The 124055-nt window shown below is 38.6% G+C and overlaps 7 protein-coding genes and 1 long non-coding RNA gene across 12 annotated transcripts; 5 read left to right on the top strand and 3 right to left on the bottom strand.

Moving 5' to 3' along the window:
• Positions 1 to 15908: 15908 nt before the first annotated feature.
• LOC129348632 (uncharacterized) lies at positions 15909 to 17179 on the bottom strand. The gene is made up of 2 exons (XR_008601255.1): positions 16241 to 17179; positions 15909 to 16126 (listed from the first exon to the last, which is right to left on the bottom strand). It is a non-coding gene; the product is annotated as an uncharacterized LOC129348632 (long non-coding RNA).
• Positions 17180 to 23270: 6091 nt separating this feature from the next.
• On the top strand, positions 23271 to 42792 carry gne (glucosamine (UDP-N-acetyl)-2-epimerase/N-acetylmannosamine kinase). 3 transcript variants are annotated; one of them, XM_023279919.3, is made up of 15 exons: positions 28858 to 29317; positions 33573 to 33596; positions 33703 to 33774; positions 34081 to 34229; positions 34435 to 34681; positions 35028 to 35235; positions 35500 to 35652; positions 35845 to 36057; positions 36564 to 36651; positions 37347 to 37557; positions 37824 to 37953; positions 38057 to 38278; positions 39246 to 39428; positions 41211 to 41327; positions 41657 to 42792. In XM_023279919.3, exons 1-15 carry the CDS (start codon positions 29279 to 29281, stop codon positions 41890 to 41892), a joined length of 2292 nt encoding a protein of 763 aa, XP_023135687.1. In that variant the 5' UTR covers positions 28858 to 29278; the 3' UTR covers positions 41893 to 42792. The 3 variants fall into 3 exon arrangements, with proteins under 3 accessions (XP_023135689.1, XP_023135687.1, XP_023135688.1); XM_023279921.3 differs by lacking the exons at positions 28858 to 29317; positions 33573 to 33596 and adding an exon at positions 23271 to 23428; XM_023279920.3 differs by lacking the exon at positions 33573 to 33596.
• Positions 42793 to 44945: 2153 nt separating this feature from the next.
• Positions 44946 to 57297, top strand: clta (clathrin, light chain A). 3 transcript variants are annotated; one of them, XM_023279913.3, is made up of 7 exons: positions 44946 to 45212; positions 45938 to 45966; positions 49944 to 50061; positions 50334 to 50445; positions 52273 to 52326; positions 54554 to 54589; positions 56060 to 57297. In XM_023279913.3, the coding sequence occupies exons 1-7, from the start codon at positions 45035 to 45037 to the stop codon at positions 56229 to 56231; spliced, it is 699 nt and encodes a 232-aa protein (XP_023135681.1). In that variant the 5' UTR covers positions 44946 to 45034; the 3' UTR covers positions 56232 to 57297. The 3 variants fall into 3 exon arrangements, with proteins under 3 accessions (XP_023135681.1, XP_023135682.1, XP_023135683.1); XM_023279914.3 differs by lacking the exon at positions 54554 to 54589; XM_023279915.3 differs by lacking the exons at positions 52273 to 52326; positions 54554 to 54589 and having other exon boundaries at positions 44950 to 45212.
• Positions 57298 to 59500: 2203 nt separating this feature from the next.
• nansa (N-acetylneuraminic acid synthase a) lies at positions 59501 to 65404 on the top strand. Its single transcript, XM_023279907.3, has 6 exons — positions 59501 to 59745; positions 60802 to 61017; positions 61091 to 61190; positions 62657 to 62811; positions 63920 to 64186; positions 64350 to 65404. The coding sequence occupies exons 1-6, from the start codon at positions 59614 to 59616 to the stop codon at positions 64557 to 64559; spliced, it is 1080 nt and encodes a 359-aa protein (XP_023135675.1). The 5' UTR covers positions 59501 to 59613; the 3' UTR covers positions 64560 to 65404.
• A 139-nt stretch (positions 65405 to 65543) lies between these two features.
• Positions 65544 to 89649, top strand: slc24a2 (solute carrier family 24 member 2). Its single transcript, XM_035952666.2, has 10 exons — positions 65544 to 71028; positions 73154 to 74280; positions 82866 to 82901; positions 83167 to 83278; positions 83723 to 83806; positions 84382 to 84467; positions 84612 to 84749; positions 85206 to 85295; positions 86415 to 86581; positions 86675 to 89649. The coding sequence occupies exons 2-10, from the start codon at positions 73354 to 73356 to the stop codon at positions 86922 to 86924; spliced, it is 1890 nt and encodes a 629-aa protein (XP_035808559.2). The 5' UTR covers positions 65544 to 71028; positions 73154 to 73353; the 3' UTR covers positions 86925 to 89649.
• Positions 89650 to 90908: 1259 nt separating this feature from the next.
• xpa (xeroderma pigmentosum, complementation group A) lies at positions 90909 to 96338 on the top strand. Its single transcript, XM_023279916.3, has 5 exons — positions 90909 to 91319; positions 91403 to 91508; positions 93070 to 93235; positions 94833 to 94950; positions 95039 to 96338. Exons 1-5 carry the CDS (start codon positions 91037 to 91039, stop codon positions 95191 to 95193), a joined length of 828 nt encoding a protein of 275 aa, XP_023135684.1. The 5' UTR covers positions 90909 to 91036; the 3' UTR covers positions 95194 to 96338.
• Positions 96339 to 97139: 801 nt separating this feature from the next.
• On the bottom strand, positions 97140 to 100109 carry LOC111575018 (NAD(P)(+)--arginine ADP-ribosyltransferase 1-like). The gene is made up of 3 exons (XM_023279924.3): positions 99976 to 100109; positions 99583 to 99673; positions 97140 to 98312 (listed from the first exon to the last, which is right to left on the bottom strand). The coding sequence occupies exons 2-3, from the start codon at positions 99655 to 99657 to the stop codon at positions 97422 to 97424; spliced, it is 966 nt and encodes a 321-aa protein (XP_023135692.2). The 5' UTR covers positions 99658 to 99673; positions 99976 to 100109; the 3' UTR covers positions 97140 to 97421.
• A 2248-nt stretch (positions 100110 to 102357) lies between these two features.
• Positions 102358 to 107309, bottom strand: kpna7 (karyopherin alpha 7 (importin alpha 8)). Its single transcript, XM_023279892.2, has 12 exons — positions 107149 to 107309; positions 106932 to 107075; positions 106774 to 106859; positions 105998 to 106166; positions 105731 to 105830; positions 105415 to 105497; positions 104375 to 104461; positions 104087 to 104263; positions 103571 to 103804; positions 102918 to 103100; positions 102629 to 102775; positions 102358 to 102519 (listed from the first exon to the last, which is right to left on the bottom strand). The coding sequence occupies exons 1-12, from the start codon at positions 107212 to 107214 to the stop codon at positions 102433 to 102435; spliced, it is 1563 nt and encodes a 520-aa protein (XP_023135660.2). The 5' UTR covers positions 107215 to 107309; the 3' UTR covers positions 102358 to 102432.
• Between the last annotated feature and the right edge of the window lie 16746 nt (positions 107310 to 124055).

Genomic DNA, 124055 nt, shown 5'->3' with positions numbered 1-124055 from the left:
ATTCATGATGTGAATGAGAATTTGTGACCCAACAGACAGGAACGTCAGGAGGTGTAGAAAGACTGCACTGTAATTTCTACAGCACTGCATGTACAGTTTTCCCTAAGGAGATTGTCCTATGTTCACATTTCTACTTTTGTTTTTTTTCTTTGTGTTATGCAGTGCTGTTTTCCTTTCTGTAACACAATGACGTGGTCTGTCAACAAATTACAATCCAAACAGTAAAATGTGAAACGTGAATCTTGTCAAGTCTCTGGAAATCAATCTCCCACATGCACCAAGGTGTAACTTACAATTTACAGTAATTGTCATCAAAACTTTAGTCATAGTTTACATCAGAACATCCCTGCAGAGTCCACTGTTATAATGACAACATGACTAAGTAATTTAACTGTCTTATCCACACAATGACACAAGGACTTGTCATTCTGATGACACTGACATGTTCATTGACACAGATACTTATTTTTGAGAGATGAACTAAGGATTTTGAGCAAGAGACTGGCTTTTGCAGGGAATCCATGGTGTTTTGCTATTTGTACGAATTGTTTTGAGAAATGCACTTACTGTTTTGCAAATGTCTAGGATGATTCAAGAAATGTACCAAAGCAGCTGAGAAAAACTGTAATACTGGAAAAAGAGTTGACTCAACATGTTATAGATGTCCAGTTCACCTGTAAACTTTATGAATTTTTGTCACCTGACTGTTTGCTGCATCTGGGTCACTGATGGCTTCCCAGATGTACTGAAGAGTGCAGAATTTTTGTTATTTACAGAATCCGGTGAGTGTAAACAGTTATTTTCTTATTGAATTCTTAAATAAGACACATAGAATTATGTGTGTTTGATGAAACCTTACAATTTTAAACTTAGATTTAATTGTAATTCCTGATTGAATTGAACAGCATGTCACACATGATGTGTTCAGGGACCATCTGTTTCTTTCTGCTTTGCCTTTCCTTTTTTAGAAATAACATGCGCTTCAGACCAGCCAGTGGATTTCTGAAAAGTAAACATTAAATTGCATATTGCTAAGTCTGTGTGACCAATATGTCTGTAGCAAAAATGATCTATGTGTGCTTCCAGTAACACATGCAGATAGATAAAGGTATCACAAGAACTGAATCAGCCCAATTCTCACTTCTCTCAGGCTCGTGGCTTCTTCTGCCATTCTCCATCTATCAGTTGCCCTCAGTTGTTTCCCACCGGTCACCTGCTGACTGCTACATCCACCTGCTCACCTGTTCCCCATTTGCGTATTACCCCCCACAGTATTTGCACCTGCTCTTTGACAGATTGTCAGCGTTGCTTTCTGCCTTTCTGGTCATCTGCATTTCCGTCCTTGCCTTGTATGTGCACCGAGTGACAAGAGAACCCGTATGAAGGACAACGAATATATCCATCATCTGAACATAACCTCGTTTTTTCTCTCTCTCGTTTTCTGCCCTTGTAAGTTCTCATAATGTCCCTGCTTTTTTCCTCTCACATGACATTGCCATACCTTCCACACACGGAGAGGCAAACAGGCAGAGAGCACACCGAGCACCAAAGGGAGTTTAAACTGCTGCATCTCCCATCAATTAATCAAGACCTAGTAGGCCGTGTCCAGCCTGGCACACTCCGGCACGACCATCCATCACGCTGTTTATAACCTAAAAGCACTTTGAAACAAGAGTAGCACACAAGCTCACATGCTGAGATTGTCCTCTGACTGTCCACCATCACTACAGTATCATTTTATTTTTTATTTTTAATGGATGGAACCTATGATTTAAATTCTCCTTGTCTCTAAGTAACAAGTTTGGTCTTGACCAATATGTATGGTTTCAATACTGAGCATGACAGGATCTATTCTCCTGCGGCTTCACACCTTTGGATATCACAGTTACATCGTGCTGAAAGCAGATGTGTGAAACTGAATGTAGCAATGGAAAAAATCAACACAAAATAACTCTAACTACTACACAAAGCTTTAAGAGAATGTATTCCAAACCTGCATTCTTGTAAATGATTGTTATTTTAACAGTCTTTCACTCTGGGCTTCTGTGGACACTTTGCACATGTAAAAGCTCAGTATGCGAACAGCCATGCATTAGTCTAGTTTCCTGTTCTCTCTCTTTCCTTTCTGTAATGTGATCTGTGTGTTCTATTATTGTTTGTTGAGTCATTGTTACCCACAAAACATTCACAGAGGTGTGTTTCTACTCTTTACAGGCCGCAGCGTGAGGTCTGCATCCAGGTGGCCACCTCAACCTTGTGCCAAATTGGAAAAACTTAAGAATGTTTTCCTGTGCTACTGATGTCATAATTGAAAATATACCTAGATTCAGTGCCTTAGTGGAAAGAGACATGATGCTATTCTTGGGGACTTGAAATCTTGAACTCGACATGAAGAGAAATTAATTCATGAAGCCAATTTAATTTAGTACAACGTTAATATAGTTTTAAATCAACTAATACAGAATTTTTTGTTAAAATCACATGTAATATTAAGTTGATGCAATTGGCAACATTATCATGTCTGTGAAACCCAACAAAATGATGTTTGCAACTGAAAAGGTTGATCTAAGTCAGTAAATTAATTTGGTGGTAGGAGTAGGTAAAACTCAACAAAAATATATATTAAAAAAAAGCTATACCTGCATTTTAAGGAAATAAAATTTCTAACAAAAAAACTTTGTTAAACCCTCTTTGCACATGCCCTTTCCTGCATATGCTCTGCTCCTGCTGTTCCCAAATTTGTGATTAAAATTTAGCACTTCACTGGATGCTGAACTTTTGGCTTTTGGCAGAGGATGCAGTCACACGAAAGAAACATAATGTCACAGAACAGCAACTTAGTGCTGCTGTGCTATTTCTTGCGGCAGATTGAGAAAAAAGGTTCTCATTGAATAGCCTTTCCATCCCCGAAGCATCAATTTGAGTGCATCCAGCCAGCTATCTGCCATTAGTAGCTTAGTATTAGACCTATTTGTTAGTTTCTTGAATTTGTTAGCTGCTTTTATCTGTGTGCCAATGTTGCCAGTGATAATTTAATATATATTAGCCTTTTTTAATCTCCCAGGAAACAAAGGACGTGGTTGATGCATTGGTTTCATTTTGGCCTCTCATTAAGTAGTCACCTCTGTTCATAAAGGATGTTCCATTTTGCTGACAAAAGGCCAGCTGTCCCGTGGGCCCAGGACCACCTCGGATTCACTGCTAAGGCACGTGGCAGAACATATAAGGACTCTGTATCAAGTCGCTTTTATTGATAATATGCAAGCCAGCGGAAAGTCAACCGAATGCGATGGGGACACAATCACTTTGATGCAATGAGTTGTCTGAAACACATTCAAGAGAAATAAATGATCAGAGAATGAGCTGTGTATGAATTGACCACAAAAACAGCCTTCCAGCACTGGTGTGAGGAAAAATCTCATTTCATCTTGATCAACACAGCTGGATAACACTGATTGATCTTTACTATTACTCAATGTGTTAACATTTGGACTGCTAGAAAAATGTCTAAACGCCTCACTTAGGATAGTGTATGCAGTTTTATGTGTGTTGTTCCAACATGTCATTGCACAACAGATGAAACTTTGCCCCTTTGAATGATCAGTCTATTTAGTATGAGAACTGATTCCTCAGTAGACAGCAGTGAACCAACTGTAAAGCAATAGTATTGCACGCAAAGAAATTAAGGTAGAGGGAGTTTTTTTTTAAATGCTGTGATTTCCTTCAGCAGCTGTGCAACAGTTTACATTTAAATACTGCATGTGCACATTATGGTTATTTTAATCACATCTTCTTTAATCATACACACATGTGCACATGAACACACACACACACACACACACACACACACACACACACACACACACACACACACACACACACACACACACACACACACACACACACACACACACACACACACACACACACACACACACACACACACACAAACACAAACACAGTGGAACCCAGATGGGGCTCCAGAGGTGATTGTCTTATCCATCGTGTCCTACTGTTGTATCATATGTATGTCTCTTTGGCTAAAAGTGTCTGCTAAATGAAATTGTAGATCTGTATCCAGTTCTATCCATTTATCACAAACTCTTTTTCATGACACCACAGAATTTGCTGTCAGTCTGCCGCCTGCTGTTTGTTATGTCTTTCACACAATTCTCACTTGTATTCGTTTTGTGCAATGATTGTTTGCTCATTGTGACACTCCTTTAGTAGCTGCTGACTGTAGACTAGGTTCAGCACATGACATGATGGTCTGTCTTTTCTTCTTTGTTTGACAAGAAGACAGAATTTTCAGAAAAGCCCCTGAAACCAGACAATCAGGATAAAACAAACAATGCATAATAAATTGCACAATTTTCATTCAGGTTAGTTTTTGCTTAAAGTAAACAACTGTGGAGGTAAAGTGCTATGAATTCAGAAATTCTCGCTGACATATTGTGGATCTAATTCCACCATACAGCTGAGGCGCCTCCTTGATAGACCTTTATGACATCCCTGCTCTCCTGCTCCTCTTGCCGACCCAAGCAACTTTCCACACAGTTACTGTCCCAAAATAGCGCAGTGGATTCAGACATCATCTCTTGAGTGTTGTTAAAGGTGCCTCTAATGATCCGCTCAATGATAATGAACCACAAGATCCATTTTGCTTATTTGAAAAACCAGAAGCAACTTAACAAGCTATGTTGTGTGCATTATTCAAACTGAAGCTCCTCGCTCAGTCTAGGCTTTCCGAGGTGATAACTGAATGTCAAAGGAATCTCAAATCTCTCTGTCTCTAATGCAGATGCACAGTATTCATATTTTAAAGAACAGATTACATTATTAATGATTTCTCAGCAAATCCTTTCCTCTTGTTGCTCGTGCTTTTAGGCTATATCGCTGTCATCATTTTCCTCCATGTGGTAGGTCATATTCCCCCATCTGAAGGGCACTGTGGCCTTTGTCAGGCTATTCTGTGAAGTCGGAGGGGAGGAGTGGTTTTCTTTGGATATTAACCAGCTGTCCATCATTCCTGCTGCACTCTGTGGTCCCTAGAGAGGCTGAAGGAGGGAAAGGAGGAGGCGGAGGGAGGGAAAGAAGCGGGGAACCGAGGTGGAGGGTGTTGCATGTAATTTTGTGTGTGTGTGTCCATCAACCTCTGAAGTCCCAGACATTGGGAGGAGGTGTGTTCTGCTGCAATGCGTAAAGGCACCACAGCTTCATGCGGTGAACAGACGCCGTGTGTGGGACTGAGTGAAATACTGAATGACTGAGTGACTGACTGCTGAGTTTCACACATTGCTACTTCCCTTATGAACCGACTGACACAATAGCCAACGACTTTATAAGCTTTTCTGGACATCTCATCACATCTCATAACCACAGGTGATGCAACTGAATGGGTCCATTGGAGAGTTAGCTGTGCATACCTATAAATTAAATTTACAACTGAACCAGACAGTAATCTGTGAATCAGTTAATGAGAAAGATATAATACATTTCCCCTTTTCATGTAGAAATCTACTGTAACTTCAACTTTACGGCATCTTCATGGGTCCCTCTTAAATCAATCCAGCTGAATTACTAAGCATTTCTTTGCATTTCAATTGTAAATAGAACCATAATAAATAATGCAAGGAGCAGCGTAAGTGTAAAGTGTATTTAAGAAATAAACTATGCAGAGCAGTGATGCAAATTAAACTGGACATGGTTGGCCAAAAACCAGCAGAGAAGAAAAAAGATGCTGGTCAAAAGCCCAATGACCAATCGATAGCCTTGGTTCTGCTCTATTTTCAGACCATGTGTAGAAACCAAAAGGGGTAACAAAACCATAATAAATCTGTTGTGAAGGGTTGTGAAGGGACACACTAAATCTAGTGAAAAATCTATTTGAAATATATTGCAGGGTCAATTTTGCGGCTTCTCATTTATTTAGTCGTTAACATGGAGTTCTGGTGCAGTGAGTAACCAATTTGTTTTCTTCATTTGGACACCTGTCAGATCTGTGGCTTTTTGTGAAATATATAAGTTTTGTCTTTTTTTGTTGTTGTATTTCAATTTTATGGTAAAAGTCTCTTTGGTAGAACAGCTAATCTCATACTAACAAAAAAAAAATACTTTTTTCGTCAAAGGTTTATTATTTTCTATGTGTTTTATAAATGGATAACTATAGTCATAAATGTAGGGATATAAATTAGCAAAAAAGGAAATACTCAAATGCAATAATCCTTAAACTAAAAGCACAATGCTTGAGTAAATGTATGTAGCTACATCCCACCACAGCCTGTCACTTTCTGTTGCACAAACTTTTAATTTTAGCACATCATCCATATCTAAAATATTAACATTCCCCTCTGGTTGTCTCTCTGTATCTAAATTACATATTTAGAGGATTTTATTAATGCAAGTTATCCCTTTTGCATTAAAATGGCCTACATGTATCTCTAAAAGGTTACCATTTTAGATTCTGCACATCTTTGAAGGCTGCTCCACCGATTGCTGCAGCAGGAGCACACCGACTCACCTACAACTGCTCAAACACTGTATGTTACACAATGGCAAGTTGTAATATGGGACTAGTTCAATCATACATGTTTGTACATGTTCAAACTGGATACCAAATCTGAAGAGGAGGAAAGATATGGAAAGCCTACCAGTTGACAGGATTGGTTCCTTATGTCTGTAATGTATGAAACCCCTGGAAGTCTGAATCCATGCTTTTGAGACATCAGTAGTTAAATATAATTTCGTCCAGACTCAGTACATTTCCATAATGTATGCACTAGCATATAAACTCAACAGCAAGGGATGCAATTTAGCAACATAATAACTTGATCTGATCATGTTACAATGTGTCCGTAAGCACTAATACCAAGCCAATTAACCAAAGTTTGGGTGAAAGGGACTCATTTTCGCCATTTAGCAGCTTCAGGCAATGTAATACGGGTGGAGATCTACAAGTTCAGAGGATTACAGATGAGCAAGTATCTAATGTCCTAAAGTGTCACCTGACTCTAGGATCCTGTTTGTTATGGGAGACAACACTTGAGAGGCAAAAACCTGTTTCCTGAGGAGGCATCCTGAGCCCATGTGCCATGTTTGGTGTCACCACTTCAAAGCATTGCTGACATATGCCTGGTTGCTTTGCTTTGTCGAGTTTGATAGGCTGTAACTGACAAAGATCTCTGGGAAAAAAAATAAAAAATTCAGTTTGAGTTTTGATGTGAGCCAGATTTGGTGAGGACTTGCCAATGTTTATCGGCACTGGAAATTTTTCAAGAATTTTGATTAAATGCACTATAAATCAATCAATAAATCAACAAATAAAATGGGTGGAAATGTTACGTTCTCAGGTGCCATCATTTCCCAAGATACTACCAGCCACAGACAACAGCGTTAGGAAAAACATTTTTGTACACGAGGCTGCAATCCCTAGTGGTCAAATGTTTACTTTTTTGAACAACCACAAGAAGGAGTGCCAAATCCCTGCACAAAGTTTTGGTGTCAATACAAGAAATAGTTGCTGGGATGACCTCACGTCCTGTTAATGGGCTGTAACAGACAAACAGTTTTAAAAATCTGAATTCCACCTAGTTTTGTGAGGCTTGATTTGAAGGCTATCTGTATCAGTTTTGGTGAAGATTGGGAAAAAATGCATGGCCTGTGAAAAACTTTCAATAAAATCTAATACTGTGGTAGGAATTATTTGTTTAAGGCAAACGCATTGACGATAATGAAACAAAATTCATTCTGGCCTATTGCAGTGCCTGGTAGTGGTCAAGTGATGCTAAGGTTATTTGTGCTTCCTCGAAATCTAAACTTTTTAGCATTCGGTTCTAGGGGAAACTATAGACTCCAGTGGGAGAATAAGAAAATGGAGTAACACAATAGGTGTCTACACAGCTTCGTTGCTTGGCCCCTAATTAAACATGAAAATCACCGTTAGTGGAGTCACGAGGTTTCTAGTCAAGCATGACATCATTAGAGTTGCCATATTGAGGTGTCAAGAGATCGTTCGCTCCCTGAGGTCCAACAGCAGGGCAAAGGAGAGCTAAAGGAAGCAGCTCAGTGTGACAACTGGAAACACTCCAGTGTGAGGAGACAAGGCTTGCTTGTGTTTAAAAGATAAAGAAAGACTTAAGTAAGTGAGAAACTGTCAGGTTGTTATACATGCTTAACTGGGTTTCCTCACTTGCTCTTGACACGTGGAACGAAAAGAAAGGCAAGGAAAGGCGTAAAGTCATGGCACCGGTACAGTACAGCAGCATCACTGTGCCGTATGTCGATGAAACACCTGACCAGAAAGCGACCTTTCAAAATGCAGGTGCAGCCGAAATCGGGCCAAGTTTGTGTTCTTTCTGTGCCCTGGCGGCCCAGCCATTGGACTCCAGTATTTAGCTGAATTGTCCACATCTTTTAGCTGCATGGTGTGAGCAGTTCAAATCCTCTCATTGCCTTCATTCTCCACTGTCTCTTCCCCTGTACCTGTCTGAAATAGGACTAAAATACTGCAGGAGGCTGGGCCCCCCCACTCTCCTTGACAAAAACACTTGGAAAGCATCCAGAGTAGAGCGCATCGTGCCCTAGAAAGCTAGTGCAGTGGAACTGTCACGGAGCAATGCAGGGAAGAGAGGAAAGTGACAGAACGGAACGGTGGGAGCTGGATTCTCGCCCACCACACAACCAAATATGAGCATGTGCAGGTAGTGCAGAGGACAGCAAATACTGAGACTCAGCGTTCTCTGGGGGGATTTTAGGTGCAGTTGTTGGATGAACTGTATAACAACATCTTTAGCGATGAAATGGTGTTATGCAAATAGGTCTGCCCTTCCAGAGTAACCCTCATGGGGTGAAAAGGGGCTGCTGGGGTAAATTTGTCCTCTAGACTTGTCTGAAGGAGGACTAATGAGTCACATTTTATATACTCGGTCATGGCCAAAGTGTTGTCTTATAGTAGATGCACTAATGTTCCTGATTATAACTCTAATAATTCTTTTACTTTTATATTTGCAATTCATATGATACTATAACATGAGGAGTGCGTGGTTCACAATAATCTGTGGTTCAGCTCTTTAGCTCATCAGCTTTTTGCAGTGCAGCTGGAATAGCAACAACTGATGATCTGTCACAAATTTGAATGACAGCATGGTCAAAATGCAGTGAGCTGAAGCTAAAACGCAGACTGCCGTGTGTGCTTACATTTGCTTATTGTCATAAAGTGATACTGCTCATCAACCCCTCAAAAGAAGAAACAAAAGAAGAACTAAATCCAAACCAAAGTGTCATGATCGCCTGAGGAGAACTCCACTGAAGGCAGTTTTCTGCTGAGCACATCTGACAGCTCGTCCCTGTCTGAACAGTTGCACCTATGAGGTAAATGAGAGAAGTCCTTTGCTGTCAGACAAACTGCATTGCAATCATTCGCACAAATACTGAACAGATATAAGGTTGACTCAAACATATTCAAGCTTTCTGTACGGCCACCCCAAGCAAAAGAAGTCGAGCCCGAAATGATACTTTAGTTTGCTTACAGTGAAACTCTGCTGGAAAAGGTTTCCTGTGAGGAACTGAAAGTCTGGCGGCAAAAGGAAATATGACTCTCACCTTTTCGGGCCAAGTCTAATCTTTTCATGGCCATATAATGGAGACAAATCTGACAGGATCTTTAAACGCAAACCTTTTGTTGCCTGTATTAAAAGCATGCTTACAGTGTCCAACCTGGTGCTGTTTGAACTGACGGGGGAGTAGAAATACTGGAACCGACTGCAGAGAACTGAACAGACTTCTGATTCAGGTGAGAAAAGAAAACAAGAAGAGCCAGCATGGAAAAAGTGATGCATGAGATATGAAACTCACCACCCCCAGCTTTTAGGGTGCCTACTTTTGTGTTTGCGTGTGTACATATGTGCATATGTGAGTGTTTGTGTCTGTGTGTGTGTGTGTGTGCACTCTTATGGGCTTCAAAGAGTGAGCTAACAAGTGAGAAAGAGCACAGAATAGAAGCAGGGGAGTGTGTGTGTGTTTGTGTGTGATTGTTGGCTGTTTCTGTGAAGTCATCCTAATTAATAGCTGCGAGTGTTTGGCCTAAAGCGGTATTCCTTAAATTAGAAAGTGCAGCGTTGTCCAACTTGGCAGGATTAACTAGTCACATTAGCGCCCATGTTCCTGAGAGTCATAATAATGATATGTAAAATATCCTTGCAGAATGCTTTCCTAAACAAAATGCTACAAAATACTATAAATGGGGGGAAAAAATGAATTTATTGTGCTATGAAGTGTTTTATTTACGGTAAGATTATCTGTATGTTTCTGTGTATTCTTTGATTAAGCTGTAGGGTCTGCAGGGTCAAACACATGAAAGGAGACTGCATTAGCAATGCATGAAATAGATGCAGGTAACGACTGTGTGTGTGTGCATGAAGAAACAGTGCTGATTAAAACAGCCCTTGTGCTGCAGAGATCAATACTCTGTGGGCCATAGTTAGTAGCTTTATGAGCTTCCTTCATCCTCCCACTTTTATTTCATGTGTCAGTCACCCATGACCTTCTCTCTCACACATATTCCCCCTCTTTTTCCCTCTCACATACGTGCTTCATCTAGCCCCTCAGTGATAAACATTGTGCTGACAGAGCAGTCTTGCAGTAACCACCGATGGCTTATGTCCAGTGAGAATGGGTGTGTCCATGTGTGCGAGTCTTGCATGTGTGGATTTGTGTGGGTGCTCGTATTTCTCCCATATGTCCATTGCCTCAGGATGAAAAAGAGAGAGAGACTGAGGGAGCAGGGGAACTAATTCTTCCAATGCTGAAAACAGCTTTTACATGCTGGACGTTCTTATCCCTACAAGGAGCGATTTCTGAAAATTGGAATCGAAACACCAAAACAGAGTCATATTCCATCGTTGAGTTTGCACTAACGTTACATCTGGATGGACATATATGGATCAGTTTAAAATACCAAACATAATGACACTTTTGGAAATCTAAACCCTCTTGAGCATCACTGAAAGCTTTCTGAGGTAGCACAGATTGTCTTCCTTCCATCAAAATTAAATTACAAACTTACAGCTGAGAAAGGATTGTTGAGTGTAACAGTATAAAGCATATTTCTCCGTTAGCCTTAATGATACTAAATACTAATGAATCAGAGGAACAAAATCAACACATTTTCAAGAGAGCTTGGATTATTTTTCAGTACATTTTACTCTTCTGGCTACTTCAGGCCAAGTTGTTTGTCCCAGTTGGTTTTTTTTTTTAGCTTGTAGGACTGTCTGTGTTTTTACTGATACTTTAAACATTTAGGTATAATTTCCTATTTCAGAGAAAAATAATTTCAATAAATCTCACAGTTTTTGAGAAATACATAAAATGCCTTTCAAAGCTTCTCTCTGCATCTCATTACTTCAATTTTCCAGAGGCCATCTTCCATGAATGTGTGTTTATTGATTATGTTTCCTTTCTTCTTCTGAAGACACACACACACACACACACACACACACACACACACACACACACACACACACACACACACACACACACACACACACACACACACACACTCACAAATTGCTGATGGCGAGCTTTCCAGTGCAGTGGAGATCTGTGAATACATTATATACACTCAGAGAGGCCATGCATATTTGATAACTATGAAAAGGTGAGGCTAGGGGAGAGTTATGATGGCTCTCTTGCCCTTTCATTTTCTACTACACCGTTTCTACCCTTAAAAAAAACTGTACATCATTATTCATAACAGCAGAAAGATTTGTTGACAAACAGCACAGAGAGAATGTCCCGAGTGAAAATCGGAATTCTGGAAAAAAGGGAAGCAGCAGTTACATTCACACCCTTAAGCTATGGAGGACTAAAAGTGCCAAAATTAAATAAATAAATACATCATTAAATAATTAATTAAATATGTCATTAATTAATTAAAATTGGAATTAAATATTTCATTAATTAATTAAAATTGGAATTAAATATGTCATTAATTAATTAAAATTGGAATTAAATACTTAAATGTGTTATTAAATAAATATATCATTAAATAATTAAATATGTCATTAATTAGTTAAAATTGGAATTAAATATGTCATTAATTAATTAAAATTGGAATTAAATACATAAATGTGTTATTAAATATGTCATTAATTTATTAAAATAACAATTATTTTAAGTAAAAAACATATTTCATTATTTCACGATTTAATTAATTATTTCATGGTCCTTGTGTTGCAGTGGATCATGAATTAATTTTATCTGTCAACCTCGCCCGTCAAAGTCCGTGGGCGGGACTAACGTGAATCTAGTCTAATCCACTGCTTTTGTCTGCCTTGAAACCGGAAGTAGAAGTCTTTCTAAACATGGAGGCTGTGTAGAGGGAGAGTCGCTGTGAACTTTCTAGAGAGTTGGTGAGAGATATTTTAGACCTTGCAGAGTATGTGGAAGCAGGACCTGCTTACCGCGAGCATGTAGCGTGTAAAGCAGAGGAATTTATTGACGTTGTTGAAGTTATTTCCGCACTTTCCGACCAAGATGTTGACCGTAGAGTGACTGCAAATTTAGAGGAAGTACTCCGCCGGTTTTCTGGTACCAGGGTGCAACAGGAGCACACACAGGGACCAGGGCGTTTGGCATACCGAGGGAAGTTCTGGAACATCACGTTCTTTGTGGATTACCAGCCTGTCAAATTGCAGCGATGCTCGGAGTGTCGAGCGCTTTTCCTTTAGGACCTACTCGGCGCGGCACGGCTCCGCTCGTCTTTGTTTAGCCGCGATTCCACAAGCATCTACTCGGCACGGTACGGCTCGTCTCATCTTTGTTTGCGAGCGTTTCCATACGGACTAATTTTCAGCACCTTCTCGGCTGAGGTTCCCAGCGAGCTGAGATGAGCCGATAATGTGGCGTTTACATAGTGCAGGCCACTGATTGGACAGGGAGTGACGACACAGAGCAACTTCAGCACGAAAACAAAATCCTGCATTAAAAAATGACTGTAAACAGCGACGGTGTGCATTGCTCTTCACGAAACTCTCTGTTCTTCATAATTTTAATGTGACAGCCAGACCTGTACCGTGGGTGAATGAAGAGGTCGAGACTTTGTCTTTGGTGGCGGACCAAAGAATACAGAGAGAGCTGGACGGAGAAAGTTTATCAGGAGGTCTCTGAGCGGATGGCCGCTCACATATACAGTAGACTGTATATAAAGAGGACAGAAGCAGTGTAGGGAGAAGCTGAAAAAGCTCAAAAATGACTATCGGTCCACCCAGGACCACAACGGCCGGCGTGGGTCAACCAGGAGGTGTTGGAAGAGGTTTAATGGAAGCTATTTACTGGCACCACACCGGCGAGCAACAGGAGGGAGACTCAGCCGCTGCATTGTTGGAGACGTTCGAGGACGGTGAGTGTTTTGTGACTTCAAGAAACTTATACATCATTTATTCCATTGGTGGCAACCTTCTTTTAAGCAAACAAGTATTTTTAGAAAGTAACGTCGTTGTCTCCTGTAGCAGACAATAAGATAACTAGTTAGCCATCGGCGCTAACTCCGTGCTCTGCTTGTATTTCGTGCTGCTGTTTCTAACGTTTAGCTCTCAGAAGCTAATACTTCAGTCAGCATGCCGTGTTTTTCTTGTACTTAGAGTGAGTGTTTATTTCTGTTCAAGAATCCCTTTCCACATGCGAAGCCTACTCCACCTCCGTCGCGGAGCCCCCGGCTGCCCTGTCTCCTCTCCACCACCAGCTCGGACACCGACACCAGCACGTCACAGCAACGTCTTATCACCGGTAAGACACGGTAAACAGAGAGCATGGTTGATTTTCGTATTATTATTACTACAGGTGTAAATGCCTGCAAGCATGATCAGAACAACGAGACCAATGACCAAGAATTGAGGCAGGTGTAAATGCAAACTGTGCAGCAGCCAGCTCAGGAACGCCTGATGAAAGCTACATGTAGCTACAGTGACACATAAACAGAACACATGCAGCTGCATTTATTTTCTATTGATTTAACAAGTAAGTCACTCTAATTAATTTACGTTCTGGTGCGGTGTAGTATTGCAACCATTCTTCTTATAGTCACTAGGTAGCTGTGAAACTGAATGAAAATATACATAAAAATGAGAAAACACAGCTCTTCTTAGCAACTCCAAAATGTGCACAGGATGAAATGAAGTTCACACCACGTCGTTTTTGTTTGTGGTGGAGCAGTTACTGCTTGTGCTTTGGTTAAAGCGAAGAGTGCCAGAAGTTTATTAAAGTATCAAAGACATGATCATGATTGAAAATGGATGGACGGGTGGCTAAACACATCACATCATAGCTGTGGAGTCCTTCCAGCTCCTGGGGACTACAATCTCTCAGGACCTCCTGAAAAAGGCTCAGCAGAGGATGTATTTCCTACGACAGCTGAGGAGACATGGCCTGCCACATGAGCTGTTGATCCAGTTCTACACTGCAGTCATACAATCTGTCCTGTGCACCTCTGGATCAACCACACAGCAGGACAGAAACAGACTACAGCCCATAGTACGGACTGCAGAAAACATCATCAGAGACCCCACTCACCCTGGACATTTGGACTACAGTGCCCTGTACACAAAAATCGCCACTACTGTGTTTATAGCAATTACCATTTTGCTAATGTGTTCATACATTCCAGTCTAGCTGTACATTTCTGTTTATATTGTGTTCTATTTTACTACTATTTCTTTTTCCTCCCTGTTCCTCTTTCTATTGTTTATTTTTTATTATTCTCTTCCATATTCCTAGGATGACACCAACAGCCGAAACCAAATTCTGTGTATATTGTGTACTTACTTGGCCATTAAAGCTGACTCTGATCACTTTTCTGTCTTTGGTCTAGGCAAGAGGAAAGGGGGCCACAGAAAATTGGACCTTCCTAGCGTACTTGTGGAGATGCAGGCTGAGGAGGAGTGGAGTCATGCCCAGCATGATGAGAACATCTGGTTGCTCCTCAGCGAGGCAAGAGAGAATGAAGCTGGCCCAGAATACTGCCTTCAACCAGTCATTCCTGGGTGTGCTGGGGCAGCTGGGGTAGCTGGGTAGGCAGTGGGCAGCCGGCGAGTGTGAGCGAGTCCACCTCCCATAGACTTGAGATTTACAAGTGCTGGTCATATAATTAGAATATCACGAAAAAGCTTGTCTTTTGGACAACTGTCAGGTCAGTAGTCTTCCCCATGATTGTGTAGCCTACAGAACTAGGCTGAGAGACCATTTAAAGGCCTTTGCAGGTGTTTTGAGTTAATTAGCTGATTAGAGGTGTCTTCAATATTGAACCTTTCTACAATATTCTAATTTTCAGAGATACCAAATTTGAGATTTTTGTTAGTATTCAGGTATAATCATCAAAGAGAAATAAACATTTGAAATATATCAGTCTCTGTGTAATGAATGAGTATAATATACAAGTTTCACTTTTTGAATGGAATTACTGAAATAATGAACAACTTTTTTCATGATATTCTAATTATATGACCAGCACCTGTAGTTGTATATAGTTTTACTTTTAGCCCTCCACTGTAGGAGAGGCCCACCACAGTTTGTACTTTGCACATTGTAAATAGTTTTGATTTTGCTGCTGACTAATAAACTATTTTGTGACTTATGTGATTGCATCATAACTTTTCATTTTGTCTGTTAAGACACTGGTAGGAAAAGAGTCAACAGTCTGAACCAAACAATTCTATATTCCCTAATAATGTATTTGTGTTTAATGGGATTTAACATGTTTTAACACAAACTCCTTTATGGTTCATAATTCTGGTGACTGAATTACACCAAAGCAATACTGATTTATCAAACTGGAATTTTCTTAAAACAGCTGTTTTAATGTTTTGGCGTTTAATTTTTTATTTAATCTTGCTAACCTTCACAAACAAACAATAGCATAGACACATCTACAAAAGTTTATTGTCAGAATTGCATTAAAGAAAACAATAGCGGTCCGGGGACAGAAAAACAGAAGTATAACAAGAAGAATAACTTTGCATGACACGTAGTGCATCAGTGCATCCTGTACATCTCTGCCCTCCTCTACACCTTGTGCCACTGCAGGCTCATGTGCTGCTGCTTCAGGTAAATCCCATGAAGTCTCATCAGAGAGCATCTGAAACACATACACAGCATACATATTTTAATACCTAATAGCGACAAACTGCAGCCATTACAGGGTCGTTCACAGGACTGATACACGATAGCTAGCGAACTAGCATTAGCTTACCCTTATATGTCGTCTCGTTCATATCCTCTTGTCTTCAGCTTGATACTGCTGTATCGCCTCCCAAACTCTCCTGTGTGTCTCCTGAGTGTTTCGACTCGCCGCTCTCAGCTTTCTCCGACTCTTCTGTTACTCTGAATCTGACAGAAAGCCACAGACCGAGCAGCAGGTGTACTATCGCCTCCATGTACATTGTTGCATTGCGTTTGTGTCGCACAAAAATGACGGTAAGGGACTTTCGGGCCACCGTGCTATGACGACTCAACCCACGATGAGGTGGTACTCAATGTAATGGAAAAACAACTAAACCGAGACGAGCCGTGGCGCGCCGAGTAGATGCTAAAGGAAATGCTAAAGGAAAATTTGTCTTGCACCGCATGTATCAACATTTGGGAAAGAGGACCGAGTCTTTAGCGGTTGCTAATAAAGTTTTGTTTTATTGAGTATCCAAACCAACGTAGAGGTGAATAGCGCCACCCAGTGTATCGGAATGTGTTCACAAGCTCTGCGTCAATCCATTATCTGGAATCGATTTGCCTTGACTTGATGTGCAGGGTAACCAATCAGGTGTTAGGATCCGCCCACCGACTTTGACGGGCGAGGTTGACAGATAAAATAAATTCATGATCCACTGCAACGCAAGGACCATGAAATAATTAATTAAATAGTGAAATAATGAAATATGTTTTTTACTTAAAATAATTGTTATTTTAATAAATTAATGACATATTTAATAACACATTTATGTATTTAATTCCAATTTTAATTAATTAATGACATATTTAATGCCAATTTTAATTAATTAATGACATATTTAATGCCAATTTTAATTAATTAATGACATATTTAATTATTTAATGATATATTTATTTAATAACACATTTAAGTATTTCATTCCAATTTTAATTAATTAATGAAATATTTAATTCCAATTTTAATTAATTAATGAAACATTTAATTCCAATTTTAATTAATTAATGACATATTTAATTAATTATTTAATGATGTATTTATTTATTTAATTTTGGCACTTTTAGTCCTCCATATTAAGCTGCTACTTCTGTTTTCAATTCACATTTATTCTTCTTTAAAGTCTCGCCCCTCAACATTTTCAGCTACAACAGGATATGAATTAATATGGTGAGATATTCAATAACCGTCTAGACTCAACTCTGGCATTTTTTCTCCACACTGTAAATTCCCTGTTTGCTCCAGCTAAAAACGCCCTCACAGCCTCTCCCTGTTTTACATGTGACTTTGCAGATATGATGTGTGCCCTTGAAAGAAACCTTGGCTTGCATTGCAGTCATGATGATGGAAAGAGAGCAGCACTGCCTACGCTGCTGCCCCCCTGTGAAGAATATGGAGAAGTGCATCTGACTACAACAGATTTCTGCATGGTGTGCTGGAAACAGTTATGTCACTTTGGCAGAGGGAATTCCCCCGACTGAGCTGTAAGTCACACATAATCATTTAATGTCATAGAATTTGCTGTAGGTGTGGCAGCTATTTTAAAATGTGTTTCACAGCTCTCTTGGTTAATCTCTGCAATTAAGAAACATACTCTGAAAGAGAATTTGCTTGGAAAAAAAAGTTTTATAATGGCAAAGCTGGTATGTGTAAGAAAAGCACTGACAAAGGCTTTTAGAATCTGTTTCAAAACGCGTGTTTTCGCTCAATTTTACATATTTGGGATGCGATACATGAACCAAAAACAGTGTGTGTCTTGGAGCTTTGGAACAGAAGGCTTTAACATTCATTTGGAATCAGGACATTGCAGTCCTTTGATTGTCTTTTCCTGCATTAATGAAGCAGAATCTACTAAACTAAACAATACATAGATAGAATCAGGATTCTGGAAAGACTTTTACATTGTACCTGCTGAATTATGAGTGAGATTTTTGGTAACTTTAGGTGACAATATCTTTCTGCTGCAGGTCATTAAAATGAATCCTATTCTGTGGGAAAATGCCTTCCCAACATTTGGCATACTGTGTGTTTTTCTTATGTTTATACTCACAGAGAAATATTCCATCTGAAATATCTCAACAACAAAAATAATACCAACTTGAATTGTGCAATACCATTTTCTAACCGCAACAGAAAGACTGATGTTACTCCCACCCAAAACACAGACGTGCTCCAAATCCGTCAGCGACTCACATTCTTGTGCATTTTAAATAAATTTGGCCCAAAGGCATCATTAAACTTTAGTCTGTAATGTAAATTGATTCAGTCTGATAAAGACAGCTGTCAGCCCTGCTCTGCCATGTTGAACTGCTATCCACCTCCAAAGCGTCTGATTGTGTGACTGAGTTGAAGTTTTTTTCTGAATTGATAAGTCGACCCATTTAAAAATCAAACGTGGGAATCAATCAATGTTGTTGATCATGTTTGTGATCCAGTCCCACTATTTCCTCACATCATCTGCGACTGTAGCATTGCTGAACGTCAGCCACAGCAATGAGAATCCTCCTCCTGATGTTCGTCTGAGTGAGTAGGAGAAGAGAGATGATCCATTCTCTTTAGACAAAGATAACACTACATGAACATCAGTGATTTCCTGGACTTTCAGTGAGTCTCTCTTTCATTATGCAGCAGGAACAGCGTATTGACCACAGAGAGCAGATAATGTGACTCTGAGCAGAAACAGCTGATAATGCGTGCATCTGGATGGGATTTGTTTATCTGCTGTGTGTTTGGTTGCTGTTGTGTAGTTGTTTGGTTTCAGTCAAGGAAATCCACTCTCTCTGTGGTGTTATCTCACACAACTGCCGTGATAAGCTCTGCACCCCACCTGGGCTGGTTAAAAAAAGACTACAACTCTTGGATTCTCAGTCCTGCAGCAACTTTTAAGTGTTGGCATATGGATGCATTAAAGGGAGAGATGAGGAGTGAGAATGAGGTTGAAAGAAATTCCTGCACGACATCGCTGCAAATGCATGGAAATGTAGGGAGGAGTGCTGGGTGGAATTGTAGTATTTATACAAATTGTATTTGGATTTTTTTTTTTAAAGTGGCAACAAGTTAATTATCCAAAGAATTTCACAAAAGCATAGATCTGAATTGACATTTGTTGCTCCTGCATTGATTCCAGAAAATAGAAAAGGCACTACAACACTAAACCTTTAACACATGGCCAATAAAAATGGGATTCTGCCCTAAACTGTAGCTTTCATCCTGCTTCTGCACAAAAGCAAATCCACATGACCGAGTCTTAAGTTCTGTGCATGTTATCTTATGTCACAGAAACCTGCTTTTGGTGTTTCCTGTCACTTTAACAACAGATATTGCTCAACATTCAGTCCTGCAGAATGTAAGAATGTGAGAGAATGTGAAGCGCAACCACCAAACAGTAATAGTGAACCTGACAATGTGACTGCAGTACAGTTCATTCAGTACAAGCAGCCTTTGTGGATGATCGTTTTTTAAGTTTCATGCATAGAAACAACTCTGCTGTCCTTCCACAGCTGCTTTGAAACGGATTCCTTGAATATTACACCTTAATTCATGTAGATTACATCATAGTGTTTCACCAAGCACCTTCAGAGGGATAATTTTGCAGTTAAACATTTGCAGGGTAGGGTGTTTTTATTGTACCTTCATTTTGATGTATTTAGTCATATATGTGCACACAAATGTTGCCATGATTGCGTACAATAGTGATACACTGGTTTAACCATCATGGAGGGATGTAAGAAATAAATAAGCTCAGACCTTTACTATTATTCAGATGCACATATTTTTGTTATGGAATAAAAAGCATCTTAAAATAAATGAGAGCTGTAAGATAGCATGGATTTGTGCAGTAAACAGAGCTCATGTCAGTGAACCCTTTGGTTAAATATTGGTATCTGTGTAATAGATGTCAGGATGTGTGGCTTTCAGTAACTGAACGTGGCAGGAATCTGTCCTGCAGTGCAACATTGCTGTTAAAAGCAGACCACTGTGCTTATAAGTCAATGCACTGCCCAGACCGAGAGTATCCCCCTAAGATTTATCCATGGACAATGACCCACAAACACAGTAATAGATTGTATAGCAGAGGTGTTTTTTTTTTTTAATCTCAGGCCTGAGTGGGAGGAGGAGGGAGCAGAGAGGGGCATAAAGTAAATGCATTTCTATCTCTGTGCACGTCCTACTGCGTCACACATATACGCTCTCCTTCACTGTGACTCATTCCCAGCCCCTCCCCACCCTGCTATTTACCCCCATCCACGCTCAACCCCCACACACACCTGAATATCGATCCGTCAGTCCTCTTCGATCTGGTCTGCTCTTTCTTTCTTTTTTAGCATGCTTTCCTAACTTTTCTGTTTTTCTAATCCGGCCCAGGCATCCTCCAACCAGCTGCCTCTCAGGGTGTCTCCAAACCACCATGATGCCGTCAGTTCTTATGCAACCCCAGCCCTGATTGTAGAGGGGGAAAGTAATCCTGCAATGCAGCACAGTTAGAAAATAGCAGCAGCCGTTGTGGGGGCTGCATCTGAGGCAGAACGCTACAACTTTCACCGCTGATGCATAGATACACTTCTGTGAAATACATATTTTAAAACATTAATTTATAGGTGTTTCTCTGTGACAGGGCCATAAGAGGAATGGGTGATTTAGTAGCTTTTCCTCAAGGTCAAATCAGTGTATCCTGCTGCCAGGACTGTTTCTAGACAGTACATCCGGTTTACATGATTCACATGTACTGAACTATACTTGTACTCTGTAACAAGACATGTCTAACAATTCTATTATAATAAAGTACAGAGTTTTACATAATGCATTCCACTCTACCGAAAAATTCTACAAATCTGTCCTGACGAAATGTGCAGAATGCATATTTTTTCCCTTGTTTTTTTTTTTACTGTCCACACAGTGGTTCTTACTGCAGATTTGACCTTAAATACGTGCCATGGTGTTCATTTAAGGCCAGCTGGCAGCTGCCTACATCTACATCATGTGGGCTCTGTGTGCATGTGCGCATTTCCGTTGTATTCAACGTTGTTGCCAAGTTTCCTGACGTAGCTGAGCAGCGTCATCAAGCTGCCAAAATAAAGTAACAGCATTTCCCTCCAGCGGTCAAGAAAATAAAAGCTTGACTAACTCTGACAACTCTTCAATGTAGAATTATCAGAGAAGGAATTGTTACATTTGATTTAAAAAAAAAAAACTAAATGTTTGTGATCATATCTTTGCAGGCCGTGCCCTTTGAACATTGGTAGGTGAGAGGGAAACCAAAAAAGCACATCACAGGCACATGATGCCAAATATGGGTTTAAACTGTTGCCCCAAGTGACTTACTAACTTGACCTTCCACTGTCTGACTTCTGTTTTTAAAACTCAAATCCCCCTCATGTAGTTGCTAGTTTGATAGTATTGATGAAGTCAACCATACTGTTAAGGAGTATCTGAAAGCTCAAGATGTGACCTTCCGGGAAGGGACATAGAAATGAATGCAAAAACAATCTTTCTTATGTGATGTTTTCTGGTGAGGCTGAGAACTTTTTGAAGTTTCCTCAAAAGGGTTTTGATTTGCCAGTGGGCCTCAGTTTGGAAGGGGACATTCTAGTGGCACTAGCAGGTAGTGGAACTTCTGTTGGTAGCACTGCTGTGGTATCTTGTGGTCCAACACTAACATGAATAGGGTAAATATTTAGATATTTTTAGAGGGTTTTATGTATTTATATTTATCTTTTGGAGAAATTATGCCTTTGTTATAGGGGACAACATATATTCCATGAAAACATTAAGGAAGAGAGAAAGGCCAAAGTATAGTTTGAAAATTCAAACCATGGGCGTAAGAGTTAAGAGGCATGCTTCTTACCCCGTATACTATCGTGTTACATTATACAAAGATTTTAACATCTTACTATGGAGACCAACTATGTTAGTGTTAGTTGACGCTATGCTGTTCTTCATAGTAGGTGTCCCAAAAAAGTAAAAAGCCAACACGAAAATGTGATGAACATCAATAAAAATGCAAACCATGTAGCTGAATTATTTTATTCTATTTATTAAGTGTCTTACATGTAATTAAGGTTATGTTTGCTCAAAGAAGCTGTGCTCGCATGGAGGATTGCGATTTTGCTACTTTTTTGGAAAACAGGCAAAATATAACCTCCTTGGGGGAAATAATTACATTAAATGAAAAGGTAGAATGTAGTTTCTCAACACCCATCCTAAAGCAGACTTACGGGCTATTGTGAAATCTAAGCATAACATTTGGCTCAACCATTCACTGACAGTGAGTCTTTGAGCTGTCAACAGTATCATGGGCTCCCATGGAGGTACCACAAGCTGTGGAGTTTATTCCACACATACCACTGAGACAGATTTTCACTAGTTTGGAGACTGTAATGTAAGTATTTAGATTATAGCAACAGCGTATCAAAATCTGACATTTTCTAATGTTGTTTAAGCAAAATTAATATTAGGGAAACTTGTAATGCAAACAGAATGTCAGTGTTTTATCTAATTGAGGACAAGCTAATTTTGTATACTGACAAATATCTCACATCTATGAGGTGCTGAGCATGTTTTAATGTTATGAGGGTTACTTTATCTTCATGGTGAAGATACAGACAGAAATCTTGATTCACTGGTAACTGGACATTCCTGATAAAGATGTTTTTAGTACAATTACTTTTCTGAGTTTGACTAACCCTGCACCTGTGTTGAGTTAAATGACTCACTGTAAAAGGAGTGAATACTTACACAATCACTTGTTTTACATTTTTTTTATTAACTGACATTACTTTGTAGAAATCTGTTTTCACTTTGATATGAAAGAGGTTAATTTATTTATTTTTGTAAATTCATGTAGTTAAAGGCCAAATTAAATTGACCCATGATTCAATGTTGAAAATGAATTAAAAAAAGAAAAAAATTTTATTGGTGCTGTATACACCATATATCATGGTGTATGCTGAATTTTGCTCGCTATCTAAATTAGAGTAATGTTCAGGGCCTTTATTATGAAGGTAGATGTTTCATCCACATCCAGTCTGGTTCTGGCGGCCGCGATCTACTGCAGGCTTGAGAGCCGAGCCCCCCTCCTCCTCGTGTCGGTGTCCAGATGCCACATAGCGTAGACTGGTAACCACCGAAAACCGAAAGCAGAGAAAGAAAGAAGTGAGTGTCGGTGGTGCCTGCAGTAGATGAATGGTATTCATTGAAAGCAGCGTATCCGGATAACTCAAGGTAACTGTTATCTCAGGCAATTCGGCCGCAGTGTCTTGAAATGATAAACAAAGAGAGATAGATAACTTTAGCCAACTTATCCACTGGCACCAAGGGGGTTTCTCTCCAGCTAACGTTGGCTAACTTTGACTGTTAGGCCACTTCGAAACGTAATTTAGTCCGTATGTGAGGATGTGTTTGGGCAACGTGTCCTAAACGATAGCCGTGAAAACACTGCGTTGATGCTAATAGGCAGGTGTTAGCATTGGCGTTATCTTTTTCCTTGCTAGGAGTTTAACGGGCTAGCTAGTACTAGCATAACTTTGTAGCTAAAGTCAGACCGCGGACTAAATCCGTTTGATGGTTCATGTTAGCTTAGATTTGTTCGGACACAACGAGCCAAAATATTAAAGTAAAATAAATATATAACTGTCCGCATTTACTCATGCGCTTGTTATAAATTAATGAAACGTAAGTTGTCTTTCAGGTTTGGTTCAAAAGGCGACAAACTGAATGTTTGGCTAGCTTAAACTTTTTTTTTAAGCTGCACTAGAATGACTTTGTGTCGCAGCGACTGAATGACGACAAACATGTTAACAGGAATATTAACGTGCATGGAATTAAAAAGCAAGCAGGTCATCCACCTACTTGGAAGAAAATAATGTTACGTAACGGTGCTCTGTTAGGTTATCACTGGGTGACTCCCACTTTCCTTCGAGGTATTGTAAGCGTTATTATGTGTCGTGCTGACATTAAATTCACAAGCATAGATTTCTAAATTCGCCTTTTCTGACAGAAATTTACCAAAAAAGACTTGTTTGTGTCAAAATGAAAGCAGAGTTCTACAAAGTAATATCAATTAATGAAACACATAAAACAAAAATAAAAGACTGCAAGTATTCAACCACCTTTAAGTCAGTGTTTCGTAATTGCACCTTTGGCTGCAGTTACAGCTTTGAGCCTGTGTGGATAAGTCTCAGTCAACTTTGCACATCTGGACACTGCAGTTTTAACCCATTCTTCCTTGCTAAACTATTCAAGGTTGCCAGGGATCATTAGTGAACAGCCCTTTTCAAATCCAGCCACTAATTCTTGATTGAATTGAGGTCTGAGCTCTGACTGGGCCACTCTAAAATATTCACTGCGTTGTCTTTAAACCATTCTTGTGTGGCAGAAGCACACAGCTTCTGCCACACAAGAATAAACCTTCCCCCCAGTCACAGGGTTTTTTTTTTTTTTTGCAGACTCCAAAATGTCCCTTTACTTTGCTGACATTATTGCCTTTACAAGCCTTCCAGGGCCTGCTTCCCAGAAACATCCCCCACATAAGCACCGTACGATTCTTCATTGTTTTTCATCCAGTTTAATGTTATCGGATGTACTTTGAGCTTGTGGCTTTGGGCGAGAGATCAAAGTGGTTCGTCCCGTCTGCATACAGAGATATGCCGGCACACCTACAAAACACTAGTTGAAGAAATTACCTAAAGGGTAAGCTTCCTTTTGTAGGACATTAGATGGCAGTATGACATTAACAGGAACATCTTTCACATGCCTTCATTCGTCACCGCCATTTGTCCCAAATTGACCAGTACAAGTCCATATTCTTTATTATCCTTGAATGCTATGCTGATAATTATGGCATGTGTTCTAAAGATCAGAAACTAAATGTCTGGGGAAGTACTTTAACTCTTATTTAGCAAGTTGGCAAGACAAGTTTATTTTGTTATTTACCTTTCAGCAATAAGACAATTTAAATACCAAGAAAAGATGTGAAAGAAGGATGCATGTAAAGAGTAAGAGATTAAGTCGAAGAAAAAAACGAGCAAGCTAAAATAGAACAATACAAATAGTGTTTAATTTAAAATAGTTAGGGCATCTGTCCTGTACATAATGTACTGTAATTGGTTTGATTTTATGGTAGTTTTGTGAAGGAAGTAATAAGCAGCATGAGTGCACATTTTATGGTCCTTTGCTTTGTTTGCTCTTTTGCTTCATCAGATGAATGTGTTTCAGTGTAGAAACAAAGTGATGTTACATTTTGTGTCCTTTGCGAACCGGGATGTCACAGCCTGGACATCCCGGTTCACAAAGTAAACTGAGGGCAGTTTACTTTATCCACGATCAGTTTTACAATAAGTGTATTTAACTCATCTGTTCCCTCATGTCAAATACAGAGCAGGTGTTACATGTCATCATGTCTACAGTACAGCCATAGAATTCTTCACTTGACCAGGATATGATTAGTGAAGATACTCTTATTTTCATTTTGATTCATTTGGGGATTATTTTATTAATATATAATTTTATTATGTGTTGTACATATAGTGATTTACTAAGGAATGATTTTTCTGATTAAAATAATAAAATAAGACTGTACAGTTTGTCATAGGAATTTAGCTAAAGCCAGCATTGACCTCAGCTGTGCAGGAGTTTTAGGCACTAAAAGTAAGGAGGGATGCTTTCAAAAGTAAGGCCATGAATAGCTTTCATTTAATAATTAGCTTAATGTACTATTTGTTCCTCCTGCAACTGAAATTAGTTCTTTGTGATTCTGGCTGTATTTCTGGGATTGATGGATGAGTTTTTCACAGTACTGCATTTCCCTACTAGTGTTTTAATTGATTCAAACTGTTGCAATTCAGTAAGAAAAGGACAGTAGCCCTCTAAAGTAAGTCACATTTGCATGGTCGAAGGGCTTTCAGTTTGTCTTCAAAGGGAATTTATTGCCTTAGGGATGTACTTAAAATTGTGTAGCGTGACTGACTGAGGCCCAGCAGGGAGAATTTCCCTCCAGACATGAAAACAGTCTTCTGACTTTGAAGGCCTGAAAAGCAGAGGTTTTTCTTTGTAATTCTCATTACGACGAGTGTGTGATTAACACTTGGGCTCTCTGTTTGAGCTGATATATCTGAATTTATACTTGACACAACAGCTACGTGACGTGAAATTCATGTCAATCAGCTTTGTGTCTGTTTAGAGTCTTCTCTTCGCTTTGCCTTTTTTTTTTTTTTTTTTTTTTTTTTAAGATTAATTTCCCAGAAATCAAATTGTTTGTGAAAGCTACTTTGAACTCTTAGATAAATTGAACAAAGCAAAACCCTTTAGGTCCCTGAACTTCTTAAATAAACAGAGAGCTCTTCTGAGCCAGTGAACACTCCTCTGAATCAGACGTGGCAGACTGCTGGAGGCTATATAATTTTTATGGCTTACTAAAATTTGACCTCTGACCAAAAACACGTTTGATCAAAGTAAGCAATTTATGGTTTCTCAAGACCAAGGCTTGTCTGACCAATGAGGTAAAAGCATGCAGACATTGCATTGTCTTAATAGAGGGAATATGAGACTTCAGGCCTGTTGAGGTTTGTGTGTCTGTTGGTGAGATTGTGCAGGTCTGGACAGAGACTGATTGTAGCTGTGATGACTATCAAAACTTAAGTGATGGCTGTGCAGTCTCTCCATTAAAGTATATGGTCAAGAATCTTTTATCAACTGTGGCATAAGCCAAATGTTTCTCTCAGTGCTGCATCGGATTGTAAAAAAGTTTAAATAAACCAAGAGCTGCCCGAAGAGAATATTTTTGTTCTTACACTATTGACCATTGGTTTTGGCACATTTCCATAGCTGGACTAAAGGTTCATGACATTTAAGCAAATTAGCTCACTAACATATCACATGTGTAGTTGCTTCATTCTGTCTGAAAATCATCTTTAGCAAAAACGGAAATCAAAGCCATTGTCTGTGCTTTTCTGTAAAAACTCTGTGGCTGCTCCATCGTGGTTATTGTCAGCCACAAACAACAAGGAATACATTGTGTTTGCAGCTAGTCTGTCAAAATTATTAGTGGAAATTGAGCTCTTCCTCTACGCCCAGAAAATTACATAATGCATAACTGTACTGTAGAAATCTCAAGGGTACCGCCCCCCCCCCCAAAAAAAGAAAAAAAAAATTCAAAAAATACTGCCACTCATCAGGGACTTTTTGAAGAGTAAGGTTGTCTTTCTGAAACTTTTCGAGCATGATTGGTTTTTTGAAAAAGAATGTAGGCCAACTGAGTTCCTCAAAAGGTTTTTGTTCCCTGTATAATGGGAATGAACTTTTAGTATCATTACAAGACAGAACAAAACAAATATAACCATAAAAAACAAAGGAGATGTTGTTTACTACCTTTACACTAGCCCACAGTAAGTCTTGGGGTTAATGTGTAATTGATAACAGCCCTCTAAAGTTTATCAGTGGTGCTGCCCATTAATGCAAACATAAAAGATAAGTTCCATATAAACAATCTAAGAATCATTTTATTGAAACCAGTGCACAGATGTCACCTGCACAGAATTACAAATTAGATCTAACACATCTAGATGTGCATACGGTGGTCATCCACAGCTGTATCCATGCAGGTGGCTGTTGTGTAAATCTGGATGAGCCATAGCAAAAGTATTTGTCTTTTGTGTTTTATTGAGAATAATGAATAATCAAGAAGAGAAGTCCAGAGTGAGTATTTCAGCTGAAGGGCAGAGCTCTAACACCAGGCTCGTGTTCAGAGATCTTACCAAGGTTCAAACTGTACTGCTTGACCTTTATCAAGCAGACATCAGAGGCTCCTCAGTCAAATACTCTCTTTCTCACTTTTATTACACCTTGGTGCTCGACAGTGGTCACAACACAATCACATACAATAACAAAATAGTAGAAAATGTAATCTGATGAGGTCTTTTATCATATGCTATGGTTAACAAGCATACCAAGGCTGATTTGTGATTGTCACATAAATACAATTCATCCAAGTCAAAATAAAATTATGCTACAACAAGGTCAACACATTTTACAAAAGCACAGAATATCTAAATAGAAATTCAGTTACTGATGTTGTGGATGGTACCGTTAAACCCAGTTTGGGGAAACTGAAATAACGCTGTGTATTGTATGTTGGAGTAATTTGTGCAGCCTGTCTTGTCTACAAATGCCCTTTATGCTCAGATTGACTTTGGCTCTGTTTGAAAAAGGACACTATCTTTTTTTTCAAACTATGGTACTTCCCAGTATTGATTACCTGAGTTGTAAAATTCTCTCTCCAGACCAGTGTGCAATATTGTGGTGCATGATAAGCCTTCAAAGTCATTGGTTTCTTTTTGAAACCTTCTTTCCTGTATCCTGTTTTGATAGCGTCACATGTGGTGAACCAATGGTGCCTTCGACAATGCAACACGTGACATTCTCTTCACATAGTGCTACTTTAGGTGCATTACCTAGAAAACTTACACCATTCGGTGCGTACCAGAAACCCTGTTATATTGTTAAGGTCGTTTTATGTGCAGCGTGAGTCTCATTAGAACTTGTTTTTTTTTTTCTTTTCTTTTCAAACCTTTACCTGAATTTTACTACTACAGTGTGTATGGCATGTTATTTGTGTGTTGCTAATGCAATGCAAGACATTGTTACTTCCAGAGTTCTACAGATTTTCTTTGTGTTATTTTCTGAATCTTTGCAACTTCAGTATAATTAATTTAATTTCAGAAGTAGTTGCCGATATATGGAAGTAATATATACAGTAATTGTGTAAAAACTGTCGAGATGCTCCCCTTTGCTCTGTGTCTGGAGAGATGGCACACACTCTTCCTTCCGTTCACTCCACCAATCGTGGGCTCTAATCCAAATCAACCCAACCCCATTCTCACACAGCCCCTCCCCCAGCTCTATGACTGTGTCACCCTACCGCTCTCTCTCTTCCTTTTGCTTTCCGCCGTATGCTGGCTCGTGCATGCCCTCCCTCCTTTGCTCAATGCGGCTGGGAAAAAGACAAAAATAAATAAAAGGATCTGAAAAACAGCAGCAGAGGGGTGATTTTTAGCCAAGATCACACAGAAGTGTAGGATGGAAAAGCATCCGGGTTCTTTGTGCATTAACCCTCATGTGAGTCAGATGGCCTTTTTTAAAAATATTTCGTCACTCTGTCGTATCTTTCGTCTTTGCCTTCTAATCCTTCCTTCCTTTCTCACATTTTGTTGTTATCTCCTTTTTATTCTGTATGTTCGATATCTCCATCTGCCTCTCTTGCTGTGTCATCTCTGCCTTTGCTTTCTGCATGCATCCCTCCCCCCATACCGTAACGCTGGCTGCTGATGCTGTCTTGTGATGCTTTTGTGGAAGTCACGGCGTGTTGAATGAAATTCAGAGTTAATCACAGGACTTACTCGCGTGAAGGTTTTTTGGTGTCATCCAAGAGTTTTTGTTGCTTCAAATACCCCACACAGATGTGACAAATTGAGATACCTCAGTTAAAAGTGCATTTAACAGCAATGTAGAAAACACGCTGTGATGGGATTGCATTGCATTATATTGCATTTGCGCTAAAGTTGAAATGCTTAAAAATAGTTATAGAGGGAAAAGTTATTAACTTTATTCAGCTGAAAATCTCCAAGACCACACTGACTGGTTGCTCTGTTATGATTGTGTTTCCCTTCATTTTATTTGCAAACTTTACTTAGAAATTTTAAGCAATCTGAGCAGGATTCCTAAAACAGACTGACCAGGGTCCACTAAATAGCTGCACTATGTAAATGTGTATGGAAATGAAATTCCTCTTTTTATAATTTCTTGTTTTTCAGGTTTGCATTGAGTAATGTTTCTTTTTATTCTAAAGCAATGTTAGAAATTGATAAATTGCAAGTTTGCTGGCTTGAAATTTAACATTAACACTGTAGTTATTGTACAACAACAGTTTATGTAATTCTCCTTCAGATGTTTTGAGAGTGAATAACTTTTACATTGGTATATGCTTCCTTTAAAGGCAAACTTAAACATCTTTTGTCACTGAAGTCAGTTCAGTTCAACCCTCCTAGTACAGTAGTGTCGTCATATAATACACAAATGGGTACAAAAATTAGCTTGATATGTGAAGTCAGCTGTGAAAGCAGCATTCAGCATGTAAAACTTAAAACAGTCTTGCCTAGTCTGGACCTGTCTAGCATTGCCGCTGTAGGGCTGCTCTTATATCTTTCTGCTATTATGCTGAACAAATGCATTGGCTTGTTTGTATGTCATTAACCAGTTACAGTCATCTTCGTTTGTGCTAAGCCCAGAATGCAGCAATGGTGGCCATGCAAAACAGTGTATCGATATAGTAGGTATGCCAGCCTTCTGAAGTGCTTCTCTTGAGACTTCCCATTGGGTACAGACATGGCACTGACAATCCAAGCTCTGCATTTCCATATTATTTTATGCTTTTTGTCCACCTATATAAGATGTTGTAGGAAGCCATTAAAGCAAATCTGTGAGTCAGCAGTTAAATGCTAAGCAAATGTAATATTGTAGTTGACTGCAAGAGAAGGACTGTAAGACTTATCGAGTAATTCTGATTAGATAGAATCTGAAAAAAATAATCTGTTGTTGAGTGAGAAACCACGAATACTTTTCAGCATGAGCCACTAAATTAGCTGAACATTTATTAACCTGCCCCAGTTAGCTACTTTTTGCTACAACAGCAGCAGGCATAAACCATAATGACTTTTATGCAGGATTATTATTGTTTCTTTTAACAAACTACTTTTTTCATATAATGTAGGTCGTGATATACTGCTGTGAGCTTATTAGGTCTAAATTGTTATACGGATTTTTTAGACAGAATATAAAGCTGGGTCAGAAAATAATGCAAGCATCATAGACTGATAAGCAATGGATAACACAACAGAAAACTTTGAACATTTTTTGCTACAATTGTGGCCTGTTGTTTTTTGTCTTTATTTGTTCATTCTGATGTCAGTGACTCATTCTTTCTTGTTCTCAGAAGTGCAGAGGGGTGAAATGCAACTCAACCCGTGGCTAAATCTAACCACAGGAGTTTGTAAATTCCCAGCTTTCAATCCGCTCTGGAATTTGAGGTCTCACTGATTTACCTCATTTGCTTGAAGATACACATAACTCTGTATGCTACCTGAAAATCGGTTTTGACGTAAATATTTAATTCATTGCAAAATTTCAGGTATCATTTTCAACCCATGAATGGATTATATCAAATCTACCTTCTGCCAGTGAGAGTAGCTGAATGGGGCAATACCCAAGTGAAATACAGTATAATAGAATAGAAAATGGTGACACCTAAATACTGCTCGTCTTTCAATCCTGACTGTCATTCTTGTGTCATTCAACATAAACAGGAACAGTCTATTGAAAAAGATGACAGGCTTCATAGAGGTTGTGTTTATTATTAACAGTAGGTGTGCCTGTTGTTGGGCAGGTGTCTTTGCTGGTGCGAGCGTCACAAGACTTTTTATAACAAGAAACAATATACGGAGGTAGCAGTAGATACGCTGTTTTTTTTTTGTTTTTTTTTAACAATAAGATGCCATGCTAAAGGAAACTATTTGGGGAAAACAAAACACACAACCATACAAATGCAAATACCACAACTGCCACTTCCGCCTCTCTCTATTCTTGGTTTCTCCAGCTGTGTAGAAACTGCTGAAGTTGTTTAAAACATGCTTGTAGGAGTCCTGTTTGAGGCATGACTGTTTCAGAATTTTTAACTGGTTAAGTGCAACTGTCGTAATGAATTTAAGGCAGCAGATGGCAGCAAGTCCTTGTAAAAAGAGGATTCTCTGTTGCATAAAAGGAACGACTGTCACTGAGAAATTCAGCATCTGTTGTATTTTAACTTAGTTGGATGAGCTGTGGATCCAGGAACGTAACAAGTTGTGACATCATACAGTAAGAGAAGTGGTGACAAGAAATAAACACAGCATTTAGTCTGATGACCACAGAAACTTACTCCAGTTGACTTTTAGAGGCTTTTATATAACATGTGGTGAGCTCTACTTTTGATGTAATGAGCTTTTTTTCAGTGGCTTTCTCTTCTCTCCAATAAAGCCTTCTTCCTTCATAGGAGTCATAGCCTTCATTAGTTTATTTTCTGCACGGCCATTCAGTTTTTGAGCACATTCTGTTTGTTTATCTTCATGGTGAAGTTACATACAGGAATCTTGATTCACTGGTAACTGGACGTTCCTGATACAGGTGTTTTTAGTACAATTACTTCTTTGAGTTTGACATCAAGCTGTAACTGGCTGCACCTATGTTGAACTAGGTAATTTTAAAAATAATGAACATTTACGCAGTCACTTATTTTACATCTTTCAGTCGTGTCGATGGCCAGATGCCACATAGCATAGACTGGTAACCATCGAAAACCAAAAGCAGTGAAAGAAAGAAGTGAGTGTCATGTTTGTGGACCACTTGGTGATTTCATCTTGATTACTGCTTCACTGTCGCTGTATGATTTAAGTGGATAAGGTGGGTTTGACCCTCAGGAGACTATATCCCATTAATTCATCAGGGGATAATGGAAAGGTATAATACCTGCTTAAATGTAATGCATAGTTGTAATTAAATGAGTTTGCAACAAACAGCTCCAGTGCGGTTAAGTCGATTAGAATTTCGTGTTGACAGAGTCCTTTCTCTTTGCTGCATAAAATTCAGTAAACGTACAGAAAAGTTTTTTTGACACGTTGCCACTGTTGATTTTGGTATGATCATTTATCGGCTTTCTGCAATGACATAGCAGTTGGTACAGGTTGTCCTTAATATGTAAACAGACTTTCACCTTGTGCCCACACTCAGACCTTGGTGACAAATGTCCACATGAAAACAGTCAAATCCCCGAAAGGGGATAGCCAAACGTGGACATTTCACACACCGGAATGCTCACAGTTTTTGTAAATTAATCTCCAGATCACTCAGCCTGTTTTGTATAGATCCCTTTGCTGTGGATATATTTTATGCTTTGTTTATTCCCTGTAATAAGGTAGCTTCTTAGATCTTTCAAATCTGACAGACACGTCAGTTCAGCCCATGCTTACCAATGCTTTTTCATCTTTGCTGCATTTTTATGCGTGCTTGGCTTATTTTAAATGAAAAAATATTTTGGCAAACCCTGACTGGCACATTTTAAACAGATTTATTCAAGGCTAAATACCACAATTTCACCCAAAAAATATCCTGGACCAGTTTCTTACTGTTATGTGGCCAGATGTGAATGTGAACTTTGCCTTGTAATCCAAAGCACTGTTCTACCGCATGTATTTCAGCTCTGGAGAAAATGCATCAGTCTGTGTTTTTTAATATAAAATACAAAGCATTTTTAGTGTAGTTTTGTTGTGTTTTCATGCTTCAGCCTCTCAATATTTGGAAGACGCAAGTGAGTATGATATGTGTGTGTATTTGTATAATGAAAATAATGGATAATATTGTGCTTTACAAACTTTAAACTAGATCTCACCTGCTCATGTACCTTTGTTTTCTAGGAGGTGTACTCTCTGAGAATGCTACGGAGCAGAGAAAAAATGGAGAGGGAAAATATGGAAGAACATAATCAGGTGCGACTTTGTCTTTATCTCCCGGAAAAACAAATGACATTATTGAGAACATTATCAGCTTCTAGTTACTGAGAAGGAAACGTATGCATTTGAAGCCTTTTCTCTACTTAAAGTACAGGGTTGTGTGGAGTTTGTAATATTCCTTCAGACTGTAGTGAAATAGTTATTTCTAGTTATAAAAGATAAACATACCGGGCATCTAGTCGAGAGTGGGGCATGTTTTCTGGTTGAGCATACTAAATTCACTTGAACTAATGGTGTTTGTGTCTGTTTTACATGTGGTGACTACACATTGATTTGTTGAAGTCTAAGAAGAGGTTGAGGGTGTGTGTGGCGACATGCAACAGGGCAGATTACTCCAAGCTGGCCCCCATCATGTTTGGGATTAAATCCCACCCTGAAGATTTTGAATTGGAAGTTGTAGTGCTTGGTTCACATCTCATTGATGACTATGGGTAAGACCAGAAGACTTTCTTTTCAAAAGCTGTGCTAAAACAGTACTACGCTATAAATTATAGTGCACCTGCTAACAGAAATGGTCCATAATCTCCCACAGATGTTGGGTTTTGATCTGCATTGATTTTGAAACTGTATGAACATACTGACGTTTCCAAACTTCATTATTTTGTTGTATTTTTTTCTCATTTCCCTGCCTTGCAGCAACACTTTTCGAATGATTGAGCAGGATGACTTTGACATTGGCTCTAAGCTCCACACTATTGTGAGAGGAGAGGATGAGGCAGCCATGGTGGAGAGTGTTGGGCTGGCACTAGTGAAGCTCCCTGATGTCCTACAGAGACTTCGCCCTGACATCCTGGTTGTGCACGGTGACCGTTTTGATGCACTGGCTTTGGCAACTGCTGCAGCACTGATGAATATTCGAATACTTCACCTGGAGGGAGGAGAGGTCAGAAGTATAATCTGTTCAGCAACTTTTGCTATGAGAAAATACATTTGCTGTGATGCTTTATTTTATGTCACACTAAACTTGTGCATGTGCACTATCCTTTTTACAATGTGTGCTTTTATACCTTTTCTGACTTTTTTACCTCCACCTTTTAAAGCAGCACAGAATACAGTAATGGAAGCAAATACAATTTATACCTTATCCCTATTTTTTCACGTAAAGGTTTTAATGCAATGCACTTCATTATAAGCCCTACTGTCCTGTAAGAACTTTATAGTAATTGTTACAAAATGACAAACCACTTGACAAACCTCTTTTCTCATGTTATTCGTTGCTCCTTTCCCAGGTTAGTGGTACAATTGATGACTCAATCCGCCACGCCATCAGTAAACTGGCCCATTACCATGCTTGCTGCACACGCATGGCAGAGCAGCACCTCATCGCCATGTGTGAAGACCACTGTCGTATCCTCCTGGCAGGATGCCCTTCATATGATAAGCTGCTGTCGACTCATCACAGAGAGGACTACATGGATATCATCAAGAGCTGGCTGGGTATGCAGGGATGCAATCATAGGAAAGAAACATAGTGTGAGACATTTAGGGCTGCCACTAGCGATGAATCGATGAATCACCTGAGCACGATGCGTCATCAAAATCGCTCCGCTCGGATGGTGATTTCTGTTGCATTGTGCGCTCATTTCTGCTTTTGATGATGCATCGTGCTCAGGCGATTCATCGATTCGTCGTTAGTGGCAGCCCTAGAGACATTAGTCTATGTTTGTATGTGATGTGTGGGGTTTTTCTTTCATGTTGAAGGTGACAAGGTGCAGGAGCGTGATTATATTGTGGCGTTGCAGCACCCGGTCACTACAGACATCCAGCACTCAATTAAGATATATGGGTTAATGCTGGACGCACTGCTCTCCTTCAACAAGAAGACCCTCATCCTCTTCCCTAACATCGATGCCGGTTAGTTACATCTATTGCTCCTTTTAGTTCCTACTTGTATTTTCAATTTTTGTTTTCCTCTATGTATGAGTGTTTTGTCAAAGTAGAACTAGAATCATTTGAATTATACCAAGAATGTTCAAATGCAGTTTTGGGTTTAGTCAAACAAATAAATGTTTCTGTCAGTTTAACTTTAACTTCTCCCATAAACAGGAAGTAAGGAAATGGTACGTGTCATGCGAAAGAAGGGCATTGAGCAGCACCCCAACTTCCGGGCAGTGAAGCACATTCCCTTTGAGCAGTTCATCCAACTTGTCTGCCATGCCGGCTGCATGATCGGAAACAGCAGCTGTGGAGTGCGAGAAGCCGGAGCATTTGGCACGCCCGTCATTAACCTGGGAACAAGGCAAACAGGCAGAGAAACAGGTAGGGATGACAGATAACAAGACGATTACCTGCTGCCTCTGCCATAGTCATGGTTCTGATGTCAGGAAGAGGAAGGTTAAAAAGATCATAAGATGAGTAATGAAGGATTATGTGCGGAAGGAAGGCACGGTTCAGCAAAAGTTGTTTATTTATTTAGTCACAGAGTCTGTTCAGATTCTACAATATGTGTCTTTAGAATACTGTTTGTTTTCCATCAAATGAAAGCATGTTTGTAAAGGTCAGTGAACTTACTATCACTGCAAATTACAGCTGCCAATGATTGCCAAAAGTTTTATCATTTTTTTCATTTTGAAAGGCTGCAAATCTTTAATAAAGGCAGCTGGTCATCTTACACAAGTTACTGTAGTTCTGAATATTAGAGGATTTGGGCAGCTGGAAGACAGTGCTACAAAAAGATCAATGTCAGTTTCCTCATATTAGCAATTAATTTGCCTTGGGTCCTTTGTGTTAAATTGCTGTGCTGATGACATTTCTCTCTCTGCCAGGTGAAAATGTTCTACATGTCAGAGACGCTGACACTCAGAATAAGATTTACCACGCTCTGGAGCTGCAGTTTGGAAAGAGATACCCCTGGTATGATGAGTTTACTTTCTGTGTATCTCACGGGGTCTTTGTCCTTCAGTTTTTTTACTTTTTAATTATAATTTTAAAGGCAAATCTCACAGTATACTTTGTCATAATGCTGTCTGTGAAAAGTAAAGCTCACATTTAACAATGATGTTAACATGATTGAATGTTACATGCACCATGGGATTTCTTTGGCTGTAATTGGTTGAATGGCACTAAGTGTGGAATATGTTGTTCTCTAAAATGTTCATCATAAAAAATGAAATACAAAAGATAAAGATATTCAGTAATCTCAAACGGAAAGCCAGCTACATTACTTTTCCGAACTATTGATTTGTATGGCAGGTTTTTACCCTTTCAAGGAGTGTGGAGAAAAAAATGCATTTACTACAGAATTTCTGTCTTCAAACAAATTGTCTGTCTTTTGCAAAGCATGTAATTCCATCAAAGAAATATTATCTACCTCAACATTAATCACTGAAGAGTGAATATTATTGCAGCACAGTCTCACAGGTCTGTGTAACAATGATGTTATTTTTTAGATTTTTTTTTTTAATACATGAATTTAAGTACTAAATGTATTCACTTTATTACTCACATCTTACATAAACTGTTGATGAGCATTATGATGCATAAAGGCTGTGGAAGTTAGCAAAAACATTAATGTGAGCGCAAATGTACATATATATATTTTTTGCCAGCTCTAAGATTTATGGTGATGGCAACGCAGTGCCTCGCATTCTCAAGTTTTTGCGAACCATTGATCTGGACGAACCCCTCCAGAAGACCTTCTGTTTCCCTCCTGTGAAAGACCCCATTTCCCAGGACATTGATCACATCCTGGAAACTCAGAGTGCTCTGGCCATTGACCTCGGAGGAACCAACCTCAGAGTGGCTATCGTCTGCATGAGGGTAGGCTGCGTAGAGTCTTGCATGGACAGACGGGTCTAATTGCTTTACCATAACTGTCTCCATTTTTGTGGTCAGAAAGTGTTTCAGCTAGTCAGGAAGATATTTGTTTCACGTTTGATGATAAAAAGGTTTGTTTTAAAAACTTAAAATATAAAGATAAATCTAAATACTATTTATAGACACTAATAACCTCACAGATAATGTCTTTTTTATAATTCAGTTGGTGCTAGTTTCATCCCTTTTTCACTCTCTGTCTCTCTGTTCAGGGCAAGGTCGTGAAGAAATACACTCAGCCCAATCCAAAGACTTTTGAAGCTAGGATGCATCTCATATTAAAAATGTGTACAGATGCCATGCGGGATGCTGTGTGCCTCAACTGTAGAATACTTGGTGTCGGTAAGCAAATGCATACACTCACGTCTTGATGAAAACCTGCTATGATGCTGACAAACTTATTACAAACTTTAATCTCAGAGCTCTCTCAAAATCTCCTTCTCAGGAGTGTCCACTGGTGGGCGTGTTAACCCACAAGAAGGTGTGGTCCTTCACTCGACAAAGCTGATCCAGGAGTGGTCTTCTGTGGACCTGAGGACACCCATCTCAGACGCCCTGCACCTACCTGTTTGGGTTGACAATGACGGCAACTGCGCTGCGTTGGCGGAGAGGAAGTTTGGTCATGGCAAGGGAGTGGAAAACTTTGTCACTGTCATTACGGGAACAGGTGAGAGGGCAGGATTCCAGGAAATCTTTTTTTTTTTTTAAAACATTGTGCATACAGTATGACAGAAATAGTTGCATTATTCAAGTCTCTGAAAGTATCTTTTTTAACATGGTTGTTAATTCCTGTAGAGGAGTTTAGATTGTCAGTGTGCTTTTTACCAGCTATTAAAACACTGATCCTCATGATTCTGGTAAATGCGTTTGTAGTTGAGTTTGTAAATTACAGATATTCTGACACAAATGCATGACAATATGCATCGTCAAGCTGGGAAAACTGATTGCACTATTAACCAAACTGACAACAGAGCACACTGAAATGTTTTCTTCTAATGTTCAACCACCACTGTTTTCTGTCAACTGACGATAACAAGAAAGCTGCATTGAGAGAAATGAGTTTCTGTTAATAAGTTGAGCTGAATGAAGCTGACTCAGCTACAGTCTATTTTGTTTACATTTTCTTGTTGACTGTATGCATTCTAACCATTTAAAAATACTCTCTAAATTGAATTGCAGCATTCACTACACTTGCTTTGGAAATTGAGACTTGTGGGCATTTAAGGTGTTATGATGGGGAATATTAGTCCAACGAGTAGTAGACTTATTATTTCTGGCCTCATAGGCTTACTCTAGGCATTTTTAAATTATTTTGGTTAGTGTCTAAAGAGAATTAGATGACTACTGTTATAGTATATTTTCATTGCAGTAATTGTTGTGAGTGCAACTGTTTGCACTGTGATCATCATTCTATTGATTGATTGACTCATATATATATATGAGTATATAATGTGTGTGTGTGTGTGTGTGTGTGTGTGTGTGTGTGTGTGTGTGTGTGTGTGTGTGTGTGTGTGTGTGTGTGTGTGTGTGTGTGTGTGTGTGTGTGTGTGTGTATATATATATATTAGATCAGCTGGTTTGTTGCACTTAATGCCTGAGGAGGAAAACATCTTCATTCTTCATTCTGTGTGCAGGTATTGGAGGAGGGATCATTCATCACAATGAACTGGTCCATGGCAGTACCTTCTGTGCTGCCGAGCTGGGACACATTATGGTTTCACTGGATGGCCCAGACTGTTCATGTGGCAGCCACGGTTGCATAGAGGCCTATGCATCTGGCATGGCCCTTCAGAAAGAGGCCAAGAGGCTGCATGATGGTAAGTGATTGAGCTCATAGTGCTGAGGTTCCAGTAGGCATCCTAAGGAAAGCGTGTTCTCCATTAATACTCTGCAAAAAAATTTTAGTTTTGTTCACTTCCTGGCATCGTATGTACTTTTAAGGAATAGTTCACTCCAAAATTACTTGATGTTTTGTATCACACATGTAATAATGGCTATCTCTGAAGTGGCTTATGATAGGTGTCTTAAGCTGCCTCTTTTTTTTTTTTGTTTGTTTTCAGAAACATAAATTCTTAGTTAAATTTATAATACATTAGTTTGGCTTCATGTGTTCTTTTTTTCCTTTTTCAAATCTTTTAATTGGAAATTTCTGCACATAAAAAAAGAAGCTGTTAATCCTTAATTCCTTAAGATTTCTTCTCATGTTTAATTTGACCATACCCATCATTACCATGGTAACAGCAAGAACATTTCACTACTACACCACACAGTCCTGGAGCAACTAATTTGTCCAAAATGCAACAGAAAAGCAGTTGATATGTCGGTTTACACTGCAGCCAAACAAACTCAGAATATTTGACACAGGCAGTACAAAGTAAAGATTTTTACCTTGCTTAGAAATTGGTGGTGTGCAGTCTGTTACCTACAACTTTTCATGCAACAGCTCACTGCGACTTCTTTTTTTGTTACTCCCTGCAATATTTATAACTATTTTGCTGTGAAAGACAATGTCTTAAAGGATTGTGTCTTGGTTTGAAGGCATATTTTTGCCAAACAATTGTGGTCAATGCTGAACATGGTGACATAGTGCTGGGCGATATGGAAAAAATCATATATCACGATATGGATTATTTTATATCACAATAACGATATATATGACGATATACCACAACAAAGTATGTTTTCAGTTATTCTCTGAAAAGTTTGACAAAAATTTCATTGCTTACTTTTCTCCATGAAACTTTAACCTGTTGCCAGGGCTGGATCTGAATATTCGATCCCCATGGTGGTATGTGGATATTTATTTTGAGATCCGAATATTCACCCCCTCCCACCTCCACCCCCACCCCCCGTCGGGCGTTACGAACCGAGCCGAAAATTCGGCTCTTTCCTCCGTTAGCTCACCGCCTCTGACCTCACGGACCGAACCGAATATTCAAGTCATTCCTTCGTCAGTCCGTCCATTGCTCAGCACTCATGAGTCAAAGAACGTAAAGCAGCGTCATGTCGCAAAAACCACAAGACGGAGTTTCTTTGCGAAAAATCTCTTTTTTATTCAACTTTATTTTCACGTATATAAACTTAGAGTATGCATCGTGACAAGAAAACACTAATACAATCGTCGCAGGCTATTTAATGATAAATTTGCTGTAATTGATAAAATTAGATTAGAAACGATAGAAATGATAGAAGAGAAATGGCACAATAGACACTTTTCTATCGTTCTCACGATATGTATCGTCATATCGCCCAGCACTATGGTGACAAATATGTTTGTGTGGCTGCTTCACAATAAAAGCATTCTTTCATTTCCACTGGCACTAATCTAGTTTAGCTCTGATATTGGTAAGTAAAATTAAAGGTAAACAGTGAGGCAGAAATCAGATGAAATAATAAACTGTGGTACTGCTTCTTATGAGGTCAGGGAACAAATATTAGTTTTGAATAATCCAACTGGATAATGAAAACCTTGCAATCATCTCAAGTAAAAGACAAAAGCTCCTTAAACATATAATTTGTTTGTCTCATAGGACTTCACACTACTATCTGTCATTGACGTATATTTACACGTTTGATCTGTGTGATGCTGTGTTTTTCAGAGGACCTGCTTAAGGTGGAAGGGATGGATATGAAGCTGTCAGAACCAATCACTGCTGCTCACCTCATCAGTGCAGCCAGGATGGGGAACTCAAAAGCTGATGCCATTCTGAACAAGGGTCAGAGCACAAAACACACAGACACACGTGCGCACACACAGACAGCATGGAAATGTGTTGGAAAAACTTCCCTCTTTGCAAGTTTTTTATAATAAAAGTAGTATTTATTCTCACAGAAAAATAACAGCCTGATGATAAAATGTGGGAAATTAAAAATACATTTAGGATGGGGACAGTCAGAGCTGTTTTACTGAGTTGTACAGCATGTTTAGAGGCATTTGCATCATTATATCCACTCTCTTTTCTTTATAAAATGCCATGTAATATGTTATCAAAAAATATATACAAGATAAATATCTAACTTCTCTGTGTCTTCTTCCCTGTTGCAGCCTCCACAGCATTAGGGGTAGGCATCATCAACATCCTCCACATAGTCAACCCCTCACTGGTGATTCTATCTGGAGTCTTGGCCTCCTACTACCAGGCCCCAGTGCAGCGCATCATCTCAGAGAGAGCTCTCCTCTCTGCCCAAAGCATCAAGGTTGTCACATCAGACTTGGAAGAACCTGCCTTACTTGGAGCTGCTAGCATGGTGTTAGACTATGCAACCAGAAGGATATATTGAAGGACATATCTCCAATTTACTAAGGACTAAAGAACTATAAATATTATATCTATTAGACAACTTCAAGGCAAAAGTGAAAGGCTAAGCGTTGAAACTATCAATTGTAAGCACGAGTTTATTATATGTTTTAAATTATTTTGTCTGCTTGTTGATGACGGATGGAAGTGAATGCAGTTTTGCTTGCATTGTCCACAAATATACAAATACTGGGTTTATTTTCCCACATTGTAACTTGGATACAAGTTTGAAGTGGGTCTGTTACCAGGTCAAAAATCCCACCCCTGTTTTTGTACAGTGCCTACAGTGTAATCAAGGTTTAATGAAGTCGAACAAGGCATCAGCCTTTGAGTACTCTACAAATCCGTCTTCGAGTCAAAACTACTCATACAGGACAACGTTTATAACAGTTCTATCTGCAATGCGATATGTGTAGAAAGAAAAGTTTGTTATAGAAAGCTTGTTTCAGATGTGACCAAAGTATTGCTGAAACATGTGACTGTAGCGGTCTGTCTAAAAATCTTTAATTTACAGTTTTATCTGTTTTGAGGCAAGGATGACTGCCCAGTCATGTTAAATTTCCATGCTTTATTAATGATTAAATAATTTAAGATCTGTTAAATCAAACTATAGTGGCTTATATTAATGAGCTGTTAAAGCAGCAGCTGCTTTAGCCTTATGACTGCTATAGTATGATGAGGGCTTGAGGATGAATCTTTTGCCTGAATTACTTTTTTCTTTTTTAAATTAAAATAGACTTTAAGATTTTAGCCTTCTAAAGATATTATATGGTTTGTATGTAATATTACATACTACATGTACTTTGTACGACTGTTAGTTTTGGATAAATTTCTATTTAAGCTTATTGATTATGTTGGTCCAAATAAATAATTGTCAGTTTTAGATATTCACAAGGCTTCCACTTTATTTATGTCACAATAGCAATGTATAGATGTTCTCATCAGTCCATAATATTTCTTCATTTTCTGCCTTCATCTGGGTGTTAATGAGCTGTAAATTGAAGCAACTGACTGGGGCGCTATGTTCTAAAAGTATTGTTGGTAGTTCAAATTTTTTATTGCTTCTTGTTCAAATTTTTTATTGCTTCTTGTTCAAACATCCCTTACCGAGCCTGGAGGTGTGTTTGAGCACACTGACCTTTTGAAAAGCAAACTATGGGTCCCATGAAGCTCAGTTCAGATGGGATGGTGTGCTGCTATAGAGTGTTGTGGAGCCATGCTGCTTAAGCGTTGCTCTGGAGTCCAAATAAATCACGAACAGTGTCAACAGTAAAGCCCCACTGCACTATCACAACTCTTCCTAAATGCCTCATGGGGTGAACCACTCATGCAGATACTATCGGTTCAACTTCTCTGAATGTCACAAGGACAGGATTTGGAACTAAAAATCTTCAATTTTGACCCATTAGGCCAAAGTCCAGGTTTCCTTTGAACCAATGTTTAGATCTCGTGTTCCTGGGTTCCAGCAGTTTTTTTCTACTGACCAACAGTGTACTATGTTTGTTTGCTGCATCTCGACCATGAAGGCCTGATCGGCAGTAACTGTCAAACTGTCCTTGGTCCTCCTGAGACTTTGCTGATGAAGGGCAGTGTCATTACAGCATCTGATGGTTTTTCTGACTGCACTTTAATTTTTAAAGTGACTGACCTTCCTGTCTTACAGTGATAATGGACACTAATTTCTGTTTGCCTGGGTGACTGATTCTTGTAATGATTTGGATTACAACAGTAATAGAACGGGGATCTTTACTGTATACCACCACAATTAGTGGCCTGAAACACATTAAGAAGGCAAGAAATTCCATACGTTAATTCTTGTCAAGGCACACTTATTAATTGAAAACCCTTTAAGGTGACAGCCTTCTAAAGTTTAAGATATTAGCTACAAATGCAGTATAGGAAACATAGTTTTGTTAACTAAACACTTTTGGTTTACTACATAATTTGGTTCTAAATAAAGAAAGCTCCTTGAATAGGTAGTGGAAATTTAAACAGACTAAAATAACCAACTGTTACTGTCCATGATATCTCCGCTTTCTGTTGTCTGAATCTTTCACTGTAGACTCTAAGTTTCAAAGTTGGAATATTACTAACTCAGTCCATTCAAAACTCTGTATTGTAAAATCCACTCACCATGAAGCGTTTCCAGTCTGTGAAATCATGGTGTAGCTTTAAAATACCGTAGCAATGAATTACCCATCAAATCACATGTCCACTGAGACACTCTTTTATTGCTACCATGTTTTAAAACCAGGTTGTCACCTGAGTCCTCTAAACCGTCAGAGCTGTTAATAATTAACCACTGTGACATTATAGGCTTGGACTGGGAGCAACTGTTGCCATGGTGGCAAAGAAAAAGCAAGAAACCCAGCTGACAGAAGGCATGTACAACAATGAGGAAAAGTGGTAGAATGTTCTATGATCTGATGAGACCAAAATCAAGCGTTGTTGCGACCAGACTAATGCAATGTTTTGTGTGTGTGAAGCAACATTCCCACCTCGATTTTCCTTTATATTATTTTGTTTTATATTTTATGTTTAGAAAGGCCTGCTAGTTAGCGGGGAAAATAGACACAATGAAGAAACGAGAATAAAATTGGAATTTAAAGGGGAAAGTATCAACTTTTAATACCTACAGTCTATAATTTGAATTTTTGGATTTGCACGAGAACCAAAATCTCTGCATGATCTGTAGTTATATTATGCATATGTATGGATATTTATAATATCATCAATGCATTTTTTTCTATTTTTACTTATGTAAAGAAAGAAAACAAAGGCCTGACGACAAAAATACATAAAGGTGCAGCAGACAAATCTTGCCTAGTACTCAAGACTGCGGATTTTTCCCCCCTTTCAGCTCTGACAGCCGCACGTAGCAGGTCATGGGACCCGTATGCAAGCATTCAAAGATTTGATTGGTCCATTTTTGAGACAGCTGTTGTGTGATTGGCTAACAGTACTGTCAGTCGTGCATTCTGTATTGTGATTGGCTATTTTTCTGTTTCCGCTTCGCCAGCTTTAACTGTTTTTTTTTCCCCTTTCGTCCTTCTTCCCGTTGAGCCGCTCGGTTTCGTTGAACTGCTACACCTGCTCGCCGTTTCTCGTCTTTATCCTCCCACAACATGGATGATTTTGACATGCTGAATGCGCCCGCCGCTGGAAACGGCGTGGGCTCGGAAGAGGACCCCGCTGCCGCTTTTTTGGCCCAGCAGGAGAGCGAAATAGCGGGCATTGAAAACGACGAAGGCTTCAGCATCCTGGACAGCGGAGAGGTCCCCTCGTCGCTGGGAGACTCCAACGGTGTGTGACTACTGTGACCAAGCGAAGAAACTTAACGTTGTAGTCCCTGTCTAGTTATCTTCTGTGTTGGGGGGCTTGTTTATGACTACAAACGATAGCTGTTCGGGTAACACTAACGGTAATTTGGTCCTAAATTGAGGCTGAAGTTGGTGCGCTTTTAGCTAGCTTGCTAGCGTAAGCTGAGCTAGCAGATTAGCCAAGTGGGTTTAGTTAGCGTTAACGTCAACCTTTGTGAGCGTATTCTAATATTCACAAAGGAGCACGTTAAAGGAAAACTCGGATAATTTTAATGCTTAAAATGTCACGATCTTAGCTTTTGCTTTGTCTCTGAAATGAATGAAGCCTACTGATAACACCAGTTCTTCCGCTCTCGGTCGAGTCATTCATTTCGTCCCATTGACTACAGTGCTGTAATATGCAGGTAGCTGCAGCTGTTTCTGCCAGCTAACCTTACAGCCACAATAGGAAACTGATAGAGCTCAGTAACCTTTGACCAAGACTGCCTCATTTCCTTGAAGCTGTAGCGTTGCTGTGGTTTAGCAACTCTTGTTTTATAGAAATGCTGACATGTCATATTACGAAACATGAGTGCGTGTGAAAATATCAAAGAGCTAAGGTCTGGGCAAAGAGTTTTATTTGTTTTCTTCTAAGATGTTTTTGATCGTGTTTGTGGTTTTAGTCGTCTGCTTGACTTCTAACAATTCTTTTAACTGTATCTTTTTCAGATGGCACCGTCAATGGAGAACTTCATGGGGTAATACTACCTTTACATTGTTTTGGCTCCTAGTGCTTTTGCTCTTGAATTATCAGCTTTCTTCAGGCCTGTTGTTTGTTTGTCTTTGTGAAAAGGGATCGTGTACCAATGCTTTTGATCTCAGAGTCTCCAACTGTAACTGTCTGTTTTTGTCTTTGCTGATGTTGCACCCATGAAATGAACGGCCAGACTCAGGTTCATCTTCGTTTTGGGCAACTTTTATTAACAACCCTCGGTTCAGTAACTTCAAGCATTTCTTTTGTTTTTCTGCTACTACAACACACTGTCGGGGCTTGCCTTCCCACAAGTCATTGCGTGTCTCTTTCTTAAAGGTACAGGACTATGTAATAACACTGCAGGTACACATTCACAATCAATGTTATTGTACATATCAGCATTAAATGTTTTTTTTTAACCTTTGCAAACAATTATGAATTATGTTTTTAACTTGTCTTGAATCATGAATTATATCTTAATACCATGTGTTTTTAACTTTTTAGCAGGTGTATTTAAATTTTAATTAGAGGATAATTCCAAGGCGCAACACCCTCCCCCACTAAAAAAAATAAAATGTTGCCAAAACATTTTGTAAGTTTATATGAACAAACATGCAAAAGTGCTTGTGTCTTATCCTTATCTTCTAACATTGAACATTCTAGTCAATCAAACATTTCTTTCTTTCCAAAAATACCTACACACCAGTGACTACAAATGCATGAATACAGGACAAATTGTTCACAACTTGCATTCCCGTTGCTATGTATAGACTTAAATCATTGGTACATTGGTAGGCCTCCCAAAGTCCATTAAGTCACATATGGCTGTATCTACCATTCCACTTAGCTTAATGTCTTTGACATTATATCATGCTTGATATGTAGTACTCCCATTCACAGACTACTTTTGTGTTATCTAGAATCACACACTTCTTTCTGTAAATATACTAAACCAAAACTCATACGTGTAGTATTTTCTCTTAAGTCACAAGAAATATTTCTGAAAAATGACTTATTTGTTTGATAGCACTTATAACACAATTGAATAATTAACTCTTTAGTTTAACTTTCTTTAAACAAAAAAACAGCTTAATCAAAACCATACTTCTATTTCTTAAATGAAGTAACACTAGGTTTTCCTGTCATTGTTTGTGTAGTTTTGCTTTGGTTTAAGTCAAACTTGCAACTTGGGTTGTCAAGTTCTGTATTACCTCACAAATAACCTTGTTATTCTCCTCAAGTTTCTCCACAATAGGATTTGCTTTGGGTGTTTGGTTTTTATTTTTCTTTGAAGCAACATTTTCACTTTTGTCATCATCATCTTGCACTGAAGCTACTTTGACGGTCTTTTGCTTGGTGAAGGATGAAAGCTTGTTCCTTCTTTCCAGTTCAACGCTGTAGGCGGTGCTCATCTTCTCCAGTAGCACCTCGTCCTCGACAGAAGCATCCTGTAAATAAGGCTTGACATCCACTCTTACAGCATCATCTTGTAAACCAGTCAGAATAGTTTGCAGAAACTGTGTTTGCACAAGCTCAGGATTGTATTTCAGTCCTACTTTGGCTCTTTCTGATGCAAACAACACTTTTTGTCTGAGATCCATGGCACGTATAAGAAACTGAACAGGTGTTTCTTTAGGCTCTTGTACTGCTCGAGTTAAGGCATGATAGAGTTCTGTTGAATCTTTCTCTATAAAATGTGTCCTAAGCACTTGCCTTAAAGAGTTTAAAGTTAGCTCTGTTCTGCTTTCTAAATAACTCTTTAGTTTGACATCAGGTGCAATGGCTTGGATCACTGCCTCAACTATTTCTCCTTCATCATAATCTTTTTTTAGTCCACGTTCAATTTGTCTTTCAAGGCATGTGAAGTTTAACTTGTCCTTTTGTCCAACTTCTCCTATTTGTCCAATAATTCGAAAATCTTTTCTGTATACTGGATGCATACTTGGCTGTTCTCTCAGTTGTAATGACTCTCTTTGTGACGTTATGCTGTTATTTGACCTTTGTGGTGATAAACCTGCAGTACCGCTTTGATCCGGTAGAGGCATCACAGGTTGATCCTGTTGTTCCACTTGCTCCGGCGTGGCAGCAACACTCACGTTTTCAACAGTGGCTGGTGTTTGCAGAATATTAATAAAGTCATTTGTAGCCAAAAGAATGGATAAACCACTGTCCTCCAATGTTGTAACATCACTACTTTCCAGATGAATGAGTATATGCCTTCTCATTAATCGACATGATAGCTTTGTTTCATCACTCAGCTCTAGCTTAAGCTCTTCACTTAGCTTATTCAACTCAGCCAGTGGTAAAGTTAAAAGCTTCTTTTCAATGTCGTCGAAAAGCGTTTCCCACTCACTGTCCATGTTGTTTAGTCTTTAGGTTGTTCACAGATAAGACAGGGTTAGTCCGTTGCTTTTATTTTGCATCCAAGTCCTCGTTGATACACACCAGGCTGGCTGTAGTTGGTCATCATGGCGGACTGGAAAAGCCGTCTTCTCTCTCTGCTTCGCGGGTGAAGAAAAAACAGTCTTCTCCGGCAAAACTTGGCAGAAAAACTTACTTGAACCGGGCGGAAACACCAAAATTTATGTTGCACCCATGAAATGAACGGCCAGACTCAGGTTCATCTTCGTTTTGGGCAACTTTTATTAACAACCCTCGGTTCAGTAACTTCAAGCATTTCTTTTGTTTTTCTGCTACTACAACACACTGTCGGGGCTTGCCTTCCCACAAGTCATTGCGTGTCTCTTTCTTAAAGGTACAGGACTATGTAATAACACTGCAGGTACACATTCACAATCAATGTTATTGTACATATCAGCATTAAATGTTTTTTTTTAACCTTTGCAAACAATTATGAATTATGTTTTTAACTTGTCTTGAATCATGAATTATATCTTAATACCATGTGTTTTTAACTTTTTAGCAGGTGTATTTAAATTTTAATTAGAGGATAATTCCAAGGCGCAACACCGACTGCACAGAAGATTATCTGGTCACAAATGTTATTGTTTCAGTTTGCGACCAAGCCATGATGCTAACGTGACATGATTACTTTTCATGGTGTCCCAGATTAAACTGAAAACCCACATATTGCCCTTAAGTGAAGAAAATTCCAGTGCTGTATTAAAATGCAGTTTCTGTCTTTGTAGTTTTGCCATCTTCTATATCACTCATGTAAGCATTAATTGGACACACTAGAGTAATTGCTGATAACTACCAGCAGGTCTAGAAACAACATCATTTTGTTGTAGACAAGCTTACCATTACAGAAAATCATTTTGTTAAAAGGTAAAATTTAATTTTTGTGCACCCTAAATGTCAGTACTAAACCTTCAATGCGCCGAAAAACTACAGTATTCCAGACTTGATTGAGGAACTCGGTGTTTAAAGCTTTAAAATCTGTCTGATTGCCTGACTCCTTGTGTTTTCTGGCATGTTGGATTTCATGCTGGTGAAGTTGTCACGTTCCCAGATGTCCCAGATAATTACTGCTTTAGTTGTAATAAACTACAATTATCCTTCAAGTGAATTAAATGGGATACTGAGATTTGCTCGGAATCTTGTTGGCATTTTATACAGACATTCTGCAACGTTCTCATGGTAATAAGTGTAAGAAATATACGTGTTTAAATGCCAATGTGGAACATATTGTTTTCTTTTAGCCCTGAAGTTTGAGTATTTGGACATTCAAATCACTTCAGCTTCCTTTTCCTGTGCTGTCATTGCAACATGTCTTCTTTTTGCACTGTCAGGACTTCTTTCTGGCACACAGAGATGCTCATTCTTACAAACAGATATACTGTGTGCATATTTTAGCAGATATATATAGCAGATTTCAGTTGATGGTTTAAAAGATCAATTGTTAAAAAATCAAGATCAAAGACTGGATGTTTCTTTGCCATTTCTCATTAAATGTCATTGATAAAATGCCCTTTGTGAGGATCAAAGTTAACTCTGCCTATTGACTCCATTGTTTTTCAGGAAAGCAACGGTCCATCAGATGCCTATGCAGCAATTTCCAATGCAGACCGACTGCAGGCTGAACCTGAAAGTCTACGCAAGTGGAGAGAAGAACAAAGGGAGAGACTGGAATTGCTAGGTAAGCACACAGTAGAAATCTTTTTGTAAGGAATCTGGACAGAGTAATAGTGCCAAGTGAAGATAAAGATGTATGCCAAATACTGGAGATTCCAATGAAACGGGTCTATTTTCATGCCCCATGCAGTAAGCCATAGTTCTTTGTCTCCTAATCCCTGATTTTCAGTTTCTCCTTGCCCGTCATTCCAATCACTGTTGTTTGCTCCTGTATTTATTCTTCTGTCTGTCTTCTCACTTGTTTATCATTCCTGTTTTTTTGTTATCTCCATGCAGATGCCAACTCTCGTACGCAGGAATCGGAGTGGAAAGAGAAGGCCAAAGTGGAGCTGGAGGAGTGGCATGCCAGGCAGAATGAGCAGCTGGAGAAAACCAAAACCAATAACAGGTACTGGCTTCTTGGAGCAATTGAACCAGGAAAGAAGATTAATGGAAGTGAGGGACGCCTGATATTTCCATAAAAACGGCATATCTAAAGTTAGTTACCGGACTAAGCAAACCGAGAGGGCTTGCAGCAACACACAACTTTGGAAAATATGTATGTTGGCTGTCTAAAAGGAATAGAAGTCTGCCCACTTTAATTTTGATGTGCAAGAAATTAGTGTTCTGGTCTCTCTATCTGTTGTTCCCACAAACTCCCCAGTTATCATTTCACTTGTTACCATAATCGTAATGTAAAAGCAAGCAACCACAGATAAGAACATAACAATGTTGTGACACACACACACAAATACTCTTTTCTGGTAGCACTTCTTTAAACTTATGTTCAACTGCCCTGGGACGACCCAACCCTTTATGATCTGTTGCAATCCAGTACAGCGGTCCAGAAACGTATACATCTGTGTCATGGTGTGTGTTTCTTCATATATGTACACTCTCTGTTGTAACAGTTCCCAACACACAACAGTCTTTACTAACTTTCTACCTGTTAAGTTTAAACTGCTTTAGATCTCTATTTAAGGTTCTATGTAACTAAAGTTATCTAATTCAGCGAGAGCATTCTTTACAGTTCATCTGAATTTAGTTACAGACATTAAAAGCAACCATGATATTGTGCCTCTACTATTATCTTGCAATGATGCCACATCTGTTTTCATGAATTGGTGGAGGTGGAGGACTAGGAATAGTGTAGCTACAGTTCTCACGTGACATTAAGTGAATACGGAGAGTGAGAGACAATCCACAGAGCCGACTTAGAATTACTGTGTGCCAAAGTAAAGCAACATTTTTAAAGTGACTGAAATAATATTCAGAAATAAATTTAAAACGTTTGAAATCAAGAATCTTAAAATGAAAATAATTCAGTTATTTGATTAATGACATTAATTGTGCTATGAGTGTGTATCTTGACTGGTTTATAATATTAACACTCCATAAGACTGACATTTTGCGTTATTAACAGTCACGACTTTATGAAAAAGTACTAAAAATTGCATGGTAACTCATTTTACAAATAGAAATCAGCAGCATTTCAGTCTCAGTTTCTCCTGCACTGTAATACATCCCTGCTGCCTTATTAATAATAAACTACCAGCAGCCATGACTCCCTACTCACCTGGCAGCACTGTGTGTGTGTCATCGGAAAACTGTTTCTGCTCTACAAGCTTATCACATAAAGGGTTTTATTCTCATAAAAATAGACTAGCTACATAAGTCCTCTTACAAATGTGAGGGCGTGGAACAAAACCTGCGTAGAGCTGGGGCTCTACCTAACAGTTGTTTCAATATTATTTTTTTTTTTTCTTTTCAGAGCTAACAGATTAATCACTGCATTTATAAGGAAAATATAAAGACTGTAAGCTATAAGGAGAGGCTTCTGTGCACATTGAATCAGTATATTAGAACTGTGTGTATTGTCAGCAAATTGGAAGTGAACATACATCTACTGCAGGTACAATATATTGGATAGTGATGACTCAATTGTTTGACTATTAAGTTTCAAAGGTGGATTATTCTCTCACTTATGTAATTTATTTATTTTTCACCATTGCCAAATTATTAAAGATTTCAGCGGATGGATCGAATCAGCTTATTTTCTGATACCCACTGACAGAGCATTTCGAAGTCTGTCCACAAACCTTTCATTCTATGTCTGAGCTTATTATTGTGTGGTAACCTATAATGCTTGTGTTTCCATCTTCTTCTCCCTTTTACCGCTTTCTCTCTTCTCTCCTGCCTTCTTGCTGCTCTGTCGTTGGGGCGGATGCTTGTCCAGGGTGCTGGATGAAGACTTCTACAAGCAGCCCTTCTCTGAGCTCATTGGTTATGTGTATGTTGCTCCAACTAACATCCTCCTTTTTATTTTCCTTTCCTTTTGTATTCTCCATTCTCATCAGTCACCAACATCATATTCATCCCATTAATTAGGTCTAGTTAGCTCTCTCCGTGTTGCCATGATTTATTTCCATTTTGAATTGTTCATTTTTAACTGCCTGTATTTATAATTCTTACCCTTCCCATCTAGCTTGTAGTTGTTGTTTTTTTCAGAAACAAACTGCAGAAAAATATTAATCCCATATGTCTGCATGTCATTTGTGAGCGGATGCTTGTCAGAATATTACAGTACAGAGATCAACTGCATGCGATCACAGACACACTGCCGAGCTCCTCAGTCACATCCATAGAAATCAAATGAGTTGATTCACAAATGTTCCTGTGTTGATTTTGCATTCGTTGATCACTTCTGTCCTTTTTCCCTTCCATCCATTTCAGCAAAACATTTCGCAAAATACATTTCATAAGTTTCCAATCAGTAACACTTGCTTACATTAATTGTATAAACTTTAACAAAGTGTTTTTTCATCTAATGCCTTTATGAATGTTGTTTTCTCTAGAATTAATCTACATGTTGTTCAGGAGTAGGATGCTTTTAGATTTGTTTGAAGCAATTGTGTTTACAATTTGGACTTGTGTGTGCATGAGTATCCTCTAAACTTTTCTTTATATCTCGACAGAGTTGATAAAGTAAGATATAATTTTACTGCACAATGTGCAGAGTAAATCCGAAGCTGAAGTTGATACCTATGAGGTCAATCTCTGGTCATAATAGGCTACAGCAAACTCATTATTAATTTTAATCATTAATGACCTCTTGAGAAATAGTTTTCAACAAATTTGTGTCAATGAGTCTGGTTGTTGAATTCGTCTGTAATTTATTTCCGGATAGCATAAAATAGTCCAGAATTTGGTTTTCCTGAAAGTGCAGACTATAGATTTAAGTTCCAACACACAATCGCACCCATCATCGTCTTCATACTATTGTTGGTGCTGCAATTACATGTACAGCAAGATTTTATTGCTGACACCTCTGGTCATGTCATGGATACACAACTGCTTCAAACTCAGCTGTGTTCATGCTTTATTAGAATGTTAGCTGCTCTATAGCTACTGCTGTCCTATAGGATGATGTGCTAATGTGCCCAGCTAGCTATCCAATAGCTTGAGCTGTGCAGCCTTTGGTTTTGCAATAAGATTACTTGGGAATATCCATTAGACTGCATTGTGGTGTGCACATTTTGTTTCTGTTCATTCTTCAGCTTTGATTGTGAGTGTAAAAGGGAAAAAAATCAGATCAGTGTGAATCCTGTACTTGGTTGTAGAAAAAATACAAAGGAAGGCGTTATGACCCAGTTATAGACAGTAGTTTATCATGTTTGATGAGAATTCTTAGCTGCTCTTTCACTGAATTGATCAGTAAGCTTTTCTTTAGCGATTGGCATTTACATATTATTGAATTTGTTACTCAGTATCAATGTACACATGGTCATGTTTTTTATGCACCCAAGGTGTTGTTTAGGAAAAGAGGTATTTTAGTATTTCACTACTCAATTTTAAATTGTGCAGACCTCAATGCAGCTCATCCAGCATATGGTGAGCCTGTATTTGACATTGACCCAACACCACAGAATGAATTTTACAGCCTCAGCATTGTTGGTGCAGAATGACGCTGAATCATGCCACTTCCTCCTCCCTTATCCAGTAGGTGTGATTCTGTGACAAGAACTCTTAAGAACTTGCTTATAAATACTCATATAAGTTCCACTTCCCACACAAAATTGAGAATTAACAAGTGTGAAAACAGAATGAACCGTTGTTAATGCCTATAATATAGCCACATTTTATCCAAATATAGTGAATATTATGTAGATATTTTGTGGTTTTGTACATTTTATAAATTGGCCTATTACTGAGAAGATAGTAGTTTCATTTTAAGCTACGTATTTAGGAAATACCCAACCTCAGATCTTAACACTGTTAAGTAAAGCATGAGACTATATATGCAGTGATTTATCCACTTACCAAACCAAAGGCTGCACACTAACCATTTTGTAGGAAAAAACAATGAAAAGTTGTTGCTTTTGCATGCTGGCTTTCAACATCTGCATTTGGCTCATTTTTGTTGTCTTTAATTTCACTCCCCTCGCTCTCTATCTCTCTTCTAAATTCTGACTTGTGAAACTGTTTCTCCCTGTTTTCTTTTCCTATGCACCTTAAAGCACACACATTAACCATCCTTGCTACCGCCTAGACCAGTTAAGTAAAAATATAAAACCCCAGAACCTCCAAATACTTTATATTTTTGACAGGGGATAGATGCAGTTCTGTGTATGTGTGTGTGTTCATTATGCGTTGCACAGATTCCCAGTTTAATAGTCCATCAGTTAGCCTTGATAGAAGTTTGGTACGATGTCCCTACTTTGATGTTGTGGTCCTTCTAGTCCCTTGTGTATTTGTAGTTGGTTGTGACAGTGAATGTTCATTAGCTTCTCATCCCCCATTTTGCTTTGTGTACAGTGTTGTAGTTAGTAGCTCAGTTTGTGCCTGCAGGTGGGGTGGGGACTAGAAACAATCCTTGTAAATAGAGATAAAGTATGGCAGTGGAGTTGTTACTGTGTTTGTGGGTGGGGTGGGATGAGAGCTTACATCTGTGTAGCCATAATCTGTGGCTTACATCTCAAAATGTCCTGTGATAGTGGCACAGTTTTTACTTTTGTTTTTTTTTTTTTTTTTTACTTTTGTGTTTTAATTTCATGTTTGTGGTAAGTCTTTTAGTGTAAATGTAACTTTTTTTTGTTATGTAGATGGTTCAAAATACCACCACCTTTGTCAAGAGGATATTTATTTATCTGTTCCACACTTATGACAAATGAAATGGAAGTAAACGCATTCTTTGCCTCAACTCCAAATAGCCTGCTTTTCTGCTGCAGCAAAATGCATGGCTAAGGCCCAGTAGTGCTGCCAGTTCTTTTGGGCTTGGTTAAAAAAAGAAGAATTACTTGCCGTGATTGTTCCTTTTTTAATCAAGGACAAGTATACAGATGAGCTTATTATCCCTATACTTGGTTCTTGTTTAGGAAAGAGAACATTATAAATATGCAACCCCACTGGGCAAGTTGAAGTTTATGGGTGTGGGTGAACTCCCTTCCCCCAGTTCTGTACAGAACTGCATTTTTAACCAATCAAAAATGCTTATCAGACCTTATAGTTGTTATATTTTTTTATTTAGCTTGAGTTTTTGTTAGTGTTGTGTGTGTATCTCCCGTTACTGTTGTGGACAGTCTAAAAAAAGAGGTGACTGTATTGTAATGTGTAAGCAGAGTTGGGGGCATGCCGCAGGTAATGAACCTGTTAAAGCTTGTTTCTCTTTGTGGGTGTAAAGACAGACAGATGGATGTTTCTGTGTGGTGATTAGATTGTCCTGCCCTGAGGTGGACTCTGCTGAACTAACAACCCAGCCAGATACAATGGAAAGGCTCAGATCTTGGTGTTGGACTGAAATTTTAACTTAAGTATAGTCTAAGCAACAAATAAGTTCAGTATACCATAGTCAAAGCTGTTAAGTCTAAGCTCAACAAAACTTGAGTCAAAACTGGTGTGTATTGGTGGTCAGCAGAGGATTTTCTCAGGGTTGCACGTTTATCTGTGTATTTTTCCTTTTCCCCCCACTGACTGTTCTCTTTCCATGTCCTTCCATGTCCTTTCCTCCTCTCCGTTGCATGCAGGGCGGCTGAGGAAGCCATGATTTCAGACCTGGATGAGAACAACCCCGGCACCGAGTGGGAGCGGGTGGCTCGGCTCTGCGACTTCAACCCCAAGTCCAGCAAGCAGGCCAAAGATGTGTCCCGCATGCGCTCCGTCCTCATCTCCCTCAAGCAGTCCCCGCTAGTTCGCTAGACATGCAAGGCTGTTCAGGGCATCATTCCATATCATCCCTTTTCCACCACACACCAACCAACCCCAACTACCGATGTCCCACCATTTGTCTTCAGACGACAAGGGCTCACAACCCTTCATATCCACATTTTTATGCCATGCACAGCCCTGTTTTTTTCCCCACAGTGGAAGGATATAACCAGTGATCCCACCCCAATCTGTCTCCTCCTGGCAGGGCTTTAGAGATTATCCTTGATCTACCTGCTCACCATTTTCAAGGTTTTTACCGGTGTACACCTCTTTCACAGACCAATTCAGATCTTAGAACATATTGCCTTTGCTGTTAAACAAATTGAGATTAAAGCCAGTTAGATCCATACGAGGTCTCATGGTCTATGGTCTTGTGTAACACTGATGTAAGGGTGGTGAGTCGGGACACTAAAATGGAAGGGTTGATGTTTGTTTGGACCTACAGCTACACTACAACCTGCTTCACACGGCCCCCAAACAATATCATTCCCATGATGCTGTGCTGTAACTCTTAACCTGTCAATCTTAGGAATCCTTCTTTGACTGTTGAGGGTTGATATTAAGTGGTTTTATTCATCTCTTGCCCTTCAACGCATTGCCTCATGTTTTCCCATCCTTACGAAAAAAAAATATCTTCAGAATTTTTCTTTGTTGTTTTTTTTTTAAGGACCAAACTCTAAGACAAACTCCAAATTCAGTGTGTGTACTTTGAACTGTGTGTGTAGAGCCTGCTTGTGGCATATTGTGTTGAATTTTCCAATCTATGCATTTTGTTTTGAAAAGCCTCTTCCCTCTCCAGTCAGGAATTGAACGAAGTCCAGTCATTACAATACATGTGACCTGTTTGTATGTGTGTTTCAACCTCAACAGTGTGTATGTACTCTATGCGTGTACCTATGTACATATACAGAAGGCAATATATATACAGTATATAAAACATTTGTCACTGAAATTAGACATTTGCGGTTTTAAAGAGAACTAGATCCTAGTCAGCTGTTGCTTGACCATGTGTGTTCATTGTCCATTTGATTTCAATATCAGTAAAAAGTAAATGGAAGTTGTTGTCCTGTCATCCTTCAACTGGATTTTTAATGAAAGTCTTTGGGACTGTGATGCTTGGAGATCCTGGAAAGATGAGTTAAACAGGGATGTTAAGGAGCCTTTAAATCAGTTTCTGTCCCAAATGAGGCACGATAAGTGGACACAGTTCTGATAATAATGCCTAAAATTATCAAGTTATCCTGTAGAATCATTGACATCATCACAGTCTTCCTCCTATTTTTGATGCCGCTTAACCTAATATCTGGCTTGTTAGTGTGCAATCTGCATGACTAGATTCAGTTCAAGAATTACTATAAACAAAAGCTGCACTAATCCATATCTAATAAATAGTGGAACAAATCCCTGTGTAATCTGAAAGGTGCTCAATTAAATGAAAGACAAATTTAGCTAATAGGCTGCTAGATTATGAAGATTGAATTCTTCTTTGGAGTTGATGGAGACCAGAATCAGCAAGATTAGTCATCAAATGGGCAGATATGTTGATCCGAATGTTTCTTCTTGTCTGCTTAATGTGTGAAAAGGCAACTGTTTTCTGACATATTTACTATATATCCACAATGCAGCAGTAAATTCAAGCTTCAGCACCGTATCTCAAAATCTCATCTTTGTGACACTTACTCTTTTTTTTGATGTGAGGATGTGTTGGTGTTCACTTTGTTAAGCAATCTTATACTGGCTTAACACTCCTCTGTTTCCCCCTATTTTTCTTAGTTTTCTTTCATATATCTCTCTTGCAGGTATGTAAACTAGTGTGCCATATTCATAGACAGCAGGTCTAATTACTTTGTTAACTTTATTGCACATCCTGCCTCATTGCAAAAATCTGTTTGGAAAAGGAGGAACAACCAAACCCAATCTGAGATGTAAAAAAAAAAAAAAAGAGGAAGAAATTTGACTACATGTTAACGAAAAATTGATAGCCTTTTTGAACTCCTTACTTTCCTTTAGAAAAAAAACTGTGGAAGGCTCAGCATTGATGTTGTCTATTCAGTGATCATTACATAATTATAATAAGCGCTATTTTGAACATGCAATCTGCCATGATTTGTGTTTTAAACTCTTTAATAAATCTAAACTCATTTTTTAATTTTGGTTTTCTTGTCAAGAAACATTATAGTCAGTACCTCACAGTCTATTTGCTACTTTCTGAATGTAGTTTTCCATCAGACCTCAGCTTTTGAGGGAGCAGCTACAAGTTCTAACAATCCTGACTGTTTCTTCTCAATTATTCATTTATTCAAATAAGCACTATGTACATCTGAACATATGTAAAGCATGTAGGTAACCAATTTACTTACAAGAGAAAAGCAGGATCATATCCATTTTATTTCATCAAACAGAAGATTCTTTATAAACAGTTCACTAATGTCATCTCCATCAGTGTTCTTTTTTAGTACTGGGCAACCCTAACTTCCATTAAACCGATCTTTTAGATCTTAATGTTACCCAACAAGTCTGAACTTCATTGTCTAGAAGACAAAACTTTACCACACTTAATTTGGCAATAATTGAGATGATGTGATACAAACATTTTACCTGTATCTTCATACTCTGTCTGCATTGAACCATTAAACTACAGCTTTATTTGCATTTTATTTTTAGATACTCTCCAAATATCACTTGTTTTGTGTTAACAGTACCCTAAATTGTCTAGTGCATGCACTATAAATAAGTATGTAAAATCTGAAACAAACAATATGTTAAAAAAAACTGAAAACAGTCAAAATATTGGCAATTATATTTTTAAAAAACAGAGTAAAACTAATTTTACAGTCATGCATTGCAAAAGAACAAATTACTATTTTTCTATGATTATACTAGTTACTGTTTGTAATTTAGTAAAACAGGCAAAATCTGTGAGTTAACATATACAAATGATTTTCTATTTTCAATCCTAATATACACAATTTTCTATAAAAAGAAGACAAATATCTGAAAAAAGATGATTTTATTTTAACAGTAAAAAATAGTGTAACTTTATGTTCAAACATTGTAAAACAATGAATTTCTATTTGTAAAATACAAATTTCCATTTTTTCTGAGTTTAAAATTATTTAAAATGAAATGAAATGAAGGTTATATTTTGTGCATTTTGTATTTTAAGTTTAGACGTTAATGTGACGTCTCAGGAAAACGTCACATGAAAAAGAGGAACTCCGGCTGCGACGTTGAACTACATCCTGAATGTGCAGCATTTAAAACGCTCCGGTCGTCTCCTCCACTCATGACTCACCGCTGTCCGCTGCCTCCACTTCTCCGCTAGATTCTTACTTTCTCAGGTCGCGTTTTCTTTCCATCTCTGTCTTCAAAAATGCCTCTAAAGTTTGAGCTGTGTCCGGGCCGAATGATCGGCGGCAACAATCCGTGTTTCATCATAGCTGAGATCGGACAGAACCACCAGGGAGACATTGAGATTGCCAAGAAAATGATCAAAATGGCAAAGGTAATAGAAATCACACGTACGAGCTCACTTTAAATGTTTTCCAACTTGTTTTATCTTCGCTAGCTTTTAAAAAGACCACACATGTATACACACGAAAGACATGATTTGTGCTTTCCGAACTCCATTTAAAAAATGATCAATTTTAGATGTTGCTCGGCACACCTTCCTGTTCGGGTCTGAGTCTGTCATAAAGTAGTGTCTGATTTACTTCCTTGAATGTTTGTATTCAGTTTAAATATCTTGTAATACTAATGTCAATTAAGGAACAGTTAAGGAACCTTTATTAAAACGGGGCTGAGCCATGTTGCAGAACGTTAAATTAGGAGATTTCTGAATGAAATCTGGCTTGTCTATTCATAATGGTCATTCAAGGCTATTATATTTGTGTTAAAATGTGCCTCGTGACTATTTTCATTTATTCACTTCAGTCTTTCATAGAGCAAACAAATGCACAAATCTGTTATCCATTATTCTGAAATAATCCCCCTTTCCTCTAATATGTGATAACTGTTTCTATGTCTATTAAACCTGCTATATTATGAGGTAATTTGCATCATACATGATAATTAGTCTGCAACCATCTAAGGCAGGGTTTCCTTTAGCTGAGGGTTACGCTGGTGCCTCTGTGGTTTATTTTCTGCTGGGGTTTTGTGCAGCTGTCAGTGGGATAATAATACTTGCACATACACCTAACAGAAAACAAAATCGCAGGAAACAGCTCAGATCTTGTCAGAGGTGTGGCTCCTCCAGAATTGTATTTTTCAAGGATCTAATTCATAGAAAAATTCTGTTACATTCAATGTTATTTGGTGTCAGCTGCAAGGAAATGAATACACAGTTCAGAGTGATTAAAATTCCCAGAGGAATCCATTGAACTGCACTATTTAAACCCAAATTTCTATGTTATATATAAAACGTTTCCGCCTGTAGGTAGTAAGAAATTCCTTTCCTGGAACATTCCTATTCAGTTGCAGTTATACGTCAAGTCATCATGCAGGGCATTCATACACACATGCAGCATTCTTCTATTATATTTTCTTATATCCGCCTTCACAGGACTGTGGTGCAGATTGTGCCAAATTCCAGAAGAGTGAATTGGAGTACAAATTCAACAAGCGAGCCTTGGAGCGTCCTTACACCTCCAAACACTCCTGGGGAAAAACTTATGGTGAACACAAGCGCCACCTGGAGTTCAGCCATGAGCAGTACAGAGAGCTGCAGAAGTATGCGGAGGAGGTGGGGATCTTCTTCACCGCTTCAGGGATGGATGAGGTAAGACAGACCTTTCTTCAGTTTTTTCCCATGTTGGTGACGTCAAACGTTAACTTTATTCCCTTGTCCATAGATGGCAGTGGAGTTTCTGCATGAGCTCAATGTTCCTTTTTTCAAAGTGGGCTCTGGAGACACCAACAACTTCCCTTACCTGGAGAAAACTGCCAAGAAAGGTGAGCCAACGTAACTGGCAAATGGCCAAAGTATGAGACTGAATCATTAGTTGTATTTCATGTTAAGTAGTGAGTCATTGTTCATGAGTTACAATTAAATCAGTCAACTGTGGAGAACAGTTTGTAAATTGTTTGTAAATTGCAAAAACACCCAAAAATAACAGCAAATATCTTTAAAAATACAGTACAGCAGTGTCATTTTAAGATCACACCATGTAAAAGAACTAATTCCTGTTTGTTTTAATTACAGTCAACATGTATTATATATTCTTTTCATACCTTTTTTCTATGGCTTTGCTCTTTATTTTCTGTAGTTCAACAAAACTGGAGAAAACTGTAAAATAACAGTTAAAAATTATTAATTTTCCTTCAAGTACTGAAATAAAATAATAGCATAATTTTGCGGTTAAATGTGAAGGACTGAATTAGTTGTAAAACAATACAGTTTTTTGATGTAGACTTTATGTACAATTTTAGCCTGCTTTTATTACAGTCGACATATAAATGAATACTTTCTTACTGCGATTATACTAATTATTATTGACACTTCTTTGCGTGATTGGATTTCAAGGAGATTGAGGTAACTATGTTGAGAACCAAAGAAAGAACACAAAGACAGAATATTCTACTTTCAGTGATTTCACACATAATTTAAGTTCCTACTATATAAAGGAGAGCACTTCCTCCTTAATAATCTGAAATATTCATTGAAGTATCTTAAATACAGCGTACATGATTTCAACATCATTATCAACATCAGCTTAACTGCTGTTTTTAAGTTTCATCCAGTCTGCTCTGTTTTGTTATTATTACAAGATTTCTGCAGGGCATTAAAAAGCATTAATAGCCATTTAATTGATTTTCCGAAAATTAAGGCCTTAAATGGCATTAAAAATCATTAAATTTGATTCTCAGTGGCATTAAAAATTCTTTCTGCAGTTTTCAAGAAAAATGTTTGATAATAGTAATATAATAATGTATAATTATAGACTGTGATTCGTCATACATGTGCGTCTGCATAAATATGCCAAAGCATTGCGATAATTATTCCGGTCGGTCGTGTACCGGCAGGCTGGACCAGGTGGAGGAGAGCTGGGAAATGGGGAAATGCAAATTCCAGCAAAAACGGGCTTGAAAACGTGGAATTCAGAGAATGACTACAGCTCGTTGGTGGTCAGGGGTGGTTTCCGGATTCAGAAATAGTGAAATATGGGGACAGTTTTTATATAAAAATCGTCTTTTACAAAAAAACAAACCCGTGCAATTTGTTGAGTTCACGGTCATGGCATTAAAATTTTTGCAGTGTAGCATTAAAATGACATTAGAAAGCATTAAATCTGACTGGCTGATTTCTGCAGAAACCCTGTATTAACTACCGACACTGTTGGAGGACTGTTGTGGTTTTTTGTTTACTGCCAGTGTTAGACCTAATGCTAATGAGATTGTCGCCTTCTCGCCTGTGTCAGGGCGTCCCATGGTGGTGTCCAGCGGGATGCAGTCCATGGAGACCATGCGTCGCGTCTACAAGACGGTGAAGCAGCACAACGAGAACTTTGCCATCCTACAGTGCACCAGCGCCTATCCTCTGGAGGCCGAAGATGTCAACCTCAGAGTGATCACGGTGAGCACGACACAATATTGTTCTTCTATAAAAGTAACACAAACGCTCTGCGTTAAAAATATGCTTAGGGGTGGGTTGTTTTTGGTATCAATGAAAAATGATCCAGGAGGTCCAGTTTGAGTTCCAGACCTCTGAGTTTTAAGGTTTATCAGATGCTGTTTCAAATGCTGAAATATTTTCTGTCTGTTTTAGATCTAGACTAGAAAGGAGACCTGAGCATCACCAGATATGACAATCTGATAAAATAGGTTTTCAGATACACTTTTAGACTCTGATGAAAAACCGTGTAATATAAGAATTTGTGTACCTTATTTTTGTTTTGAATTTCTGTTGAAATGAGCTACTCTCATAGTGATATGATGCAATATAAAACATTTCTATATTAATACAGTTTTTTGACACTTTTAAAATACTACATTTTAATAGCATGTCCCCAGCGTCTACTTAACCCTAATCCTATTGGCTGACCACAGAGTTGGACAGACGCTATATTCTGTGATTCAGATTTTTCATGGCTTTGTCAATTAATTTGTTCCTAATGACTTCATAGTAGTGTTTTCTGGTTTAATAAGCACTTTTTTAAAAAAAAGTGCCATTGCATTGGATTTGTTGGGGATCGCAGCCCAAGTTACACATCTTCTCCTCTGCAGATTTAATTGACTGAACTATTTATAGAGTTCATGTTTGTGGTGGGTCCTAAACTTAAATATCACTCACTATTAGGGGAATGGAGGCATTCTGTCGGTCATTCTGAAGAAAAAAGACACAGATTTCCTCATGTGCTCCGTTGACAACCATAAATGCTACTCTTTCTAGGATAAGATGATATTTACAGTTAGAAATACAATATAAAATTTCATAATAAATTGAAGGGTGGTAAATAAACTTTTAAATACTAATGTGGATTGTTAGAGTAAAAGGTGACAATTTGTATTTAAGAAAAGTATCTAGCTTTGTTTAACACATTAACTGAGAGAAACTTTTTGAACATTCTACTATGGTGTTTGCTTCTTACAGTAGTTTGTTCTTACAGGTGGCCGTAGCTGCTTTGCAAGTAAGTGAATGTCTTACAACCATAATGTTTATGTCACCCACTTGTTGACTGCAGGAGTACCAGAAGGAGTTTCCAGATATTCCCATTGGGTATTCTGGCCACGAATCTGGAATCAGCATTTCGGTGGGGGCTGTAGCTTTGGGGGCGAAGGTCGTCGAGCGTCACGTAACTTTGGACAAGACGTGGAAAGGAAGCGACCACGAAGCCTCTCTGGTGCCGTCTGAGCTGGCCGAGCTGGTTCGTTCCATCCGACTGGTGGAGAGGGCGCTGGGCAGTGGCATCAAGAAGATGTTACCCTGTGAGAAGCCGTGCCATGACAAAGTGAGTTAGCGTTTCTCTACCAGACATGTTCACAAAAAAGCCCAAACGGTTGGTTCAATAGTCCGTTTTTATTGATGAGCAAAACTGAAACATCTGAGCTGTTTCAACTTTGTGCTACCAGAACAATAATAACGTCTCTCCCCTTTTGCTCTTTTTCCTCCAGCTGGGAAAGTCGGTGGTGGCCAAGGTGAAGATCCCCAAAGGAACAGTCCTGACTGTGAGCATGCTGGCGGTGAAGGTGGCCGAGCCGATGGGCGTCGCCGCTGAGGACATCTTCCAGCTGGTCGGTAAAACCGTGACAGAAGATGTGGAGGAGGACGAGAGCGTCACACCTGAAGTGGTGGAGAGTTACGGCAAGAAGGCGAAGTGCTGAGAGTGGAGGAGAGGTTTGAAACTGGTAAACAAAGGCACTTAATTTGAGGAGACATTTAATTGATTCCTGTGGGGATAATTTAGGAAGAACTCAAGATGACACACTGAGGAGGGTCGAGATAATTTTGCCTGGTACAGCAGAGATTTCTGATATTTAAGCCACAGATCATCAGTAATTTGTTATGGAATTCAGCAGTCCTTTTGAGCATGATAGCTTAAATGTTAGTGGTAGCTCATTCTCGCTCTTAGTTCTTGTTAGCCAAAACATTTTTACATTCTCTAAGAGCTGCCTTAACATAAAATGCAAACTTTCTGGCAAACCGGCCTGTTGACAAGTCCAGATGTTCAGTAGTACTTTCAGCTCTGTGGTCAGAATCAGTGCAGTGATGACAGATGTTACTGTGGCCTGAACATTCCTTACAGTACGATTTCAACCTGCAGAGAAGAGATTAAATGAATACTGAATACATTTAGGTGAAGCTGCTGTTGTTCGTCTCATCACACAGTAGAGCCTGTTTGTCCAGCAGTTCACCTAAAGTAGTACCAGAAAGGGCTTGTATTCGTACGACTTCTTTGAGTGAAGCCAAACACATGCAGTCAAATCAAACCTTGTCAGATTCAACTCTAAGAGCGAATCTGCATCAGATTTACTAAACTCTATGAATGCCTTATTTTTGTGGACACGGCCTAATCTTTTTTGATCAACTCCTCCCGTCTTAGTTCTGCAACCAACAACATCCTCTAATCGTGACTTCTACCTGAAGGACGTTAGTTTACTTGTGTAAATGTTTATATCTGTTCAGATCTGTGATGAAGCCTCCAAATAAAATTCTGCTCAAATGTTAATGTTGTTCTTTGCTCAAATCAGCTCAGTCTTTTCTCTAGATCAGAGCCAGGCCAATAATCAGAAAATTGCTTTGTGTGTATATATGTATGTATGTATGTATATGTATATATACATACATATATGTATGTATGTATATATGTTTATGTATGTGTACACACACACACACACACACACACACACACACACACTACCAGTCAGAAGTTTGGACACACCTTCTCATTCAATGCTTTTTATTTATTTGCATTATTGTCTACGTTGTATATTAATACTGAAGATTAACACTTTTTCTTTACAACATAATTCCATATGTATTCTTTTACAGTTTTGATGTCTTCAGTATTAATCTACAATGTAGAAATATAAACATGCATGCATACATACATGCATACACACACACACATATACACACGTACACACACACTGTACTTTCTTAGTGACCACCATTTGTAGGTGCAGAGCAACTTACAGCCTCAAAGCTCACTCCAGAGCATCCACATATTGCAGGTTGTGCTTGGGCTTAATGTCTGAAATATATTTTTGAGACCCTTTTAGAAACTGAAGCCCCACAATCAAAAAGGTGAGCTATTAGAGCAACACCTCACGATGAGAGGATACTGAAAGGAAAATACGTCCTCTTGTATTGGATCAGTCTAAATTTTGTGTTAAGAGAATAGAAATGAACAGACATTGTGTCTTCCCAGGGCCCTGCTGATACCTCTGAATGAAACTCACTGGTTCAGGCTTCTCGTATGAAGACTGAAGAGACAGGAGTGGTCAAGCAATTCACAAATTTTGCCACTTAATGTTTGTAACCTTGCACAAGCGACAGATGGTCATAAAAAGTATGGCTGGTCAGGTGGATTTAAAATGAGCCAACTTCCCATTAATGTAGGATCAGATTTGAAAATATTGTAAAGAAATCTAAATTTGGAAGAGTGAACCTCCAAATTGCAACAATAATTTTAAAACATCATGCTTTGTTCTCTTGTGGTAGCATCAAGTTACATACAAGGAGAGGATTGTTACTGCTGCTCAGTTTAAGCTTGGTTTAAAAGCAAAATACAATTATAAGGCACATTTGTAAATTAATACTTTTCAGACACTAGAATCTTGTTTTGTGTTTTAAAGGATTAATTTGTAATTCAGCTCTCTGACAGCAAATTTTCTGAAAAGAACAATTATAGGCATCTGGTGGTTTTGAAGAAGCCGTACTGTACTTCAACACTAGATAGAGCTGTTTTTCTATTTTCTTAAATCCTTCAGCCATTCACAAGCTGGATCTACCTAAGCACAATGTGACTGAATGTGTTAGCTCCATTTAAAGACAGGAATAAACTTAAAATCGATACAGATTTAGTGCAATCTGAATCTCTGCCTCTTTGAATCAGAGAATTTCTCTTTTAAAGATGCTGGAAAAATTGTTTCTGAACTTTCTGTTGTTGTGGCGATAATGCTGGCAGTAAAAGGTGGAGCTAATTAACATTCATTAGCTTCTAAAATTCTACCGTCCCAGCTGCTGATGATCCTCATTGCAGCCCACAGCACTTTTTCGGTGAAGTTTTACCTCCAGCTGCTCCAGTCTGAAATCTGAGGAAAAACACTTGCTCCGAAGTCTTAAAATAAAACTAAAAAAGTGTCAGCTGCGGTGCATAAGAGGAAACAGGTGCAAATTCAGTTGGACGCTAGACCTGGAAAAATAGCAACGTCTGCATCTGCAATGTAGTTCCATCTCATTTCATTAAGAGACTCATTTCCCTAGTTTTCTTGTGCTGAAGCATACTGTTCCGACATGTGAAGTTAGTTATTTAATATGCCGAATATTTATATTTACCTCATTTAAATGCAGTAGGAAAAATTAAAGCAGTATCTACAAGCACTGCAACTTTAAAGTCAAACTATATTATACATTTGATATTTTTAAAATCTCTGTTTTGGGGTTTATTCACCGATCGTTTAATTGTGTTTTTTTCCAGGAGAATTAACAAACTCGAAGTAAAAGTAGAAGTAACTTGAAAAAAAACTAATATTTAAAGGTATTCCTATGCTTTTTGTTTGTTTGTTTACAGTATTTCATGATATTTTTAAATGATGCATTAGTTTAATCCTGTCCCACCAACATTCTATTAGTAAGCGATGGCCAAGACTTGGCATTTATCACGATCGAGATAAATTATTTTGTACAGTTACACGTTCATGTCAATCACAACTGTCAGACGTGCTTCCACATCATGCTCTAGGCGAATATTTTTTGCTCTAATCCAATCTGTTTAAACAGTTTGGACTCCAACAAACTTTAACTGAAACATCACTTAACATTGGGTTTGCCAAATGCTTGGACTGGAAACTCTTAATTCCTTTTGTTTTGTAATGAGGCGAATAATCAAGCACCAGGCAGCACCAATCACTATATCCAAGTATATCTGGTGAGCAGCCAAATATTATGCAAATTTTAAAAACTAATTGGACATAAAACTATTATATGAGACTATACCACACATGCTGCAATGTTTAATCTAATGGCAGTGTTCAATTCATGTGGAGCCCTGAAACTGACAAAAAATGTTTAGCATAAAGTTGCTGGGCTAAAGATATAACTGAATGTGCTGCAGTAAATAATATTCTTTGACAAATAGTTAAAATCATGCATAAAAAGAAACATTTTTCTCTAACTTCCTGTTAGTTTATGTTATTCCTTTGTAACTATTTAGTTGATAAAATCTTATTTTACTGTCATCTCTCACTAGTTAATTTCATTTTCAACTCCCTTGCTTTTCTGTGTGTTTGTTTGCTAGTGTTGAATGATTTATCTGTTTTTCTAACCCAACATTCTCTTATCTGAGGCACATTTGTGATTTAAATGTCTTTGAGTTTTTAGTTAGTAATCTGTATATTTCTCTTACAGTCATTTTTAAATATTTAACTAACTACCAGAGAAAGCTGCAACTGATAAATCAGCCAGAAAAAATATAGAAAGCTGAAAAAGCATAGAAAGTGGCACCAAGCTAGACATGAGAAGCACCAAATCAGTGATCCATCGCTTTAAAAACAAACAGAAAAGTGCAAACTGCATGTGTATTTGACAGACAAAGCCACAGTAGCACTGAAGTCTATGCAGCTCTATTCATAGTCTCATTAAATAGATCTCACCGATTACCAGCGCTGTCCCTGCTCACAGAGAAAAAAGTACCTCCCCATCTCATATGTAACTTAGCAGCTATTTCAGGCAGAAGCTTTAGCCAATAAGCTGCTGATCCCAGCTTCACAGGGTTACATCTTTGTCTCTTGCCTTTCACTGCCTGAAGACACCAACTTCATAAGTGAGAGACTTCTGATCTTTGAATAATGTCAGAAATGCATTAGTCGCTGGATTGTGCAGTTACAATGTCATGCAGAATCAGCGCTTGCAGATATAATTCTCTGCAACCCTTTGGTTAATATTTAAGTTCAGTCACATAATGTAAAGCACATGTAGTTTGCATAGTAGCTTTAGCTAGTTCAAAGTCAAGCCCTAACAGATATTACTCATTACTGGAAGAGAGATGTGTTGCATATTTAACATGAAACAGCCACCGAAGGTCTTGTGAGGGTTGTTCTGCATGCCAAGAGACTTATTTGTATTTCAAGTTCTGCATGCAATGTACCTCAACCTACCTAGAAAGAGGGTTAGGTTAGCTGGCTGGTTATGCAACCGCTTTAGCCTTTTCAGGACTTTACATAACCCTTAACATAGCCGCTATAGCCAAAATACACAATCATTGCTAAGCTCAAACTCCTCAGGTCTCCTCAGGTCATGCCATTGTCTCATTATTTTACAATGTGGAAATATATGGACAGATATCGAACAGAAAACACTTCATCAAAGCAGTTCAGTTTGTACTTTTTCTTGTATCCGTAATGGTTAATAGACTCAAAAAGGCCACCTGGACGAGGCTAAAAATATGTCAAAATTTTTATTATCCTTTACGGAGAACTTGTACAGTGCTACCTCAGGCTTTTAGAATTTTTAAATGGTGAGGAGAGAAGCCAAGTGTCAATTACCAAGAGCAACAACTTGCTTAATTTGCGCCGCACTCCACGAAGTATGCACCTGTTTAATTGGATGAGTGCAGCAGGAGGTGAGAACCTATCAGCAAGTCTAGTTGGACTTAATCCCAATGAGTTCATGTGGTTTGTGAGGGAAATTAAATTTAATTAATTAATTACTTTTTTAAGCAAAATTCTCTTCACAGAATGCTAAATTGCCCATCGTTTTAATGCATTTCTCTCGCATTAAATGATATTTCTGGGGGGTTTTTCATCATAAAAATATTTTTCATTTTTTCAATTTCAAATTTTCTTTCATAATACTGCACTTGCTAATTCTTCCCATTCTCCATCTCCCTCACACACATACACACGCGCACACACACACACACACACACACACACACACACACACTGCACTATGTTAGGGACATGCTATATAACAGAGTAAGACATGTCATTTGAACTCAACCTTAGGTACCTGCTGCTGAAGCTTACAGTTCTCACGTGTAAATCCATGACCCGACTTGAAGTGCTCTCATGCACAAAAACACACACACGCACAATAAATCACCACAGAGCTTAACCATGCAAAATGTAAGATCCATTTCCTATATTACAAAATCATTTTCGTATAATTTTGCACATTAGATTTTGTAATTTCAAGAGGAAGAGTTTGTAATTGTATGTTAGCGGTGCTGTAACCCTGCAGTCAAAGGGTCTAAGTGGGCCCAGATTAGCATTTGCGAGTACTGTTGGGCTACAACGCAGGGGGGATTGTGTCCTAAGAGCAGGCGCTGTAACCAGAGCTAATTACAGACATGTGGGAAGTGAAAGACAGAGGGCACGGTGACATTACTTCCAACAAGTTGATATTTATAACATGTAGCGCGAACAAGAACTGCAAAAATGTGGCAAAATAGTCATTCAAAAGTGGAAATGGCGAGAGACAACCTGTATCAATAAAAGTGCAAAAGTATAAATAAATGCAAAATAAAGTTGCCAGAATGACAGCGTGCATGACTTGTGCCTTTTTCATTCTAAACCGATTGGCCGTCTACTTTAAAAGTTCTGAAGCTCGTACAGATGTCACGCAGCATCTCCTCTGACTGTAGCTGATGTTGTCTGTATTTGCAAAGACACTAATTGAGATAGTTTTCAAGGGCTTTGAATAGAGGACTATGATCTGATAGCACAATGGGTTTCAGCCCCACCGACCTGTAAGTTGTTGTGTAAGACCATTCATTGGGTGTGGAGATGGGAAGAATTCATGCAGGACACAGGGGGAGGGGGGGCGACATAGGCAGAGGGAGAACAAGGAAGGAGGAGGAAAGAGCAGGAAGGCAGTGTCAAAGGGGGGAGGAACACTGTGAGACAGGAGGCCCCCCCCTTGCACCTGGTGCCCCAGAGCTCCACCTCTGCTCAGAGAGGAAAATCTCACTAAGGATTTACTGCTGGGACCTTCAGACTGAACACTGAGCGCCCGGGACCGTTCTGCCTTTGGAGTCAGTTTATTGGAATATTCCCTCACTGATCCAGGACCTGACTGGCTGATACGTGCTGGAGTCCTTTTTTCGCCGAATGGGAGATAACCAAGAGCGGTATGAGAACCAAAATGAAAACTTGTGTGCTTTTTGTGTGTAGCTGTAGTCCATTGTTACTCTATGATGTACTAAATGAGCTCAGATTGACTCCTAAAGAGCTGTTTACATAGCAGAATACTGAGATTTGAAAACCTTTAATGCTGTGTTTTCAGTCACTGGACTTTAAATTTCAGAGCAGATTGAGATTGTGCACAAATTTAAGGTCTTCAGTGCAGTTTGTCCAAATGTAATTGCTTTAATTTTGAAAAAAACAAAATGCAAATGAACTCTTATCAGTTCATTTTATTGGTGCCTACTTTTTGACTTTGTGTTGTGGCACCAGTGTGCAGGACTTGAGGCTAATCTTCAATCACTGGCCGCTTTATTCGGTACACCGTGCTCATATAGAGTTGAACCTCCCTTTGCCTTCAGTACCACCTTAGTTCAACTAAGTGCTGCAAACCGTCCCCAGAGAAATTAATCTATGCTGACATGATGGCATTTGTTGCACATTTCTTGGCAGCACCATCATTATTAAGATCTCCTCTTACTCAACATGTAAAAGTAGCTCCATCTGATCAAGATCTGGCTGAGGAGGAAATTTGAGCACAGTGAACTCATTGTCACATTCAAGAAACCAGTCAGAGATGATCGTTGTAACACAATGTGTCATCCTGCTAAAAATAGTCATTAGAAGATGAGTACAAAAGGATTGACATGGTTAGCAGCAATACTCAAGTAGGCAGCAGCATTAAAATGATGCTCAGTTGATTCTAAGGCAATGTTTTGACTTGTTTTGACTTAGTGGAAAGGTGTTGCACCCGATATCCTGCACATTCAGAGATTCTATTCTCCTAACCTTGCTTAAAAAGAGTGGTTGTTTGAGTAACTGTTGCTCTTATATCAGTCCAAAACAATCCAGTCATTCTTCCATGACTTCTCCCTTCAAACATGCTTTTTTTTTTTTTTTTTTTGCAGAGAAAACCACAGCTGATGGGATGCTCGCTCTGTAAATTCTATTCGATAGTTGTGCATTAAAATTTCAATAGAATTAGCAGTTTCCCATATGGTTTCAAAAACCATGTCATGATCAAAATTATTCAAATGACCTTTCTTCCCCTTTCAGATACTTGCTGAACTTCAGTATGTCTGCAATGAGTTTCTGCCACGTGATTGGCTGATTAGATATTTGCTTTAGCAAGCAGTTGAACAGGTGTACCTGATGAAGTAGCCGGTGAGAGTAAGTATATCTTCTCAGGGATTAAATAGCTTCCTAATGAGCTTTCGCTAATGTCCAAGCTTCAGTTAAAGGAGACCTTTTTGCTGCTTCTCAGAACAATGTCAAGAGAGCCCCAGCACTTTAACAAGAACTGTTGTTAATTATGCTTTTTTCAACATCGTGAAATACTGTAATTACACATACACAATAATAAAATCACTTAATAAATCTTACATTTGAATTTTTTCTCCATTTAAATAACATGCATTTGCAGTTGTACATGAGAATGGGAATTATTGTACATGGCTGCAAATACAATTTTTCAAATAATCATCAAGCTCAACAACTGTCTACAGAAAATATCTAACCCACCTATTATTACTTAGTATTATAAAAATAACTTGCATGAACTGAAAACAGACTTATGAAAATTCAGAAACATTTTATTTTTGGAAAGATTTTAGGGACATTTGTTCCTTATTTTTAGACAGATAGTAAATGTGGGGAAAGAAAGCATGACAAGCAGTGACAGTCCAGCTGACCGGGAATCGAACCGGGAACTCACTGCTTAGGCCTCAGGGCCTGACCACTCAGCTGTCTTGGTGCCCCATCACTAGCCATCATTAAGAGTACACAGTTTAACTGTAGTCCTTCAGTTTGGTAACATCTTTGTGCCACTAAAAGAAAATATAGAAAAATATCTGAAGTGGAAATGCTCAAGTGAAGCACAAGTTTCTCAAACTTGTACAAAAGTGCAGTGCTTGAGTAAATGTATTTAGTTGCTTTACATCCCTGCAAACAAGGCGATACTGTAGGGTACTAGAAAACGTTAAAAAAAATTAGACATGGTTCATTTTATACATGAGAAATATTGACTGTTAACTCTTGCATTCTAACTTATACCACCGTTGTGTTTTTTTGCAGTGAGTAATATGAGGAAGCCTTTGAATGGGCTGGATCCTGGAATTGGACTGCAGGGCTTCCATTGTGCTTAGACCTGGCAGCAGTATGCAAACAAATCGGTGAACCGCTGCGGCCTGTCAAACCCCCGCCCTTGTAGCCACCAGTACCACCAACCCAGCTTTGAGGGGGATTCCAGACACTTCCACTCTACGCCAAACACCATGGATTTCCTGCTACCCATAAGAAGTCAAAACATGATAGCATACTCCAGCTCTGCTCCTCTTCTGGGCCCTCACAGCAGCAGCAGCACCAGGCACCACTACCACTGCGTCAAGAGAAAGCTGCGGCCCGGTCGGATTCTAGGTTTTGTCATCAGCCTGGCCGCTGTCTGCACAGTCTGTTCTTGGAGTGCCTTGTCACTGGTCACAACAGTGGCCAGTGAGCTGGAATCAGCCGATAAGGGCTCAGCAGGGGCAGCGTTACCCCAAAGAACTCTCCTGCAGCACCGCAACCTCTCAGCAGCACAAGTGGACACACCACAGGCCATGGAATCATCTTCTGTGCTAGAGATGAATCATGGGGACTATCCAACGGACTACTTCAGCGTGGATGAGAGACGCCAGGGCTATGTGGTACTTCATATGTTTGGCATGTTGTACATGTTCATAGCCTTAGCCATAGTGTGTGATGAATTCTTTGTCCCCGCACTCACTGTCATCACAGAGAAGCTGGAGATCTCTGATGATGTAGCAGGAGCCACCTTCATGGCAGCAGGAGGCTCAGCCCCAGAGCTCTTCACCTCTGTCATAGGAGTCTTTGTCTCCCACAGTAACGTGGGGATTGGTACCATCGTGGGCTCCGCCGTCTTCAACATCCTGTTTGTGATAGGGATGTGCGCCCTGTTCTCCAAAGAGGTGCTGAACCTCACCTGGTGGCCTCTGTTCAGAGACGTCTCGTTCTATATCATTGGCTTGCTCATGCTCATCTATTTCTTTCTGGATAATGAAATCACGGTGACGGAAAGTATCAGTCTGCTTATGTGTTACACCTGCTATGTGACATTCATGAAGTTCAATGCCAAAGTCGAATTTGCCATCAAGAGCATGCTGGGCAGCAACCAGGTGGATGGGCTGGATGAGGCACCAAAGGTGAGTCTGAACCCATCCATCCATCCATCCATCCATCCATCCATCCATCCATCCATAGTTCATCTATTCAACCATATTTTGTCCTTCCATTCATCCATCCATTTATCCACAACTTTCCAATTAACCATTTCTACTCAACTCCACCCTTGTTTTAGGCCATGGTCAACCCCAACAGCTGCAGCTGGCGTACACCATTGTTGTATGTTCATTACCCCTTCCATTCATCCATTTACCCTTACATTTACCATATCATCATTACTGGATCCACCTTTTAGTCAATTTAAGGGTCATTACCATCGGAAACAACCATGCAGACTTCTATAGTTAATTTTTAGTCTAAAGTTGGATAGCAAGCAGAATCACTGTATTAAAAATACAGCCGTGAACAAAAAACCTACAATTCACAATGTGAAAGATACCTTTTCTGAGGTTTTCTTCAATGCATCCCTCAATACAAAACTCTGTTAAATTTCTGATTGGTGGTTCAGCACAGCAGTTTCAAATGTGGGTTCATAACATTTCTCAGAAGAAAACATGGCTGTTGACCTATGTGAGATAAACCATTTGTTTTTCACATTGAATGAGATCACAGTGAAAGGCTGCCACAGCTACTCATCCCCAGAATAGCAACACTCCTGTTCTGGGAATCTGAGCAGGTGTTTTACTAGAAGCAGAGACAATTTTAAATTAGTGCTGAACATACTGTATTCTGTCAGATGACCGAACACTCCTGAATTTCACTTTAAAAGGATATAAAAGATTTACCTCAACCTGCCATCTGTGCAGTTCGGCAGCACCAGACACTGAACCAGACTGCAGCCCTTCGTGCTGACTAAGTCTATGAACAGGCCTCATCCTGAGTCGCTACTTTTAGCAAACGAGTTCAGACCAGCATCCAGCAAGATTCCAGAATAGGAAACATGTAACAGAGTACTGTTAGAATAAGGAAGAAAGTTAAACAATGGGTTCATTTGCAATGCATTTAAATACACAAATTCTGTTTTTCATAATAGGATACTGATGAGTTTTTCATGTTTTTTCAATATACCAAGATGTTCAGTAAAGAATACAATATAAAGTTATGCCTTTGTTTATGGTCACACACATCACAGATAACTGTTGAAATTATTGAACTTTTGCCAGAGAGTCATATCAGCCCAATGGTGGTCCAAACACAAGACATCCCTTTAAAAATTATTACATATTAGCAATACATAGAAGCACATATCTCATAGAAACTGCTAGCGTGAAAATAGACAATGCAAATTTGCAAAATCTACAATACTCCACATTTATTCTGAGGTCCTTGAGGATGCAAAATAAGCATTTCTTTTATGTTTTTGTTTCAGAATCCTTTCCTAGAGTTCCTTTTAAATTGCTTTGTGTTTTTTTGAATCTTTCCACAATGGTTCTTATGCCAAGACATTTTTCTGATGATTAGTTAACTGTTTGACTATTAGTTGTCCAGGGTGAAATGTGATGATGATCTTAAAAACTCTATCCAAAATACTGTTTGTTATTAATAGGAACTTGGAGAGAAACATCAGTGAAAACTGAAGTGATGGACAGAGAAGGAATAGTACTAGGAGTCAAGAAATGTCAGTAATCCTCAGCAATGCTCAGCTTCATTACAATGCAATGTGCAGCTGCTGTTTCCGTTGACGGCCTGAAACTCGGGGTGTCGTTTCTTCTGTTTCTCACAGAAGATAATTTCAGAACATCTGTCATTATTCATGCACAGATCTTATAAAATCTGTGTGCTTCTGGTCACAAAATAGAAGTCCAACCAACAGAGATATGAATGTTTTTTCCTCTCTAAAGGCCTCTTCCACTGTGTGAGTCATACTTCCTTAATCACAAGATATTTACAATAGCAATCACTTCACAATCAGGTAACCAATCACTTCACGCCAGGCGGGAGAAGACGATGGTGAAGATGATGTGCTGCATACAAGGAAGCAATTGTAAATTTTAAAATAGTCTGTGTGCAGTCTGAGTCCCACCTGTTTCTCTATGATTATGTAATCTCATGCAGTGCTCAGATAATAAATATTAAAATTAGTGTAGGCTGATGTTGCAGTATAGCATCAACCATCATCAGCTCTACATGTTGCACATGAGCTGACTTTGCTTTTTTGTTTTTACAAACATTAAATGCATTTCAGGCCAACAAAGTCAAATTGTATTTTTTAAGATGTATTTAAACTGTTAGGATGCAGTAGTTTCTATGACCTCACCTCACTCAAAAAGAGCTTTCTATTTTTTATTTCTTGCTATTTTTATCATAGTGACTCAAGCCTGTAACAGGTCTCACGTTTTAGGCAACAGATGAGCTTATGATCACCAGCCTCGAATATCTGCTTTGAAGCTGCTTCTCTTACATCCTTTCTTAGGTGTAAAACTATTTTAAAAAGTTCCCTGAAAAGCATGGCTTTCTTACATGTGTGGATTTAGGCAATAATGAGAGAATGAATTTTAAAACATTTTTCAACTTCCTGAAAGTTGAAATAAAAGAATCAGTCACTTAACACCATACAGTTGTTTTTACATTTGTTATTTCATGTCCTCGTATTTCAGTATTTTTGTGCTCATCAGCCTTTGTTAGTGTCAGTGTTCTTACAAGAGCTCTGTCTGTTTGACATTTGTGTCCTTCTGGGAATCAGCTGTTCTTCAGGCTGCCTCACTTCAGCCCAAGAACAGCTTTTCTCTTTCTGTCGTCCGGCACTTGATGTCCAGCTGCCTTGCCCTCATGTGTCGGTAGCTGCTTAATAATCCCCCGGGTTAATGCTCTCCAATCCCATTAGAGCCGCTAATAATAGTGGGATGCTCTCTGGGGGAGCAGGAATCAGCAGGTCACTGAGAGAGAGAGAGACAGAAAGGCTGCATGCTCTTTTCTCAGCCCGCAATCACATGCATGACTTAGTGTGGTTTTTATTTTGCGCAGAATTTGGGATGGTGCATGTGGGTTTGCACTGCACGTATGTTGCCTAGAGTGTTGATACAATAAGAGAAATACATCTGCAAGTTTGCTTGATGATGGCACTAAAGACGCCAATCCTCTCTGATCCCCTTATCAACTGCTTACCTGCAGTGACGACAGCAAACACAGCCGAGGTCGCTGTCACTCAGTCTCTGCAGGGCGCTAAAGAAACGTTCAAACTCTTCATGCAAGCATCCATTTCTGAATTAGATCACGATGCAGCAGTGTTGTAATGTGATTAAACAGAGGTGTCTTGGCATTGTTGCCTGAACTGAAAAGGAGGTTTTATTTGGAAATGTAAAGTCTTGTCATTTTGTTAGTAATTCTACACGGGTGCAGATACATTTCATTTTATGCATTTCTGCAGCTTCAGTGTTGAACCAGGCACTTAATCAGGAACTAGAGCAGCAGACTCACATTTTTAAAATATTTTGTAATATTTCTGGCATAAAATATACTATTTCTATCCTATTTTTACCCCCACCTCAGTGCCCTGAAACTCCCCCCCCGGAGTGGGGTGGGGGGTGCCCACTTTCAGAACCACTGCCTACAGTGACTAATTGCTGAGTCCGTAAAATGCCAGAAAATATTGAAAATTTGACCATCAGAGTATGCTAAAGTCCCAGATTTCACACCAGTAAGATTGCTTGTTTTGTTCAATCAGCAATCCCAAACCCAAAGACGGGTGGTTTATTTATTTATTTAAAAAAAAAAAAACCCAAGGTGAATTTGCTGACAAATGAAAGTGAGTGAGAGTTCCTTGACGGCACTGTGACCTGTGAGGTTTGCTGTGGGACTTCACACGCAGGCTTGAAAATTAACGGTCTAAAAGTGGCGATCTCTGCCGATTAATCCTGGCTAAGTCCCACAGCCAGGACGGTCAGGTGGACACCAGAGAGGGAGACAGGGAAGAAACATGAAAGTGTTTAAATTGTAGTAGCTTTATGACATGATGACAGTTAGGATGAAGGGGAAGTCTGGTGTAAATCTACAGGTCCACACTTTGCATCTTGGTGGTCTTCCAGTGTCTATATCTTGTTGTCTGGAGGGGATGAGACTACTGGACTGGAACAGCAGCTCAGGACAACATGAACAAATAGTTCAGCAAAGCTTCTGTCGCATCCAAACAGCTTTATGTGTGCTAACAACAGACAATGATCTGCTTCTAAAGCTGTTTACTACACTTCATATCATATCATCCAAGAAAGTCAGGACGATTCAGTTTAGAATCATTTGAAGATTATACTTCACAGTTTACAGCTGATAATGCCAGGAAATGACCCAAATTTCAAGAAGCTACCACAATGTTAATTACTGTTCAAAAATGCTTTGTGCAACTGAAATTAATTTGGTTTTACAGTCAGTGAGAAGAGATGCAACTGTAAGTCACTGAGGTGGAGCTGGACATATTTCTTTTCTATGAAACAATGAAAATGGATCAAATATAAAAACCTATTTTAATCTTTCTATAGATTATCCAGCATGCAAATGTGGTATTGCATCTATCAAAATAGAAAAGGTTCTAAATTACTGAAAAATTCTTAACAAGGCATCCTAAATTAATGTTATCTGTTGTATTGTGACAGTAAATGTAATTTTTAACTGTCCCATTTCAACAGTTCTCTTTAAATTTGACCAATCCAGCACAAACAGATCAATCCATTTTTTAAGGGCAAAATGCGAATAAAAATTACAAACCAACAGTAGCGAATAGAGAATCACAGCAAAGTGAAGCACAAATACAACAGCACACATGTGACCAGCCTCTTCAACATGAGACACCAAACTCATATCATGCAAAACATGCATAACCAATAAATACTTTTCATTTGTGTCTTATATTTATTCTCACCACAGTTGATATCAGGCTTTCTACCTTCCTAACATTTCAATGAACCCTTTCCCAACATTCCTGGATTTTTTGCACTTCTTTCAGCCTAATGTCTTCAGGTTCCTCAAACTTTACACTCATCTAATTCACTGATATCCCAAATATTGAATTGTTTTTAACTGAGAGCATCCTATAAACAGATCTGCTGTTGTCCAGTGTATTAACCAAAATACATGGTGTTGAACAAGCAAAATTGTCTACCAATTTATCCCACATTTATGCTCTGTCTTTTTACCCTTCTTCCTTTTACTCATTCTTTCTCTCTGAGTTTTTGGTCTAATTTACCTTTTATTTGTTTTTACTTTTTATTTTTGTTGTTTTGCAAAAAACCAAAGTGCCATTTAGACAACATTTATTGCTCAATAAAAGATACACAAAAAATAATAGTAATGTAATAATGGATGAGGAAGTTTTCATCTAAAAAACACTTCCATATTTAGCCTATTGATTCTGCATAAACAAGGGAGATTAAAAAGAAAAATCTTTTCCTCTCAACTGCATTGATTTGCATATTTATATTGTAATTTTTGCATCTGTTTTTTCAGCCTGCTGTCATTACATGCTAAAAAGTCTGGTTAGGTTTTGGAGGATGTTAAAAGGGTTGCTATGAGTGACTTGAAACCTGAGAACCACCAGATACTTCAGTCTGTGGATGAGAGTTGTAGGAAATAAAAGGAAAAGACACAAACGTATGTGCCTTTCTAAGGAATTTACAGCATACCATGTAAAATGCAAATATTTTCTGAAAAAATATTGGTGATGATGTAAACATGTAGAGAAAATACTTGTAACTGTAGTAAAATGAAATGTCCAGACAGCCTTAGGTCTTAGTTTAAACTGTTAAAAGTTTTCACAAATCCAAGAAGTTTCTCAAATCATGAAATGTAATTCATTACAAGAGAGAAAAATAAGCAGAACAGTTTCCTTTTTAACAGTTACTGAAATCCAGATTTAGCTTCAGCGGATTCTACAGCAGGTTATACGAGTCTTTTACCATCAAGCAGCTCTAATGAGTGATGTGAACTGATTACAAGTCACACAAGAACATCAGGGACAATACAGGGAGGTGTGCACAGTGTCTTTGTATTTGGTTATCATATTTAAAATTACCATGTTGTGTTTCTTATTTTAAAAAAGCTACATAAAAATGAAATATTTCCACCTCAGAATGAATATTTTAGACTTAGTCATACATTTCTGCAATATTTTCAAGTGTTTTCAGCTAAGTTTGATGTAAAGACGCGAATCTCCTTTTAACTTAGAGTTTATTGAAAACACCAGCTCAGCTGATGGGATAATTACCTGTAACAGATAGACTAAAATATAGTTTAATACCTGAATTGGACGCAAATGTTAAAAATCTACAACAATGGTGTCCTTAAAAAACAAAAATCCAAACCCCCTCTCTCTGTTTCTCTGCCATAACAGCAGCAGGTGTCTTGTCAGATGTAAGCTAAAGGGATTATCTGCTCAAACTCGGAGGCTTTCATCATGAAAACGTGTCAACAACAAAACCGTCCACCTCCCTGCTTGTGGCTGTTTGAGCACTCAGATGCTGCCGTATTTTCAGTTCGTGACTGCCTTTTGTGAGATATTGATACTTGATAATATTAATCGGGAAATGTATAAAAAGAAAGAGAACAGTTGCCGCATCTGTGTGATAATTTCTTGTGATAGCAAGTTCTATAAGGTTAGTACTGTTTAATAAACAATAAGAAACACAAGCAGAATATATTTCAAAGACACAAGTGTCATTGTGGCTACTTACTAATGTTAAAGATGATTTGAGATTTGATGTAAAAACCTTCGATTTCAATTATATATAGAAGAAAATTTACAATAATCGTCCACATCCATCATTTTCACTGATTTATTACAAGGTTGCTTCTTTGTGAATACAGATAATACTGTACACAGGACAGTTACCGTGTGATCATCTTCATTTCTAGAGGCCGTTTTACCTTTAACTGGTCTGTCACTCTCTAAGTAGGAACTTCATCTAAGTGAGTTAACAAATAAGTTTATTTTGAGAATTCAGGATTGCAGATTTTAATATAAACCTCTCTGGAGAAATACATTTAGAGGCTTCAGATAAGAGTTAAGTATGAAGCACTGAAAATGTACATGCGAATGTAAATGTGAATTCAAGCTATTTATTACTGCAACATTGTCGTAAGCAGTTGGACAAACAATGTTTAGCTAAAACAAATGTTTTTGTGGGTGGCCTGTATTTCAGTCATACATTGTGCCTGTTTTTTGTTTGTTTGTTTAATTTTTCCTCTATTCTTTGCCAGATTGACTGGAGCGAACTCGGGCTTCCTATTGCAGTTATTTCCTGACCTTATCGTTAAAGTGTTACAATAGTTTTTAAAACGTAATATACACAAATGTCATAGTGCGTTTGCTCTTAGTGTGATGTAAAACAGGACTTTTTGCATCAGCAGCTCAGTGATATGTGGTGTAACAGAGCTGAGTAAATCATGTTTAGATAAAATGATCTTCATGTAAAATTGTGCCAATTTGTGGAAATTTCCTGAATCAAACTGTAAAATTAAGTTTGATCTTATGGTTTGTGCCAACAAGCATACATTTATAATACGTGCAACAGCATCAACCCCACAAAACTTCGTGTTTCTATCTCAAAATACTCGATCCCCCATGAGAAACTTTACCACCTGTGAGTTTTCACAAACCACCGCCGTATGTGTCTGTCGGTTCCAACATCTGTTCATTGCGCATTTCTGGTGACACTGCTGTGTTGTATATGTCTTTTAGAGAAATGGCTGAGATTGAGATTAGTGAGAGTTGCAGTGTGTGTGTGTGTGTGTGTGTGTGTGTGTGTGTGTGTGTGTGTGTGTGTGTGTGTGTGTGTGTGTGTGTGTGTGTGTGTTGGAACAGGGCCTGAAACTTCTGGCACTGGTTCAGGAGGAGTAAAGTAGGAGACAATGACGTAACTTACAAACCGGAGCATCAATTAAGTGCTTTTTTTTTTTCTTCAAGCACTTACATTTCCTGTGTAACTTCACTAAATCAGCCAAATAGTCGTGCTAAAATAGAAAACCGTGACCAATTTTCGATCAAAGTGTGGATTTTGATACTTAGTAAAAAGTCCTCTCAGCTCTGATGCATCACATGTTATCAGCAAAGCTTTTTACTCTTTTGTATCATTACTTGATCATTGCTGCCCTTTTCACTCCATGCTGTTGGGAAAATATTACATATACCTAATGTAGAAAAGAAATGAAAACATGATTAAAAAAAAGTTAGTCATGTTGCACAGTACAATGTGACAAACTCCAATCCTTCATCATCTTATTGCTATGAATTGATGACATGGTCAAGAATTAGGCTTTTATTATTTGTATTGTTACTTAAACAGGTTCTTTTTATTGTTTAACAGATGCACAGACTCAAATCAACCTCAGTATAAAAGCATAACAGCTCTGACTCCATAGTGCTCATTGATATATAATTTACCTGCATTCATTGACTCATTCATTTACTTATTCCCTCCCCACAACAGTAGTAATGCAATCCAAAGCTACAAATACAAAAACTGAGATTAAATTAGGAACAGGCTCACTGACAGCCTCAATAAAATTGCATGTAATGTGATAGCTAGTGTAATATTTATATTCTTTTGTGTTACTGGTTGTATAGGCAAATCTATGCATTTATATATTATGTTTTCTTTCTCTGTGTTTTTTCCTAAAGGTGAATGCTCCAGGAGACGATGAGAACAAGCTGACGGTGAGTTTGTTTTATATGTATTTGAAGGTATACTGCATGTATACAGCACTATAAATCTGATTTGACAAATAGCGGTTTAAATTTAGTTGATTATTTGAGTTTTTAAATCCTTTTCTTGCAACTTGACAGGAGTTTAGGAGTTATTTAAGTAGTAAAAGCTGATAAATGAATGGATAATACATGATGAGCACAATAAGGAAGCATACATTTGCAGAATCTGCATCTATGTGCAACATTTTGGCATTTTTGGTGTCATTTTGTTCAGGCCAAACCCAGACTGCAGAGGGAAGGCAGCTGTGCTTCTCTACACAACTCACTGATGAGAAACAGCATCTTCCAGCTCATGATTCACACTCTGGACCCCCTCAGTGATGAAGGTACGGAGCAAAAAACATGCCCAATGGATCCACATACATCGAATAATATCCGAATCATTTTGAAATAAACACAAAGCATGAGACACAGACAATGTGCTGACATGACTATTACATTCCTTTACCTGTAGACTACGTGACACCACAACAAATTAAATCAGTATTTACTTCTCTAAATGTTCATAAGAGGCTAATGGTTTAGAATAATTAATGCATTTTGGTGAATGTAGTGTTCAAGGTTGAGGAAATATAAATATAAATGTGATTTATGGGTTATCAAACTGATTTTTGTCAATTTGGGTTCTTTCAGATGAAGGTGAATTCACCCTTTCATGCAACTCCCTTCCACACACATGTCTGAGTATTTCACAACTATATTTGGGTGCCTTACATGTTGTCCTGCCACATGCTGGACTGTTTTTAGACGTGTGTCTCCTTTGATTTTAGGACGTTTCAAAGAGAAGGCGTCAATCCTTCACAAAATGGCCAAGAAGAAGTGTAAAGAAGACGCTGTCAGTGCCAATGGTGTAGGTGAGTCAGAGCAATGCGTAAAACAGCAGTTTCTATCTGTCTGACTGAATAAATCAACAAATAAACACATGACAAATTAATTAGCAAATCGATAATCAGTTTAAAAGTGTGGCTGTTGATAGATGAATAAGTAAAACACTACTCACATCTATTAATGTGGTAGTAAAGTGGCTGAATAGACAAAAGAGAGGTTACGAAACAAAATAAAATATTGCATGCACTGCTTCTTCCAGAAGCTGGCTAATTTTCTCAACTGTATGTCATACTGTAGACCTTTATAAGTCATGATGCATGTACACATACATCATACAAGTATGACAGGATGTTAAATGACATCAAGTTGCAGATTAATCTGGCTATAATTTGTCAGTGTTTAAGTTACCTGAATGGACTTCCACATAATGTTGACTATAAAAAGATGAGCTCAGAAAGTCTTTTCTCTCATCATAGGAAAGATGCTCTCCAACCACAGCTCCTGAGAAATATGAATTGTAATCTCTGGATGTCATTAGACCACCATTTTTGTTCAACAGCTTATTTAAGCTCTTCTGTCCCTGTCACTGTCTTCTTTTAAGCCCCAGCTGATAAAAACATCCCCAACAGTTCAAATGTCGCAGTAGAAGTCACGCCGCCCATGAACGGTGTTGCAGGAGGAGAAGAGGTACGACCTTCACCAGCATCCATCATTGAAACATACTTTCATCATTGAACGCATCAGAAACACTTTTTAATGTCCACATTTTGTCTTATGCATTTTTATTTGTGCCCACAATATACAATGCAAAATAACAAAACTCCTTCTCAGGATGGCGAGGAAGAGGAAGATGAAGACCAGCCTCTGAGCCTGGCCTGGCCTGACACCAACAGGAAACGGCTCACATACCTCTTGATCTTTCCCATAGTCTTTCCTCTTTGGCTCACGCTGCCTGATGTCAGGAGAGAGGTGAATACACGCAATGAAAAGCACATTTTTAGAAATAGGCAGCTAAGTTACACCCAAACTGCACAGAAACACACAATACTATATCATGCATTGCCATGCTGTGTGTACAGTGCAGTGATATTTTTCTATACATTTACAAACGCTCCAGCCCCCCTCCCCCCCGTGACCCTAATGAGGATTAAGCGGTGTATAGATAATGGATGGATGGATGGATGGATTTACAGACTCACACACACAGTAATTTAAAATGCAAGCCTGTTTTACTGCTGCTTTTACAATTAGTCACTAATCCGATAAACAATTGTTTCTGCCCATGATAAAACCTTGGATTGTGTGTTTCATTCTTTTAAATACAAAAAATAAAAGTGGCTCCAAACACTGTATGTACGCTATAAGTTAGATATTAGGTCCTTGGCTGAGTGAAAACTTGAGATTGACTGTTTTTATTTATTTCAGACCTCAGAAAAGTTCTTCCCCGTCACTTTCCTCGGCTCCATCAGCTGGATTGCTTTCTTCTCCTACCTGATGGTGTGGTGGGCTCACCAGGTAAACGACAAACACCCACACGCCCATCTACCTAAAAATCTGATTGTTTGTTACTTACAACAACGTCTGTTGTCTGCTCGGTCCTCTTTGTGTGGCCTCTCTCATCAGAGAGCAGCCGTCAGGGTGTTGAATGTGTGACCATGGAAGCTAATCCCGACTAATCTGCCTTGATCCGCTGCCAGATCAACCTGTAATGCTCTATTTTAACAACACAAATGCAAAGACGGGACTGAAGCGCAAGGTCACGGAGAAAGTGCACCTGTGTTTTTAGTTTGTACAGAGCGCTGACGAAGCTGGATACTCACCTCCCTGAGGTTCAGAGAACATTCAAGGCATACAATTAGTGTTGTTGAGACGAAATTCTCTACATGTTGAAACTCTGATAATGGCGTCAAGTTTTGTCTGTTCAATAAAAAGGCAATGTTTTTGAAATTCTGATAAATTTCTGAATAAAATTGGGATACATTTTTGAATATACAGGGTGTCCTTAAAGTCTGGACACATAGGAACTATCATTAACTGTATTTTTTTTTGGCTCCACAGATTAAATAGGGCTTTGTCGAAAAAAGAAAGAGTTGAACTGATACTTCTCAGTGGATGTGAAGGATGGACATATGGAAAGATAGCAGATAAATTTAATCTCTAATCATGCAGCTTGTACTATGTTGGCTGCCATAGATACATATACACCCTCCAAACAAGGAAATGTTATTTTTAAAAGAAGATGAACACATTGGAGCTCGATTGATTGTGTTCATTTTGTTGTTTCCTTATATTAGATTAGCATTTCGCACGTAGTGGAAACATTTCCACAAAGTAAAAAACTCTCCCTTACTAACTTGTCGACCATAAAGAAATGCTAATCTAATATTGGAGCTCGCTTTGCGTTGACACCTAAAAGATCTGTTTTCCTCTTTCTGTGAGGCTTGGCCCACTGAACCCCATTCCACTAAATACAAGTTACCACTGAATAAAACTAGATGACTAAATCAAGCCTTTTACGCTGGAATAAGTCAAACTCAAAAACTTTTCAAGCAAAACCAGCAACAAGACAGCAAAACTATGAGTTGTGTTTCCAACTTTATTAAACTCCTTAATCTGTCATTTTCTTCATTTCAGGTTGGAGAAACTTTCTGGATCACAGAGGAGATCATGGGTTTGACCATTTTAGCAGCTGGAACTTCTATTCCTGACCTCATCACCAGCGTGATTGTAGCACGAAAAGGCCTCGGTGACATGGCCGTGTCCAGCTCTGTGGGCTCCAACATCTTTGACATCACTGTGGGGTGAGTTCACCAGCAGACCAAGAGGCACACGCTGTTAGTAGCAAACCATTTTCAAGTGACAAACCCAATCATTTTCCCCTTTGTTTCCTCCAGTCTGCCGTTCCCCTGGCTACTCTACAACATCATCAATGACTTCAAGCCGGTCGAGGTGAGCAGCAACGGCCTGTTCTGCGCCATCGTGCTACTCTTCCTCATGCTCCTCTTCGTCATCATGTCCATCGCCGCTTGCAAGTGGAGAATGAGCAAGCTTTTGGGCTTCCTCATGTTCCTGCTCTACTTCGTCTTCCTCATCGTCAGCGTCATGCTGGAAGACAAAATTATCGTCTGTCCCGTCACCGTCTGATGAAAGGGAATCCCACAGACAGACAGAAATGAAGCATAACTGTGCTCGTGTCAATCATGGTTTCTCATAGGAGTGCAACACATGGCACAAACTTTCTTTTATCTGTCTCACATACACACGATAGAGGACTGCTTACTGCACACACACAGACATACAAATACACACCACACCACACGCACACACACACACACACACACAGAAGTTGTTGATGTTAGTTAGGCAGAAGCCATGAATTAAATCAGCCTTGCAGATTCAGGCCTACCTTTCTTTCACAGACTTTATGCCACCTAATATGAAAGACTCTCGTCGTACCATTTGACTACATCCATATGCCACTATTGGTTGAACCTGCTGATGGACAGTGAATGGAAATCTGGGATGGAAATATCAATCGTAAAATACAGTTTTTTTGTTTGTTTTTTGGGGCTTTTTCAACTAAAGGACTGTGTGGCAGTATAAGACGATCCTCTATTACTAATGGAAGCAGCCAAGACAAGCAGATAAACTGAATATGAAGGGTCAAAGAGACTTTTTTTTTTTTTTTTTTTTTTTTTTTTTAGTTTTGAACGCCAGCGGAGCTCTGGAGGGATCAACAAAATCATGGTGTCATGGAAAAAAGAAAGGGCTGGGGCAACACAAAAGTGTGATAGCTGCTTTGTAGACGCTTAGATTTTAAACCATGTCTATTCCACCACAGGTATGAATTTGCAATGTCATGAAATGAAAAATATTCAGTGTTAACAATCTCAGTGTTTCACATTTGAGGTCATATTTGTCACAAATTGTAATGATGCTGTAAATCCCACTCATAAATATTTATAATAGGCTGCACTTAATGCTAAATGTTTAGTATTAAACTGGTTAAACAGGTTTGCTTACATCTTTATATAATCCAACTATTTCATTTGGGTTTTTCTTACAGTAAGCTTTTGAACATGACTTTTTCTGTTCTGGCTGCCTTTACATGCACCACTTTAGAGAGGGTTACTTCAGTATCATGACTGATGCAGTTTGGACAACAAACGGTGGACTAAAGATTAGTGTTCTCTGTTGTATTTTAAACATAAAAGTTTTTTTTTTAAATGATGTGTCTATAAAAGGGACACTTCAGTTTCACGGAGTTTCTCCTGTAATGTTTTGGTGTAAAACTACTTACGTACTGTATGAAATAACACAGATTATTGTGTTATTTCTGTTTTTGTCCAGCTAGTGAAACAATGCTGAGTGAAAAGCATACAATTTTACAGCACTAGCCTCCTTCTGTGATAGTATTTCCATTCGAATATTACCAAAATTTTCAAAAAGGGAAATAAAACTGTATGGAAAAATGCACGTTAAAGATTAATGCAATAAAAGTGTACCTGTAATTCAGAGCCACCGCTTTGCTATGATTGCATTTTCTCTCTCTGATTTTGAGAAATGTGTGTGTCTTTTTGTTTGTTTTGTGGGGTTTTCATTTGGTGTTGTCTCCAAACTGCAAACAAAAACACGTGAAGCAGATAAAGGGACTCACTTTAAGGCCTTGCTGCAGTCAGAGTCTGTAGTGTCCATGTTGTTTTCATCAGTTGCACCACTTGTTGTTGCTGAACTGCCCTCATAAACACAGTCTAAGAAGATTCAACACCCCAGATGCTCTAAATGTTGAGAAAAACTGCATCGTATTTTACAAACATCAGTCTCTTGACAGGAAAAGACATCAAGTGTGATCCAGTAATGATCATTTCACGTTTTTTGATCCAGCAGTGCAAGTCGATCATTCTCTTCCCTTATATCTCCTGCTTTCGCTATGAAGTAGAACCAAATGTGGGAGAAAATTTATCAATTTTGGAGCAATAAATTAAAAATATACACCCTCCTTTGCTTTTTAATTCTACAAGTGCAGAAGTTAGGGGTTTTTAAAATGTTAAATGTTCCACTGCAACCGAGAAACAACATAGCTGCTGAATAAATGCAAAAGACAGTGTCCTGTTTAAAATATTTTTAAATTTATTTATTTTTTTGCATTTAGTATGCTAACCTTGGAAGGAAAATGCGGTCATGGAGACATTCTGTTCAACTCAGGTATAAATCTGCATTTGTGTTACTTTTTCATTTTAAATATAGACTTATTACTTTATTAGATACCTGGATCTAAGTTTCCTGTTTAGATAGCCATGGCAATATTAGGCACACATTCACAAAGGGTTAAAAATCATATTTAACCCATTTTTTTAATGTTTTCATAATTTTTTCCATATAAATTTAAAATGTATTTTCCATAAAACAAACTCCAACTATTCCCACTTTTAAAATGTGTGTTTTATTGTGTGTTTATATGTATAAAAAATGCATAAATTGTGTAAATATAAGCTCCTGTATGTAGTCATAGTGTATACATACAGTAGTTTATAAACATCCAGCACAATTTATCTCCTGAGACTCCTGATTTAGCCTCTATGCAGTATCGCTTGTAAATTTGTTTCTTGCTGTGATGGATCATCCGAATGTGAGGGATGTATGTATGAATGAGTGCATTTAGGAATATTCTTTAAAACAAAATCGCCCTCAACCAGTTTCAACAACATGACAAATGGTAACATGGTTTTGTATTTCCCTTATATATTGTGCAAGTATGGAATCATATTCACGTACTACTTGAATCATATATTATACTGTAAAAAACATATATCATCCAACTCTGTATAAAGTGTTATATGTTCAAATAAATGAAAACTCAAATTTTCAATATTAGTGTTCATTTTATGAGTTCAGAAATACACACAGTGCCCCCGACTGACTTTGACTCTTTGCCGCTGTTGAGTTTCCTGCACTTGCACAATAGATGGTTAAAACCTTTGAGGCGCTTAAAAAGTCGGCTCACTTTACCTCTCAAGCCTCCTCATGACACCGATCAGATTTGCAGTGTCATCTACTAGGATGGCATCTGCTTGACTGTGATACAAGCCTCTTACAGAGGCATGCGTGGCCCGCTGCCGTGATCAGCAGGACGCAACAGGGATTAACTTTATGCGTGAGGACAGCAAATAAAGGACATAATCACCTGTCTACTTTATATCTGCATCCCTGACATCTGAGGACATTTGCTGACTATAGTGTACTTGTCTGGCAATCTAACAAGCAAGCGACAAATTCACGTCTGTATCAAGTTGGATTCCAGCTCATGCGTCTTTGCTGCAGGTCTCCTCCCCGATTCTTCTCCCTACTTTCATGTCTGCCTCTCTCCTGATCTGTCTAATAAAGCCAACAAAAAGGCCCAAAAAAAGAAACTTACAAAACGAAAACTCAACTATGTCCTTCCTTACAAGCAGCAACTCTATTCTGAAGAAAAAAACAATCACACATAACAGGAAACTAATCATCCATCTACTATATGCATATTCTGCCAGATTAACCATTTGACCTACAAAACTCACAGGCAGGTTCGAAAAGAATGTTAGCTTAAAAAAAAAAAAAAAATCAACAAAGCTCAATCATTTGTCACACCCAGAAAATGATTCTAATGATTCTCAGCCTTCTGTCCATGAATGTATTATTTGTTGTGTGCAACAAACTGATGAAATATGTTGTGTGATATTTGATCAAAATTGTTACATTCTACACATCTCATTTTAAAAAATATATAAAATAAGCAGTTTGTTCTAATCAGATCATGTAAAAACAGACAAAAAAAATTGCACTGCTTTGCAAAAACCATCAAGCTATGACTAACTCAGCTGTGACCAAGCGTGACGTGACAAAGAAAACTAAAATTTAGAGAGTTTTCAGGTGAACTGCAGGCTGTGCTTAGACAGCACGGAGAGGAGTCAATGCTGTTTCCATAGAGGTGCTGGACTTTATTTTGCCGTGAAAAATGCGTCCACGGTGAGTAAAAACGTGACAGTAATTTGCATGTCCAATGTCAGATCAGTCAGTGGTGCTTCACGTTGTGAACCGACAGGTGGCAGCAAACTTCTTGCAACACGTTGAATTAAAGGGGACGAAGAAGAAGCAGCCGGAAGCGTTCAGCTGTCAGTTTTGTAACAATAGTTGAACGCTGCGGTTTGTATGTATGGGGCCAAACGGAACAAAACACGAAGCCACAATTTCAGTCCTTGCTCTGTTTGAACGGCGGCATGGATCCTCCAGAGTCTGCCGGAGTGGAGGCTGCTTCTACCGACCCACAACAGAGCCCCAAACCGGAGCTTTCTGCAGCGATGCGGGCTAAGATCGAGAGGAACCGGCAGCGGGCGTTAATGCTCCGCCAAGCCCGACTCGCGAGTCGTCCTTTGTCCGCAGTGGAGGGCGCAACTTCGGCCAAAGTTTCCAAGACCATCGACTCCGGTGCTGGCTTCTTCATCGAGGAGGAGGAGGACGGAGAGGCGGAGCAGCAGGCCAGGAAGGTGGTGCACCAGCCAGGTGTGTGTCCCTGACCACAGTGTGTGTTCATGCATGCTGTGTTTCATTGAGTTGTCAGTACTATGTGTGTATTTTGTTTTCAGCTCCAGTGATTGAACCAGAGTACCTGCTGTGTGATGACTGTCAAAAACCCTTCATGGACTCCTACCTCAGCAACAGCTTTGACCTGCCTGTGTGTGACAAGTGCAGGTAAACACAACTGCAAGTGTTTGTTGTTATTTGTGAAATTAACAACTTTACAGTCCCAGAAACTCACCGCCACGATCCTTTTTCTTCATCTGTCAGTGGATTATGTGAATTCTTAAAGATCCCATGAGTGGAAAATCTATTTTTATTTTGTTTTGTGGTTGTTACAAACTTGGAGGTGTAAAGTAAAAGCTGTAAAGATGTGAAAATGTTTGCCTCTGTCATTCCTCATGCACAAACACTACTGAATAGACTCTTAGCTTTACAGTAGAACAAAAAATGTGACTCAGGAGCAACACCACTAACCAGCAGTCTTCTAGCTCAGACTTAGTGTAGTCTTGCCTCCTCACTGCATCCTGGTGGACCATTCAGAATGAGCAGCTGCCTCACTGTCCATCAGGTTTATTTTCTTTCTAGAGCTGCTGCTGCTAACTCTAAAGGTCTCAGCCATGAGCAGAACACCAAATATTCTGCCGTTGACTGCAAGACTGAACACAATAGTCCTCATGCACTTCAAGCATCTGAGGTACTGAAAACCCAGTGGATGACTTTATTACTGATGACAGCGTTACTACAAAAATAAGAAAATTCTTTGTCTTTACATGTTTTCCTGGCTAATGTGGCTAATGTTCCGATTAACTTTGATGGTTTGCTCACAGTGCCAGAGTTCTGTGGAAACAGTAGAACTGAGGCTCTAGTTTTGCATCATTAAACAAGGACTTAGTGGGTTGCTGTGTTTTTACGTTGCCTGTTGTGCTTCAGTGAAACTTAATCTCAACCGGGGTTTACATCTGTTCTCTTCTCTCCTGCTCTCCGTGCTCGCATATCCTACATTTTAATGCGGCTGAATTCCCAATAAAGCTGTTCTCAGTTACATATTTTTTCAGTTTCTGTTGTCAGACAACAGGACAAGTATGAAATAGTGACTCAAATGCAGTAGCCATTTCAACAGCTGCCACTCTGCTCCACTAAACTACTGATTTTATAACCGTAACATTGTCAGACAAACTCATCACACACATGAATTAAAAAAAACGGGTTTACTTTTGGCAACATTTTCATTTCAATCGATCACTCGGAAAGTTAGAAGTGATAGAAAGTCATGGTCTCATACACTCTTCCCATTGTTAGCATCCATAGAATCAGCTGTTTAGCTCCTCACTGTCAATAACAGATGCAGAGAGAGTCTCCTTCCTGAAGGGGGCAGCAGGCAGCAGCTAATTGGTTATCAGAACAAAGTTAACCATGTTTACAATATTTTAAGCTGTAACATTGAAAGACACACTATGGGGACATGTGAGGTTTCTGTTAATTTTGTGAAAAGCAGCACATTGAGGGACCTTGAAGTTGTACCATGTCCTGATTATTATGTTGCAGTCAGCATACATCTACTTGTAGAGCAGGCCGTGCCTTGTCTAGATTAATACCAGATGAGCTTAGTATGATGTCTCTAAGTATCTGGTTTTGGGACGTGTATTTCCTTCATCATATAAACTTGACAATGTTTTGAATGATCCTGTGACTTCGGATTTAACAGTGGAGGCCTTCTTCCATCTTTTCTCAGGGATAACGACGAGAAACACAAGCTGATCTCCAGAACGGAGGCCAAGCAGCGTTACCTGCTAAAGGACTGTGATCTGGACAAGAGAGAGCCTCCTCTCAGGTTCATACTGAAGAAAAACCCTCATAACCCACGATGGGGAGATATGAAGCTCTACCTCCAGCTACAGGTGTGTGTGTGTGTTTGTGTAGATAGTGGGGTGGTCACACACATTTTCCCATACTGACTAATATCAAGGTTTAGCAGAGATGATATGATATGCTTATATTGTGTATCCAGGCTGCTCATTGTGATCTTAAATGTAATTTTTATTTATTTATTTATTTATTTATTTATTTATTTATTTATTTATTTATTTATTTATTTATTCATTCATTTTAAATGATTTGAAATGTGTAGCTCCTTTAAACACTGAACTGTGCAATAATGGCTTCATATTACAATTCATTAAAAAGGTACAGATTCGTTGTTTTCACTTCACTCTTCTCTAAAACATACATACACATGTTTTATGAATTTCCATAGATTTTATTGACTGACACTACGGAGGATCAGAGGTTTCACAGAAGTAATAATACCATTTATCAGAGGCAGACACTGTAAAAGCAAAAAGAATCATCAGGTTTTTAATTTTCTGATGGTCCTTGAGCATATCGTCATGGAGCTGCCTGGTTGAGAAAATGAACCAAATCTGTGCTTTGAATCATATTTTATAAAAATCACTTATTTCCACATGTTTCATTTAAAATTTGCCAAAAATCCTGCAATGGTGAAACTGTTGGTGACTCCGCTACAACCAACAGTTCCAGGCAGTGTTTACACATCACTGAGAGGAGGCAAGTACGGAGACACATTTACAATATAAGTTGTAAAATGCCTGTAGCGTGTGGAGGAGTAGGTACTCTAAACTTTCTTGGTATTCAGACAGTTAATAGATTCATACGTGAAAAACTAGCATTCATGAATATGAACACAATAATGAATTCAAAGGAAACATAAGTAAATAAATTACAAATTGATTCACTATTTCATATCTTAAAAGGAAATAAAAAGAGAAGTAGTTAAAAGAATTTACACATCGAAAATTAATGAATAATTCAGGTTTAACAGGAATTTATAAAAACAACATAATCGATAAGTATCTTAAAGACAAATTAATTATTCTGTAAATAAATATTGTAATTTCAAAATCCATTTTCAGTTTAAATTGAGAAATGAATAACCCAAAATTAAAATTTTAATTAAGAGCTGCCTAAAGCCATTGAGGTTTATCTTGAAAATATCAACAGAAGAGGAACATTTGCTTGAAAGAGGAAGACTGTTCTTAGTGCCTCTTTTTATTTTTTTCATTTGTCCTTTCTGTGACACTTTGGGCCTTGCACTCATAAAACATGGTAATGCAAGGGGAAGTAGTTGTGGAATGTAACACACTCTCTGACTTACTATTATTGCACAGTCAGTTCTGATTTAATTTAATTATTGTAATACTCTCGCTATTTATTGACAGCTATCTGCCAATAACCACATCAGTTAAGAAACAAAAAAGGCTCATTTCACACTTTAGTTCATTAATTGTTTAAATTCAAGTCTGCAAGGAAACTAGTAGCACCACAAAATAATGAACAAGCACGGAAATCTGTCTTTTTGCAAGACCAATGGAGAAATAAGAGTAGCTTATTTATTAATGACGAGTCCAGAATAGAGTGGAAATGATTGGTGAATCCATAAAAAAAAGTCTTTCTGACATGTTTGTGTGTGTCCTGCAGGTGGAGAAGAGATGTATGGAGGTGTGGGGCTCAGAGGAGGCTCTAGAGGAGGCCAGAGAGACGAGGGAGGAGAACAGAGAGGTGCAGAAACAAAAACGCTTCAACAAGAAGGTCAAAGGTTGGTTTCCTGTTTGAGCCAAAATTCTAATTTGCCAAATCAGCTCCACTGTGCAAAGATTAAAGTCAGCTTTATGTGTGTGTGTCAGAGCTGCGCAGGGCAGTGAGGAGCAGCATGTGGACCAAAAACACCAGCGCTCACCAGCATCAGTACGGACCAGAGGAGGTGGTGGATCCAGAGGAGGACCTCTACAAGAAAACCTGCACCACATGCGGTCACGAGCTCACCTACGAGAAGATGTAGACGCTCACACAGTGACTGTTACAGACTCAAGTCGACTCGGACAAGATGTTTGCCGCTTCTTCAGGTAATCACCCAACACTTCTCCCAAACTGTGTGGCAAAACACTCCGTTCTGATCAAATCCAAGGGTCTAACATCGCTCTTCCATGTGGAACGTCAGTAATCATTTCTATTTTAAAATGTTGTTACTTACCTCAGCTTTACTCAAAGTCGGTATCGATATTTTTAGCTCTAACTTTTGCGGATTGCTTTTCCGGTCCAACGATTGCAGCACTTCTTCCTCCTAAAATGAGGAAGATCAAGGAAGGCACAGTATTGAACCTTGAAAATACTATCTTGCGTAAAAATGTGGATTGGGGAGCCCACATGACTGAAAATAGATTTGGACAACTGGTAGAAAACTCTACAGCCCTTTTTTAGAAAAATGGCGGTTTAGAATTTAGTGTTCCATATTTTTATGAATCATTATTCCAAGTCTAAATCTTAGAGTTCACACCATCTGTTGTGGCCTTATTCATCTTTACTGCAGCGGGTTATATGTCATATCACTGGTGTAAAACAAAGCATTCCTGGTAGCACATTCAATACCATAGTTATCAGGGACCTCAACCTGCTCAATTTTGTCCCACATTTTGCTCTACAACATTAACTTCTGCAGTTTTAACTGAATCAAATGCCAAAAACTGTGCAAATACACAGATAACACTCAACTGTCCAGGACATTTTACAATCTGCTGTGCCGAATACACACATAACTGTAGTGTACAGTGACATTTTTTACATGAATTTCCTATAAGAATAATAAAGTTCCATCTTAATTTATCCTCTATTGTGTAATCCAAGACATTCTTTTATTCTTTAATATCATTAGACAAGATATTCCAGTGCACATGCCTCAGCTTGGCCTGACGTTGCTGTAATATTGGTCAAAAATGTGATATCGGACTGTTTAAGGTGATTTTTGTGAAGTAATATTTGATATCAGGTGTTAGAAAGCAGGTCGTTAGAGTCAACAGATTTCACTTGGTGATGTTGAAGAACTGCTGCAGACATTAATGAGATCTCAAATAAATATGTTTACATCTTTGTACCTTTTTTATGTAAAATAAATACATTATAGTTCAAATAATAAATGAGTTAGTAATACTGTGTTTCCATCTTCAACAATACTGACCTAGAGATTGAAGACACTCATTTATGTGGGTTAGGGTGTGTATTCTACCAATTTGTGTATGAGAGAGAGTTTGATTTTAATCTGCCGTATGATTAGTACAAGTAGATAGATTTGCTCGCAGACTGATGTTTGTTCAGCACAATTTTCCATGATGATGAGAAAAAAGGGCCATAAGAAAGTAGTGTTTTAGATGAATTGCTACTCATAATGTGGTCAGCCAGCCTCTCTTCACTTCTCTTTTTAATTGCACTTTTGTTGTGCATCGTTTGCATTTCTTTCTCTGTGAAAGACAAGTGTTTTAAGCCAGGTCGAATGCTTCTTTTCACAGTTATGTATTGTAAATAAAGTGTAGAAATGTATCCTTAATACTGGCCCAGCGAGGTTTAGCACGTTTTTGTACGAGGTGCGGATTTCTTAATGGATCACTTGAGTTTTTAAAACTTGAAGCGGTTTTTCTGTCTTGTTTAAGGCCTTATTTGTGAAGTGAACCTGTTGCATGACATTCTCCTTTCTAGAATACAAAGCGGGGGTCACTGAAGGTAAGGACCTAACTAAGGTGTTCCTATGAGTAAATTTAGCTAAAATATCTAAAATCTGCAACTGATTTAAAGACCAGTTAGAAGTGTAAAAGCAAATAAATCACCAGAATAGATTAAAACTGTGCATTATGTGCCCTACTTTTTTTTATTTTACATTTTTTTTTCAATACCCCACATATTTTATTCAGTAATCAACTTTCTACCTCAGATTTTTTGGCATTATGGGTTAAAAATAAGTAAGTAAACAATCTGATGAACATGCGGTGAGTTCCAACTGTAGAAGAACGTTATTTGATAAAATCAAAAGGCTCGGAATCGGCTGCTGAATTGATGTCGTGATGAGATTAACAACAAGAATGAGTGTTTAGTCTGAATATAATAGTGCTTTAATGAATTTACAGTGAAACATTATACACATGTTGACATGTGGATCGTGAATCTCAATGACAGTAGGTATAAAGATGTATCAAAGTGACTTTAAATTATAGTGCAGTGCTGCAGTTTTACGCTCAAATTTTAAAGGTCCACAACCTGACAGTTGAGACTGCTGTAAACCCCAGCGTTCTCCAGCTTGTAGACAACATTACAGTTTAGATGATTCTCTCCTGACGTGTCAACAGAGACAATATTGAACATCTCATATGGAGGAATCAGAACTTCATCCTCATCAGAGTCCAACTCAGAGTAGGACTTGAGATAAGCGCCGAAACATGTGCGAATCTCAAAGCAGGTCCTCCGTCCAAACTGGTTCAGGTACGGGTTCAGGGAGCTGGAGGCGAAGGAGCCGAAGCGGATGGTTTGTCCAGATTCCCCGCTGAAGAGCAGTTTGCTTCTCCGGTACGTGGTGTAGCAGCTCCTTTGGTTGAGCTTCAGGAGCCTGATGGCGTCAGACAGCAGGAAGTGCAGGGCGTGAAATTCAAACGAGCTCTTATAGGAGGCTTTTCCTTTACGGACGGCCCGGTTCAAGTCATCATAGGACCCCGCTGTGTAAGCACACAGAGCCTTGAAGTGATCCCAGGACAGCAGGTCATAGGTGTCCTTATTCTTCATGGCTTTAATGGCACAAAGTGTCGTGTATGTGGTGTGCAGACCTTCCCTGGTTCTTCTGGGGAGGAACTGACGTTTCACCTTGATGAGCATCTTCTCAGAGCAGCCGTAGTACATGTCGTCAACAGAGTCCAGAGACAAGCTCAGAGGGATTCTGAAGAGACCAGACAGACCAGAGGAAAGCGGCACTGAAGCACCGGAGGACTTCAGTGAGACATTTGTGGTTTTCTCCTCAACAGCCTGGATGGAGATGTTCTGAGACTTCACAGGATCTTCAGTTGAAAAATATGGAGTCAGAGTAGCTTCCTGCTGAGAAAATTTCCCAGAATCCTCCTCTGAAGCTTTCAGTTGTTCAGGCAACTACAGAAAAATGAGAACAAGTAGTTTATTGTCAACAAAAAATGAATTTTAAAAGAACAGAGTTCTGGCCACATTGGTTTGAATATCCATCCATTATCTATACACCGCTTCATCCTCACTAGGGTCATGGGGGGTGCTGGAGTCTGTCCCAGCTGACTCGGGCGAAGGCAGGGGACACCCTAGACAGGTCGCCAGTCTGTCGCAGGGCTACATACAGAGACAAACAATCACTCTCACATTCACACCTACGGGCAATTTAGAATGATCAATTAACCTCAGCATATTTTTGGACTGTGGGAGGAAGCCGGAGTTGGTTTGAATAGTTTTAATGAAAATTCAATAACACTGAGCTCATGAACTTTTTTTTTTCTTGGAATTTGAGATGTTTAAGCAACTTCAGAGCTGTTTACATTGTGTAAATAAAGGAATAAATGGATAGATTCCATATTTTTTTGAGGAAGCTATTAGTGGATTTTTAGGATAAATAATTGGAGTAAATTATTTTTACACTGCATATAGTTAAACTTTGTTTTTTGGGGGATATTTAGGCTGAAAATTTAACCAAAGGATTTAACATTTCCCAACAGCCACTTTTTCTTATGAGAACATAGAAAGCTTTAGGTGATCCTCCACCAACTTACTGTTACACAGACAGATGACAGTAATAATGGAAGCAGGGGAAGCTAAGATGTAGCCTGAGTTTTTGTTGCTAGGATGCTTCAAGCCTTAAAACACTGGATCCTATATTGTAATTTAGTCTTTCATCAGACTAGTCTGTCGACACTGACTTTCATCTTTGTTGAAGGTTTTTTCTGTCTCCAACCTTGGTCCAATTTTGTTTTAGACATTTCTGCACAAATAGCTACAGTGGACAGTATACTACAGTGGTTTTCAGTCACGTGTCTATGACAAAGAAACACAAAGTTGATTTAGTGAAGTTCAGCTTAAAGTCTATAGATCTTAGTGTGGCAAAATAACATTTCCAGCAATTTAAAACTGACTTGTTGATATGCACTCTGAGAATTTATGACCACATATTGAACAATAAATGAATATAAAATGTATTTTTGTTATTACAGGACAAAGCCTAAGTAATGAGGAGCTGTCGGCACAGTTCTGTTCATTTATGGATTTACTTTGTATTTGCAGTAATTGTATTGTAGATTTACCATTAAATACCAGAAATTGAATAGCTGAATAGTTTTTGAATAATCAGAAAAAGAACCAAAAAGTAAAGGCACAATCTGAGGCATTGTATGTGTTGTCTTACCGTCTCTGCATTCAGAAGTTTTGTCTTTGCACAGAAGCAGCAGATGAGAACAAATAACATGTTATTCTGCAACATGATGGGTGATGCTTAACTGTAGTAAAGCAAACATATGTAAAACAAGTTAGTGCATACAGCTCACTTTGTTCATTTACAGTTCACAAATCTCTTCTTCAATGTCTAATGCTCGAGAGTCAGATCTTAAGTCTAGAAAAATAAGTTCATGTAATAAAATCTTAAGTGAATTCCTGAAATTTTAAAAAGAACGTAGTATCACTAACCGTATTGTTCAGTTAATCATTTTTGGTCATTGCTAGTCCTAATAACCATCTACTTACAGCATATTATCAAAACACTTAAATAATCTAAACATGATTAAATCTAATTTGGTTTTACCTGATAAAATTACTGCAGGTGGTGTAACTGTCAGAGCCAGTCAGTGTGAAATCTTCAGTGTAGATGATGCCAGTCGTCTTTTCTTATATCAGAGCTGCTGTGGGTGTGTATGAGGGAGGGGTGCAGTATTTATTTTTTTTTTATCTATATATGTACAAAGAATATCAGGTCAAAAATTTGCACATGTAATCACTAAGGGATTCCCCAGATTTTATTTAAAGTAGCCAGCAAGACAAGATTTTTTGTTGATTTCATCAACTTTAAAAGATGGAATTTTTAAGTTAGAGAGAAGTCAAGGGTTTCTGCCTGCTGGTGGTTTTGGTTTCACTTTCCCATGTTGTAAGATCGTTGTGTTTAAGAATAAAAACATGTCACTGTTGAATGTTAGTCACTTCCAGTGTTGCAAAAGTGATGGCAATAATATCAAACCACATATTTCAAAACCTAGACGGTAAAACAGAATCATCTAAACATTTATCAGATACAGTAGATAATTATAAGAGAATTTTACTGTAATTTGAAGTAATCTTTAAAAATGTAGTGTGTCAGAAATTAAGTAAAACTATATCAAACTAGTAGTAGTTGTTTCTGTCTGCCTTGGAGAAAAGTTTGTTGAGTGAGCGTTTGGCAGAAATTGAGAAATTGTTCCGTTTTTTTCTGTCACATGGACATTTTCCATTTTAGCTGCAAAGAAACTGAAACTTGAATCTAATTTAAGATTTCACCGAAAGTCACCATTCTGATGAAATTCATGTTTAACCAAGTGAGAGCTCCTCCTTTCTTTGGTAACTCCCCTTAGTAGCTGCCATTAAACTTCATTTTTTAATCCTGGAAAGCCAGAAAGAAAAAGTTAATAGACAAGAAAATGTGATTCAGGATGACCATGCAGTGATGTTGGATCTTATGCATCAACACCACAATTTTAACAGTCACAAAATCAAACATGGTGACTGGTGTCAATATGGTCATTTTTGTGGATGCTAATAAGTGTTTGGATAATTTCTCCTACCCCATTTCCATCAGAAGATAAGCCAAATTATACCTCTTTGTATAATGCAAGAGTTCAACAGCTGCACAAACTGCAGCCTCTTGGATGTCTACAAAGTTTAATCATCTCTGAAACAGTACCAAGAAGGGAGGGTTTGTTGTTTTGGAATAAATTAGTTTTTGAAAGATGCGCCTAATAAATGAGCGATTGAGTGTATGTTGCACTACAAAGATACAGATGAATGGTTGCAATAAAAAAAAAAAAAAATCCCACCAACAACTGCAGCATTTTTAGTAGCTCTACATCTTGGATTGTACATGGACAATACAGTGTTGCAGTGAAATTGTGCAATTTCACTGCAACACTGTTTCAGGTTCTGTTTCAGATTCCATTTCAAAAATGTGAAAACCCTCATGTCACATCTGCAATAGTGCAGATTAATAAATCTACTATGAATGGCATTTAATTTGATTTACATTATTCTATACCAAGTCAGTGTTTAGAAAAGATTAAACATTTGTTGTGTTTTTTCAGGTGATATCATGGTTAATAGTTCAGGTACTTTGCTTACCAACATGTTAATAAACTTTACATTAGCTTTAGTTTTGAATGCAGAATATCTTAAATGAGTTGAAGATACTCATTTCCTTGAGACAGTCAAAGAAAGGCTTTCACAATAAACTCGTGTGTATATATATATATATATACACACACACACAGGTATTTGGATGGCAGCAAGTCTAAGAAACTTCAAAGCTATTTTATAGGTCTTTGTACAGACATAACCTTTAAACAATGATACAGATTCAAATCTTGTGGCTGTCGACTTTATGTGATTTAAGCCTATTTACTGGTTTGATATTGCTTTTATAGATGTTCTGTACTTGCTCCCAAGCAAGTTTAACACCATCAGGGTTACAGCTAAAAAAATATTTTATAATATACACATAACAGGCTACATTTAAGAAATGTATTTAATGGAGTACACAATCATAGCTCAATGAGATCTGCTCATGCATTAGTGATTGTTCAGCGATATTAAACCCATTAACCTGCATATAGTTTTCATTCCTGCTTTGGCTACACCAGCTATATTGTTTGTAGCCTGCATTATATTTCTGAATTCCTATTGGTTTAGGATTATAGTTCTGTAAGAAATGCATCTTTGGATCTGTAGCTGACCAGAGGACTGTACTAAGAATTTCTTTCAGGATATGCTTTGCTATCAGGCTACACAAAGTCTAATTGCAGTCACATAAAGCTGGTTATCGACTCCTTACATCAACCCAGGGTTTCTGAACACAGTCACATGACAGGACTGCTAGATGACAATCTAGCGGTCCTCTGGTCTACGACTCAGTTTATCTTGCACCCAAAGCCATTTATGACACTGGTTTGAGATTTTAATATACTAGTAAATTTATTTTACACATGAATACCAAAAACACACACCATATCCAAGTTGGAGTTTAAAATTCAAAGGTTCTCTTAACATCAGGGCTCTGAAATGCAAAGGCATCCACTGTAGTGTCAACCTTGACTTCTTCAATATCAGCCTAGAAGAACAAAAGTTCAGTCAAGTTTAGAGAACAGCTTCCTCACTATCAGATGTTTTGGGAAATTAAGTTCTTAGAATGTACAAAAAAAATGACTAGGGCAACTTACATCACTAAAGTACTTCTCGATGAGGGTATGTGCAGCTCGGTACACTGCATCATTGTCATGGTTCTGCAGCATCTCAATGCGGTCCAGTCCTCCCAGCTCTTCAACCAACAGGGTCAGCTTCTCCGTCTCTCCGAGCTTTTCTGCTGCCTGGAAAGTCACATCCAATAACTCAAACTCTTCCCTGATATTTGGTGTCTGGTTTGATGTACATGGAGTTTGACTTCAGCCAAATTTGATGCACAAGTTCACGCATTTTCCTTTTGTAGTCTCCCAAGTCGTCTGCACTCACCATGAAGATGTTGTTGATGGCATCCAGTATGACCAGAATGACTTTTACATCTTTGACCTGCAGCAGGCTGATGATGGCTTCCAGTGCTCCCACTTGCACCAAGTGGACCACCTGCTCCACGGTGCCCCCACTGGTGAAGTTTGTCACTGCCCACACTGCTTCCCTTTGAGTCTTAAAGTCACCCTTAGAAGAAAATTTGAATTCTTTAGCTGCCACATCTGGCAATTTTTAAAAAAAAAAATCCTAGCGCTACTCAGGGTTTGGCTGATTGAAAGAACCACAAACAGCCATTTTATGGGGTAATCAGGTTGTATAAGATACATTTTCACAGGAGAGGGATTACTGAAGAGTAGCAGACTCAGTCTACTGAAAGAAAGACCCTGTAAGCGATGATAGACTCCGTACAATGCTGTTGGAAATTCATTCATCCCTTTCAAATAGCTGCTGGTTTAACTCCAAAAATTAACTGACAAGTTGCCAATAGAATTTTCCCCCCCCTTATGAAATTTTGTCTCTTCTTAGGGAAAGCACAGGTGGCATTATTCATGGCTCAACTACAAGTGACCTATCCATTTTGTCAGCTATGTTGCATAATAAAGCAGCTCCTGGTAGTTATTCAAGCATAATATTCAACAGATTTAAAGACAACTCACATTTTTAAGCTGTTCTACCAGAGGAGGAAGCAGGCCGCACGTGATCAGCTGCTGGATCTGGTTACAAGGCCCTGCAGCAATGTTCGACAAAGCCCACGCTGCCTCCTTCTGCACACTGGCCTTTTGGTGCCTCATTAAGCGGGGCAGGACGTTCAGAATGCCGGCATCAATCGCTGTCTGGGTCTGCAAGTCAGAGCCACTCACTATGTTCCCGATGGAGCGGAGAGCTGGCGTCTGGAGGTCAGGAAGATGGAACAAGTATTACCTCACTAGCAGACTGCTGCATTTCCAACAGAAAGACTAATGAGAAAACTTAAATTATTCAGATATACACAACACCTCAAATTACTACAATAGGTATCACTACTAAGGAAGCAACAACTTAATCTTAGCATCTCAGGTATAAATTACAAATCTTAAACATCTTCATGTAGCATAAACCTTCAAGTCCAGAATATTTCAAATCTGGTTAAACTTTCAGAGCACTTGTGTGGGTTAATGATCCAAGAAAACTACCATGACACTGAGCTCCTTATGGCTCATGAGCTCCACCAGTCGAGGGACAATGCCAGTTTTCACAACAACATCGATGCGTTCGTTGTCGCCATCTGAGAGGTAGGAGATGGCCCAGCATGCATCAGACAAGATGTCCTTATCACAGTGATGGAGCAACTGGATCAGAGAAGGCAGCATCTGAAGGAATGATGATAGCACGTTGATGTTGCTGGTATTGTGGCACCTTTCTGGACTCGTCAAGCTTAGATATATGTTGTACGGCTGTTGTGGAGAAGCAGTTTTACTCACCTGCAGGACCGCAGATGAGGGTGGAAATGGATTCTTGTTTCGGCACAAGTTGGACAGTGTCCATGTTAGGTTACGCAGGTAGCCAACCTGCAGTTATGAAGAGTCACAATATGTAATGGACTACACAGCAGTAACATTTAGATTTCTGCCACAGCAGTTTTACACATCAAAGTCTGATTACAAGTCTGTTAGTATTTCTGCATATGAGGGAGCTTCACAAAATCTGGTACATTTAATGAAGTAATGTCAGTTGTTGCAGAACACTAGACAGTTTTTCAAAAAAGAAGTCTTGTGTGGCGATCAGTTACAGTGCATTGATAACACTAACCATTATCTTTCATCAACAGTAAACTAAAGAATCTGGTTCATTTGAGATATTCATATTAACACGCTCTCTACTTGACATTTGCCACTAAAAGCATTGCACTCAAATTGCCAAACTAAAGATGCCGAGTTATGTTGTGAGGAACAGAACACATTGTTCCCCTGCATCAGATTTTACACTTCTTAAACTGTCCATGATTTGACAAGATTACAGTGGTGCAGTGCTAAACTGATGTGTCCTCATCAGAAACATGCCTACACTTGGTAGAAGTCAATCAGTTTCCATAAATTCAACCAGTTAAAAGATACAGAAGAGGACAGGAGGCATGCATGTCAGAAAATGTGTTGTAGATCTGCTGTAGTACCTGGTTGCTCCACCAGGTGGAGCCTCTTACTGTTTAATGAGGTGGGTTACAGGCGAGTTTGACCTGCCCATGAAGGTCTCAAAAAGAGCAAACATTGGTCAATCTGTTAACTGTGGCAAGCTTGTCGAACTTTAGTTTAGCTAGCTAACTGCTAATGCTAAGCTTGGATTTTCATTCCTTGTTTCTGTAGATGAATCTGCACATCTGAAAAGTGCAGTTCAAGTTTATTAACCTAAGGGTTTTAGCAAAGCAGTTGAATCTAAAAACATTTCCCTTCTAACCATTTGTGTTAAATGGTAACAGTGATGCTCATTGGGTGTGTAGTTCTGAGCTTGCGAAGTTCTGACTTACTGGTGTGTCAGGGCAGATGCGAGCGAGCAAGGCCGGGATGACATTACACTCAATCAGGACATCTCGATAAGCCGAACCATCACCTGTCCAGAAAAGATGTGATTGTATGTACATAATCTAGATTTTAACACTGCCCTTTTACTTAAGAAGCAAATCAGACCACTGAGTTTCATCACTTAAGACAAGTTCCACAACCACATCATAAGGGGTCTTTTGGAAACCATTTTCCTGCTGAACACCTTCTCATCAGTTGCGTTAATTCAAGGTTAACTTTGGAAATGATGACAATAAATTACAGTTCAATTTAGCACTTCACCTGCAATGTTTCCAAGAGCCCAGACAGCCTGTTCACTGATGTGCAGCATTGGTGAGGCCAGCAAGGAGATGAAAGCTGTTACAGCCCCATGTTCCACCACCTGAGGGCAGAAACGTAGATTGAGTTTGAAACTGATTCAGAAACATGAAGATGAGGCTTCCAATGGCCATTATGGACTGTGAAAGTCCAAATCACTGTAAAACACACAGTTCATCACAGTAAACATTCAGACATGCTTGTTCCTCACAAGACTTCCAATACAGACACCTGTTGCGTATGCCAAGACGTCCCGGAGGCGATGTTGGTCAGAGCCCAGGCTGCTTCAAACTGCAGGGCCGGCTCATCGTCCATCGACAGGAAGGACACGAAGCGGCTGAGCAGGCCAGCGTTTATGATCTCCTTCAGAGGAGGGTTACACTCCTGAGAAAGCAGCTTCCTGAGGGAAGATTGGACAAAATATACTTCACTTATTTTTTCTACCTTCATTACAATCTAAAAAAAAAAAAAAAAAAAAAAAAAAAAAAAAACATTTTTGGACACAAAATCTTGACTTAAAAGTGAAGAAATATATACTTATAAAGTCTGTTTCATTAAATTACCTCAACTTGAATTTAGTTTTACCCAACAAACAGAAATTTGAGTTTAAATTACAGTAAATGTTGAGTTGATTTAACTACCATCATTATATTAATCTATTATATGTTGCCAGTTTATAAAATTATTGTCAACCTAACCTGTCAAAATAATGTTTTCATCTTAAACAGATCTCGCCAATGGATTTTATTAGATTGATTTATTTATTAATCTTACAACCATGCATTTAATAAAGTGGTGGAAAACAGGTTTTACTTTTTAGACTGCAATCTCAAATAATTGAACATTTGGTGGGGTTTTTCTAATTAGTTCTCAATTTGTGCAACATCCCTAAAATAACTAAATAAATAAATAAAAAGGTTATTCCCAACCAACAGTTTAAAAACCAAGAAGCTCTTCATGTATGACACGCCAGAGAACGTCCAGACCCCACATCCCTGATTCCTCACCTGGCTGCCTGACATCCTCTGGTCTGGGACTCTCTGCTCTCACTGGTCACGTCTTTAATGATCTCCTCCATAGATAAAGGAGTCACCTAAATGACAGAAGCGCTGTTAAAAGCGTCACTAGTTTGTAGTAAGGTATTTAAATGTTTCCGTGAACTGACCATCTCTGTGGAGCAGTAATCAGGAGAAAGAGCCTCCTCGTCCGGGAGAGACGACAGCGTTATATTCCTCCTTTTCAGGAAATTTTCATTCTTGTGAGCTTTACGCAGCTCCACGCTCACTGAGATCCTTTTCTCACGAAGTTTCTACAAAAGGTGACGAGGCAGTTTAGATCCAGTTGGTAGTGTGTGTGATTTTCAAGAAGAATTGTTAACTTACTGCCGGATCTTTCCCCTTGTTTTTAAACTTGGAGAGCCGCTCGTCGATAACATTCTTGGTGGGCATGTTGGACTTTGACGCACGATGGACACGTCCCAGCTGCTGGATCACACCGCTGAAAAGTGAGTGAAGCTCACAGAGGAGAGGTTTTAATTGATCGAGAGTCTCCTCAGGTGAATCCGATCAGGTGTGATTGTTGTAACATTAGTATTGGTTCATTCTCCAGCACCTCTGTGAGTTTCTATCAAGTCAACCAATCCTTCAAGATCCTCATCAGGTTTGGAGAAGGTCAGAGAGTTTGAGTAACATTTCGTTTGTTTGCACTTTAAAAAGAAAGCTAAAGGTTTGTTCCATCTCGTATTATCAGGGGCCTTCTGCTCCATCTCTGCTTTGCTTGAAACTTTTTTTTTCTTATCATAAACTATGAATATTTAAAATGGTCCAGTTTCATATGTTAAATAAAAATTTTAATTGCCAGTAGACCCACTTTCAGCACTTTTTTTTTACACATTAAAATTTGAGGCTATGTTTGACAACTCCTCAGGAAATAATGAAAATAAAAGCCATACATTTTCACTCTTATTTCTCATCCCGCCAGTGATCCAGAATCTGCAATACTGGATAAGCAGATAAGATATTCTCAGATTATAGGTGATTTGAAGCATGAAAAATAAATAAAAATAATGCAGAAGTGAACTTGTGATATCTTCTGAACCACATGGAGTTTCATGTCACAATAATACAAAACAAAACATATATCATCTAGACAGCCTAATCTAAGTAGAGCAGAGTTCTGGAGTTTTAAACTGGTACTTGAAATATTGTAATGTGGTCATATTTTTAATTTTGAGCTACAATTTTACAAATATATTGATACAAATAGCCATAGATTGTGCTACAAAAAATTCTGTGGAAAATCAGGGATGATCAAGCAAAAATTGTTCTAAAAATGTGATGATTTTAGATTGACCCTAAACTGGTTTCATGTGATGAATTCAATGTCATAACACTTGTACCTTCCACCCCATTTAAAATATTTAACCTGCAGACTGCAAACCTGCCATATATGTCTTCTTTAAAGGATTTATTTCACATTTGTGCTAGCAACTGTCCACCTTAAACCAGAAAAGATTATTATTATTATTATTATTATTATTATTATTATTATTATTATTATTATAGTATTAATAGAAATGCTTAGCAAATGTCCAGAATAATATGAAATAATTCCCCAAAAAACTGCTTTAAGACTACAGTTGTCAGTTTTTTGGAGTGCAGATTGCTTTATGCAACCATGCCATGTCTTAGACAATAGATGGCAGCACAACATAGCTGACCCCATATCGTGTGTGTTTGTAGAAGCTGCCTAATTGTGATGAAATGTAAATCTGTGTTAAATCAAAGGAAGATTTAAAGCAGTTCTGTGAATTTACTTTATACGTTTATGTCTGTCAAACAAGGAAGCAAGAGCTCTTCTCAAAGTAGGTTTGAGTTTTGATTTTAGCTGCATCGCTCAGAATAAAAAGAGGAAAAAAATGTTTAAAAAAAGAAGCAAAAAACAAAGAGCAAAATGATCAAACAAGTGAAAGAGAAGAAAATGGGTGAGAGAGAAAACCTGTGACAGTGATGGAGCCTCGTCTTCCTCTGTAACAACCAGGAAGGGCTGAACAATGGCAGCTGAAGTTTGAAGTAGGCTTCACCCCGACCAAGTTGTAATCGCTTCCTCTTGATAACATATGTAAACACACACACACACACACACACACACACACACACACACACGGTCATGTGACTGTCAGTCTCAGGTTCATGTACTGTACTGCACAATGTAAACACACTGGTTGTTTCTGCACAGCCAGCAGCCTGAATGTAGTTCACAACCCTCATCATGGTTGCTTCCTCTAATGCAGCACCTTAAGGCCTTTTTCTCACACCTCCATGTCTGCTTCTCTCTCACACACACACACACACACACACACACACGCACAATGTGCATACATATGAAAACACATCTGTTTTTGCCCTTCTATTTCAAGTTTCCACCTTCAGCCACAGGATCATAACCATACTGCACCGTAAGAAAAAGAAGATAAGGGGAAATCTGGCAGAAAGGGTACTAGAAAAGACAGATAAAAAAAATGGTGGAATACTGTGACATTCAACAACAACAACAAATACAGAAAATAATAATATTGTGGGAAAAAAATTTGAAAAATAACCATATTTGTAGTGGATTTCAATACAGTAAAACAGAGTAATTTTACAATGATACATTGTAAAAGATAATTTACAATTTGTAAAAATACATATTTTTGATGTGGACATTATTACAGTCTTGTCTTGTTTTTTGTGCTTAACATGTAAACATTTTTTTTCTACAATTTTATATATTTTCTGTAATACAAAACAGGGAAATCTGTAAATATATATTGAAAACTATTTACTTATTTACTATACATAATTTGTCTTTAAAAAAATGTAAAATATCTGTAAAACAGTAATATTTTTGTAAACTAAAATACCATTAAAAGAAAATTTAATTTTATGTTTGAATGTTATAATAAAATGGAGTACTACTTGTAAAAAAAAGATAAATAAATTGAAAAGAGAGATTTTTATGTGGACATTCTGCATAATTCATTTTTTTTCTACAGTTAACAAGAAAATTTATTTTCTTTTACTGTGACTTTACTAAGTAGTTATCTGTAATATAAAAAAACAATGAAAATCAGTAAAATACCAATAAATTGTTCAAAAATTACAGTCAAAACTGTATTTTTATTCATGTTTATTTATTGTCATGTTAGTAAATAACACAAAACTATTTCCATTGGCTTTTTGTGAAAAGCTTTGTAAACTGAAACTTTGTGTGTGTGTGTGTGTGTGTGTGTGTGTGTGTGTGTGTGTGTGTGTGTGTGTGTGTGTGTGTGTGTGTGTGTGTGTGTGTGTGTGTCTGTGTGTGTCTGTGTGTGTCTGTGTGTGTCTGTGTGTCTGTGTGTCTGTGTGTGTGTGTGTGTGTGTGAGAGAGAGACTATATTAGAAACTCTTACTCCTGCATTACTTACAGACCTTGAAAATATTCCATGGACCTCAGTGAAAATGGAACTCGATAATGAATATACCTGTAACTGGTCACCAAGACAAGATGAGTAGATCCTTAAATGATTAGCTTAAGGCTTATAATTGATTTGGTTTTACAATACTAATAAAAGTTTGCCTTTTATAATGAACCCACAAAGAATCATCAGCCACCTCTGCTGCTTCTCAGCTGATTGCAGCTCACAGTTTTAGTTTTATGTCTGCATTCTGCTTAGCGTTGCCTTCTAAACAGGACAATTTACATTACAGCTAATAAATATACACATTTGGTATTGCAGAGATTGAATATTGAACTTATGACTGCTCATCAGGACAGATTTACTCAGCTAAACAGGTAAAATGAATCATTCAAACATGAAAAAGAAAGAATATTTTCTCCGTCTCATCCCTCTTTGACCCAGCTGTGCTCTTAACACTGCTCCACTATTAGTGATTTCCCTCTGTCAGCCACAGGAAACCTGGCAGGATTAATAGAGATGGATGGTTCTCGGGCTCTTTGGCTTCATCTTTTATTATCATTGTCACTGAGGTCAGAATGTCCTTGAGAGGACGACCAAGCAACCGTGAGTCTTAACCAATACAATGAATGCTGCTTTATTAGCGAGAGACAAAATAGAGTCCAGTCATCATTCCCCCAAAAGATTGACTGCCATGTTGAAATATGCAGGTTCTAGATGTGTTTTGTGCGTAGTGACCTGTTGAGTTTTCTGCTGTGTGTGTGTGTATATGTCTGTGCTGGCCTTTTGACCTGGAAGTGCTTATGGTTCCTCAGAGACACCCTGAAGGGTGTGGAGGGTTTCTGAGCTGCCCTGTGGTCTTTGACTCGTTGTTAGCCTGAACAATGTGAAGTGATTGTAGGAAATTCCACTGTGCAGGTTCAAGGCTTCTCAAACTCGCTCGCACTCATACATACATACAAAAAATCCACATACATGTTAAAAGAAACACTTACTATTACATAGCTTATTTAAAGAACTTAAATGAAAATGAGGAAAAAAATGTCACTGGCATAATTTTAAGCTTGTCTTAACATTATATGCAAGTTTTTGAGGTCACATAAGAGAGTTAGTGACAGGTTCAAGAATCTCTTATTTAAGTAATCCATTTTTCAATGTAGAGCTCAAAACTACAAAATGATGTCTGCTTTTTGAGGTCTCACTGTAGCATAAAATGCTCTCTTTTAATTTTTTTTTTAAATTTTTTTTTGCTATAAATACTTTAGCTGCAGAAGTACCTCTATTTTCATGTGTGGAGAGATTTTTTTACTACACCAAGGAGCCGCAGCTTCAATTGAAACTTCACAAACGCATAGCCAGCCAGTTTGTTGTTTCTAATTTAATAATAGCTACTGGTGCTTTAGCAATCAGTAATCACTAAAAGCATTTTTTGGAATGCCAGAATGGGACAATTCTGGTGGCTTTTTAGCTGCAGAGTATCAGATAGTATAAGCAGTATATTAAAATATATTGACCCTCAGAACTCCAAGTGGTTTCTGGCCATTTTTTTGCTCCTTGTACCTTTTTTGAAACAGCACTGCCATGGATACAGGCGGAGAAAACTTTTTTTAATAATTATAATGCTGGAAATCGCAAAAAAACACAAAAACTATAGTTTCTTTTTATTTAATCATTTGTCTGGAATCATGTATGAGAAAAGACTCCACATGAGACTATTTGACAGGTCTTATTCATATTTCAAATTTTTTGAACAGGACGTGTTGATTTCAGACTTGTTTTTGGCTATTTATTCTGACAGAATCACATTCTACTCGTGAAAACCTGATGATTCTGTCTGTTTTCACAGGTGCTGGATCTGGTAAATGGTGTATTTTTGGTAATTCTTTAAAAAAAAAAAAATGCCTTTCTAACCTGCTGGCAGATTTTGACCTTCAGAGAGTTAAGATTCACAGCTGCAGATTCATGATAGTTGACGTTTATGAATGAAAATGTCTCTTTAACTTTTGCTGATGACTTTTAAGACCGTGAGAGACTCACTTTATTATTACATAATACTTTAGTATTATGACATTTATTTATACCTACAGACTCAATTTGTTATTAGAGAGTAAAAACCTCATTAGCATTTGGTTACTGGCTTGAATATTAATGACTAACAAAGAAAGGAGTCAGTATTGCTGGTTGATAATTAATCACTAATCCATTGGTGATTTAGTTTTTTTTTTTTTTTTTTTTTTTACTATTAATGACATCATTAATAACTTCTGAACCCCAAATTGGGCTACTTTAAACTGCAGTGTAATTAAATAATTGTGTTTCAACCGTGGATTCGATACTGTAATATTGGTAATAATCCTTCTATAACCTCCTACCATTCCTCTGTGCTGCCTCATCCTTCCTTCTTTCCTTCCGTCTCATCATTCGTCTCTTTTGACTTCTCCCCCTCCCATCCTCCCTGGTTCTCAGATCAACTTGAGGTGTCTATGGGAAATCATTAGTATAGATTGTTCTGCAGTGCTGCGTCAATACGCACACACACACACACACACACACACACACACACACACACACACACACACACACACACACACACACACACACACACACCCTCACTCTCTGCATCTAATAGCGGTGGGATGTTTCAACGCTCTTCGCTGTTTAAAGTGCATCACTGAGGACAAATTCTTGGCAGGAGTTTACGGAGTGTGAGAGCTGCTATCAGAAGAACCCGCACACAGTCAAATAACGCACCGATTTCCCCCCAAAATTATGACAAACACTCGTGCAGTGTGGCAGAGACAAAGGTGCGCCTTGTCCGTCTACAAAAGTCAGCGGTTCTCAGATATCAAAGCAGAGGGGAGAACAAGAACCACAACAGGATGTGGGTTAGAGTGACAGAAAGACAGCGAGAGAAAAAGATTTGTGTGTTTGCTTGTGTGAAAGCTATCAAAGATGGAGGGAATTTCCATTGAAAAAAGAATAAATTTGACACCGACATCACACATATTTTAAATTCTCAGACACACGAATGTGAATGGTTGCTTTTCTAATACTACTCATTATTTCTAAATGCCATTGAGCCTCCAGCAGGACTATTTGCCTTCTACTGTTGTTGCCCTTCTCTTTCTCCTTCTCAGGCCTCGTCTGATCGGCGTTTAGCTCCAGTCTATTAATATTTCATGCTGCCACTCCAATACCTGCCTATCAATAACCGAGACAAGACACACCTCAGGTCCAATCCATCATACTCACCACTGACCAGGCTGCAGAAATGTGTGTGTGCGTTTGTGGATAGATCATTTGTTTCTGCTGACAAAGCCATAGTCGTTGGCTTGTACAAAAGGGCCCAACAGCTGGGAGATCGAAATAAGCCATTTATCATTTCCCACAGAATCACACATTCACACTGTCACATATGCACATGCAGCATTCACACAAAGACACAAACACAGAGATGTTTACAGACACACAGGGGTGAAAAATCTACTCATGTTTTCTTTGATGATGGGTAATGAAATTCTAATTTTACAGCCATAATACAATTCAATTTACATAATGCCTTGTAAAGCACATAAAGATTTAAGAAAAACAACTTACAAATGCTAACTGCATTCAAAAAACTGCTTTTCATTATCTTGATGTAATTAAAGAATTCACTAGTCTTGTTATGGATTATTTGCTTTACGCAAAATGTACGATCTGGCCCCAGTAGTTAATCTGTTGTGTCGATGAAGATCAGCGGTTTTCTGGGTCTTGTGGTCCAACAATAGAGCACAGATCAAGAATGTTAAAAAGACGGACAGCAATAGATTGTTAACATTTAGACATTGGAGTTTCTTGTTTGAACCTTGAGCATTGATGCCTGCTGTAATTCTTTGAGCTGAACATGCCTCTGATGGTGCCAAACGCACCACATTTTCATACAGTATCTTTAGCAGACAATCAAGCCACTTGTGTCCAGGTTTGAGTTCGTCATACACCGATCGGGTGTGACCACCAGCCTAATATTGTGCTGGTCCTCCTTCTGCTACCAAAACAGCCCTTACCTGTTGAGGCATGGACTCCACTAGACCCCTGAGGGTGTGCTGTGGTATCTGGCACCAAGATGTTAACAGCAGATCCTCTAAGTCCTGGAAGCTGCAAGGTGGGGCCTCCATGGATCGGATTTGTTTGTCCAGCACATCCCATAGATGCTCGACTGGATTGAGATCTGGAGAATTTGGAGGCCAAGTCAATGTGTCAACCTTGTTGTTGTGCTCCTTAAACCATTTTTGAACCATTTTTGCTTTGTGGCACAGCACATTATCCTATTGAAAGAGGCCACAGCCATCAGGGAATACCGTTTCCATGAAAGGGTGTACATGGTCTGCAACAATGCTTAGGTAGGTGGTACGTGTCAAAGCAACATCCACATGGATGGCAGGACCCAAGGTTTCCCAGCAGAACATTGCCCAAAGCACCACACTGCCTCCACTGGCTTGCCTTCTTCCCGTGTACAGAGCTTTGAGATTGGTCCAGGATGTGTTTGGTTTGGCTTTGTATAAATGATGAAGAGATAATCAGTGTTATTCACTTCACCTGTCAGTGGTCATAATGTTATGCCAAATTGGTGTATCAATACCAAGTTTATGTGACTTTCTGTTAACACAAAGAACAGAGTCTACTCAAGCTACACCTACATTTTTTTCTCTATGCATTCTGATGAATTATACTCAACCAGTTGCTATTGTTGTTGCTGGTTCACTGATACTGGTTGCAAAAGTAGCTGTGGAAGCTACATTTTCTATGTTCATGAAATTGCATGAAAGGTATAGCTGTGGTATAGCTGGTTTGGGTCTAATGACTGAATATTTGTCTTTCTTATCAATTATTCACACTGCTTAAGCGTGTACTGGAGCTTCATACATATTGGCTTGATGTAACTTAAAAATACAGTGAATTCTATCAATAATTAAATCTATCTTTTAATTTAATTTATTAATAATTGCTTATTAATTGCAACAGTGACTTTGTTTTTTCAAAATGCTGTTTCAAAGATGAAGTTTCAGTTTCGACTTTTAAGCCAACATGGACAAGCTATAGTTACAGGGTAGTTATTACATAGTGAGACTAGCTAACAGCACAGGTCGACTTGTAGTTGTTTTAATTTGTAATAGGGGAAAAAAGTTGATCTTTCACGAGATCAAACCAAAAAAAACAAGGAATGTTCCGGAAAAGTATACAAACACAAAGTTTTAACCTGAAAATAAGGGCACTGCAGGACTAACATGACAGATGAGTGGTAGATCACTTCTGTGGTGGCCACTACTGTTTGTGAATGCAGTAAAAGGCAGTGAAGAGGTTTGGCTGCATTGTCCTTAAAGCCGGTCCCAATCAAACAGTCACCAGCATGCAAACGTGAGGCTTGTTTTAATCCACCTGTGTGCCTTCAAAGGAACTGTGCTATTTCAGCACATTGGTGACATGCAGTAAAAAGTGAAAGCAATAGACGGTTTGTGGCTAAAGCACACCAATAATCCAGTGCAAACAAAACGACTGGGACAATAATCGTAGCCATTTTCTGTACCCAATGTGCACTTATCCCAGGCTGTTTGATGCTATTCCACAATCTCTTGCACGTGAATGTACAAATTAACAAATGAAACGCGGGAAAGATCGTGCAAGATGAAATATTTCTCTGGTTGCTCTGCGCCTGAGTCATGTTGGTTGTGTTTTGGAGTAACGTGTAGCCTCGAAGAGACTGAGTGGCATTATCTGTGGATCGGCCAACTCCCCGTAACAAGAAAGGGAATCAAAGCGGTGGGAGAGACGGGGAGGGGCTGCAGAGATGCATGGTGGAGAACTTCAAAGGTGAACACAGAGTTCACACAGACATGAGGCTCAGCCAACATACACATACATAGAAGAACTGAGACCATACATACAGCATCATACACACCGTGGGGGGACAAAGTTTGCAGTGCTGTCAACAATAGCATCCTTCATTCTTGTTGTGTTTCTGTGTTAAAAAAAAAAAAAAAGGCAGCTGGCAGGCAGTCAAGAGGAGTTGGGGGCTTTAGGGGTCCAGTCAGGCCTTTAGAAGGTGGGGTGGTGGGTGGATGTTATTGTGGGGGGTGTGAGGCAGGTATCAGGTGTATCTGGGCTGAGAGGCCCCTCACATGGGCATCCTATTCACCTGCTGCCCAGGCCCGGACAAAGACTGGGGCTCTGGGGCTCCGCCGGGCCACAGACAGACCAGGTAACACTAGAAGGTCTTAATGGCTCCAAGATGAAGGGAAGATGGTTAAAAGAAGATTACAACATGGGAAAATGTTGGGTTAAAAACACAGCTTTTTGGTGATGTGAGGCGCCTCCGTCAACAGAGTGGCTTTTTTCCCACGCAGCCATTTTGAATGCTTATTCTCAGAAACTCCATCTGCTCATAGGAATGCATCTATTATTATTGTTTTAGTTAAGCCACATTTTATTGGAAATCACAATGCCAGTATTGTACTATTCATGCACTGATCATTTTGTGGTACAAATATCTTTAAAAGTCATGAAAACGTCACCAAAATGTCTGTGATTTTGATTGATTCAGTCTCATTTGCAACTTCACCACAGGATTTTTTTCAGGATTATTTTCTTAGTTGTCATTATTGGAACTCATTTTTGCATTCTTGCCTTTATTTGAGAGATGACTGTTTGAAGAGACAAGAGGTGTAACTCTAATGTAATCAATGTATGGAATAAACAAGACATGACACAATGTTTTTTTATAGTTTCTGCTGCACTGATATTTTTTAAAACTTCGGATAGAGTCAGTCTTTATGCTAAGCTAAGCTAACAGTCATGGCATTACATCTAGGTCATAGAATCTTATACCCAGCCATGGTGGCAATCAGTAGTTTTGAAATTATTACAAACAGCCACATTCGAAGGCGGAGTGATTGTCGTAAAGGGGAGAGATGCAACCTTCTGTATAAAACATGTATAAGTGAGCATATTTGTAATGTGACACGCATAAAAAATGCCACAAATAGTTGTGTGAACAATAGATAAACTGAATTTTTTTCTCCTATTTTATTGTACTAAGCAGTGTGCTGTTTATAAATGCCATGTTTCTTGTATATTGAAGTTCATAAAAATTCTTCTCTTGAAGCTGCTTGTGGTTGTCAACATGCAGCAAATTCCAAGGCAATTCCAAAAAAAAAAACCCTGAAATGTGAAAATGTGCTTCAAGGCAGTAAATGTACAAGGTTAGTGTGATTTATATCAGCTGTTTTAGAGGCCTTGTGCAAATACTTCAAATACTCACCGGTCTTGTAATGTTGAAGAAAAAAATAGTTCTAATAGTTTGACTTACATCTCTGTGTGTGTCCTTATCAAAAGAGATTGTGTGTATGAAACTGATCCTTGCTGTAGCGCCAGAGTGTCCCCGTGCAACAGCAGGAGGAACTTTTATGAAAGGAAAGGCGTTTTGATTTCTGCATTGTTCTGTACATTTTGCTGCGGACACATACCTACTGCAGAGAGCTGAATCTAAACAATAATTACCATACCTGACTGACATACAGACAGACAGATGTGTGGTTGTGTGTATGCACAGATTGCTCTTGGTTGCTTTAGCACTTGAAAACTTTTTTTTAATGTTTATAAAAAAAGGACACTCATGCACTGGGACAAATCCGGTGTTAAAGAATGGTGTTAACAATGCTGAACACTTACTTTTTTTGATTTGTTTTTTGATTTTCTGATTTGTTTTAAAGAAATATCTAATATGTTACTATCTCTTTGCTCTGCTAGAAGAAAGAGATTTTCTTTCTGTGGTCCGTTCTTTCAGATTTCCTGAAACTGTAAAACTCAATAACAATTGCATCCTTTTTCTTTTAAAGTTCACTTGCTGTTTTGGCAACAAGTGAAACCATGTTAGGTGACACTGGCAGATTTTAGGACTCACCGGGAGACTAAATCCCTTATTAAAGTGATATATTTTTGCAGTGTTGTTGTTGCAGACTGCTTGCACAAATTCTGATGCTATCATGATGTTAGATTTCTTTTTTAAAAGTCATAAACAGCTGTAATTATAGGAGATGAAATGGTATGGAGAGCTACAGTATGGAATGAGGACAGAGAGAGATGCAGCTATGGTGGGTCGGATGGAAAAAGTAGAGACATCAAAGAGCAGTGGAAGAGAGAAACAGCTGGTCAGTGTATGTGTGTGTCTGTCTGTGTACATGAACACACCTTCAAAGGGGACCCTAGATGTTGTGAACCCACCTGACTCCAAGCAACACGTACACTTTCATGCACGACTCGCTCACGTACACATGTGCTGTACATGCAAACCCCACCTGTCATTGAGCCTTTGCGTGTGCCTGCATGTGTGTCTGTGTGTGTGTGTTTCTTGTCAGTGATTAAAACACACAAAAGCCACACACAGATAAATCACTAACTCTGAGGATGTTCAGGGGGTGTACATGTCCGGACATGTCCAGACTCGATACACCAGATCGGCCTGGATTTCAGCCTCTCTGGAGGAAAGAACCAGGCTGGAGCTGAAGGTGCAAAGAGGAGCGAATTGACGAGCAATATTTGCAGTGCAGAGTTGGAGGTGGCGTGTCCTGTCCTAACCTTTGTGTGGGCTGTCACTGCATGTCATAGGAAACATTTTTGTTGGGGTTTTAAATAATCAAATGTTTGAGTCAAATCTCTGGTCACCCAGTTCCAATGTGAAGTCCTGTCTAGTCTGTCTAGTCAACGTTTTCTGTTAATGTTTATATTAGACAATGAAGTTAAGTAGCTTTGCAAGGCTTTTATAGCTGTAGTTCTGGCATTTTACCCTGTCAAAATTTCAGCTCAATTGTTTTTCTTTCTAGTCTCAAGTTATGTTTGTAGGATGTTAAGTTTCAGATAAATCCACTCTCATTGCAATTAGCCTCACAAAATCAGACCATTCTTGTTGCTGTAGAATGGTCTGACTGCACCTCATTATCATTCAGCTGTAGGAAAAGTATTCTTTTTGTTTGGATTTCTTTAAACCAATCACAATTGTATTAGTGCCAAGTTCAGAATATAGCAATGATGGCCCTACAAAATAGTAATGGTGAAACTGTTTTGCTGGAACCTCTGCATGCAGGGAGGCAAGCACTGTAATAAAAACGAGTAAACCACATAAAAAACCCCAACAAGGCCTGCATTAATAAGCAATCCAAAACTTCTGCAAAAATCACAGTGTAGGTTGCTGTATGGAGCTTCATGTTCTCCCCGTACCAAGCAGGAAACATGAAGCAATGGGCTTTGAAAACAGTAACAATACAGTAGATAGCAAAAGAGGAGGAGAAAGCAGTGTGAAATGCACCCATAGCAGTCCTGAGTCGGACACAAAAAAATATATATTTTTGTGACTCGAGTCTCAAGTATATAGCTGTGATTCGTAACTTTTAACTTCTCATTGAACAAAAACATTACGCAGTGTTAACACCTTTATTTTACTTGTTATTTTGAGCTCAGAGTGTACGTTAGATATGGAATGTGTTGAGTGATTTGAAATCAGTCCTACTTTCTGTATTGTAAAGCAATACGTTGGTCTCTCAACTTCCCTGCAACCTACAACAACCACAGTTCTATAAACTGTAAAACTGCACTTCACAGTTCAACTAAAGCTAATGTAATGTTTCAACAGAATGGGTAAGCCAAACTGAATCAATATCCTTCAGTTACACAGTTTTATTTGTGTCTTATATTACAGTCCCTTTGGAGTTGTGGTGCAAGACTACTTCCTAATAACAAAATAGCAACAATCCTTTAATTTCCCCCATAACTAAATGTTTGCATTTGCAGGTGTCTTTAACCTTGTATACACAGCAGAAACACTTCTTTGCAGTGGGCCCCAAGTTCAAAATATCATGATTCTTAGTTCAACGGGTCACGTTTTGAAGCTCAACTCAGAACTGTCCTTCTTTCACGTAATGCCTTTCGTAGTCCTGTTCACCTCAACAGGTTATATAAGAAAGTGTTCCACAGTGATAAAGCAGCCGCTGACGGGTCAGACACGCTTGTATGCTTTTGTACACAGAGTCACATGTACAGAGAGCTTTGAGACTGGTCCAGGATGTGTTTGGTTTGCCTTTGTACAAATGCTGCAAGCAGGGGGAAACTGCACTTAACCATGTCAAGGGTGAAACAATACGAATTTCAACATCTAGAGCAATGACTGTGTCAGTGTAGACACACTGACACTATCTTCTCTACAGATGATGTTTCAACTTCTAAGTGGCTTATTCATGGTGTCATTTACAGGTTGCATTGTGACAGAATTACTGAATAAGACTCTTGATGAAAGAACACTGCTTTCCTTCACTTCCGAGGTTTGTCAGTGAAGAGCGAAAATGTGATACACTCATTTCACACAGAGAAAGAAAGACAAGGTGTGAATTCGCTTGGCAAATATTCTGCAATAGAAATAAATTTAAACAATTTGAAGTTTTCACTCAGCCTTACAGAGGTGACTTAATGGAAGCTTTAACGTGCTTGTTTCCTATTTCACCAGCTCATGTTTTTTTCACCTTTCTATAATCTTGGTCAACAGTGGTTGAAACAGTATTTTAACCAAACAGAGGTGAAAAATATGTATGCCATATTTCCTGCCACAGGAACCAATTCAGACGAAGCTCATATTCAGCTGCTAATGTCCTACATTGTTCAGGTTGAAGGACTTGTTCAAGACAACAAGCAAGTCTGCTCCCAGTCATATATGTACCAGGGACTGAATTTGATACTAACCTTCACGCCAATTGGTGTCATTTTTATCATTGTGAAATGAAACAACCATTATTCATTTTACCCTTTCCACTCAATGAGAAAATCGCTAAAAACTCATCTCTGTGTACCAAAGCAACAAGTTGTTTTTTTTTTTTACATGAAAATAATACCTTCATGTCTTAAAATGTCTTTGATGTAACTCTACACCATTAGTTCTTTGAATGTTCAGATGTATAAAGTCCCTGCCCCTTCAGACTGCAGCTCAAGCACACCAGCTCACCTCCTACAACTCTGCTCCTACACTGTAAACCTACTCTACGCTACACAATGGCAAGTTGTAATATTGGAGTGGTTCAGTCATACATTTTCGAACCAGAAAGTGATTCTAAACAAGAATATTCATACAAGTTGGCAGAATTGATTTTTTTGGTTTGTTATTCCCCCTCAAGTTGAATCTGTGTTTTTAAGACTGCCATCAGTGCACCGCAGTTTTAGGAAGAAAATGCTCAGTCATGACGTAGACTGCTTATTTCAGTTATGACACGTCTTATCGCATATAATAAAAACACAAGCGGCATGCATGACCATCTTTTTTTTTTTTTTTGTTAGAAGCCCAACAAAGTATGATGAACACACAGTGGTTAATTCATCCACTTCAATTCATTTGAAGTCAAAAGACACCTTCTTTTTCTGAAAAATCCTGTTCCTAAGTTCTTTTAGGTTGAATCAACTAGAAATTAATAAATCTTATGAAGTTATGAAAACTATGTCACTGAAGTATATCGCAGAACAATCTGAGGTTACAGTGTTGTGAACATACTGGTGGGGAAAAATACTCTAGAAGTGGTAAGAAGTAAACACACACAGACACACACATACACAAATGAACTGATTTAGTAGAGCTGCAGCCAGGAAAGGAAATTCCCTGGCTTAGAAAGGCAGCGATCACTCATATCCTGATCTTCTGATAACAATGTGCATGTGTGTGTGGTTTTTACAGGGTTTCATATGCTTCCATAGTTACTGCCTGTATTCAAGTACAGCTGCTGCAGTATGTATAAGACATACATTCCACAGCTCTGCTGCCATTTGTTCTGCAAACACACACACACGTACAGATGCTTTTCCAAATATTGTCTGTCACCTCCACATGTCGTAACTCCTCAGGTATGGATACTGTCATCACAGGCAAACACCTCGCTCTGTCTTTCTCTACTCCTTTGTCGAGGTGTCTCTATCTTTAAAGAGAAATCATCGGTGAGACAGAGGTGACACAATTACAAAATAAGATGTAATGAAATGCCTTTTAGCTGCATGTGTTTGTGCTCATGCAGCAGCTGTGGACTGTAGTGTCGGAATCATTGACTTGCATTCAGTGGCTTTATTGTACAAGCACTGTGTAATTTATCAAGACTATCCTTCTTTTTTGTTGTTGTTAATCTTCAAGTCTGAATTCTTGGATTCACCTCAGGGTTCAGTGAGTGAACCAGAAGCTGACAGATCTGTTTTTAAATAAGTGGCACAACTGGTGGAGCATTGATTAATATAAAGACAAGTCACAGAACTCCCTTTCAGGTGCCCTAAAAATATGATATACCTGCTCCAGCTTTCTAGACAGGGCATGCAAAGAATGCAATACAGTTATTTAAAGTCTTTGCAGTAACTTACAATTCATATTTTCAAAGTAGCAATAGATAACATGGTGTCATTTTCCATGTTGGACTACTAACAGTGAAGATTAAGTGCTCACATAGAAACTTGGGATTTGTTTTGGATTGCAACTTCAAGCTAAATGAATGCATTAAAACTCTGGTTCAGTGCTGCCATTGACAAATCAAAAATATTATCAGTGTCAAAGCAATTTGCCTCCAAAACAATGTTGAACAGCTTGACTACACCCTCATTTTCTGCAGTCTTGATGACTACAACTTATTAGTCACTTGCCTTTATAATGCAGCAATTGCCCGGCAAGATTAAACATTTGATGCAGAAAACACGTCACATCAGTTGTACCAAAATTACACTGCCTCCTCTACAGAATTGAATTTAAGCTTGTGTTGATTACTTTTTATTTTCTATGTGGTCTGGCTACATGGGACTCTGTTTTTACTGTTTAGCCCCAAAACTCTGGAACAAACTGCCTGTAATCCCCAGAAAGCTCAGTGTCTCAGTTCAAAAAGCTTTTAAAGACCCACATGTACTAACAGGCATTTGTATAATATTTCATGTTTTTCTTAACGTTTTATTGTCTTCTTTTATTGTTTTGTTGCTTTTAAATCCTTTTCCTGTTTTAATGTTTCATAAAACACCTTGTTGCTCAAGTATAGAAATAAAGCTTAATCAATAATTTAAAAATATTCAAAAATCCCAACCAGCTGAACCTCATGTGCAAAGCGTCATGTTTCAGTAAATAACAACAGATGAAAGCACTGAGGAAGGCTGTTGCTGTTGTTGGGAAGTCATGTTTTGTTCCGAAAATCTGGCACCTTTAGCCTGTCCGCTGTCTGCACGTAGCTCAAAACGCACACTCGTACACACATACCCACACACACACTCGCACACTTGCTTTGAGAGGAGTTTTAATAAAACTTCCCTGTCAGTCTTTCATGTGTGAGGCTTAAGAGCTGTCACAGTAACAGAAGGAAACCACCATGCTTTGATAGGCCCTTCACACCTAACAGATCTGCACACGGCATGCTTGGACGTGTGTTGGTGTGTGCGCGTGTGTTTGTGCATCTCTGTGCCAAATAGTGTCAGTTTGCATTGCCCAATGAGGCCACTTGAGTTGAAAAGCAGTGAGACGAAACAGCACTATTTTGAAGGTTTAAACTCCCAAGGATGGTATGAATCAGTGTATTAAAATATACTGTTTATCAGTTGCATCTGAGACATTTTCATCTTGCATGGACACCAGTTTAGTTAATACTAATGACAGAATCATTCCCTATAATTGCAATAAGTTGGAGATCTGAAAAATGCTTTGTGGTGTATTCTTACCTGTATTGGTGCTATGGAGCAATATTTAATTGAATTGCTTCTTGTTTCATTTGTTCTGTGTGTTGTGCTGTATTAGCAACACCACATATGATATGATGATATGTGTTTTGT

Source organism: Amphiprion ocellaris, chromosome 4 (genome assembly GCF_022539595.1).
Source record: "Amphiprion ocellaris isolate individual 3 ecotype Okinawa chromosome 4, ASM2253959v1, whole genome shotgun sequence".
In the NCBI taxonomy this organism is placed as follows: Eukaryota; Metazoa; Chordata; class Actinopteri; family Pomacentridae; genus Amphiprion; species Amphiprion ocellaris.
The sequence above is the reverse complement of the archived record's forward strand: the minus strand, read 5'-3'. Positions and strand labels throughout refer to the sequence as shown.

Bases quoted from the DNA above. Each gene is read 5' to 3' on its own strand.
- gne (XM_023279919.3), top strand. From the start codon at position 29,279: ATGGAAAAGCATCCGGGTTCTTTGTGCATTAACCCTCAT. The intron at 35,236-35,499 runs GTATGCAGGGAT...TTCATGTTGAAG, and splicing joins TATCATCAAGAGCTGGCTGG to GTGACAAGGTGCAGGAGCGT. The intron at 37,954-38,056 runs GTAAGCAAATGC...TCTCCTTCTCAG, and splicing joins CTGTAGAATACTTGGTGTCG to GAGTGTCCACTGGTGGGCGT.
- slc24a2 (XM_035952666.2), top strand. From the start codon at position 73,354: ATGGATTTCCTGCTACCCATAAGAAGTCAAAACATGATAGCATACTCC. The intron at 83,279-83,722 runs GTACGGAGCAAA...CTTTGATTTTAG, and splicing joins GGACCCCCTCAGTGATGAAG to GACGTTTCAAAGAGAAGGCG. The intron at 85,296-86,414 runs GTAAACGACAAA...TCTTCATTTCAG, and splicing joins TGGTGTGGTGGGCTCACCAG to GTTGGAGAAACTTTCTGGAT.
- nansa (XM_023279907.3), top strand. From the start codon at position 59,614: ATGCCTCTAAAGTTTGAGCTGTGTCCGGGCCGAATGATCGGCGGCAAC. The intron at 59,746-60,801 runs GTAATAGAAATC...CCGCCTTCACAG, and splicing joins AAATGATCAAAATGGCAAAG to GACTGTGGTGCAGATTGTGC. The intron at 62,812-63,919 runs GTGAGCACGACA...TGTTGACTGCAG, and splicing joins TCAACCTCAGAGTGATCACG to GAGTACCAGAAGGAGTTTCC.
- clta (XM_023279913.3), top strand. From the start codon at position 45,035: ATGGATGATTTTGACATGCTGAATGCGCCCGCCGCTGGAAACGGCGTG. The intron at 45,967-49,943 runs GTAATACTACCT...ATTGTTTTTCAG, and splicing joins TCAATGGAGAACTTCATGGG to GAAAGCAACGGTCCATCAGA. The intron at 54,590-56,059 runs GTTAAGTAAAAA...CGTTGCATGCAG, and splicing joins CCTTGCTACCGCCTAGACCA to GGCGGCTGAGGAAGCCATGA.
- LOC111575018 (XM_023279924.3), bottom strand. From the start codon at position 99,657: ATGTTGCAGAATAACATGTTATTTGTTCTCATCTGCTGCTTCTGTGCA. The intron at 98,313-99,582 runs GTAAGACAACAC...ATTTTTCTGTAG, and splicing joins AACTTCTGAATGCAGAGACG to TTGCCTGAACAACTGAAAGC.
- xpa (XM_023279916.3), top strand. From the start codon at position 91,037: ATGGATCCTCCAGAGTCTGCCGGAGTGGAGGCTGCTTCTACCGACCCA. The intron at 91,320-91,402 runs GTGTGTGTCCCT...TTTTGTTTTCAG, and splicing joins GAAGGTGGTGCACCAGCCAG to CTCCAGTGATTGAACCAGAG. The intron at 91,509-93,069 runs GTAAACACAACT...ATCTTTTCTCAG, and splicing joins CCTGTGTGTGACAAGTGCAG to GGATAACGACGAGAAACACA.
- kpna7 (XM_023279892.2), bottom strand. From the start codon at position 107,214: ATGCCCACCAAGAATGTTATCGACGAGCGGCTCTCCAAGTTTAAAAAC. The intron at 106,860-106,931 runs GTCAGTTCACGG...TCTGTCATTTAG, and splicing joins ATTACTGCTCCACAGAGATG to GTGACTCCTTTATCTATGGA. The intron at 106,167-106,773 runs GTGAGGAATCAG...ATCTTCCCTCAG, and splicing joins AGAGGATGTCAGGCAGCCAG to GAAGCTGCTTTCTCAGGAGT.